Source organism: Thamnophis elegans, chromosome 1, assembly GCF_009769535.1.
Source record: "Thamnophis elegans isolate rThaEle1 chromosome 1, rThaEle1.pri, whole genome shotgun sequence".
Taxonomy (NCBI): Eukaryota; Metazoa; Chordata; class Lepidosauria; order Squamata; family Colubridae; genus Thamnophis; species Thamnophis elegans.
This window is the reverse complement of record NC_045541.1, coordinates 175893626-176013934: the sequence shown is the minus strand read 5'-3', so window position 1 is coordinate 176013934 and position 120309 is coordinate 175893626. Positions and strand designations below refer to the sequence as shown.

The 120309-nt window shown below is 45.6% G+C and overlaps 3 protein-coding genes across 3 annotated transcripts in view; 2 read left to right on the top strand and 1 right to left on the bottom strand.

Annotated features, from left to right (window-relative positions):
• The first annotated feature begins 4935 nt into the window (after positions 1-4935).
• On the top strand, positions 4936-41061 carry CDC34 (cell division cycle 34). Its single transcript, XM_032224049.1, has 5 exons — positions 4936-5371; positions 29380-29466; positions 30908-31005; positions 36072-36206; positions 39426-41061. The coding sequence occupies exons 1-5, from the start codon at positions 5195-5197 to the stop codon at positions 39634-39636; spliced, it is 708 nt and encodes a 235-aa protein (XP_032079940.1). The 5' UTR covers positions 4936-5194; the 3' UTR covers positions 39637-41061.
• An 11080-nt stretch (positions 41062-52141) lies between these two features.
• On the top strand, positions 52142-85249 carry BSG (basigin (Ok blood group)). Its single transcript, XM_032223914.1, has 8 exons — positions 52142-52272; positions 71564-71723; positions 72816-72904; positions 74726-74862; positions 76547-76823; positions 81510-81534; positions 82623-82692; positions 84118-85249. The coding sequence occupies exons 1-7, from the start codon at positions 52209-52211 to the stop codon at positions 82678-82680; spliced, it is 810 nt and encodes a 269-aa protein (XP_032079805.1). The 5' UTR covers positions 52142-52208; the 3' UTR covers positions 82681-82692; positions 84118-85249.
• A 30134-nt stretch (positions 85250-115383) lies between these two features.
• The window catches only part of HCN2 (hyperpolarization activated cyclic nucleotide gated potassium and sodium channel 2), an 87410-nt gene continuing 82484 nt past the window's right edge, over positions 115384-120309 (bottom strand). Inside the window, 4 exon segments of the mRNA XM_032214422.1 lie at positions 115384-115945; positions 115948-116236; positions 118871-119035; positions 120129-120309. The exon segment at positions 120129-120309 is cut by the window's right edge and continues 60 nt beyond it. Of these exon segments, the coding sequence (XP_032070313.1) occupies positions 115384-115945; positions 115948-116236; positions 118871-119035; positions 120129-120309 (1197 nt within the window).

The following is a 120309-nucleotide window of genomic DNA, read 5'->3' as shown; positions in this document are numbered from 1 at the left end:
CACACACACACAGACACACCAAGTAGGATAACACAGTTGTTAAATTAATTTAGAATAGGAATAGAATAGAATAAATTCTTTATTGGCCAGGTGGGAATGGACACAAGGAATTTGCCTTCGGTGCATAAGCTCTCAGTATACATAAAAAACACATTCATCAAGAATCATAAAATACAACACTTAGTGATAGCCATGTGATACTAAATAAGCCATCAAAATTGTACTAGGAAACTAAAAGCAATATAAATCGTAAAGATGCAAGCAAGAAGGTTATAGTCATAAGTAAAAAGAGATAGGTACCAGGAAGGATGAGAATAATAATAATACAGTCTTAATAAATAATTGGACAGTGTTGTGGGAATTACCATAGTTTTCGGAGTATAAGACGCACCAAGATTTTGAAGAGCCGAATTAAAAAAAAAAGTTTTTGCACTCTGCAGGCCTCCCCAAAATGACCCATTTTTTGCAAAAACGCCCCATTTTTTGCAAAAATGGGCCTTTTTTTTTCAAAAAGGCATGAATAGCCTGTAGGAGGCTTGTAGAGTCCTTGTAGGGGTGGGGCAAAAATGAGCAAAAAATGGCCCATTGTTTGCTTATTTCTGCCCTCCCCAGCCCCCAGGAGCACTCTGGAAGCCTCCTAAAGGCTATGAACAGCCATTTTGGTGGAGGGGGCGGGTGTTGGGAGGCCAAAAATGCTGTATTCAGTGTATAAGACGCACCCAGATTTTCAGCCTCTTTTGAGGGGAAAAGGTGCGTCTTATACTCCGAAAAATAGAGTAGTTGTTTAGCAGAGTGATGGCATTTGGGGGTCAGGGCGGGGGGAACTGTCCTTGTGTCTAGTTGTTCTGGTGTGCAGAGCCCTATAACTTATGACCAGGATGTGAGGGAACTGTAGATAAAAGTCACAAAAAGTGATCATGTGATCCTGGGATATTGCAACCATTAAAAATACATGCCAGTTCCCAGGAATCTGAATTTTGATCACATGATCACATGGGAATGATGTGACAGTCTTGAAAATGTTTCTTTTTTTCCCAGTGCCGTTGTAACTTTATGTGGTCACTAAATGAATCATTGTTAAGTCGAGGACTTTGAAGGTGAGAAAGGAGGAGTGTCTATGGGGGTTCTCAGCCATCCAGGTTATGCTTATCCCAAAAGGTTATTTTTCTCCTGATGGCAATAAGGCTTTCTTGATTTTTCACGAAGACGTTTCACTTCTCCAGAAGCTTCTTGGATGAAAAGTCAAACTTCCCTAAAAAAATAAAATAAAACAACATCCTGTTGCTGTAGGAGGAAAATACCTTTGAGAAAAGCTTAGCACAGTGGTTCTCAACCGCCAATGTTATGTTTTAAATCTTGAATTAAAATTTTGGGTCATCCCTGGTCATGGTCCATGACAACCGGTTCTCTGCCCTAATGATTTCTTCCAACAACCAGTTCACTAAACTGCTCAGAAACTTAACAACCGGTTCTCCCGAAGTGGTGCAAACTGGCTGAATCCCACCACTGGTCCATGGCCACAAAATGGTATTGCAAGGGGAACTGTGGTGAAGAAAAGGTTGAAAACCACTGGCTTGGCACATTTTGGAGGCAGTCCCAAAAGGTGGTATGGTATGGTATGGTATGGTATTTTATTATTTGTATGCCGCCCTTCTCCGGGAGGACTCAGGGCGGCGAACAATTCAAAGGGGAAAAAAAGGGGGAACATAAAAGACAAAATACAAATAATAAAAGTAGGCAACAGTCGCACAACCATACATGTCAAGAGGGGAGGGAACTCATCACCCCCAGGCCTGCTGGCAAAGCCAGGTTTTGACGACTTTTCGGAAGGCCTGGAGAGAGGTGAGGGTCCGAATCCCTGCGGGGAGTTCATTCCAGAGGGCCGGAGCTGCCACAGAGAAGGCCCTCCCCCGAGTAATAGCCAGGTGGCATTGGCTGGTAGATGGCACCCGGAGGAGGCCAACCCTGTGAGATCTAATGGGTCTGTGGGAGGTAATTGGCAGCAGGCAGTCTCTCAAGTACCCAGATCCAATACCATGAAGGGCTTTATAAGTTACGACTAGCACCTTGAAGCGTATCCGGAGACTGATCGGTAACCAGTGCAGCTCGCGGAGGATAGGTGTAACGTGGGTGTACCGAGATGCACCCACAATCGCTCGCGTGGCTGCGTTCTGGATGAGTTGAAGTCTCCGAATACTCTTCAAGGGCTGCCCCATGTAGAGCGCATTGCAGTAGTCCAGTCTTGAGGTCACGAGGGCGTGAGTGACTGTTGCGAGTGCCTCCCGGTCCAGGTAGGGACGCAACTGGTGCACCAGGCGAACCTGGTGCTTTTGCAGGAGACAACTGGACTTTCTTAAGTTTTCCCTTGAAGGCATTTCACTTCTCATCCAAGAAGCTTCTTCATCTCTGACTGGTTGGTGGGGAAATGGAAGGATTTATACTCCTTGCAGGCAGCTGGTCATTTGCATCCTTTTAGAGAGTCGCTGAGGCCACTTGGAGGTTTATCTGTGTCCTCAGCCTAAGCTGGACTATAATACACCATCCAGTCAGAGCTGAAGAAGCTTCTTGGATGACAAATGAAACGTCTTCAAAAGAAAAAACAGAATGTACAGAATCTCCGTAGACTTTTAGCTGTGCACTTTGGGACAAACACTCTTTGAATGGTGGAGTATGATTTTCCAGAAAACATGCAGACTACAAGAACCATTTGCACTTCAGTTTGAGATGCGGCCAACACAGGCTCATCCTCAACAAGCCTGCGCCTGTCTTCAACAGAGGACGGGACACGGGGCAGAAAACATCCTGCAGTCAAGTAGGTGCCCACCCGCCCGCCCATTTGCATTATTCAGGTGACCAAGGACACAGATAAAGCTCCAAGCAACCTCAACAACTCTCTAAAAAGGATGCAAATGGCCAGCTCTTCTGCAAGGAATATAAATCCTTCCATTCCCCACCATCCAGTCAAGAAGCTTCTTGGACGAAAAGTGAAACATTTTCAAAGGAAAAAAACAAGAAAGCCCAGTTGCCTCTTGAAAAATCACATTTGGAATGTTGGAAGAAATGCCCTTCTGGATTCAGTTCCAAGTGGGGAGAAAGACACTGGAAAGATGGCGGCTGTTTGGGAAGATGATTTTCATGGTGGACAGGATCACATGCCTTGAAGATGTTGGGTGAAGAAGAAAAAAGGGAAGAGATGTTGAGAGTCCCTGGGTTTTAGCTTGTACTCTGATTGGTTGTCAGACTCCCATGGGGCCATGCAGGGGCAACTCTGTAGGCTGTCCTGAGTCCCAGGCTTGGTTGAGCCTTGCTGGGTGATGTAATCTTCCCAGGTGCCATGATTTTGGGGTGAGGGCATTTGCCTATGAATAGACCTAGCTATCTCTTTCCCTCTTAAGTGCGGACATCTGCTATGGGCTATTGAGGAGGGTGGGGGCTATTAAGAGTGAGCCTGTTTCCTGCCTAAAAACATGTTTCTCCATTTCTCATCCAGGGAAATATAATATTCTGCCTTTTTAATATTTCCTAGAATATTAACTTGCTACAGGCTGCTAACCTCTTACAGAGACAACCATGACCTAGATGACTGAGAATCTCCAGAGACATTAAGAGAGTAACAAAGTTTTTTCTCTCACAAGCGTAGACCTATGCAATATGAACATATGAAGAAAATAGTTGCAGGAACTGGGCATGGCTAGTCCAGTGAAGAGAAGGACCAGGGGAGACATGATAGCAGTCTTCCAACATTTGAGCAGGGGGTTGGACTAGATGACCTATAAAGTCCCTTCCAACACTGTTCATCTGCTAAAAGGAATATTGAGTGTCCAATTTATCCGATCCATTTCCATCCTCAAAATCTATATACTATTAAAACTCTCATTTTTGAAACCTTTAAAACAATGCATAACAAGGCAATGGTTTTGGGGCCAAGTGATTCACACAGGGTCACTTACAGAAGGTCTCCAAAGTCCAGGACCCATGACTCCCAAGGGAATGACATTTGGGGAAATTGTAACTACTTTAGCACTGCCAGGTGCTGCTGTAGTCCTTTGATGCTCATTTTCAACATTCCATGACAGTTTCCCAGCCACTCTCACAATCCCTCACTCCATCCCTCATCCAGCAGCAGCCATTTACTTAGTTATGGGGTTAGTTATTACAAAGTTATGGGAGCTTCATCACTTGAGACTTTCAAGAAAAGACTGGACTGTCATTTGTCAGAAATGGTGTAGTAGGGTCTCCTGCTTGAAGTGGGGGGGGGTGTTGGTTGGACTAATGACCTACAAAGTCCCTTCCAACTCTATTTAATCTGTCTGGCCTAAACTATGTCTGAATAAGCAACCCGGGTTAGGAAAATGTGGTGAAGTCAGCCGATCTTCGCGTGAAATGCACCAACGCAGAGGCACAAGGTGTGATGACGCACAGCAGCTACACAGGACCGGTGAAAGGAGGGAATTATTGCATTTCCCCCGCCTAAGGCTCCTCCGTTGTAACCTTGCTCAGCCTTTCGTGGTGCAAAACCATATCAATTGAACAGTTCAGCTGTTCTCAGGCGGCCTGGGTGAGCATTTGCCAACAGGTCTCTGTATGACACAACGCATCCTTGTGATACACTTATTGCACACGCGGGACACGTGTTTACTGTCCGATGCTGGGGGGGGGGGGGAATCTAAATAAACAACTCGGACGGGCAATTGTCCAGCCCAGCCAACTTTCTCACGAGGGCGCACGCGTGCTCCGCCCCTTCCCCCGCTCGCTGTCGGGAATGGTAGTCCGGCCTCAGGTGGGCGGGAGGAGGGAGGCTACTTGAAAGGCACTTGATCTCAAGTTTTGCTGGGAAATGTAGTCCTCTCCACGCCCCTCGGACCGCCCTCTCCGGAAATCCGTCTCTCATTGGTGGAGGAAGGCGGGTCTGGCGGCGGTTGTTTTTGCCCCCTCCCATCAAGAACTACGCGTCCCAGGGAGCATCGCGCGCGCGCTCTCTGTTGTCGTGCCGCCGCCTTCTCAGTGGTGCGGTTGTTCGTGGCGCTCTTTCGGGTCCGCAGCGCTTCCGTTCTTTCTCCTTTCCTCTGCCCGGCCCGGCGCTGTTTCCCCGCCCGCTTCCCCCCACCCCCTTCGCGGTCGGCGCATTCACGCGAGTCCCCGGCTTCGCTCGAGGCCTACGTCCTTTTTTCGCCTCCTCCGACGGCCCCGTGACATGGCGCGGCTGTCTGTGCCCAGCTCGCAGAAGGCCCTGCTGCTGGAGCTGAAAGGGCTTCAGGAGGAGCCCGTGGAGGGCTTTCGAGTCAGCCTGGTGGACGAGGGGGACCTTTACAACTGGGAGGTGGCCATCTTCGGGCCTCCCAATACGCATTACGAGGGTGGCTATTTCAAGGTAAGGAAAGGGGCTGCCTCTGTGTGTGTGTGTGTGTTTGTATGTGTCTGTCTATTTGGGAGGGCACCCTTCTCTCTTTGGTGGTCTCTAAATGGGAGGTTGGATTACAGCTCCCATCCTCCCCAGCCAGGTAAGGATAACCAGGTAAGAGGCCAAGTCTGGACGGCTTATTTTGGGATGGTAGAGATTGTGCTGGGTGAGGTGAACACATTTTTGTGAAGCAGGGCAGAATAGAATAGAATTCTTTATTGTCCAAGTGTGATTGGACACACAAGGAATTTGTCTTTGGTGCCTATGCTCTCAGTACACTTAAAAGAAATACATTCACCTAGAATCATAAGGTACAACGCTTAGTGGTAGTCATAGGGTACAAATAAGCCATCAGGGAACAATCAATATCAATATAAATCGTAAGGATGCAAGCCTCAAAAGTTACAGTCCTGCAGTCCTAAGTGGGAAGAGATGAGTAGTAGGAACGATGAGAAGACTAATAGTCATCGTCATGCAGGAAGAAAGAGGTGAAAATCCTGGAAAATGGGGAACCAGGAAACAGCATCTCCAAATGGGCCAGTTCAAAAAGGCGGAAACCAGGAAGGTTAAAAAAAGAGAGAGACCAAAAGGGGGAAAAAGCACAGCTGGGGAAAAAGTAGACTGGAAATCTCAGTCTGGCCCCTTCCAATTTGGGATACCTGCCCTCCTCCTGGGTCCCCACCTGAGCATATGAGAAAAAAAAATAAAGGGACTTTTTCTTCCCAGGAGACACGTACCAGGCGACAGAACGCTGCTATAAATCCCTCGGTCTAGAGAGAAGTAAACAAAGCACCGCAGTCCTGGCGGGGTTCCTGCTTGAGGAAGTGCCACCAAACTAGGGTAGATCCAACCCAGTTCTGAGAAATCGAGCTACTCGGAATAAATCCTGCTCCCCCCCCCCCCCCCCGCTTCCCGGGGATCTGATTACTTCTGCTAAACATGTGGACAGTTTTAGTGTGGCTACTGCTCCTTTTTAGGTTGGGATTTAAATTGGTTCCTAAGAAGCACTTTTTCAGCAGCAGGAGAATTTTTTTTTTGTTATTGTGTTAGCCAGAATGACTGTATAAGCCTTTGGGGTGGGGGGGTATTTCCACTCTTCCTCTTTTACAGATTTGTTTGTTTTTTTTTGCTAGCCACTGCTCATTTTTACTTTGGATTAAATTGGGGGTGGTCCGGTTCACACCGTTAGGGCACTTTTCACATGTTACAAGGTTTTTTTGGGGGGGGGGTGTTGTGTTGGGCACAATTACTGTACAAGCCTTTTGATTTGTTTCCCCTCTTTTTTCCAGAAAGGAGTTTAAAGGAATCATGGTTATAAAGAATAGCATGAGCAAGTGTGTGTGTGTGTGTGTTCACATCACCATTTCCTGTTTACCAGGTTGCTTTCCAGATGTGTGGGTTTATAGTAGTTGCAGAAGTGAGAATTGAGAATCCCACATTGAGGGAATAATGTTGGGGAAGCATGGAAAAGTTCCCCTGTTTAAGCTTCCCTCTCCTCCCCTTTCTAGACCACAATTTCAATTATTGGAAGAGTCCTTTTGGATTACTGCAGCTTCTCCCAATCATTCTAGAAATCGAGTAGGATAACCCTTTTCGCTTCTTACACACTCCCGAGTTTTATTTCTCCTCGGAGTACAATTCCTCTGAGGAGAAAGAAATCCCCAACCGTTCTTCAATAACAGAAACAAATCCTGGTAAAATAGATGTTTGGCTACATGTTCTCCCCCTCTAATAAATAAATAATTATTGATATATTTTTTTAAAAAAATGTCTTCGAAATAATGAATTGGTGAATTCATCGCTGTGAATCGATGGGACTTTTCTTGTACAGCTTTAATAATGGGTATTTATTGTTTTTAGATCTTGTTTATGGTTCTTACTGTTGACTATCTTGAATGTGGGCTTGCTCCGAAACCTGTTTTCAGGATTTTTCTTCCAGAGTGTATAAAATTTCAACCCTTTGTTCCCCACAAAGCAGTATTGGGTTTTCATACCATTTATGCATAATTTCGAATTCCTTTAGAGCAGGGGGCAGCAGTCCGTGGCTCTGGAGCCGCATGTGGCTCTTTCATCCCTCTGCTGCGGCTCCCTGTCACACAAAATATGCATCACAAACACCAATGTGTGATACCCGCCGGCATGCAATTTATTGAGCTTTTCGACCCCTGGTAGGCCAACCATGGATAAATCCAAGAAAAGAAAAGTTTAGGAAGAAAACAGAATGTTTAATTCAACTACATATGCTAGTTTTGTGGCCGCTCAGGAAACAGTCAGGCATGGGAAGGGTTTTGTGACTCCTGGTGTTTTAATTTCTGTGGGAAATGGGCCCAAATTTTAGTGTTTAAGGTTGCCGAGCCCTGCTTTAGAGGAACCCGAATGACAGGATCTGATTACTTCAAATTAAATTAAGGTTTTTTTAAAAAAACAAAACAAAACCTCCTTTATTAGCAACCACATTAAGATAGCTTTGAATCACTGAAAGAATTGTTCATTCTAGACACCTTTTACAGGGTATCATGGTTTGTTCTGCTTGAGCTTTACATTTTTTAAAGATTAGGGTCAGTTGATTGATGGACAGAGATTCCTGCCTCAGTGGGGTAATGAATAGAAATTACAATGAGAGGAAGAGCTGCTGATGACTTCATGGACCAGCCGGGGTAATTTTCTTGGCAGCCCATCTGTCTTTTTCTGGGCCTCTATCTGGCCTAAAACCTGAGATTTCCATTTCATTCTCCAACTTCCAACAGCTTGTTTAGTAACCAAAGTTACAGCAGCCCTGCAAAATGTGACTTAAAACCGTTTTTCACACCAATGACCATTGCAGCATCCCCATGGTCACATGATCAAAATTCAGACAGTTGGCAACTGACTCATATTTGTGACGGTTACAGTGTCCTGGAGTCATGGGATCAGCTTTTGGGGCCTTCTGCCAAGCCAAGTCAACAGGAGAAGCCAGATTCCCTTGACAACGGGTTATTCACTTAACAAGTACAAGGATTCACTTAACAACTGTGGCAAGAAAAGTTGTAAAACGGGGCAAATTTCACTTCACAAATGTCTCGCTTAGCAATATAAATTTGGGGCTCGATGGTGGTCCTAAGTTGAGGACTATGTCAAAGACAATTAAGGGCTACCAGTACTGTGGCATTTAGCTGGTAACGGTAGAAAATTTTCCGTATTTAGGACAGCCTTTCCGAAACCTAAATGGTATTTCCGGACAATAATTTCCTTGAATCCCAATTTTTGACTAGAAAGTATTTGTAGAATGAAACTAAAAAAAATAATAGAATGATTGTGGCCAATGGAAACAGTGACAGTACCAGTTGCCTTGAGTGCAATCCCAAACTGGATGCGGTGGCTCAGTGACTAAGACTCTGAGCTTGTCGATCAAAAAGTCAGCAGTTTGGCAGTTCGAATCCCTAGCGCCACGTAATGGAGTAAGCTCCCGTTATTTGGCCCGGCTTCTGCCAACCTAGCAGTTTGAAAGCACCTAAAAATGCAAGTAGAAAAACAGGGACCACCTTTGGTGGCAAGGGAACAGCGTTCTGTGTGCCTTTGGCATTTAGCTATGCTGGCCACATGACCACAGAGACATCTTCCGACAGCGCTGGCTCTTCGACTATGAAACGGAGATGAGCACCGCCCTCTAGAGTCGGGAACGACTAGCACATACATACGAGGGGAACCTTTACCCTAGCATTAACAAAATCAGTCAGTTGCAAAAGGCAATATTATTTGGAACAACATACATCCTCCAACAATACCCTTAGCACCAATCAACAGGAACATGTGCCTATCCTGGGTCCTTGGGAAGGACTTGATAGGTGAAGAAAAATGCCACATCCAGTCCAAACATCTGGCTGAGCCAGTTGTCTGAAATGGTATTGGGGTTTCCTGCTTGAGCAGGGGATTGGACTAGAGGACCTCCGAGGTCCCTTCCAACTCTGTTATTCTGACTGTATGACAAACCTTAATCATACAACAGCCTGAAAAACATCACGTCATGTGCTCTGTTACTGAACCACAGTGTGTTGGAAGTGTAGCAGACATGTCAAAAATGGTTGGCGAAGGTGCACCAGCAATCCGTATGAAGGGATCCTTTGTTTCATTACTGTACTAACTTGGTAAGAAGACTAAAATTATGAGCAAGGGAAGATTTGTTTCCTGGGTAAACAAATAAGAAGCTATAGATAAATCTAAGGGAAGTGAAATACAGGCTCTTCCGCCAAAGGAAATCTGACTACAGGGTTTCTCTGGATTTGGAGGCTTGTGTTGCAATTCCCTGCTTCCTGCCATGGTCTCACTTCCTTGCTCCCAGGCCTAGGTGGAGTTGTGAATGAGTCACCCCAAAGTCGGTTGTGAGCAACCTTATAAAGGCAGCTGCTGTTTTCCCCACAACTGTCTCGGCTGAAGCCTTCGGGGCACGAAGTCACCTGTGGGGATCCCATCGGTCTCCTAATGGCTTCTCCCTAATGGCTGGGCAAGGAAGGTGCATTTTTGCACCTCAACATATTTTTCGTGTTTTGAGGTGTTGCCACCTGCATTGAAGAGCATTCACAGAGCCCTGTGAAGTTGGCCAGGGACATCGCCCTGATGTGAGCAGGGGTGGAGGCTGAATCGGAGCCATAAACTTGCCCGAGGTCAAATAAACGATCCAACATTTGTTGGCGATCAATGGCTTTATTATAACCATAGAGCCGAGGTGGCGCAGTGGTTAAATGCAGCACTGCAGGCTACTTCAGCTGACTGCAGTTCTGCAGTTCGGCTGTTCAAATCTCACCGGCTCAGGGTTGGCTCAGCCTTCCATCCTTCCAAGGTGCGTAAAATGAGGACCCGGATTGTTGTTGGGAGCAATATGCTGACTCTGTAAACCGCTTAGAGAGGGCTAAAAGCCCTATGAAGCGGTATATAAGTCTAACTGCTATTGCTAACCAATATTTTTTTATTGTTAGTTGCGAAGTCGTGTCCGACCCACTGTGACCCCATGGACAACATTCCTCCAGGCCTTCCTGTCCTCTACCATCCTCTGGAGTCCATTTAAGCTCACACCGACTGCTTCGGGGACTCCATCCAGCCACCTCATTCTCTGTCGTCCCCTTCTTCTTTTGCCCTCCATCTTCCCCAGCATGAGGCTCTTCTCCAGTGAGTCCTTCCTTCTCATTAGGTGGCCAAAGTATTTGAGTTTCTTCTTCAGGATCTGGCCTTCTAAAGAGCAGTCAGGGTTGATCTCCTCTAGGACTGACCGGTTGGATGGCCTTGCAGTCCAAGGGACTCAGAGCAGGAGTCTTCTCCAGCACCAGAGTTCAAAGGCCTCCATTCTTTGGCGCTCAGCCTTCCTTATGGTCCAACCTTCACAGCCACACATTGCAACTGGGAAAATCATAGCCGTGACAATATGCACTTTTGTTGGCAGGGGGATGTCTCTGCTTTGTAGTATGCTGTCTAGATTTGCTATAGCTTTCCTCCCCAGGAGCAAGTTTCTTTTAATTTCTTAGCTGAAGTCCCCATCTGCGGTGATCTTGGAGCCCAGGAAAATAAAATCTGTCATTCCCTCCATTTCTTCCCATTCTATTTGCCAGGAATTGGGAGGACCGGATGCCATGATCTGAGTTTTCTTAATGTTGAGTTTCAAGCCATCTTTTGAACTCTCCTTCTTCACCCACATCAAGAGGCCAAAATAACTAATAAAAACAACCCCAAAGATGTAGAAAACTACACAGGGATGGCCGTTCTCCAAAAGCCCTTCCGTCTTTGGGCACCAGGTTAGTGGGAGACCATGAGTTCTAATCATGCTAAAAGCCAGGTGGATGACTTTTGGCCAATCACCAGGAGACGGGGGAAATCTAGTTCCATCATAGAAATGAAAACTAGCTGGGCGACTTTAGGGCAATCACCAGGCGATGGGGAGTTCTAGTCCTGTATTAAGTATGAAAGCCAGCTGGGCGACCTTCGGCCAATCACCAGGAGACTGGGGAATCTAGTTCCATCATAGAAATGAAAGCCAGCTGGGTGACCTTAGGCCAATCACCCGGAGACAGGGAGTTCTAGCCCTGCCTTAGGCAGGAAAGCCAGCTGGGTAGTCTTGAGCTAGTTATTCCCTTAGCCTCATCAGAGCCTTCCCCAGACTCCATGATTGGCCCATGTTCCTCCCCAACCTCCTCACTATCTGAGTCTACCACCAGCTCCGCGGGCGGGCCACAAGAGTAGAGGAGGAATTGGACCAACAGAGGCAATTGCCTGTGAATTCCTGTAAACAGCAACCTTAAACCTTCAGTGTCACGATCCAGTCGGCCATTGTGCAACATTTACTAAGAAGCAGGACAGGAGGAAACCGGTTCTTGTTGTTTGTCTTCTCAAAAGATCTTTAGAAATGGACGAATCTTGTTTTCCTGCTGGGTCTCTGGCAAGATTTGTTTTTTTTTACCAACTGCGGTATTGTTTGTTTTTTTTTTTAATTTATTGTGTCAGTTGCCAAGCATCTGAGTGTAAATCATGGGGATGCTGTAACTGCGCTCAGAGCTGTGAAATACAGTCATGTCACTTTTTTCAGTGCCGTTGTAACTTTGAACAGTCACTGAATGAACTGTTGTAAGTTGAGGACAACATACCGTATTTTTCGGAATATAAGATGCACCGGAGTATAAGACGCACCAAGATTTTGAAGAGGTTTTTTGCACTCTGCAATCCTCCCAAAAACAACCCGTTTTTCGCAAAAGCAGGCCCGTTTTTTATCAAAAAAAGGGCATGCATAGCCTTTAGGAAGTTTATAGAGTGCTCCTGGGGGCTGGTGGGGGGAATTGTTTGCCCTCCCCAGCCCCCAGGAGCACTCTGGAAGCCGCCTAAAAGCTATGCACGGCCACTTTGGTGAAGAGGGCGGGGTTTCGGGAGACCAAAAATGCTGTATTCAATGTGTAAGATGCACCCAGATTTTCACCCTCTTTTTGGAAAAAGGTGCGTCTTATACTCCGAAAAATACGGTATGTAAGTTTAAGTGCTGTTTCTATGATGTAGATGGCTCGGGAAGAGGTCCTTGCTCTCTAGGCCAGTGTTTTTCAACCACTGTGCCGCGGCACACTAGTGTGCCGTGACATAGTGTAAGGTGTGCCGTGGGAGAATTACTTTATATATAGTCAATATAGGCACAGAGTTAAATTTTTTTAACATTTTCTAATGGTGGTGTGCCTCGTGATTTTTTTCATGAAAAAAGTGTGCCTTTGCACAAAAAAGGTTGAAAAACACTGCTCTAGGCACCATTGTGTGTCCGTGGGAAGGAGAACATTGAAGCACGTTCAAAATGTTCAAAGGCTTATAGGAATTCGATTGTTTAATCACACAAATCTGGTTCATGCACTGTACTGGAGTTTGGGAGGGGGGAGGAATGCATTACATTAAATTAATGCATCCCTTAAAGCCAAAGCTTACTCCATGCCCCAGAGTTGGCAGCATCTACCTAGGCTCAGAGAGACCCAAGCTGTGATTACAAGTGGCAGTGACCTATTAAAATGTTTTGTATGACTGCTCTTTTGAAACGGTATATTTAAGATTATTCTGTGCAGCTAACAAACAATCCATAAAGGGGGCAGAGGTGGGGGAACCAATATAATTTCATAAAAAGTCGTAAACTCACAAGATTCATTTTTCTTGCCATGTACATGCATATATCTAAACTAGTCTGTGCTGTTTCTCTGAATCATATAATATACCATATGTGGGTATAAGCATAATTTTGCATTTATTTATTTAGTCATGTAGTGCATATTGGTGGTGACCCTTTGAGAGCTCTATGCCATGAAATTTCACTTAAATGTATGCTGATTTAGCGTACATTCAAAGTTACAAAGATATTATTTTATTCTACTCCATTCTATTCTGCATTCTATTCTCTATTCCTGTGATGGCGAACCTATGGCACGCCTGCCAGAGGTGGCAAGCCAAGCCCTCTCTGTGGGCACATGCGCTGTCACAAGTTGCTTTTCTGGTTTACAGCACGCAAATGTGCGTCGGCCAGCTGGTCTTGGTGGGTGCCAGGAAAATAGCCTGAAAACAGCCAAAAAAACGCCCTCAAAAAAGGAAAGTTTTTCAGGACGTTTTCGGGAAGATCCAGCTCAGGGGTGCTTAAAATTAATAGTAGCAGCAATTAGACTTATCTACCGCTTCATAGGGCTTTCAGCCCTCTCTAAGCGGTTTACAGAGTCAGCATATTGCCCCCAACAACAATACGGGTCCTCATTTTACCCACCTCGGAAGGATGGAAGGCTGAGTCAACCCTGAGCCGGTGAGATTTGAACCGCTAAACTGCAGATAACAGTCAGCTGAAGAGGCTGCAGTACAGCACTCTAACCACTGCACCACCTTGGCCTGCGGGGGCCAACTTGGAAATATCAAAGGACCAGCCCAGAGTGCCCCTGCTTCCCGGAAACATGCAGCCCCTTTTCGGTCGGGAGAGTGCTGCAGGAGGCCAAAAATGAGGTGTAGGAAGCCCTGCGCAGCCATTTTGGCTGGCAGGGTGCTATAGAAAGCATCCATCCCGTCTCCCCCCCCCCCCACTTGCTCCCTGCTGGCCCGCAGAGAACTACAATACTGATCCGGCCCTCGAATGGTTTAACACCCCTTCCCTCTGGCTGGGGAATTCTGGGACTTGAAGTCCAGACATCTTCCAGTTGCCAAGGTTGAGAAACACTGCCCTAGGGCAATTGGAGGCTAAAACATATGAAGAACGGTTGCAGGAACTGGGTAGTTTAATGAAAAGATGGACATGGGGAAACATGATAGCAGTCTTCCAATATCTCAGGGACTGCCACAAAGAAGAGGGAGTCAAGCTATTCTCCAAAGTACTTAAGGGCAGGAGAAAAAGCAACGGATGGAAACTAATCAAGGAGGGAAGCAACTTAGAACTGAGGACAAATTTCCTGACAGTGAGAAAAATTAACCAGTGGAACCGCTTGCCTCCAGAAGTTGTGAATGCTCCAACACTGGAAGTCTTTAAGAAGAGATTGGACAACCATTTGCCTGAAATCAGGGGTGGGTTCTGGCAAGCACTACTGCTGTTTCGCTTGTTTGCGTGTTTTGCGTGTAGTGCAATTAAAATGGTTCTGTGCAGAAGCGAAAAACAGGATGGCGGTGCCTACGACACCCCCAGAGAACCAGTTCGGGGGCGTGGCAAGCCTGGGTCGCTGCCGGTTCCAGCGACGCAGGCCACTAAACCACTACCAGTTCAGCCGAACTGGTCCGAACCGGTAGGAACCCACCACTGGGTGTAATGTTTCCTGCGTAAGCAGGGGGGTTGGACTAGAAGACCTCCAAGGCCCCTTCCGACTCTGCTATTCTATTCTAAATGAGAAAAGAACCAACTCTCTATTCAGAAAACTTAATAAACGTTTGGCTGCTTCAATTCGTTGTATACATGGTGATCAACTTGGGGCAGTGTCTAATTGATGGAAGGTGAGAAAGCCCCGGGTGTTTGCTTGAAACTTAAAAATACCGAAATAGGCTAGGAGGAAGTCAGAAAGTGTTGTGTGGATGTTTGCTTTGTGTGACTCACTCGTGTTTTTGAGTTTCGGATCTCGGTCCGATGATAAGCTTAAAAAACAAGGAGGGCCTCTGGCACGATATCCATACGTTGCACCCTCTGTGATGTCGTGAAATGTTTACAAATATACCAGCACATAGTGTAGTTTGCTTTCAGAGAGGTGTGTCACGAGCCCCGACAACAGATGTTGTCCACACAAAATTTAGGTGCTGGGTGAGAGGTGTTGAGACCTCTCGGCAATACGAGGACAAGTTACACAATGCACTCAAAACAAAATATCAAGTCGTTTTATCTATTTATACAGTTAGGATCATTCCTTTCATTACCATTTGAAGTTACAAGAGCACTGAGAAAAGTGACTTATGGCCATTTTTCACACTTAACGACCATTGCAGCTTCCCCATGGTCGTGGACAAGTCATCCTCGACTTACGACCGCAGTTTTGCAGCCCAAACGTTTCTGTTGCCAAGTGAGACATTTGTGAAGGGGGATTTGCCCCACTCTATGTCATTTCTTGCCGAAAGTTTTTAAGTGAATCGCTGCAGTTGTTTAATTAGGAACATGGTTGTTAAGTGGATCTGGTTTCCTTGTTGGCTTTGCTTGTCAGAAGGTCGCAAAAGGGGAATCACGTGACCCCGGGACATTGCAACCGTCATAAATAGGAGCCGGTTGGCGAGCATCTAAATTTTGATCACATGACCATGGGAATAGGGGTACTACTACTAAGGTCATAAGTCTGAAATTATTTTTCAGTGCTGTTGTAAGTTTGAATGGTCACTAAATGAACAGTTATAAGTCAAGGACTATGTGTAGCCAGAATTTGAGTGGTTGGTTGTTGGCAAATATTTACGTCCTGGGCAACTGTCCCGGGATCATGCGATCACCTTTTGCAGCCTTCCCTGTCAGTTTCCAAAAAGTAAATTCAGTGGGGGGGAGTGGGATTCACTTAACGACCGCATGATTCGCTTAACAGCTGTAATGATTTGCTGTGACAAAAAAGGTCATAAAATGAGGCACACTACATTTAATAACTGCCCTTGCTTAGCCATGGAAATTTTGGGCTGAATAGTGGTCATAAGGACTACAGCTAGTTCTCGACTTAACAACAACTCATTTAGTAACCGAAGTTACAACGGCACTGAAAAAGTGACGTATGGTCGTTTTTCACAATTACGACCGTTGCAGCAAACCCCTCGATTACGTGATCAAAATTAAGACATCTGGCAACTGACTCGTATTTATGACCTTTGCCGTGTCCCAAGGTTTGGTAATCTCCTTTTTGCCATCCTTCTGACAAGCAAAGTCAAGGGGGAAGCCAGATTCACCTAACGACCGGGTTACTAACTTATCAACCGCAGTGATTCACTTAACAACCGTAGCAAGAAAGGTCATGAAACGGGGCAAAATTCACTTTTAACAAATCTTTCACTTACCCACAGAAATTTTGGCTTACGTTGTGGTCGTAAGTCGAGGACCACCTGTACCGGTATTTCAGTTATTCAAAAAGATGTTGTCAGTCTTTCAAGGCAGGTAAAATCAGGACACAGCAAAATAAACACTCATATACACCTCTTGTTTTGATACGGGCTACAACAACAGTGTTTTGAAAGTGATGTTTTTCCTATCCTCCCTCCCTTATATGTTGACGGAAATTCTCAATCATCTAGGTCACGGATGTCCCCAGGGTTCTTTTCCAAAAAGCAACTGGATTTCCTTTGTTTTTTATTTGAAGAAGTTTCGCTTCTCATCCAAGAAGCTTCTTCAGTTCTAAAGACAGTACTGAAGAAGCCTCTTGGATGAGAAGCGAAATATCTTCAAGGAAAAATAAAATCCAGCTGTCTTTGGGGAAAAAACATCTTTGGGGCCTCCTCCATCTTACACTCAAGAGCAGAGGTGTCGAACTCAAGGCCCGGAGGCCGTCTTCAGCCCGCCGGGTGCTTAGATCTGGCTCACAGGACTGGCCAGGAAACATTGGGAAATGGCCTCTGCCAGTGAAAACGGAGCAGCCCTCCCGAGCTCCGTTTTGACTGACAGAAGGTTGCAGGAAACCATCGTAATGTCAGGGTTCCAAATAGCATCCAAAAATAAATCAGAATCCAAGGCAAAGCATTCCTCAAAGTTCCAATTGATTAAGAGAGACATGTTGGCACATCTGGGAAAATCCGAATCGGAAAGCTTCCCGGTTTTCCCCACCCAGTTGACAGTTCAAGATCTTGCCCCCACACCCACAAGTCCATCCCATGGTCCAATCTCCCACTGCCGTGCTGGCAGCTTCCACCCATCCAGTTCCGGTCAGGTGCAGAGACAAAGGATGACCTTGGGTTTCTAGGAAGAATGTTGTTATGGCTACATAGCATCTCACTCCGTCCAATCCCCCCTCCCATTTTCCCACAATAGAGAAATGCATAGTAGAATAATAGAAAGTGTGGCAGACCAAAGACCCAAAGGAAAAGATGGCTGCAGGTCTTACAGGTAGCTGGAAACGGAGCTTGGGAGCCCGTTTTCTCTGGCAGAGCGCTCGGGCCACCACAGGTACCCTGACATGAGTGATGTCAAGTTGGCCCCACCCACCCTGGCCATGCCCACTCCATCCCTCCGAGGTCAAACAAAACCCCAATGCGGTCCTCAATAAAATCGAGTTTGACACCCCTGTTCAAGAGAATCAAGGCCCGGGGCAGCCTTGATTTTTCTCTCTCTCAAACTTTCCTGCTTTCCTGTTTTCCTGGACGGAACTTGTATTTTAACTAACAGCTGCTGTAGATCTTCTTCATGGTCATCTGGCTCATTTACTCATTTTTTTTTAAAGAAAATCTGTTTATAAAGGGATTACAATACAATACAATAGCAGAGTTGGAAGGGACCTTGGAGGTCTTCTAGTCCAACCCCCTGCCCAAGCAGGAAACCTTATACCGTTTCAGACAAATGGCTATCCAACATCTTCTTAAAGACTTCCAGAGTTGGGGCATTCACAACTTCAGGAGGCAACTTCTGTTCCACTGGTTAATTGTTCTCACTGTCAGGAAATTTCTCCCTATTTCTAAGTTGCTTCCCTCCTTGATTAGTTTCCACCCACTGCTTCTTGTTCTACCCTCAGATGCCTTGAAGAATAGTTTGACTCCCTCTTCTTTGTGGCAGCCCCTGAGATATTGGAACACTGCTATAATATCTCCCCTAGTCCTTCTTTTCATTAAACTAGACATACCCAGTTTCTGCAACCGTTCTTCATATGTTTTAGCCTCCAGTGTCCCCTAATCATCTTTGTTGCTCTTCTCTGCACTCTTTCTAGAGCCTCCACATCTTTTCTACATCCTGGCGACCAAAACTGGATGCCGTATTCCAAGTATGGCCTTACCAAGGCCTTATAAAGTGGTATTAACACTGGCTGGTGGCTCTCTTTAACAGCATTAGAGCCAGAGGTGGTATTCAGCCGGTTCGGATTGGTTCAGCTCAACTGGTAGTGGAAATTGCTGGTGTCCGTCCCTACCCGCGGCTCTGTGCTGGCCTATTTATGCACATTTTCAAGCCAAAGCACAAGCATTGGAAGGCCGAATCCATGCGTGGAGCACACATGCGCTCATATTTGAGAACCAGTAGGGAATGTAAGTGAATACCAACCCTGATTAGAGCTGACATCTTTTTTCCACTAATCAATTGATAGTATTATCTGCTGGATCTATTTGTGGTTCACCACAGTTCCTTCTTACTGTATGTAAACTCTTTAGGAGCCTCTCTTTCATTGTTCTCTGACAATATACTGTAATTAATAACAATATAGTAGAAAATCTGGTAGTTTGATCCTGGGCTGTGAATATATTTTTTTTCTCCACAATTTGTTGTATTTAAGGTGTGGGTAGTCCTCGACTTAATGGCACCACAACGGAGAGCCAAATTTCTGTTCTGCAAAATGAGACATTTGTGAAGTGGGTTTTGCCCCATTCTACGTCCTTTCTTGCCACAGTTGTTAAAGGGAATCGCTGCAGTTAAGTTAGGTAACGTGATTGTTAAGGGAATCGGGCTTCCCCAACCGATTTTGCTTGTGGGAAGGTGGCAAAAGGACACTGCAACCGTCATAAATGTGAGCGTCTGGATTTTGATCACCACGATCATCGGGGTGGCTGCAGCGGTTGTAAGTGTGAAAAACGGTCATAAGTCACTTTTTTTCAGTGCTGTTGTCCATAAAACAGTCTGTAAACTGTTGTAAATCAAGGACTAACTGTATATTTGATAGAGAAATTCCTGAAAAGAAAGGAAACCACCTCTGTTTGTGAACTGCCTTCATGCTGTATCTGAATTACAGAGTACAAGTAGATCTTGAGTTACAACAGTTTGTTTAGTGACTATTTGAAGACATGGCAGTTTAAAAACTGACTTTTATCACCGTTTTTCACACTTACGACTGCTGCAGTATCTCTGTAGTCACCTGATCAAAATTAGGATGCTTGGCCACTGACTCATATTTGTGACGGTTGCAGTATGCTGGGGTCATGCGTTCCCTGTTTGCGACCTTCCGATAAGCAAAGTCAGTGGGGGGGGGATCAAGATTCACTTAACAACCGTGTTTCTAACTTACCAACGGCCGTCCTTAATATTTAGAACGATGGGGTTGGGGAGAGGGAGCAAACATTCGTGAAGTGGGTTTTGCTCCGCTTTTAAGACCTTTCTTGCCGCAGTTGTTAAGTGAATCACTGCCATTGTTAATTTAACGACAGAAATTTTGGGCTCAGTAGTGGTCATAAGTCGAGGACTGCCTGTACAATAGCAATAGCAATAGCAGTAGACTTATATACCGCTTCATAGGCCTTTCAGGCCTCTCTAAGCGGTTTACAGAGAGTCAGCATATTGCCCCCAACAATCTGGGTCCTCATTTTACCCACCTCGGAAGGATGGAAGGCTGAGTCAACCCTGAGCCGGTGAGATTTGAACCGCTGACCTGCTGATCTAGCAGTAGCCTGCAGTGCTGCATTTAACCACTGCGCCACCTTGGCTCTTACAACCTCCCCTCCCCCACCATTCTAAATATTAAGGATTGGCTTTGTGGTTCGTGCAATTTAACCCTTTTTGAACAGGTATGTTTTTCTACCCGTCCAAGAATGTACAGTACAGTTCCCTTTCGGCAAACATTTCAACATATCCTGATTGGGAACCAGTTCGGCGTAGTGGTTAAAGCCACCAGGCTAGAAACTCTGTGATTCGGCGTTTTAGCCTTCCCTTCGGCCCAAGACCAAAACCGGATAACTTTGGACCGGTTCCTCTCTCGCAGCCCTAGGAACAATGTCAGGACAGACCACTCCCAGAAACACAGCCCCTCAAAAAAAACCCTGCAGGGAGCTGTCTTTCTTCGGGTTGCCCTCAATTTACGATGACTCGTTCAGTGTCCGTTTGAAGTGACTGCGGCACTGAACAAAAGTGACTCGTTGCGGCGAGCCCGGCGGTGTTGAAGCTGCTGAGGACTGTTATTATCTTTGTGTAGTTTCCATTGTACTTTCGCTGCTGAGTAACCACAACACAAAGTGTGGTTTGCAGATCATTCTTCAGAATTTAATAGCAATAGCAATAGCAATAGCAGTTAGACTTATATACCGCTTCATAGGGCTTTCAGCCCTCTCTAAGCGGTTTACAGAGTCAGCATATTGCCCCCAACAACAATCCGGGTCCTCATTTTACCCACCTCGGAAGGATGGAAGGCTGAGTCAACCCTGAGCCGGTGGGATTAGAACCGCTGAACTGCAGAACTGCAGTCAGCTGAAGTGGCCTGCAGTACTGCACCCTAACCACTGCGCCACCTCGGCTCTTGCTGCGATAGGGTGGTTTTGGGGGTGGGTGGGTAATTGCTCCATTTCTACCGTGTTTCCCTGAAAATAAGACAGCGCCTTAATTTTTTTTTGACAACCCCCCCCAAATAAGCACTTGACCTTATTTTCGGGGAGGTCTTATTATTATTATTTTTGAATTTTTTAAAATTGTTTGAATTAAACAAAAACACAAAAAAAAAGGATCATCTTTCGTTACATCTTGTAGAAAGCGTATCGATTGGTTACAAATATATTCCGTGCGTTTCTTCCACAATCCTTACATATACTTCATTCAAATCGAATTGTACATTTTAAGTCAAGAAAGAAAAAAATATGTATTTTACTACCCCTGTACTACAATTCTCATTTAATTACCATTATTTAAACATGTTTTTATCTAGAATCGTTTATATTTAAAGACACAACCACCTACTGGCATTCTTTTGCAATTTCAATAAATCTCCAATAACATTACACCTTTATGACATATTTTGAAACAGATTCAGTTAAGTAATATATCTAAGCATTTCCCCCTCCCCCCATAACACACCTGTATGTATCATTAAATATTATCCATTAACGTTTCTTTGTTATTGTTGTAGTTGACTAAAAATTATTTACTATTTATCTCACCTCTCCTCTCCACAGGCCCATAACAAGATTATACCTTTATAGCCATCTTTAAACAATGATTTATTAATAAGATTTATAGGTCTTTTCCCTCAATCCCAAATTAGTTAATTACATGCTAAGAAAATTAAACATCTAAGACAGTCTAAGAGATGTTAACATTTCTACTAACCAGTCAGCAAAAGTATCCTTATTTGTATCACATCTCTTCTCTTCTGACTCAAATTATTTATATCTTCATAACAAGATCTAAACAAAAATTTATAAGATTTGTACATTTTTTCACCAGATCTCAAATTACAATTTATGGCCCGGTTATTTATCTTAACTAAAGTTATCATTTCACTACTGGTATCATAGTAAGGTCTTATTATTTTTGAGTGCAGGAGGCGGCAGTTGTGTTGCAATATTTTTGGGGAGGGCTTATTTTTGGAGGTGGACTTGTTTTAGCGTATGTGCTCAAAAACCCAATTGGGATTATTATCCCGGGAGGGCTATTTTCTGAGATACCTTGAATTGGAATTGGAATTTATTGCATTTATATGCTGCCCTTTTCCCCGAAGGGGACTCAGGGTGGCTCACAATCCAAGTCAGGGAAGGGGGTACAGACAAGGGATAAAAAAGATGAACATAACAATACACAATTTAAAAGCACACAACAACCATACCATTCGAGGAGTGGGGCAAAAGCTCTTTAGCCCCAGGCCTGTCGGAACAGCCAGATTTTAAGGGCTTTGCGGAAGGCCTGGAGGGTGGTGAGGGTTCGAATCTCCACGGGGAGCTCGTTCCAGAGGGTCGGAGCAGCCACAGAGAAGGTCCTCCTCCGGGTAGTCGCCAGTCGGCATTGGCCGGCGGATGGAATTCGGAGGAGGCCTAATCTGTGGGATCTGATCGGTCTATTGGAGGTAATTGGCAGCAGGCGGTCTCTCAAGTACCCAGGTCCAATACCATGAAGGGCTTTATAAGTGACGACTAGCGCCTTGAAGCGTATCCAAAGACCAATAGGCAGCCAGTGCAGCTCGCGGAGGATAGGTGTTACGTGGGTGAACCGAGGTGCACCCACGATCGCTCGCGCAGCTGCATTCTGGACAAGCTGAAGTCTCCGAATGCTCTTCAAGGGTTGCCCCATGTAGAGCACGTTGCAGTAGTCCAGTCTAGAGGTCACAAGGGCACGAGTGACTGTTGTGAGCAGAAACAAGGAACTGTTTCAGTAGCATCGGATTTATTTATTGTTTCTATCCCTCCCTTATTATTTTTACAAATAACTTCAGGCAGTAAATATAACCAACAAACCTTCCTCCCAGTTTCCCCACAACAACAACAACCCTCTGGGGTGGAGGGTTGGGCTGAGAGAAAGTGACTATTCCAAATTCACCCATCTGGCTCTCATGACTAAGGCAGGACTAGAACTCCCAATCTCCTGGTGATTGGCCCCAAGTCACCCAGTCAGCTTTCATGCCTAAGGTAGCAGGATTTGAACTCACTGTCTCCTGGTGACTGTCCCAAGGTCAGCCAATTGCCTTTCACGCCTAAGGCAGGACTAGAACTCACTGTCTCCTGGTGATTAGCCCAAAGCCACCCAGTTGGCTTTCATGCCCAAAACGGGACTAGAACTCACCGTCTCCTGGTGATTAGCCCAAAGCCACCCAGTTGGCTTTCATGCCCAAAACAGGACTAGAACTCACCGTCTCCTGGTGATTAGCCCAAAGCCACCCAGTTGGCTTTCATGCCTAAGGCAGCACTACAACTCACTGTCTCCTGCTGATTGGCCCCAAGACACCCAGTCAGCTTTCATGGCTAAGGTGGCACTAAAACTCACTGTCTCCTGGTGATTGGCTCCAAGTCACTCAGCTGGCTTTCAGGGAAACGAGATATTTTTTTATTTCTTCGCTTTCTGTGTTAAGCATGGGAAACATTTCACTTTAAACCTGTTTGCGCTGGGAACGTCAGAAAATGTCCCTTGGACCAGGGGTCTCCAACCTTGGCAACTTTAAGACCGGTGGACTTCAACTCCCAGAATTCCCCAGCCAGCTTTGCTTTAAAAGCAGGATGTTCCGCAAATGTTTTGCACAGACCTTGAGCAGAAACAAGGAACTCTTTCAGTAGCATCGTATTTATTTATTGTTTTTATCCCTCCCTTATTATTTTTACAAATACTTCAGGCGGTAAATATAACCAACACAGCTTCCTCCCAGTTTCCTCACAACAACAACAACAGCCACAACCCTATGGGGTGGAAGGTTGGCCTGAGAGAGAGTGGCTAGTCAGCCCAACTTTCATGGCTAAGGCAGGACTAGAACTCACTGTCTCCTGGTGATTGGCCCCAAGTCACTCAGCTGGCTTTCATGCCTAAGACAGGACTAGAACTCACTGTCTCCTGGTGATTGGCCCCAAGTCACTCAGCTGGCTTTCATGCCTAAAGCAGGACTAGAACTCACTGTCTCCTGGTGATTGGCCCCAAGTCACCCAGTCGGCTTTAATGCCTAAGACAGGACTAGAACTCACCGTCTCCTGGTGATTGGCCCCAAGTCACCCAGTCGGCTTTAATGCCTAAGACAGGACTAGAACTCACCATCTCCTGGTGATTGGCCCCAAGTCACCCAGCTGGCTTTCATGGCTAAGGCAGGACTAGAACTCACCGTCTCCTGGTGATTGGCCCCAAGTCACCCAGCTGGCTTTCATGCCTAAAGTGGGACTAGAACTCACCGTCTCCTGGTGATTGGCCCCAAGTCACCCAGCTGGCTTTCATCCCTAAGGCAGGACTAGAACTCCCAACTCCTGGTGATTGGGCCCCAACTCACTCAGCTGACTTTCCGGCCCAAATGATCCTTATTGGAACCACGTGCCCAATCCCCCAGTTCCCTGATTAAAGGATTTGAGAGCGGGTGACATCCATTCAGATGCGTGGCATTTCTCCAGTGCTTTTCTGAAAGGCCTCCTTGTGAGCGCAGAGGCAAGGAACGAGGTTCTTCCAGGGTGTGACTAGACAAACTGGAAGCTGGGCTGCTGGAACTCAAAAATAAAAATAAAAGAAAATAACCCTTTCTAACATGTGATGAGTGGCAGGATAAGCAGTTGGGGAGAAATGGGTGCAACCAGCTCGACAGGCCAAACACGAACAGCAAAACTCGCTTGCCAGATTTTGCCGAAGGTTCGGCTTCCGAGGGTGGCTGCTGGGGACGAGCAGTCGTCAGTGACTCATTTGTGGTCTCCGATGTTGGCAGATGAGCAAAATGTGTCCTTGGTTTGAAACCTTGCCCTGACTTGGTTAAACTGCCACTTCCAACCACAGTTGGCATCAGGACGTCCCAATTGCTATCCGTCAAAATAGAGCCGGAAGGGACCTTGGAGGTCGTCTAGTCCAACCCCCTGCTCAAGCAGGAGACACTATACCAGTGATGGCAAACCTTTTCGGCACCCAGAGCCCAAACCGGAAGGTATGTGCGTGTGTTAGACCAGTGGTCTCCAACCTTGGCAACTTTAAGACCTGTGGACTTCAACTCCCAGAGTTCTTTGCTGGCTGAGGAACTCTGGGAGTTGAAGTCCACAGGTCTTAAAGTTGCCAAGGTTGGAGACCACTGTGCTGGACCACTGGGAACCTGAAAGCCAGCTGGCCAGTGAGCGCATGCCTGTTTTTTGGCTGTTTTCAGGCTGGCCCTGGAAACTGCCCCAAAAAGGAATATAGCAATAGCAGTAGACTTATATACCGCTTCATAGGGCTTTCAGCCCTCTCTAAGCGGTTTACAGAGAGTCAGCATATTGCCCCCAACAATCTGGGTCCTCATTTTACCCACCTCGGAAGGCTGAGTCAACCCTGAGCCGGTGAGATTTGAACCGCTGAACTGCTGATCTAGCAGTAGCCTGCAGTGCTGCATTTAACCACTGCGCCACCTTTGGAAGAAAAGCCAAAAACAGCCTGTTTGGGGGGCATTTTTAAAGCCATTTTCCAGAGCTCTGGTGCTCGCAGACCAGCTGCCTGGTGCACAAAAACAGCTTAAAAATGGTCCCAAAACAGGCAGAAAATGTTCCCCAAACAGGCAGAACCCACCACCTCCCCCCCCCCAAAAAAAACCCAGCCTGTTTTGGGGGCGTTTTCAGACCCTTTTCTGGGGCTCTGGCGCCTGTGAAGACCAGCTAGCCAGAAACCAGAAGAGCAGCTGGCAACAGTGCACATGCCCACGGAGAGGGCTCTGTCTGCCACCTCTGGCACTCGTGCCATCGGTTCTCTATCACGGCACTATACCAGTGGTTCCCAAACTTGGCAACTTTAAGACTTGTGGACTTCAACTCCCAGAATTCTCCAGCCAGCAGAGCTGGGAGTTGAAGTCCAACTCTGGGAGTTGAAGTCCACAAGTCTTAAAGTTGCCAAGTTTGGGAACCACTGCACTATACCATTCCGGACAAATGGCTCCCCAATCTCTTCTTGAAAGCCTCCAGTGATGAAGGACCCAAAACGTTTTTTTTTTCCCAATATATTTTTATTATTTTTACATTGAAAACAATGCAGTACCCCGAAGTCGGAGTGACTATACATTCACATTATATACAGCTAGTCTCAACCATTGACAATTAGCCTACTTAATACATTATCAATCCTTCTGTCCATTCACAATATATACAGTTTGTTCCAGTCTTGTCACCTTGTCTTATACCAGTCATAAAATCTGTTCCAGACTTCAAAACATTCTGATTCCCTTTTATTTTTAAGTTTAAGAGTGAACCTATCTGCTTCCGCACAGGCCAACACTTTTCTGATTATATCTAGCTCTGATGGTGTATTTTCTTTTTTCCAATATTGTGCATAAGTTACGCGCGCCGCAGTTAGTACATGAATAATTAAATAAAGTGTATCTTTCTTATACCCCTCCGGTATTATACCTAGGAGAAAAATTTCGGGTTTAAACAAGATTTGGTCTCCCACCATTTGTTCTAACCATGATTGAATCATTTTCCAATAATTTTTTGCCTCAAGTTTTGACCCAAAACTTCTGAAGGCGAGTTAATTGGTTAATTGTCCTCACTGTTAGGAAGTTTCTCCTTAATTCCAGGTTGCTTCTCTCCTTGATTAGTTTCCATCCGTTGTTTCTTGTCCTGCCTTTTGGTGCTTTGGAAAATAATTTGACCCCTTCTTCTTTGTGGCAGCCGCTCAAATATTGGAATACTGCTATCATGTCATCACTAATCCTTATTTTCTCTAGGTTGACCTTAATCAGTTCCTGCAAATATTCTTCAGGTTTTTTAGTGTCCAGGTCTTTAATCATCCTAGTTGCTCTTCTTTGCACTTTTCCCCAAAGTCTCAACATCTTTTTTGTAATGTGGTGACCAATAACTGGATGCAGTTATTCCAGGTGTGGCCTTACTAAAGATTTATGAAGGGGTACTAAGACTTCACATGATTTTGATTCTATGCCTTTGTTTATACAACCGGGGATTGTGTAAGTGAGTTGTGCATGATTTTTACCACCTTTTTTCCCCCTATGGTTGTTATGCGAATCAGTGCAGTTGTTAAGCGAATCATGCCGTTGTTAAGCAAATCCAGCTTCCCCCCTGGACTTTGTTTGTGGGAAGCTGGTTGGGAAGGTTGCACAAATAGTGATCACGTGACCCTGGGATGTCACAACTGTTATTAATACACACTGGTTGCCAAGCGTCTGAATTTTTATCATGCGACCATGGGGATGCTGCGATGGTCGTAAGTGTGGGGACTGCTTGTAAGTCTGCTTTTTTTTCCCAGTTTTTAACTGTAAATGATGATTTCTATGCACAAGCCAAAAAAGTTAATATGATCCTTGGTTGTATAAACAGGCACAGAATCAAAACCGTGTGAAGTGTTAGTACCACTTTATAAATCCTTAGTTAGGCCACGCCTGGAATCCTGCATCCAGTTTTGGTCATCACATTACAAAAAAGATTTTGAGACTTTGGAGAAAAAGTGCCAAGAAGAGCTACTAAAGATGATTAAAGGCTTGGAGACAAAAACATATGAACATGTTCAGTAACTGGGTATGTCTAATCTTGAGACATGATAGCAGTATTCCAGCATTTGAGGGGCTGCCATAAAGAGGAGGGGGGTCAACTTATTTTCCAAAGCACCAGAAGGCAAGACAAAGAAGCAAGGGATGGAAATTAATCAAAGGGAGAAGCAACCTGGAATTAAGGAGAAACTTCCTCACAGTGAAGGCAATTAACCCGTGGAACGGCTTGCCTCCAGACGTTTTTAGTCCTCCACAGCCTTCAGGGAAGCCTTCGGAAGTCCCTGAAGGCTCCGGAGGACTAAAATCGGCCCTACGAGCAACCCAGAAGTGACTTCTGGTTTGCTCGTAGGGTCGTTCTTTGCCCTCCGGAGGCTTCATGGAAGCTCCTGAAGCCTCCGGAGGGCCTCTGGGGGGGAGGCTGTTTTCGCCCACCCCAGGCTCCTGTAAAGCTTCTGGAGCCTGGGGAGGGCGAAAAAAGCATGCAAAAAATGGGGAGTGCCTGTCATGTGCACTGGGGCGGGTCGCGCATTGCATTATGAGTGCGGCACACCCGCGCACGACCCCCTTGTGCTCTCCCCCGCTTATGGCATGTGAGCCAAAAAAGGTTCACCATCGCTGGTATAGGGCCTCTTACTTGAGCAGGGGGTTGGACTAGAAGACCTCCAAGGTCCCTTTCAGCTCTATTTTGTTTGAGAGATTAGTCTGAGTTACAGGTTTTACTAGCAAGTCCACTGATCAGAGACACATTCAGACTTTGTTGTGTGCTGTTTACACTGTGAATAACCTCTGTGTGTGCGCACACAAGTGTTTATATTAGTATGGTCAGGGTCTAAATCTGGGGGATGGAAACAGCATCAAAAAAAGGAGCACGTGTTCCTTAACTTAGATTGGCACATTACAATAAACCATAATGGGATGATTCCTTTGATTCTGGCTCAGCCTATTGCCTGGATCCAGCCCGTTTGCTTCTAAACTCTGATTCATGGCTTAGCATGGCCATTATCTATGTGGCCACTAGGGGGCCTTGACAAAACGTGAAGCTCAATCGGGGTAAGATAAGGCAGGCAACTGAATTTATTCAGACACCCTTTGGTTAAAATGCTTATTGTGTTGTATGAATCTAGCAACAGCACGAAGCCACAGCTGCCTCTAAACACAACTTGGTTTCTCTGACCTCAGTCTTGGTTCTCCTGCCCACCCTTGCCTCATTTAAGCGGGGTTCAGAGCTGGAGGGAAGCACCTTAAATTTGTGTCCCTGCACTTTACAACTTTAAGACCTGTGGGCTTCACCTCCCAGAATCCCCCAGCAATTCTGGGAATTGGAAGTCCAGACCCCTTCAAAGTCACCAATATAAAGAAAACCTGTATAAAATGTTTTATAGATAGCACTTTGCAGCAGCAAGATTGACTAAAATGTATAAAAATAGATCTGCTAAATGTTGGAAATGCAATCAATGGGTTCATTTTATCATATGTGGGGGACAAGGTTAAAAAAAAGCTAAAAAAAATTGGATGACAATACATACTTGTTAGGAAAAAAAATGATAAAGGAGCACATTCATTTGAAACCTGAAATATTTTTGTTGGGCATCCTACCGGAAAAATATGATAAAAAGACTATGTATCTGGTTTTACAAATACTAACTGCAGTTAGAATTTGCATTTGCGTAGCAATGGAAATATCGTCAGATGAGACTGTCGTTAAGAAAATATTAGATTGTGCGGAAATGGATAGACTAATGCTGATTATCAGAGATAAAGGAGAAACTTGAGTATTTCTTGACGTGGGATGTATTTTACCAATGATTAGACAATAGAAATAGAAGTTCCACTTCTAGCACTGATATTGTTACTTAGTTGGGTCATGAAACATCCGCAAGAAAACAGCCAAATGCAGAGAGTTCCAGGGCACCCTCGGAGTCGTCTTTAGCAAGATTTATTGACGGAAGAGGGAAGGCATTAACAAAACGAAAAAAAAATCCGTCGTTACAATGCCTGGTGTTGCTATTCAGTTCTTGACACATCTTCTCTCTTCCTTCTTTCTCCCCATAGGCTCGGCTCAGATTTCCCATTGATTATCCTTATTCGCCGCCTGCCTTCCGATTCCTGACCAAAATGTGGCATCCCAACATATATGAGGTATGTTCTTGTGCCAGGCCTGGACGTTAGCCTGACATCAGCCACAGTCTTCTCTTGCAAAGGGGATAAAGGACGCCGGTCCCTTTTGGTTCTCCTTATGCTCAAGCATCATAGCAGAATATTTGTCAGTATTCATTTCAGTCTTTCTTATTGGGTCTCTCCAGTGCCCAGAGGATCGATCCCAAAGCAATCCTAGGCTATATCAACAGAGGTTTACTATCAAGATCATGCTGTGTTAATACCACTTTATAATGCCTTGGTAAGGCCACTCTTAGAATACGGCATCCACTTTGGGTCTCCGCAATATAAAAAACGAAGTTGAGATGCTAGAAAGAGTGCAGAGAAGAGCAACAAAGATGATTAGGAGACTGGAGGCTAAAACATACAATGAACAGTTGCAGGAGCTGGGCATGCCTAGTCTAGTGAAGCGAAGGACCAGGGGAGACATGATAGCAGTGTTCCAATATTTGAGGGGCTGTCAATGTATTCTCCAAAGCAGCTGAAGGCAGGATAAAATGCAGTGGATGGAAACAAATCAAGGAGGGAAGGAACCTAGAAATAAGAAGAAATTTCCTGACAAGGCGAACAATTAATCGGGGGAATGTCTTGACTTCAGAAGTTGTGGATGGTCCATCACTGGAGTTTGTTAAGAAAAACCATTTGTCCAGAATGGTATAGGGTTTCCTCCTTGGGCGGGGGATTGGACTAAAATAACAGAATTGGAAGGGACCTTGGAGGTCTTCTAGCCCAATCCCCTGCTTAGGCAGGAAACCCTACACCACTTCAGACAAATGGCTATCCAACATCTTCTTAAAAACTTCTAGTGTTGGAGCATTCACAGCTTCTGGAGGCAACTTCTGTTCCACTGATTAATTGTTCTCACTGCCAGGAAATTTCTCCTCAGTTCTAAGTTGCTTCTCCCCTTGATTAGTTTCCACCCATTGCTTTTTCTCCCGCCTTCAGGTGCTTTGGAGAATAGCTTGACTCTCTCTCCTCCTGAGATATTGGAAGACTGCTATCATGTCAACCCTAGTCCTGTCTGCCGGTACTCCAAATCTGGGTCCTAGGTCTCCTTTTTTAGCTCGGTCATAAGTCAAGAACTAACTGTATAGCCTGGTCTATCTCCTTAAGCCAGGGGTGAGGAGCTAATGCCCTTTTATAACCGGTGGACTTCAACTCCCAGAATTTCTCAGCCAGTCATGCTGAGCCATGCTGGCTCAGGAATTCTGGGAGTTGAAGTCCACCAGTCATAAAGGGGCCATAGCTCCTCACTTCCTCCTTAAGCCATGATATGGTGCATTTCTTTGACCCGTGTAACGTTTTGGTGCACACATGGTTTATTTACCCTTGAGGTAAATCGTCTGGATTTTGAGCTAACGCTGTGTGAACTCCGCCTGTGCCAGCCAGCGTACATAGGAGACACATGATTTATCCATTCCAGACGGGGGACGTTTGCATTTCAATTCTACATCCTCCAGTGGATGACCCACAGAGCGGAGAGTTACCGTCCGAAAGGTGGAACCCTACCCAGAATGTAAGGTGAGTTTTCGTTCCTTCCCTCTTAGCCACATTAAACATATTATTTTTAAAATAACAGATCCCTCCCTTTGCTATAGGGCAATGAATCAGAAACGGCGGGATATTAATAGCTGGAATGCAACAGCAGAAATGAAAGTTCTAGACACGATTTTTTCATCCCTGATTTAAATTCCTTTTAGTTTAATACAGATACGTCTCGACTTACAAAGGGATTCGTTTAGTGCAGCGTTTCTCAACCTTGTCAACTTGAAGATGTCTGGACTTCAACTCCCAGAATTCCCCAGCCAGCGAATGCTGGCTGGGGAATTCTGGGAGTTGAAATCCAGACATCTTCAAGTTGACAAGGTTGAGAAACACTGGTTTAGTGACTGTCCAAGTTACAACAGCATTGAAAAGAGAGGCTTATGACCGTTTTTCACCCTTACGACCGTTACGGCATCCCCCATGGTCACATGATCAAAATTCAGCCAATTGACTCACATTTTTTATGACGGTTGCTATGTCCCCGGGGTTAGTTGATCCCCTTTTTGTGACCTGACAAGCAAAATCAATGGGGAGGCCAGATTCACTTAACGAGCGTGTGATTCACTTTAACCACTGTGGCCGGGAAGCTCGTAAAATGGGGCAAGACCCACTTAACAAATGTTTCACTTAACAACGGAAATGTGGTGCTCCGTTGTGGTTGTAAGTTGAGGACTGCCTGAACTTTATGTCAAGAAGCATGCAAAGCAGAGGGACACAGCTTTGATGGGCTGAGCATCCAAAGTCTCTTAGGTTTACACATTGTGCAGGTGTCACAATCCAGAAATTAAGCAGGGCTGGAGAAAGATTTAGCTTCCATTTGCGTGCTCAAATAGTCCCCGAGTTATAACCATAATGGTGCCTGCCCATTGCAGTCGTAAGTCATGATGTTTGTAAAGCCAGATCACCATCTGACTTGGATTTGTTTTTACAGTCCTTTTTTGGGGGGGGGTTGTTAAAAAGAACACGGTCATTAAGCAAGGCCATTGTCCCAAAGATACTTTTTTTTCAGGACTTTCTTGTTTTTCTTTGAAGACGTTTCCCTTCTCATCCAAGAAGCTTCTTCAGCTCTGACTGGATGGTGAGGAATGGAAGGATTTATACTCCTTGCAGACAGCTGGTCATTTGCATTTTTTCTATAGAGTCCTTGAGGCCACTTGGAGGTTCGTCAGTGTCCTCAGGGCCACCTGAGTGGTGCAGATGGGTGTGGAGTTTTCTTGGAACAGCTGAAAGGACCGTGTTGTAGACTGGAGGTAGAGGATGTGGTATCCCTTTTCCTCCGTTGAGAGAGGACTGATCAATTTTTTTTTCTCCCAGTACACTCCCTCCCTTCCTTCTCACCCTCCCTCCCATCCTCTCTCCCACCCTCTCTACCCCTCTTTCTTCTATCCCTCTACTCCTCCCTTCGGTGTATTTCTACTATCTATTAATATATTCAGCTTGTCCTATTTTTACAGTGAAATTAAAGAGCGACAGTATACAAGTGCAGTCGCGTTACTTTAAAATCTAACACATACTATATATCCCCCTTCCCCCCTAACACCCCACCTCCCTTCCCCTCCCCGACTTCCCAGAGCCCGTACACAGTATAGGTTTTTAACAAATACAGTCTAAAATATATTAAGACAAAGGAAATAAAAAAAAGAAGTTAATAACATCTCTGCATTAAACTCAGCTTCTTCCTGTTGCACTAACTTTAAGCAGTTTAGATTATTCCTAATCTTAAGCATAGGCTATCTGGAATTTCTTAGTCCCGTATTTGTTTTGTATATAGTCAATCCATTTTTTCCAGCCTTGTTTATATCTCTCATTTGAATGGTCTTTAAGATATGCTGATATTTTAGCCATCTCGGCTAGGTTTGTAACTTTCAATGTCCATTCTTGAGTTGTAGGCAAGCCTTCCTTCTTCCAGTATTGCGCCACCAACAGTCTTGCTGCCGTTATTAAGTGCAGAACCAAATTAGTCTCTACCGCTGTAAATTCAGTACATAAGGACTGTTCAATTTTGACAGGTGGCCTCAATGACTTGCTAAAAGAATGCAAACGACCAGTGATCCGCAAAGGAGAGTAACTCCTTTCATTCCCCATCACTCAGTCAGAGCTGAAGCTCTTGGATGAGAAGCAAAACGTCTTCAAAGAAAAAAGAAGAAGAAAGTCCAGTTTCCTTCTCATCCAAGAATCTTCTTCAGCTCTGACTGGATGGTGGGGAAATGGAAGGATTTATCCTCCTTGCAGACAGCTGGTCATTTGCATCCTTTGAGAGAGTCCTTGAGGCCACTTGGAGATTTCTCTTGTGTCCTCAATATCATCTGAATGCTGCAAATGGGTGTGGAGCCTTCTTGGAACAGCTGAAAGGAACCGTGTTGCAGACTGGAGATAGATGATGTCGTATCCCTCCCCCTCTGTTGAGAGGGGGCTGTTCTATTTTGACGTAGATGGCCTTTTTGACCCCTCTTTCAATCCAATGGTCCTCTCTGTCCAAAAGGTGGACTTTACTGTAGTCTTCAAAAGAGCAGCCTTTGTCTTTTAAATCTCCCAGTCTACAACTCGGTCCTTTCAACAGTTCCAAGAAGGCTCCCCACCTATTTGCACCACTCCGATGACCCTGAGGACGCTGCAGGTGGCCTCAACGACTCTGTAAAAGGGTGCAAATGACCAGCTGTCTGCAAGAAATATAAATCCTTCCATTCACCACCACCCAGTCAGAGCTGAAGAAGCTTCTTGGAGGAGAAGTGAAACGACTTTAAAGAAGACACAAATAAAACCTCCAAGTGGTCTCAAGGATCCTCTAAAAAGGATGCAAATGACCAGCTGTCTGCAAGGAGTATAAATCCTTTCATTCCCCACCACCCAGTCAGAGCTAAAGAAGCTTCTTGGAGGAGAAGGGAAACGTCTTCAAAGAAAAAACAAGAAAGTCCAGTTGCCTTTTGAAAAAAAAAGCACCTTTGTGGCAACCACGACCCTAGTGGCTAAGAATCTCTATAGGCACAAGAAAAGTCCATTTTTTTTTTGCTATGGGGGCATTTTTGGCAAAAAGTAAACGATTGTTTTCAGCAAAAATATTGTAAATTACAGTCACGTGAGCAGTGGTGGGATTCCAAATCTTTTCCTACCGGTTCTATGAGAGAGTGTTTCGTGCGCGCAGCACTCAAAGCCCGCCTGTCGGGCCTGCCTCCTTCAATATCTAAGAAAGAAAAACCTCAACTCCGTTTGAACAGAGATAAGGTTCTTTTGCTAGATATGAATTGAAAGCAGCGAAAGAAAAGCAAGATCTGAGCCAAAAAGGCGCAAACATGTACATATCAAACGTTTCCCAGCACCCTCCCTCCAATTACCCCAACCCAATGTCCAATCTGCAACTCCCTAAGGTGTCGTGCGGGGTCCATCTTCCAAATGCCTCGTTCAGTTGGTGTGCAAAGACGGTTGACCTTGACCAAGACCAAACACAAGCCATCAGCATGCACAGAAGATGGTGAGAACAAAACTCCCTTCTTGATAACTCCTCCAGCACCAGTAATTCCCCCTCCCAAATACCTCAAACCCCCACCCTCCCCGTTTCTATGGCAGCCGATAGCAAGCAAGCGAAGTAGAAGCTAACACCATCCTCGTTGTCAGCGCTGGTCAGTGGTGGGTTCCGGATCCCGGTGCAACCGGTACGGCGCAATGGGGCCGGGCGTCCACCACATGAACGTGCGCACACATGCGCAGCACTCACATGAATACTTACCGCCTGCGATGCAGCTGCTCAGCGGAGCGTCACGCATGCGCCGTACGCTGTGTATGTGGAAGCCCTGAAAACCTCAAATATCGGTAAGGAGGGTGGGCAGGTGGGTCCTCCAGAGCACCGTACCAGAACGGTACCTGGTACTTCTGGCAGGAACCGGTATGCCCGTACCAGGGCGCACCGGTCGTAACCCACCACTGGCGCTGGTAAGCTGCGCTGTTTTTTAGCTCTCTGCTCACGCACGGCAATCCACTCTGCCATGCGAATCAGCTGAGCTAAAAAAACACAGGAATATAGGACAGGGGGCGATCAGGGCGGGGCCAACCAGAGGTATTTGCCGGTTCTTCGGATTACTAGCACAATTTTTCCAGATGCTCATAATATACTGTATTTTTTCCATGTATAAGACAATACTTTGTCTTTAAAATATTTACCGTATTATTCGGAGTATAAGACGCACCAAGATTTTGAAGAGGTAAATTAAAAACAAAGGTTTTTGCACTCTGCAGGCCTCCCAAACCCTCTGTACACCTCGTTTTTTGTGAAAACGGGGCAGGCAGAGAGTTTGAGAGGTCTGCAAAGTGCTCCTGGGGGCTGGGAGGGGCAAAAACGAGCAAAAACTGGGTCCATTTTTGCCCCAAAAAAGGGCCATGCATAGCCTTTAGGAGGCTTGCAGAGTACTCCTGGGAATGGGGAGGGAGGGGGCAAAAAAACGAAGAAAAAGCAGTCCATTTTCCACTCGTTTTTGCCCTCCCCAGGCCCCAGGAGAACTCTGAAAGCTTCATAAAGGCTATGCACAGCCATTTTGGTGAAGGGGGTAGGGTTTTGGTAGGCCAAAAATGCTGTATTCAGCATCCAGATTTTCACCCTTTTGGCGGGGGGGGGGGGGGGAAGGTGCATCTTAAGCTCTGAAAAATACGGTACCTAAAAATGGAACAGCATTTTATACGTAGGGGGAGCCTTATCTCTGCAAACTAGCCTCACAAGTGAAATGTCCAATTGCTTAAAATATTGATTTCTGAATTTTGGGTACGAAAAGGGGGGGGGGGGGAACCTATACATGGTATCTTAATACGGTAAGCCTTACCCCCCCCCCCAAAATAAGCCCAGTTAAGATAATCAGCCCAGTGGATGCATTATGTACGGTACATCCCCAAAAACAAGACCTAACCGGCAAATAAGGCCTAATGTGTCTTTTGGAGCAAAAAATTAATATAAGACCCGGTCTTATTTTCGGGGAAACACAGGTATCCATACTTAAATTAAGCTGCATTATTTTAATACGCTATTATTATTATTTTCAAATGTTTTCCCACATCAGAACAATTCTTCTTAGTGTCATCTCACTCCTGAATGAACCAAACACTTTCTCTCCTGCAAACGTCGACGCTTCGGTGATGTACAGAAAGTGGAAAGAGAGCAAAGGGAAGGATCAAGAATACACGGACATCATCAGGTTGGTAGATCACCCAGCTTTGGAGATGAGCTTTGGTCATTCTGCACGTCTCCCAGGCCTGCATTTACTACAGTTAGTCCTCGACTTACGACCCTAATGGATTTGCCCATTACGGCCATAAGTTGTGACCGAACTGTTTTTTTATTATTATTACCTTTTTTTGCAGTGGTTGTTAAGCAAATTGCCATGGTCATTAAGTGAATTGTTAAACGAACCCATTGTTTGCTTTGGGACATTTTTTACTGCAAACTTTGGTTTTTTTCCGGGTTGAAGAAAGTGACATAGCAATAGCAATAGCAATAGCAGTTAGACTTATGTACCACTTATAGGGCTTTCAGCCCTCTCTAAGCGGTTTACAGAGTCAGCATATCGCCCCCAACAACAATCCGGGTCCTCATTTTACCCACCTCGGAAGGATGGAAGGCTGAGTCAACCCTGAGCCGGTGAGATTTGAACCGCCGAACTGCAGCTAGCAGTCAGCTGAAGTAGCCTGCAGTGCTGCATTTAACCACTGCGCCACCTCGGCTCTACAGTTACAGTTGCCCGGGAGGGATGCCCAATTGGGGGCACCTTTCCTGTTCCCAGCAGGGCCTGGAGCTCCCTCCCTCCCACAGCAGCACTCAGGTCCAATGTCCCCCTCTAAGCTGCGCGGCCGCGCACGTAACAAGAAAACTCCGTGCAGCAGTTTTTTAATGTCTTAAAATATGACTAAAAATATCCCCCCTCCCTTCCTCCTCTCTCTGCACCGAACTCTTCTCCAGCGGGTGAAGTCAAGGAAGGCTCTGCCCGGAGACCCATGACGCTGCAGAAGGGAGAATTCCCATTGGTTCTCTGTGGCTTCTTCAGTTCCTGGGAAAATGTGATTCGCTGGTTGTAGCCTGCATTTCTCTGCACATCCGGCGTATCTCAGGCATTGCGTCGTCTGAAGGCCGGTTCTGGCCTCGGCAGCCTTTCTGTGATCCCTTCGCTTTGCGGAGAGAGGGAAGCAGCGTGGAGTTGGACTGCCTGAGCCAAAGGGGTCCACGGGATCTTAAGACTTGATTTTTGAGCTCTACCATTCCACTCCACTCTTTTCCTTTCCTTTTCTTCTATCTGCCTTTCCTTTTCCTTTTCTTTTTCCTTTCCTTTGTCTTTTCCTTTCCTTTCCATATTTCCTCTTCCCTTTTTTCTTTTCCCTTCCCTTCCACTCCCTTCTTCATCCTTTCCTTTCTTCTTTCCCATTTTCTTTCCTTTTTCCTTTCTTCTTTCCCATTTCCTTTCCTTTTTCCTTTCCTTTCTCTTTTCCTTTCCTTTCTCTTTTCCTTTTTCCTTTCCTTCTTTTCCATTTCCTTTCCTTTCTCTTTTCCTTTCCTTTTCTTCTATCCCATTTCCTTTCCTTCTTTCCCATTTCCTTTCCCTCCCCTTCTCTTCCTTCCTTCCTGGGGGGTCTGAGGGAGAGGGAGGGGACCCTTTTCCTCCTTGCCCCCCTCCCCAACATCTGCTCTGATGGCAATTATGGCTAAAAAAAAATCAGGTGCTCAGGCATGAAAATGTGCCGCTCAAACACTATACTTTTCCGCACAGACTGAAAAAAAATTAGAGGGAACATTGCTCAGGTCTCGAACACAGGCTTGGGGGCCTTCAGCCAAGCATCCTAACCACAAGAGCCAGCGTGCTCCTTGCGCCTGACATGAATCTCTAGAGACAGCAATAGCCATCGCACTTAGAACTTATATCCCGCTTTACAGTGCTTTTACAGCGCTCTCTAAGCGGTTTACAGAGTCAGCCTATTGCCCCCAACAATCTGTGTCCTCATTTTACTGGCCTTGGAAGGATGGAAAGCTGAGTCAACCTTGAGCCAGTCAGGATCGAACTGCTTGCAGTGGGCAGTGTCACCCTGAAATACTGCACTCTCGCCACTGTACCATCACGGTCCGTCCTTCCTTCCTTCCTTCCTTCCTTCCTTCCTTCCTTCCTTCCTTCCTTCCTTCCTTCCTTCCCACTTAACACTTAGACTTACAGTGTTTTACAGCCTTCTCTAAGTGATTTACAGAGTCAGCCTCTTGCCCCCAACAATCTGGGTCCTCATTTTACTGACCTTAGAAGGATGGAAGGCTGAGTCAAGCTTAAGGTGGTCCGGATCGAACTCCTGCCAGTGGGCAGAGTCAGCATGCAATACAGGCTGTCCTTGACTTACGACTGCAATTGAGCCCAGAATTTATGTTGTTAAGTTGAGTTTTGGCCCATTTTACAATTTTTCTTGCCACATTTGTTAACCAAATCCCTGCAGCTGTTAAAAACAGTAACCTGGTTGTTAAGTGAATCTGACAATCCCCCTTGACTTTGCTCGTCAGAAGGCCTCAAAAGGGGATCACGTGACCCTGGGGATTCTATAACCGTCATTAATACGAGCCAGTTGTCAAGCATTTGAATTTTGATCATGGGAGATGCTGTAATGGTTATAAGTGTGAGAAATGGTCCTGAAATCACTTTTTTTTCAGTGCCATGGTCACATCAGTCACTAATTGTTCTGACCGAGGCTTCCCCCAAAAGCACGAGGCAGAGTCCTGGTCCCGACAAAACCCCTTTCATTAAACGAATGTGAATTCCTCTCATTCGCATTCAGCCAAGGCCTGGCAAAAAGTCTTTCAAAGGTGAATTTATGACCACAGACCTTATCTAGCTGGGAAAGCTGCCATGTAAATATTTTCCCAAATGAAGTACTGTGCAAGGAAAGACTGGGCACAGAGTCTCTGAGATTCACGGACAGATCTTCACACTCCTGAAACAAACAAACTAAATGAATTGTTTCCTGCAAAAGCTCCCTCCCCTTTCCCTCCTCTTTTATTTCCCATGGGAGGGGCCATTCACCATCCATCCACCTGTGGCTTTACTCCCAAGTCGACCCTGATTTCTTAGCTGTTCTTTTCTTCTGGCAGCTCTGCGCATGCGCACACTGGGAACAGGTTCCAGCTGTTCCTCTGCCTCACTGCTGTCTAGTTCCAAAGGCACCTGGTCACTGCCAGATGACCTCGGCCCCGTCTCTGCCTCCGACGCAGAGCCCTCATCCGAGCCTTCCCCAGCCTCCAGGACTGTCCCATATTCCTCCCCACCCTCCTCACTGTCCGACTCTGCTGCCAGCTCCGCCGGCCGCTGGCGGGCCAAAACACTAATCCCAACTGTCCTGCATTCTAACCACGGCGCCACCGGGACTCTATAAATGAACTTCTCCCTTTCCAGGAAACAAGTCCTGGGAACCAAGGTGGAGGCCGAAAGGGACGGCGTCAAAGTCCCCACCACGTTAGCGGAATATTGCGTCAAGACCAAGACGCCCGCCCCGGACGAAGGCTCCGACCTCTTCTACGACGACTATTACGAAGACGACGAGATGGACGACGAGGTGGAAAGCTGCTACGGGGACGAGGACGACTCCGGCAACGAGGAGTCTTGACGAGGGATTCCCTGCCCCCCCCGCCCCCCTTCTTCTTCTTCTTCCGCCGCCCCCCCTTCCTTCTCCCCCTCTCCCCCTCCCTCCACCGCTGCCTCCTGCTGCTGCACCTGATAGTAGCAATAAATTACCTGACTCATACTTGAACCCTAGGATGCAAACGGCTGAGACCTGGAAACCCCATTCAGCCCCGAGACGAAAGGACCCAAAAACTCTACCTCAAAAGGAAGACTCAGCTTCTGCTTGACTGGGGAGGGGGTGGGAGATCTCCCAGGGGGCTTCAAGTGCTGTGTGTTTTTTGGGGCTTCTGATATTATTATTATTTTTTAAATATCCTTTTATTTGGGGAGGATTTGGGTGGATGGAAGCGACTCCTGATTCATCCTGAGCTGTTTCTCGGGACCGCCTGGCGGGGGGTGAGTTCGGGACCGAGTGCGAGGTTTGGAACAGCTTTCGTGACGTGGGTGGGGTTTTTTTTCCCCTTTAAACAAAAAAAAAAATGCAGGATTTGGGGAGAATTTCTAGGGAGGATTTCCTAGCTGTACCAGCCAGGTTGGGGTGACCTATTAGGCCAGCCTGTATGGCAGAAGCAGGTATTGTGAAGTGGATATTTCCTCTTGGCTCACCCTTGGAGACAAGGCCAGGGAGTCTCCGGAAGTTTCTTCCACAGGAGAAAGATGGTTTCCTTCCTGGAGCCAATTTTGGAGCCCGATCTCTCACAGTTTGTCTCGGTTCCAGCGTTCCGCCAAAACCCGCCATTTGACCAAGATGGTTTCCATGATGGTTTATCCGGTTGCTTTTCCTCTTTCCTTGGCTTGACTTTCTTTCAGGGAGAACCCCCAATTCCCCGGCGAGCGAAGGAACGACAGCGGATAGTGAGGGGGGGGTGTTCCCTGGACTCGGAGTAAAGGAGGAATTGGGCTGTCCGTTGTGCATTGTCGCTTTGGTGTAGAGCTAAAACACAGCCAAAAACAATACAGTTCCTCAGTTCCTAGAGAGGAACTGAGGTTCCTCTCTAGGAACCTTGGTTTGGAGACCCCCATTGCTGGATGTGGGGCAGGCACTGGAGTGGGGCAGAAGGTAGTGGAGTGGAGCCCGCCTTCTATGCCCGCTTCACCGTTGCATCCCTTTCTGAAGCTTATCTCCCTCCCCTTTTTCCAGAGATCCTGAACAAAAGTTGGGTGGCTCCATAGGAGGCCACAGCTCTTACCGAGCAGGCCCATATCTGCAGCCAAGACGGGGGTCCTTCAGCCGGGACAAATTATGGAGGGAAGCATGGACGAGAAAGGCCCTTGGTCTTCCCATTCTCGCCTTCTCCTCCAGGGCCTCCCTCTCCTGATTTTCATTATAGAGAGAAAACAAAGAAACGTTGCTGATGGAAGCAAGAGACTCTGTCCAACCTGGAAGCCTCCCCTTGAAACCAGACAGGGGAGGTAAAGAGGGGATTAACAAGACCAGCAGCCAATCCTTGAATTCCCTCAGAAGCCTCAAAATCCAGATGTTCCATGCCTGCCCAGAAAAATCTGAAGGATCCCCAGCTCTAAAAGACTCATAAAACACGGGGGAATCTCCAAACTTGGCAACTTTTAAGACTTGTGGATTCCAACTTCCAGAATTCCCCAGCCAGCCTGGGAGTTGAAGTCCACAAGTCTTAAAAAGTTACTAGGTTTGGAGACCCCTTGCTCTAAATCAGGGCTGTCCAAACTTGGGAACTTTAAGACTTGTGGACTTCAACTCCCAGAATTCCCCAGCTGGGGAATTCTGGGAGTTGAAGTCCACAAGTCTTAAGTTCCCAAGTTTGGACAGCCCTGCTCTAAATGGACCCACTGGTGGCAAAGGTGTTTAATGTAGGCCAGAGTGTGGCCATAGCCATAATCACAGAGCTCACCTTAGTATCTACCAGGACTTCCATCCTCTGGGCCAGAGAACTTGCTCAGCTCACCCCTCCAGAAGTTAGGAAATTCGGACGGGGTGAACAAGCTAGCTGAGATCCCCTCATAGCTGCTTGTCTGAATGCTTCAAGTCTCAGTCAGAGGCCTGGTAAATAGCATAACCGCTAACAAGCCACGATAGTTGAAGACCTGAAGAACGTTCTCCTTTGGCCTGCTTGAGGAAAAACAAGCCGTCTCAGAGCCTTCGGGGAAGGTGTAAAATAGTAAGCAGCATATGAAAGCAAGGGTAGCAGGACAAGCTATGATTGAAATCTCTTTGAATATTAATAGCTCGGGTTGGTAATTATTGTTGGTTTGAGCTTGGTGATTTGGTTGCAAACGTTTTGTCCCCATTCGAGGTGACATATTCAGTGTGCGTTGAAGTTGTCTCCTCGAACGGGGATGAAACTTTTGCAATCAAATCACCAAGCTCAGAGCTCAAACCAACAACAGAACAAGCTATGATTCCCATTCCTTTCCGTTGCTACCTCAAATCAGAAACAACTCCGGGGAAGACCAAATACCCCAAAAGAAGCCGCATCAAATCCCTCCCGATTGGAAATCTTTTCTGAATCGGTGAGGTGGGGAGGTGTCCTCGTAGGAGAAAGTGGGAGTAATGATTGCCTCAGCCTCTCTGTGGGTAAGAGGACCAGCCCACAAACTCGTAGTACCTAAAGACAACCTTTACGTTTCCACCACGCAATTCTTCTGCTTTCACCTCTTTCAGATGACACAAAGTGACCCAACTGCTGACTTATGGGAACCTTCTCCACACATTCTAATCCGGCCATTCCTTGCTTGGGGTTCAAGTGCCAAAATGGCTGTTGCCCAATCAAGGCCCTCCCATGTTAGAGTCTTATAATCACAAATGTGTTTGGGACTGTTGTTGTGCTCAGACTGCGAAGGAATGTGCCATGATTTGGTCATCTTAAAGCACATTTGGCCTATTGCAACTGGAAGGCAGTTTTCCCCCTTTTTGCAAACGGAGACTGACTCAATGCAATGTCAGATGGATGATCTCAAGATGCACCTGAGCAGGAATTTGGCGTCTGGGATGGCCTCCTAAATTCCTAATGGCAGCCACCACTGAACCTCACAGCCTTCCCCATCATATTCTCCAGGAGGAGCTGAGCCCGGTGTACCAGATTCGTCCCTTCCGAAATAGCCCATGGAAGATGGTAAGGTGTTGTAGGAACACAACCACCCACCACAGCTGTCCTCAGCACTAAGGTAACACCACCACACACACACACACACCCCCAGGAAGATCTGTAGGGCTCCCGCGATGTTCTCCCATGTCTTCTAAAAGTAACGGCTGCACTTTGCTTTTGAAAGCTTCTCTCAACAGGAGTTTAGCACAGAGAAGAGCATCCAGAAGAGGTAAGACGCCTTATAGGACGGCGTTTCCCCAACCGTGGGAACTTTTAAGATGGGTGGACTTCAACTCCCAGGATTCCCCCAGCCAGCACGGGAATTCTGGGAGTTGAAGTCCACCCATCTTAAAAAGTTCCCATGGTTGGGGAAAGGCTGCCCTAGGACAGAAGTCTCCAACCTTGGTAACTTTGAGACTTGTGGACTTCAACAATGGCTGGCTGGGGAATTCTGGGAGCTGAAGTCCACAAGTCTCAAAAGTTGTTAAATGTGGAGATCCGACCCTAGGAGATAAGATTCCCACCCCAAAGACATCTCTGCACAGGTTCTGTTGCTCACTTCCGTGACTCCAATGCAGGACAATGTCACACCTGACTTAGCCAGGAAGGTGGTTCTACCTATAGTGGAAAATAAATAAATCCGCCAGCACCAGCAAGGTGTACAGAATCTGTTCCCTCTCTCTCTCTCTCCTGCATTCCTGCCTTTGGAAATTTTATTCCTTTGAGCTCGCTTTCTTTTTTGCCGATTCCCTCCCCAAGGATGTGACATCCATCTTTTAGAACGGGAGGTGATTGCCCACTTCAAAATGGCTGCCTTTTTCTGCTGTAGAAAAAAAGGACTTCGCTAGATCCAAGTTTTCCTTTTCACAAGTGTGTCCGAGTGGGAGGGAAGGGTTTTTTTTTTATTTTAATTTATTTTTACCCGGGTCCCATGTGTCTCCCTGAGCACTGAATGGATATCCACTCTGCTTGCCTTTGATGTCGCTTTCCTGATTTTTTGTGAGATTATGCCCCTTTCTCCAGGGTGGAATTTGCACCTGGGCAGGGCGGGGGACTGTTAGGAAGCGGGGGGGGGGGGGGAATCTAATGGGTAAAAATCGACTGTTTTGTAGAATTGGGGGTGGGGGGAATGGGTTGGCAGGGGATGGGATATATATATTTTGCTTTTTTCTGTTTTTTGTTTTGTTTTTCTGGATTTGAAGCTATTTAATAAAAGGATTTTGAAAGGAAATGGGAGTTGGTTTTTTTTTGTTTACCTGTTCCGCAGCATCGCAACCTCTGAAGGCCGGGAGGGAAAATTGGTCTAAAATGATAGTGGAGAATCCATTGTGAGCGAGGGGGGGGTTGCCAACTCAAAACTGAAAAAGTGGATGTTAGTCCCTAGTCCAGTGATGGCAAACCTTTTCCGCAGCAAGTGCCAAAAAAGTCATGTGGAAACATCACGAGTGATCAGGGCCGGGCTCCAGAAAAGCTGGGCTTCCGGAGTACATGTGTGCCTGACAATCAACCAACTGGCATCCATGCGCAGGCCGGTTTTCAGCACTGCCGCCTGCGCAAAGGGATCACGCTTCGAAAAAGCTGAACTTCCGGGTTCTGGCGCCCATGCACACCCAATAATCATCTGGCCGCCAAGTATGCATACACTAGTTTTCAGCACCGCCGCGCATGCCAAGGATAGCTGATCATTGAGGGCGCATGCATGCCTGAAACCCAGAAGACAAAAGAGGCAAGGGTGTGCGAGCCGGGCAACACGGCTTCGCATGCCACTTTGGGCACAGATGCCATAGGTTTCCCCATCATGGCCCTAGCCTCTCAAAAGCCTACAATCTTGGAAGGCTGCCAAGTCTCCCCACTGGGCTTGGGTGCATGAAAGGTTTTGCAAACATTTGGCATTCCTCAACCCCGTGAAATTAACTACAGGTGGTTCTCAACTTGCGACCACACGTGAACTCAAAATGTCTCTTGCCGAGACATTTGTTGAAGCATGTTTTGCTCCATTTTACCATCTTTCTTCCCACAGTTGTTAAGCGAATCGCTGCGCCTGTTAAATTAGTAAACATGGTTATTAAGTGAACCTGGTTTTTCCATTGAGTTTGCTTGTCCAAAGGGCCCGGGACACTGCGATGATTCTAAATATGAGTGAGTTGCCAAATTGTGATCACGTGGCCATAGGGATGCTGCGGTCGTAAGTGTAAAAACCAGTAATAAGTTCCTTTTTTTAAATGATGATGTAACTTCGAACGGTCATTAAAAGAATTGAGGACTACCTGTACTTTTGGAGGGCATTTGTGTTGTAGGAAGCTCAGGGTTTCCTTCAATACCAGCAGAGACTCTAAAGTCCTGAGTGTAATGAAGCTTCCTTTATGCAGAAGTGAAAAGGAATATCTAAAAAATCAAGATTGGCGAGATTCACCGAGATGGAAAAAAGCTGGAAATATTATCCTGTTCAGTCAACCAATCGATGCGGAACTGTCTCCGCAGGACTACACATTTATTTATGCCTCACAATTATTTTTACAAATACGTAACGCAAGCTGGCGAACACACCTTCCTCCTCCTATTTTCCCCACCACAAGGAGGTGAGTTAGTCTGAGAGTGGCCCAACGTTACCCAGTTGGCTTTCATGCCTAAGGTGGGACTAGAACTCTCTGTCTCTTGGTGATTGATCCAAAGTCACCCAGCTGGCATTCATACCTAAACCATCTCCTGGTTTTCTAGCCCTAACCACTAGATCAAACTGGCTTCTAATAAATATATTTGAAAGGTGTCTATCCAGGATATTGGTGGCAGCTAGAATCTGAACACATTTTCCACTTCTCTTAACATTTTGCTACGGTGTGCAGAAATGTTCTGACCTAGGCTTCCCCAAAAAGCACGAGGCAGAGTCCTGGTCCCGGCAAAACCCCTTTTATTAAACAAAAGTGAATTCCTCTCATTCACATTCAGCCAAGGCCTGGTAAACAGTCTTTCAAAGGTGAATTTATTAACACAGACCTTATCTAGCTTGGAAAACTGCCATGTAAATATTTTCCAAATGAGGTGCTGTGCAAGGAAAGACTGGACATAAGAGTCTCTGAGATTCAGGGACAGATCTTCACACTCCTGAAACGAATCTAATGAACGAACCAGTGGTGGGTTTCTGCCGGTTTGCACCGGCTCGGGAGAACCGGATGGTGAAATTTACCGATCTGGTGAGAGGAGGTTCGACCGGTGGACCCGGAAGTAACTTCCAGAACACCTGCCCCAGCCCTGTCGCTCACTCGCTCACCCCCGCCCGTCCACACTATCCTAACCCAATTCAGTGTCAAGTCCCATACCTGGGACTGGAGGTGGTGAACGGAGAAGCATGGAGAGGTCCAGCGGCACAATCCACCAGACAGCAGCGGCAAGCTCAGGAGTTTTCTCTTGGATTCCTCTCTGTCCTGCCTCCTCCAATCTCCCAAAGTTCTTTCCCCAGCGTGTGATAGCTTTCTACTGGATTCCCCTCTGTCCTGCCTTTTTTGATCTTCCTAATTTCAGCCCTTAATCCTCCAGTTGTCTATTTTTGGAAGGTTTTCCCCTCTCTTCCCCCTGCCCTTCATAGGAGTCCCCCAAAAAATTGCCACATGTCTTGGGGGGGGGGGTGTCATGTGACTGAGTGTGCATGAGTGATGTCAAGTTGTTCATACCCGCCTGGTCACATGACTGCCAAGCCACACCCACAAAATAGGCCACACCCACAGGATAGGTTCTAAAAAAAATTGAAACCCACCACTGGAACGAACGAAAAAATTGTTTCCTGCAAAAGCCCCCTCCCCTTTCACTCCTCTTTAATTTCCTATGGGAGGGGGCATTCACCTTCCACCTGTGACTTTACTCCCAAGTTGACCTTGATTTCTGAGCTGTTCTTTTCTTCTGGCAGCTCTGCGCATGCGCACACTGGGAACAGGCTCCAGCTGTTCCTCTGCCTCACTGTTGTCCAGCTCCGAAGGCAGCTGAGAACTGCCAGACGGCCTTGGCCCCATCTCTGCCTCCGATGCAGATCCCTCATCCGAGCCTTCCCCAGCCTGCAGGACTGGCCTATGCTCCTCCCCAACCTCCTCACTGTCCGACTCTGCTGCCAGCTCTGTTGGCCGCTGGCGGGCCACAACAATAAAAAAAAAACATTGACAATGATTTGCCAATCTGGTCATGTGCTGATCTGGGGTATTGCAGCCTCTGAATGATCAGGGTTTTTTTTGAGGTTTACCGATCCATAGAGGAGGAGGGGGAAGTTTGGCAAAGAAGAAATAAAAGCAATAAATTCAGATAAAATGGAAAGTCAGCTGGAGTCCTGTGAATGCTTAGCACAAACACAAGCCCTTTAAAGACTTGTGGACTTCAAATCCACAAATCTTAAAAGTTTTCAAGGATGGACACTCCTAGCTTAGCATCTGCAACTCTTCACCCAATTCCCGATGTGACTGGAAGTGATCAGTTCAGATTTCTGTTAAGAGAGATTTCTTCTGTTGATACGACAGAAGAAATGGATACCTGTGCTTCGCAACAAAACTGTGTGATTGGGCTATGCAGGAAAAATTCAGTTCACAATCCGTTGGCTCAGTGGTAGTTGGTGATTGAAACAAATAAAGGAATATCGCTCCCGATGCCTTGAGTCCGGAAGCAGTTCCATAGGTGGAAGGCGTAGACATTTTGGTGAAGTACCGACATTTTAGTACTGTAAGGAGTCCCAGACGGCTCCTGAGTGAAGGAGTGGAAGGTCTGCCAGTTTGAACTGAGGTAATGGAATGTGAGGCAACTGGCAGTTGGAACAGAGTTCTTTTCAGGTGGGGAGGGGGAGTAGAACTCCTTAGCATCAGAGCGTGTTAATTACTGAATAAGAAATACTAATGATCTGATGGTCATTTCAAAAAATCCTTTCTTAGCGAGCACCTAGAAGCCAAGAGGAATATACATGCCAAATTTCAAATGTATAGGTTTTACAGTTCTGGAGATTTCATGATGAGTGAGTGGTATTTGCCTTTTATATATATAGATTAGAACTATTCATAATTTTAGGTAAGAGGCAAAAAAGGCCCTTTTGTGGACACTGAGGATAACAGTGTTCTGTATTGGAGTTTCTCTCTTCCTCCATTTAATAGGCTTATGAACCTTAAAGAAAGTGCAGTTAAGTTGGGAATACAGGATTTGGAACATGGACAAGAGGTGTTTGAAGGTTTTTGAAGAATTTCCCCCTTTTGAAGAATTAAGACACTAAGGCTTATGATATCCAGGTATCATGCCGCCAACAGATATGATTTTATGTGGCATGAAAAGTATGTTTTCAGAGAGTGAGGTCTCTGAGAGACTGAACTACTTAAGCCTCGGCAAGGATATGTGCATTTTGCAATGCTGCTGCAGCACAAAATAAGAGAGTTGGAAGGGATTTTGGAGGTCTTCTAGACCAACCCCTGCTCAAGCAGGAGACTCTAAGTCAGTGGCAGTCAACCTGGTCCCTACCGCCCACTAGTGGGCGTTCCAGCTTTCATGGTGGGCGGTAGGGGTTTTGTCCGATACTGAAGCACTTTCATTTTTTTTTAAATTTAATTGACTTTTTTACAAAATCATAGCATTATTTAAACATTTTCATTAGGTTTTCATAAAATCACCATTACTGTGGAACCGGTGGGCTGTTAGAAAATTTTACTACTGACAAGAGATATAAAAGTGGGCAGTAGGTATAAAAAGGTTGACTACCCCTGCTCTAAGGCTTTCAAACAACTGACATTTCAGAGAGCTTCTGTGTTTAGGAGCAGTCTACCCCTACCCACCTGCTCTTACAGAGACTGCTTCCAGAGACTGACCAGCTTATGAAGGAATTCAAATCTTGTTTGCAAGAAAAGCACGCAAGAGCTTCTATCCCTTTTGCCTCTGCTGAAGTTAAAAGAGATTAATCCAACACAGAGATTATATATTTCTGCACAAAATTAAGCCCTGTTTGTACAGGGGATCCACGACTCAGGGCCACAATTGAGCCCCAAATTTGTGTTGCTAAGTGAAACATTTGTTAAGTGACCTTTGCCCCATTTTACGACTTTTCATGCCACAGTTGTTAAGTGAATCACTGCAGTTAAGTTAGTCACACAGTTGTTAAATGAAACTGTTTGTACAGGGGATCCACGACTCAGGGCCACAATTGAGCCCCAAATTTGTGTTGCTAAGTGAAACATTTGTTAAGTGACTTTTGCCCCATTTTACGACTTTTCATGCCACAGTTGTTAAGTGAATCACTGCAGTTAAGTTAGTCACACAGTTGTTAAATGAAACTGGCTTCCCCATGGACTTTGCTTGTCAGAAGGTTGCAAAGGGGGAATCACATGACCCCGGGACACTGCAATGGTCATAAGTACGAGTCAGTTGCCAAGAGGCTGAATTTTGATCATGTGACCCTGGGGATGCTGCAATGGTTATAAGTGGCCTGGGGATAAGGATAATTGCCCCTCCCGAATGTTGTATGGATGTTGCCTACTATTTTTAGTATATGTCTCTATTTTGTTGTCTGTATCCCCCCTTCCTAGTTTTATGTGAGCCGCCCTGAGTCCCCTCAGGGAAAAGGGCGGCCTACAAATTCTAATAAAACTATAAAACTATAAAACTAAACTATAAGTGTAAAAAATGACCATAAGTCACTTTTTTCAGTGCCTTTGTAACTTTGAACGATCACCAAGTGAATTGTTAAGTTGAGGACTACCTGTACAGGTGAAACTCGAAAAATTAGAATATCGTAAAGTTCATTTATTTCAGTAATGCAACTTAAAAGGTGAAACTAATATATGAGATAAGACTCATTATATGCAAGATAGTTCAAGCCGTGATTTGTCATAATTGTGATGATTATGGCATAGAGCTCGTGAAAACCCCCAAATCTACCATCTCAGAAAATTAGAAGATTACATGCAATCAATAAAACAAGGATTGTACATAGAACAATATCGGACCTCTGAAAAGTATAAGCATGCATATGTACTCAGTACTTGGATTGGGCCCCTTTTGCAGCAATTACTGCCTCAATGCGGCGTGGCATGGAAGCTATCATCCTGTGGCACTGCTGAGGTGTTATGGAAGACCAGGATGCTTCAATAGCGGCCTTCAGCTCTTCTGCATTGTTTGGTCTCATGTCTCTCATCTTTCTCTTGGCAATGCCCCATAGATTCTCTATGGGATTAAGGTCAGGCGAGTTTGCTGGCCAATCAAGCACAGTAATCCCACGGTCATTGAACCAGGTTTTGGTGCTTTTGGCAGTGTGGGCAGCTGGAAAATGAAGTCAGCATCCCCATAAATCTCATCTGCAGAAGGAAGCATGAAGTGTTCCAGAATCTCCTGGTAGACGGCTGCGTTGACCCTGGTTTTAATGAAGCACAGTGGTCCAAAGTCCTGTTGCTCCTTGCTCCAAAGTCCTCTTTTCTGATGAGAGCAACTTTTGCCAAAAGCACCAAAAACTGGTTCAATGACCGTGGGGTTACTGTACTTGATTGGCCTCTCCATTCTTCCTCCATACTCTGGGTCCTTGGTTTCCAAATGAGATGCAAAAGTTGCTCACATTTGCATCTCATTTGGAAACCAAGGACCACAAGTTTCACACGTATACATTATGATTGAGCATGGTGCATGGATCCAGCCCATAACACACTTAGAATGCTGCATCCAGTTTTGGTCACATTATAAAATAGATGCCGAGACTCTGGAAAGAGTGCAGAAGACAGCAACAAAGACGATTAGGGGGCTGAAGACTAAATCAGATGAAGAATGGTTGTAAGAATTAGGTATGTCTAGTGAAAAAAAAGGGTGGCTCAGTGGCTAAAATGTTGAGCTTGTCAGTCCAAATGGTCAGCAGTTCAGCGGTTCAAATCCCTAGCGCCACATAACAGAGTGAGCTCCCGTTACTTGTCCCAGCTTCTGCCAACCTAGCAGTTTGAAAGAACGGGGGGAAAAAATGCAAGTAGAAAAATAGGAACCACCTTTGGTGAGAAGGTAACAGTGTTCTGTGCGCCTTCGGCGTTTAGTCATGCCAGCCACATGACCACAGAAACGTTTTTGGACAGCGCTGGCTCTTCGGCTTTGAAACGGAGATGAGCACCGCCCCCTAGAGTCGGGACCAACTAGCACATATGTGCGAGGGGAACCTTTACCTTAGTGAAAAAAAGGACTAGGGGAGAAATGATAACAGTCTTCCAATATTTGAGGGGTTGCCACAAAGTTGATAGGGTCAAGCTATTATCCAAAGGACCTGAAGGCAGGACAAGAAACAATGGTTGGAAACTAATCAAGGAGAGAAACAACCTAAAATAAGTATAAATTTCCTAACAGTGAGAACAATTAATCAGTGGAAAGGATTGTCTTCAGAAGTTGTGGGTGCCCCATCACTGGACTTATTTAAGAAGATATTGGACAGCCAGTTGTCTGGAACATTGTATTTCTCCTTCTTGGAAGCGTCTTCCTTTTTGGTTTCTTGGTTTTACAATTTTCTAAGACTGAGCTAATTTCTTTTAAACCGATTAAAGCTTCGTGGTTACCGAGCATTGTGCTTTTTCTAGGCGTCTAAAACCTGTTCCTTTGCTATTCACCGGCATAAGCTGCTTTTATGAACTTAAATCGAAGTGTGAATTCATAATGATTAATTGCACCATAATTTCCATGCAGCAGGACAAGGATTATTACGCAACGCACCCGCCCCGCCCCGCGCCCTCCTGCTTAATAACCTCCAGCGAGGTCAACGCAGCGCCTTTCACAATCGACTGTCCTTCTGCACGACCCATAGTCAACAGGGAAAAGGTGAAGAGTGGACGGGGCCGCTCTGTCCTCGCCTTGTGGTTGGTCGTCAACATCTTTACGGGCATACATTTTTAGAGGATAACGTGGATTGGCTTGGGTTGCTGTCAGTCTGCAGACGCCATGCTCTGATTGGGCAGCGCTGGAGAATGCTCAGGACCTGATTGGTGGTTGCTATTGCGACCGCCCATTGGGGTAGGTGATAGCGTAGAGGTCAGTAGTTTGTTTGGCCAAATCATGAACGGTATAAAAGCTTGTGGCCCGGCTCTTTCCCGAAGGCTTTTCCTTCTCAATCTCCCTTTGTATGAGGTCTTCCGCCCGCGCCCGCTCTTCCTGGGTTGCCCCATAATACCACACAATCGCTTCTCTCAAAAGCTTCACCTCCGCCAACGTCCAATCACCCGCCGGGGCCGATCGCTTCGTCATCCGCGATTGGCTGCGACTCATGATTCTCATTCCCACTTTTATCCCAGCCCTTTCGAATAACCGCGCGCTCCTGGATTCTGAGTGGACCAGCCCTCGTGTCACTCCGAGGGGCCCGAACCAATAGTGAAGTCGGGGGCTCCTCGCGCTCGTCCGCTATTGGCTTTTTGCCGCCCGGCGGGCCCGCCCCTTTTCATCCCCTTGGAAAGGGCTATAAGCTCCTGAGGCGGACGAAGCGGGACCGGCTGGGACGTGTGAAACTGTGCCAGGCGGCGGGGCGGTCATGGCGGCCGGGCTCGTGCTACTGACGCTGGGGCTCTGCGCCCTTGGAGGCGCCTCGGCAGCAGGTAGGGCTGGTCTGTGGGGGGGCCCCCAGGGACGCTTCCATGCCCGAAGTGCCCCCGCGTTAGTTGGTTTCCCCTCCGGAGGAAGAAGACGGGGGGCGCGGGGGGAGAAATCTTCCATAAAACGGCTCGAAAGCCTTTTTCGCCCGTTGGTCGCCGCGTTCCTGGAGGAGGGAAGATGCCTCGCCTGCCTCGAGTTCATGAAAAGGGGGGAGGGTCGTCCCCTCGTTCGTTAGGAGGGAAATGTCCCCCTTCAAGATAATGAGGGGAGGGGGGCTCCTCATACGGTAATTTATATTGGGGGGGGAGAGAAAATGTTTCCCTCAAGTTAATGAAGGAAGGGGAGGGAGACTTCTCTGGTACATTTGGGGGGAAGGGGGACATCTCCCCCTCAAGGTAATAAGGGGAGGGGGGCTCCTCATACATTATTGGGTGGAGGGAAATGTCCCCCTCAAGGTAAGGGGGCATATGGGGCCTTATATATTCAGGGGAGGGGGAATTTCCCTGAAGTAATGAGGGGAGGGGGCTCCTCATATGGTACTTTATGGGGGGGAATGTTCCCCTCAAGTGAAGGAAGGAAGGGAGGGAGACTCATCTTGTACATTTTGGGGGGGAGGAAACATCTCCCCCCTCAAGGTAATAAAGGAAGGGGGCCTTATATATTGAGGGGAAATCTTCCCCTGAAGTAATGAGGGGAGGGGGCTCCTCATAAAGTACTTTATGTGTGTGAGGGGGGGGGAATGTTGTACATTTTGAGGGAAGGGAACATATTCCCCTCAAGGTAATGAAGGGAGGGCTTCTCGTACTTTATTAGGGGGGGAAATGTCTCCTTCAAGACAATGAGGGGAGGGGGATCCTAATGAATGTGGTGGGGTGGGCCTCCTCTTGTACAATTTTGTGGGGAGTGAAAATGTCCCCCCTCAAGATAATTGGGGGGGGGGAATGCCTCCCTGGCTGTTAATGAGGGGAGGGGGCTCATACATTATTGAGAGGACGGGAAATTTCCCTCTCAAGGTAATGAGGGGAGGGCTTTTCATACTTTATTGGGAAGGGAATGTCTCCTTCAAGACAATGAGGGGAAGGGGATCCTCATACCTTATTTGGGAGAGGGAAAAGTCGCCCTTGAGATTAGGGGAGGGAGGGGATCCTCATTGGGGGAGGGGAAAAATCTCCCCTCAAGTGAATGAATGTGGTGGGGTGGGCTCTTGTACATTTTTGTGGGGAGGGAAAATGTCCCCCTTCAAGGTAATATGGAGGGGAAACTGCCTCCCCCCTGTTAATGAGGGGAGTGAGGAATCATCTCCTACATTATTGGGGGGGGGAATCTCCTCAAGATAATGAGGGGAGGGGGCTCATACTTTTTTGGGAGGGAAGAAAATGCCCCGCTCAAGACAATAAGGGGAGGGGGGACCCTGCTACATTATTGGGGAGGGAAAATGTTCCCTGCTCAAGATAATGAGGGAGAGGGAAAGCACCTTCCCACATGTTAATGAGGGGAAGGGGATTCTTCTCATACATTATTGTTGGGAGGAAAGTCTCCCCCCTCAAGATAATGAGAGGAGGGGAGCTTCTCATTATTGAGGGGAGGGAAAATGTGCCCTTCAATGAAGGGAGGGGGCTCAAACGTTTTTGAGAGCAGGGAAAATGTCCCCCTCAATATGACGGGAGGGGCAGATCTCATACATTATTGGGAGGGAGAATGTTCCTACATTATTGTTGGGAGGAAAGTCTCCCCCTCATGTTAATGAGAGGAGGGGGAGCATCCCTCATACATTCATGGGGTGGGGGTGGGGAGTTGGAGAAGCTCTCTGGAGGATTGGAGTAGGTACATACTTATACAGTGATTGGGCAAGAGTGTCCCTGGTGTGATTGGTGGGGAAAGTCTCCTCATCCCTTCAAGAAGGGAGGAGGAAGTCATACCCTGTCTTAATGGGGAAGGGACCAAGTCCCCCTCCTCTGTTACAGAAATGGGGAGAAGTATGAAGCTAGCCCAAGCTGATATATTGTGTAATTATTGTTTTTTTAGGCAAGGTGAAATAGAATTGTGTAGTGTGAGCTTCAGCCTACTATGAGAATCAATCAAGTGTGCTAGACTATTGTTTTTTTTATTTTGGGTGGCCAAAACCCACCTCAACCTAATTATTGGGAAATTAGGAGGAATGTGTGATAGATATGTTCACTGCCGAGTTATTTGTTAAATAATAAAGGTGGGATACAAATAAATAAGTAATTTGGTGTAAACCTAGCTGTATTGTGGGAAACGGTATTGGGAAGAGCAGTGGAGAGATACTGAGCTCATGATAATGGGCCAGAGGGTTAGTATCTCACATATTGTTTGTGTAGGAAGAGAATAGTTAAGAAGCTGAAACTCAGGAAAGAATATAGTTCTTCCTTGTGTGGGAATGGGGAAAAGGAGGGGAAGAAGTTGAAATGTATGAGTGATCTTCCATGTATGGAGAATATGCATTCATATACAGGATGGGAGAGACTGGATAATACAATGCTGTCGCTTATATTACATTACTAAAAACACATTCTTGCTCATTTATTATAGCTTTCTTGATTTCCTGTTTGATACTTTTCTGATTGGCGTAAATAGTAAGGTATTTGTATTTTTAAAAAATAATGAAATTAAGGGAGGGTTTTAAACAACATTTGTATTTTATATTTGAAAATTAATTACTTTCCAGACTATTTTCAGTATTTAAAGAGATTTTTCCCAATAGCCTCCCACTCATAAAATGCCTGCCAAAATTACCCTTGGAGAAAAACCAAACATACTATAGTGGACTATACAATAATTACAAGTAGCAATGTGTCTTAAGAATGAATTCAAACATTGAAATGAATATCAAAAACAATGGCAAAGTATAAAACATAGTACACAAGGAAACTTATTCATGTCTTCTCTCTGATATGCAGATTTCTATGTAATTTTCTAAAATTCTAGACTGTTTTCATCAAGACTTCATATACATTTCTCATACTCTATTTCCTATTCAAATTTTTTGAGCATCCCTGTGAAGGAATTTAAAACTCATAACTTATATTAACTAATGAAATGTAAAGGAATATGCATGATAAATTCATACAAGTCTCTTTGACAGACAATATCTAAATAAGTAAAAGCTATAGTATCTTTGCTTTTTGATTCCTGTTGCAAGGATGAAAGACTTTTAATTTTTTCCTTTCTCAGATTTTCAAGAAATGTTTTTTTAGTATTGATAAGGAAAGAAAATAAAATAGCTAAGGAGTAATTGTTTATACTGAGAAGCCAGAAGTGTTGCTCTGTGAGTCAGATGAGCAGTTTCCAAATTGGATTAATAAAATTCTGAATCCACTAGGAAACCATAGTAGTGCAGAGAGAAGTAACAGGCTAAATTAGGCTTGAAGTAAAAGTTCTCTTGAATCTCAGACTACAAGATTTTTGAAAACACTGTAAGATTGCTGGATAGATTTTTTTCACATGGGTGTTAGGAAAATATGTTTGTCCGCCATGAAAATTTAAATGTAAAGAACATAATGAGTGTGCCTGTAAAAGAAAGGTTAGGAACCTTTATTATGAGCCCAATATCTAGAAGGATTGAGTTTCATAGTCATGTGAATCTGTGAGAAGGAATATGAGGAGAAATTTCCCAAATCAAATTGAAATTGAAATCACAATGGCAGTGTTGCCACAACACACATTCTTCTGAATAGTTTACTGCATGCTTTTTGAAAAAAAGATGTAAACCAAAGAAAAAATTGTATGCTTCTGCCTCATTGACAGGTGAACCTCTCATATGAGTTATTGACTTCTGCAGATAGATGTAGTGAGATACGGGAGAAATGTGTTGGACTTAGGTAATCTTACTTAGAAGGAAAGGAATAAAGGAGGATGAAAATAGTAGTAAGGGTGAGTCACTTTTCTAGACATTTAAAAGAAAATAGCAATAGGAAAAAACAAGTTTAGATGTGAAAATAGAGGAAGAAAAGTATGTGTCTCATCACAATGGGGTACAATTTTTGGTCTCTGAAGTAATAAGTTTATTCACTGATTAAAATTGTCTCCTTAATATGAATCATTTAAATGTAAAGCTGCCTTGATCTTTTACTCCCATCTCCCAATGTAGAATTTATTTTCCCTCCCACTTTAATGACTGTGGTCTAGGCTAGGGAACAGATTTCCTGACATTTTGGGCTTACTGTGGCTGGCATTTTCAAAGGCAGTGCCAGTGAAATATCAGGAAATTTGATATGTAATGCACAGTTGCCAAATCCTGCAGCACAAAACTGCCCAACAGGTTTGTTTGTTTTATGCTTTCACAATCCTTAAGTTCCTCATCTAATTGAAGAATATGCCATTCCTACATCATGCTTGCTCTTAATATGTTCTTGGTTTCATCGAAATTCTTATCCAGTGCTACTTAGCATGCATGTTTTTAAATTAGATGTATCTTTTAAACTAGAAACTGCAAATCTTGTAGTTCTTAACACCAGCTACCTTTGATATTTCATATATTGTTTTTCAGCTTGCACTGAAGGTAGAGAAGTTAAAGCAACTTTGGAGTAGAAATAAGTTCCATGTTCCCACTGTTTTGTTCGTTAGAAATAGGCATAGGCATGATAAAAATTCCTTAATTACACAACAGATGAATATCTTAACCATAGTTTCAACTTAGAAAGCTGTGAGCCTCCTAAATCAAGTCTAAAAATGCTAGAGAATTCTTGGAGGCCTGACACTCAGACAAATAAGTCATCAATAGGCACATAGAGATAAACAACATCTACATACCATTGAAAAGAAACAATCAGAAAACCAAAAAGAAATAAATGCTCTTCACACCAATCAACACCCAGATAAGCAGCGATTAATACCAGATCAAGGAACCACCAAGAACAATCCCATCAACGCTGACAGAGCAAGCCACTTGTATATAAGCAGAGTAAATGTCATTCCCTTCTAGCACTGATTATGTTGCCTAGATGGATAATGAAAGTCTGCAAGAAAACAGCCAAGCACAGATAGTACCAAAGACCACACAGATTTATTTATTCTTCAGATTAAACACAGCTGGAACATGAGATGGGCAGAGGTCTTTCGCTTCATGAAGTTATATCTGCAGGATTGAGTCAGACTTATAATTCCTCAGTGTTGACAGTATTATTCTTTGGAAATTATTTTCCAAAACACATGTGGGTTGTGAAAAAACATGATGCTAACCATCCCTCTTCATTTCCTTTAGAAAAACATTTAAATTTCCAAATCCAATAGGAAAAATTGTTTCTCTTGGTTTGTCATTTGTGTTTCCCTTTTAAATTTTAAAACTCACCAAATTTATTTTGTAAATCCAGTGAAACATTTTTCTAACTCATTCTCTTGGCCTCAAGGTTGAGATTCACAATCATCCAGTCATGATTGTTCCAAAAGCCAATCTCCTGAAAACCAAAACAGGTTATATTTTCCATGATAAGTTGGTTTTTCTTTATGATTGATTCCAAAAACTTCTTGTAAACATTTCAATGCACCAATTTAATTTGGTCCATTATAACTTTCCAAGATCAAAGCTTTCTTCAGCTTTTTGCTGTTTATTTCAGATATTTCTAAAATCTTAAGGTTATGGTTAAAATTTCATTCAGTATTGAAGGCAGAGTCACCTAACAATAGCTAGAAGTAATTAATGAGCAATTCCAAAAGTGATTGGAAAGTGAGTTTTGTGACCTTTAAGTGTCCTTTAAAGTCTCCACCAAGTTGTGAGCAAGATGGCTATTCACATCATCATCATCTTCTATCTTCATCTTTAAGCACAGGAAAAAAAACTGTTGTGAGAAGTAGCCATTTGGAGCACACGTGAGCTCCAAATGGCTGCTGTCAATCTCCTGTCCTCTCCTTAGCCAGAGAGGATCCTTCGAGAACAACGTTTGGTTAGAGTGCAGTACTGCAGGCTACTTCTGCTGACTGCCAGCGGCCTGCAACTTGGCAGATCGAATCTCACCAGGCTCGAGGTTGATTCATCCTTTCATCCTTCCGAGGTGAGTAAAATGAGGATCCAGGTTCTTGGGGGCAGTAGGCTGACTCTGTAAAACACTTAAGAGAGGGCTGTAAAGTGGTATGAAGCGGTATGTACCAAGTCTTATTGCTATTGGTCTTTTGCAAAGGTTGTTGACTGTGCTTCAACTCGCCATACCTCCCCTGCAAGTCTGAACTTAGATACCGTAATTAGTAAAGCTCTCTAAAATTTCAGAATGTGTAAAAATGTAGCTTGGTTTTTAATATCTTATTTAAATAGTTTCGCTTCTAGAAGGTTATAGAGCCTGTTTGATGCTGGAAAACCTAGCCTGTTATTTCTAGGGGTGTGTAACATTTGTTGTGGTTGAAACACTTCCAGTGAGGTTAGAATAACTCCTTTCAAGTTTGAAACAGCTGATTGGCCTCAAAAATAATTTACATACCTCTAAAGGTTTCAGAGGGTTTCTCAAAATCTCTAGCTGACATTTCTGTTTTTGCTCTTGTTTTTAGACATGTGTGAAACTCTAAAGCACATCTAAAACTTAAAATGATGACCGTGCTTTCATTGACTCAAGGTGACTTACATTATTATATTGCCCAAGTTTTTAACATTGAAGGTCAAAGTGGATTGAGAAATGGGAGTAGTCCTTTGTAATGAAACAGCAGCATCCATTTGTATCTGTTCATCTTACAGCAGTATCACATGTTTCTTCCTTGTAATTTTGCCCATGCAATGTTTAATTTGTCACATATCCTTTGTGAGATGGCCAAAGGTTTATTATCACTGGTTTACTTACGCAAGCAATGCTTAGCTCTTCCTTTTCGTATTAGAGCTCCGGATCATGCAGCAAAACTGGTGGGGGGTAGATTTGCAGAATTCATACTTAAGTTGAAAGATTTGTTGTTAGAAAATTCTGTAATGGTGGCCTATCCAGATAACCTACACAAACAACGATTGAAACATTGGCCAGTGCTTAAGTTTCCTGGTTTTATCTCTAAGGTGGTATTAGAAATTTGCAATAAGAGATCTTCACGCCACAAGTAATTTTGTAGTTTTGGAAGACATTTATAGCACTAGCAGGTTACAAAGTGCTGGTGTTTATGCGCACAAACTGAAGTAGAATCTGCATCTGAGATCTCTTACATTTTAGTTAGAAGGATCATGATGAGGAATTGATTGGCCACAAGAAGTTGAGATCTGTGGTTTAGTAGAGATAGTCTTCAAGTTATGACTTTAATGGAGCCTGACTATCACCGTCATAACTCAGGTCAATTATAGCACTAGCACTTAGTTTTATATACTGTTCCACAGTGCTTGACAACTCTCTTTAAGAGGTTTTACAGAGTCAGCCTATTGCCTCCCAAAATCTGGGTCCTCATTTTATCGACCTCGTAAGGATGGAAGGCTGAGTCAACCTTGAGCTGGTCAGGATCGAACTCCTAGCAGTGTCAGCCTGCAATGCTGCATTTTAACCACTGTGCCACCAGGGCTCCTGACCAATTTGATTTTACAGCCCTTTTTGAGGCAGCCATTAAGTGAACCAATGATTTACTATCAGTGCAGGTTTGCAAAAACTGAAAGTAAATGTTTTTTTGACAAAACTACAGTAAAATGCCGTCGCACGACTGTGGGGCGCTACAAACTGGTGTAAATGTGACCCAGCTGTTGAGCGCCCACAGTGTGGTCATGTGATCATGGAGGTGTTGACCATAGGACCTTTGAATCCAGGCCCTAAGTATCCCTAAGTCCATCAAAAATTTGAAGGGTCACTAAGCAACCAGTTGAGGACAATCTACATGATTTGAGTAAACAGTGATACTGTTGACCAACCATAGGTGACAGCACTTACTGAATCAAAGGTGTAACACTTGAGAAAATTTAGAAACAACTTTATTCATTTGTGAGCTAAACTGACTTCTTAACATACCTCTGATGATTTTCTTTGCTTCATTCAGAGTCATTTTTCTATTTGTGTTTTACCTTCTCCCTGTCCCCCAGTTCAAAATGATGCTGAAACATTGATTGACAGAAGAGAAGACCTCCCTTTAAGATTTCTAGGGCTGTTTCATATATGCTTTGTGTTTACTTGGAAGAAGACAAAGAGTGGCTTTGCCTTCAAGTGTTTGTGAAGAAGTATTTTCACATAACCCCTCAGGCAGAAAAGAGATTTCAGAGTGTAACACCTGTTAGCTTCTTAAACCAAATGCCTGTTTTTCTGGCATTGTGCTGCACTGTGGATTGTCAATTCCCTTTTAAATCCAAAGCAAAAAACAGATCAAGAAAAAGGACAAAGCAATTACAGAAAAAGAAAGGGTGGGGGGGAAGCAGTGCTTCTTAAAAATAAAAGTTTTACATAACCATTTTAATAAAAGGTGGGCCATATTTCCTTTCAATTGTTTATACATAATCTAGTTTATAAACAAATAGGTATCAGTTAACAGACAATTTCAATCCACTAAGTAATTACAGCCAAAAATTTGTTCCAAAAGAGACTGGTTTATTAGTTGGGTAATGTAGATGCTGACCTCTGTCTGTAACCCGGCAGTTTAATGTTTGATTAGACTAATCTTTGAATAGATCATTAGCTCAGCAGCTCTGGGAATGTGCATGTGACACATCTTTATAGCTGGTTTTTACTGGACACGCTAGCTCTGCAAAATAGAAGCCAGGAGCAGCAGTCTTGTGAAACGTCAAATATTTCCATGTTTCCCTTTATCTTTGCAATGTACGTTACAATTGGCTTGTGGAAGTAGCTTACGTGTTTCAAAAATGCTGTTATTATCCCTTACCACTTCTTTGGAAACGCAAGGGTCTGTCTTGTTTATACTGGACACAGAACAGATGAAGCTGCTTTGTTTACTAGGGTTTAAAGTTAATCCAGGCCAATCCAGTGAAATGCAGCTGGCTGTGTATTTTAATTTTTATTTATTTGTTTATTTTTGGATTGCAGATGCTAAGGATCGAACATAACAAACCATGCATTTGGTGCATTGAAGAGAGAGAAAGATCATGGCTAGGAGCTTGTTATCAGATGCCCCTCATGGGAAGCACATCCCTTCCAGTCCTGTTCTTGCCCCTCTCCCAACCTCAGCCTGTTTCTTATCTGGCTAAAAGCATAGTGTTGCAAATGTCCTGGTGAGACGTGTTTGGGGCAGTGCCTGCTTTGTGAGGGAGTGTTTAAAATTAAGGGAGGGATAGAAGAGAGAATTACCTGTATGTCCAGCAGGCCTATGCGTTGATAACACCCAGCTTTGATGTGCTCTTAACGGAACCATCTCAAATCCCTTTGAGAGTTTTCTCTGAAACAATATTGGTTTCAGGGATCCTTTATTTTTTTCTCTCTCATTTCACAAGGAAGTTATCTTCATCCTTGAACCTGATTGTTCTGCTATCTAGCTTGAAAGCATCTTACAGTCGATTTAGGCAGGTAGATTTTTATGGTAGCATAGTCAGCTTTACGAAGTTATTACTATTTTATATTGGGCCATTTCTGTCCTTGGCAGATTATGGCATTTTCTATTGCAAAATAAAGATACACCTGCTTGGGAAAACGAAGCATATGCTTGAATGGATCTGTTGTAAAGAGATTAAAATGTTATCTCCCTGATCACTTCAACTGGCATCTGTTTTTAACTGTTATCCCAGCTCTTCAGTGCTAGAACAAAATTATTTGGCCCTTGTTTAGACATCGGTGTCTAAAATTCTAAGATTCTAATCCAAAGCATACGAGACTTGCGTTATTAAAGATTAAGATGCCTGATTTCTAGTGGCCAAGAACCTTATTGGGAGGCAGAGGCATTGTTTAGGGAACGAAACATCTCTTAAAAACATCTTTTTAAAAAGAATATCTGTTTTGCTTTAAAAGAACATTGCTCTTGGCAAAACCAGCTGTCTAAAGAGGTTATAGCTAGTTGTGTGTGCCAGTTATTTTATACAGCCTTGCAGTTCCACCCTCTAGTGAGGGAAGGTTTTAGTTAAAGGTGACTTTGAAGCAAAAATGACGGTTTTCCTTTGGGCAAAAAAATCTAGGTAGAAACAGCTGAAAAATCAGTGGTTTGTATCTGCCTTTAAACGGGCCCCTGTTGTTTTTCTGTAGCTCTTTTTCTCCATTCTAATTAAGAGTCTTAATTGAGTAGGCTTAAGCAGGCTTTTAAGGTAATCCTTTTACTTCACCGCCATCTTACATTCAGATGACTGCTATTTCTTCTCTGTTTTTAATTGGAAATATAAATATTTTAAATGTGATTAAAGTTAATATGTCGTGGCTAAGAATACCAGGGCTTAATGTATCTTGTTTCTTTGTTATCTTTTGCTGCTGCTTCCCTTCTATCTGTTGGGGCATCCTTCTTGGAAGGATTCCTGATTGCTTGGCCCTTGTTTTCAATTCATCTGGTACTTTATATAGCGGAGCTATTTTAAATAGTCTCCCTGTATGGATTCTAACATTTTGTTGGGAATGTCAACCGGCAACTAAGCTGTCTAGGCCGCTTGACCTATAAAGGAGCCGAACATTTTAGCGTCCTACTTCGATTTCTCCCTAAGTGCTGCGGAAATAAATAAAAGCAATACCAGTTTTTAACTGCAATTTAAAATGTAGTCATTTCACACAGAGAGGCAATCCTCAGAAGTGCCATTACAGAAAGTATATTGCAGATTTTCAGTTCTTATCAACTTTTAGGTATATGCTTTCCCCCAGAAGGAGATATTTGCACAGATCTGTGAGGAGAATGGGCAGTTTTAAAAATGAAAGAAATAGCCATTAAAAAGCATTTCGATGTAAAACTGTTTTAAAAAGTCCAAATTTTCATTCTGGGGAAATCTATCATGGCTTCCAAATAGGCTCTGTGTTTATCAGTCAGATCTGGAACAATCAGAAATGGCAAGATAATGTAATTTTTTCTTCTTGTGGCTTCTTTGGAGGAAGTTTTAAAAATAGATTTGGGTAGGATTACCATGAATTGCTGTGAGGGGAACAAGCTTTGTTTGTTTATTTATTTATATTTCATATGTCTCAAAGGGAGATACTTAATAGAGTAAAAATGTGTGAGAGAAATAAAGTGCAAAAAGTATTGCAATTTGTCATGGGAAACTTTTCTGGATTTTAGTTGCAGAGTGACTTTAAAAGTATAACCTTCTGAATTTTAGGCTTGATTAGAATCCTGTAGGACAGTGATGGCTAATTTTTTTTGTCCTCGCGTGCCCAAAGAGTGTGCACACATGCCCACAACCATAATGTAATGCACGTGCAATACACCCCCCCCCCCTGTGTGCCCCGCCTCTCCACGCATGCAAGCGTGACTCTCTTCGCACCACATTTTGTACTTAGAAGGCCTCCCTGCAGCTCCTGGGACCAAAAATGGGCTGTACCCTCCTGCACCCTTTTTGCACCTAGTAGTCCTCCCTGAAGCCTCCTGGCACCAAAAACAGCACAGGGAGGCGTGCCTCCCTCCGTGTCCCTGGGCATGCACGTGCATCTTCCATATGCGTGGTAGAGACCCGAAAATCAGCTGGCTGGTGGGAGGCGCATGCGCAGTGTAGCTGAGCTGGGCAATGGCCATAGGTTTAGCACCATGGCTATAGGAGGTGAATTCAGCATGGCAGGCTGGTTTAGACCAGAGCTGTCAACCTTGATTTCATTGAGGGATGCAACAGGGTTATGTTTGACCTCGGGGGAGGAGCAAATTGACGTAATTTGTGTCAGGGGCGACTCTGGTGGCCCAAGGGCTCTGCCAGCGAAAGCGGAGAACAGGAGGGCCCTGTGCAGCCTGCCAAATCTCCGTTTTCACTAGCAGAGGGTTGCAGGAGGTCATCCCAGTCGAAAATGGAGATCGGGAATCTGTTTTTGCTGGCAGAAGCACCATGTGCTGGTCCTTTGCTGTCTCCAGGCTGGCCTCGCGGGCCAGATCTAAGCACCCTGTGGGCAGGATCTGGCCCACGGGTCTTGAGTTTGACACCCCTGCTTTAGCCCATGAAGGCACTGCATATTTTTAGTTGATTTAAGTGTGCAGGTTTTTGTTTATGTTGACCTGGTATTTCCTCTCTCCCCCCCCCCCTTTAGGTTTGCATTTTATAAACTATAGAAACAGCCCTTTGGATGTCTCTGGCAAGTTCTCTGGAGCTCTCAGGGAGCGGCCAAGGCTGTTGTTAGCACGCCTGGCTTCTCCAAAATAGGCATGACTGAACAGAATACAATGTACCCACATTGCACAATGTATCTGAAGCCATTTGAGTTTCTCTTGGAAGGTGGAGGAAAAACAAGACTCCGTTTTTTACCTAAATTTCATTAAGCAGATCCCGCTGGGGAAAGAGTCATAAAAAAGGGGAGGAGGGCAACATTTATGAGGAAATCCCCACACTAACAAAATCAAATTCTGTGTTTGAAATAACACGAGCATAGGAGATACAGAGGTAGTCCTCGACTTACAACTGTTCAGTGACATTTCAGAGTGACAGCAGCAGTGGAAAATTGAGATGGCCGGTCCTCACGCTTACAATCAGGACAGCATCCTTACCATCACATGATCAAAATTCAAGCACTTGTCAACTGGAATGTATTTGGGTGATATAGTCATCATGTGTGACTTTCTCAGCTGGCTTCCAACAAGCAAAGTCAATGAGAGAATCTGGATTTGCTTAACGACCAGGTGATTCACTTAAGAATCACACTGATTTGATGAATAACTCTAGCAGAAAGGTCGTAAAGTAGAGCCCTACTTACCGCCTTGCTTGACAATGGAAATTCTGATCCCAATTGTCATAAACCGAAGACTCTACTCTGTAGACTAATTAGAATTAAATAATAGGGCTGGCTGAGAACTAGATATGGGGTCCCAAAAATGCTTTTTTTAGGAGGTAACTGGACTTTCTTGTTTTTTCTTTGAAGACTCATCCAAGAAGCTTCTTCAGGTCTGACTGGATGGTGGGGAATGGAAGGATTTATACTCCTTGCAGACAGCTGATCATTTTCATCCTTTTAGAGGGTCCTTGAAGCACTTGAAGGATTATCTGTGTCCTCAGGGTCAACAGAGTAGTACAAACGTTTCCTGTAGTCTGCAATTTTTTCCTCTGGAAATCCATTCCTACTCCTGCACCATCCCAAATTGTATAGCTAAAAGTCTGTAGAGATTCTCAGTCTTCCAGGTGATGGATTTCTATTCCTTGCAGACAGCTGGTCATTTGCCTCTTTTTAGAGGGCCGTTGAAGCACTTGGAGTAAAAGGATGCAAATGACCAGCTGTCTGCAAGGAGTATAAATCCTTCCATTCCCGGCTATCCTGTCAGAGCTGAAGAAGCTTCTTGGATGAGAAGCGAAACGTCTTCAAAGAACAAACAAGAAAGTCCAGTTGCCTCCTGAAAAAAGCACCTTTGGGATAAACATGACCTGGATGACTGAGAATCTCTACAGAATAAACAATAGGGGTTTTCCCCCTTCTCTTCAGGTAGTCCTCAATCAAGTATTCTGAGTTTTAAGAATCTTTCTGTTGCCATTTGGAGTAAGGCAAGTCTTGGGTCTAACTTTGAGAACAAAAAAACAGCCTTGACCCCTTGAAACAAATGTGTTTGTTTGTGACTGTGTCACATTATTCCAGAGTCTGAGTGGCTAATTTAGAAATGTTCTAAACTTCAGCACAAACAAGAGATTTCCCCCACACGTTTCCTGTCACTTTCTAATAATCTTAAAGGGCCTCAGCTGATCCTGCCACAAAATCTCAGTCATGGCTTCTCTTTTTGTCCCTTCTGCAAAGCCTTGTAAATAATGTTTACAGAACCACCATTTACAGAATAACGAGCGAACACTTTGAGCCCCAATAGAAATACATTATAATTTTAATTGCTTCATTAGTGTGTGGTGCTCTCCTACTGTTCTTCATAGGAGCACCTAAATTGTGCCATGTTTTGATTTTCAACCCTAATTGCTTTAGGCAGCAAGGCATGCATTACATTTTGCTAGACTTGTATCTAGCTGTATGGCCGAGTTGAGTGACAGTCTTAAAGGCCCAGAAAGCAAATTGGGTCGGCTAGTACAGAAAGAGGAGGTCTAATCAATGCATTTTAAAGGAACCCCGTGCAATGCTATTCAGTCACTACAGCCAGGAATTAGCAAGTTTAGATCAGCTGACCATTTATTTTTAAACTCAGGGTGAGCAAAGAAATAATTCTTTGGTGTGTTACACATGAGGACATATTCCTTTCTGACTTTCTTTATGAAAAGGCCTTATATTTGTAATTTTGCATACCTAGAAAGAAAAACTGATTGGGTTTGCTATGAGAACAAATTGTGTGCGCCAATCCCTTGACAGGAGAGTGATTGGTGCAAACAATTTGAATTGAATTCTTTATTGGCCAAGTATGATTGGACACACAAGGAATTTGTCGTTGGTGCATATGCTCTCCGTGTACATAAAAAGACAACATACATTCGTCAAGAATCATAAAATACAACACTTAGTGATAGTCATAGATTACTAATAAGCAATCAAATCATTCTAGGAAACAAACAGAACAATATAAATCTTAAAAATACAAGTAACATGGTTATAGTCATAAGTGGGAAGTGATAGATACTAGGAAGGAAGAGACGAATAATAGTAATAAAATCTTAGTAAATAGTTTGACAGTGTTGTGGGAATTAGTTGTTCAGCAGAATGATGCCAGAGTGATGCCATTTGGGGAAAAACTGTCCTTGTGTCTAGTTGTTTTGGTGTGCAGTGCCCTATAGCATCATTTGGAGGGTATAAGTTGAAACAATTGATGTCCAGGATGTGTGGGGTCTGTAGTTATTTTCACAGCCCTCTTTTTGACTCTTGCAGTGAATGTGCTAATCATTCACTTTTCTCTCAATTACCTCCATTATTGTCCTTTCTCCTTTTCTGGAGAAAAGGATCAGAGCCTGAACTGATGATTGAAGCAGGGGTGTAAACAAGTAATGTCACAATAATGATATATTTGCACATCATCAATACTCACAATAACTACATCCAAAATTAGAAGCTGCTTTGTGCAGGTGTTACGCTGTGGCAAAATGCTCAGTCCCCAGGTCTTCTGCATGGATCTGTTGCTGGAAGCAGATTCCTGTATGGAAAGAGAATGCTCAGGAAGAACTCATGAAGACTAGTAAACCATCTTTTTTATCGTGGTTTAATGGCCTTACAAACACATGCATAGAAGAGGTTGGGGTCCTGCCTTTTCCATGTGTACAAGGTTCTTTTGAGAGCTCTGTAGCATCCTGTGAATTTTTTCCAGGGTCCTAATTTGCAAATTGCTTTAGGACACAGTGATGCAACAGATCATTGAACTGTTATTTGGTAAATATTCAATATTGCCTTTAGGAAGATGCATCAGTATTGCAGTCTCGATAGTGTGAAAGTTAAATAACAAAGAATAAATGGGTTCTGTTTCACCTCTTAGTTGGAATAACTTTAAAAAAAAATCTTAGTCCTGAGTAAAGGCAAAGAATATGGCTGGAACATATTAATATTGCTAGTGATACTTTTTGTTAGACACCTGTCCATCCTCAGCCATTCACCAAGGGAGGAGAAGGTTTCCAGGCTCTGCTGCTTCATTACTTTCCGCGTCTTGTAATTATAAGCAACCAATTAAGGAATCGGTATAGCTTTGTGAGTTACTATTATCCCTTTTTAAAAATCAGAAATATCTTCTTTTTGAATGCACAATTTTTTTTGCACTAACCCTTTGTTACTAATACCTCTTCAACTCATAGCTGGCTTTATAAAGTCACCTCTCTCTCAAAAGAAACTGACAGAGGAAAGTGTGGAACTGCACTGTGAGGCCATTGGCAACCCCATCCCTGAAATCCAGTGGTGGTTTGAAGGAGCTGACCCCAATGGTACCGCCATACAGCTGTGGGATGGCGCCTGGCAGAACCGGGTCCAAATCAGCGCGACCTACCAGCATCACTCCTCAAGCACTATCGCCATCACTAACCTCATGATCGAAGACTCTGGCACCTACGAATGCTGGGCCAGCAACGACCCCGACCGTAACCACTTGTCGAAGAGCCCCAAAATCAAATGGATCCGTTCCCAGGCGAACGTCATTGTCACTAAGCGTGAGTGGCAGACTCTTTAAGTGTCGACGTTCCCACGACACCGAAAGTTCTCCAACGTTACGATCCCCGTGCCCCTGGCTCTCCTTCCATCCGTGTTCTGTGGCTTCCCAAGACCCTCTCATGCGCCTCGGTTTCCCGACCCTTGTAAACCCCACAGGAATCAGCCTTCTCCCCCCCCCCCACTCCAATATTCCCATTAGAAACAGAGACCAGGTTGCCTTCGCGCTGCTTCCACCAGTCATTTCCAAACCTAGTTTCCCCCCACCCCCCCGGTCCCCCCTTCCTCCTGCTCTGATATTTCTTCCTGCATCTGTGCGGTTGTGCTTTTTTGTTTTTGCTTCCCCACTTTACAAGGAGCACAATTTTGCGGGGGTGGGGGGGGGGAGAGTCCAAACTGTATTTGTGCTTGTTGTAACGGGCAGCTGTTGTCTGAAAAAGGCCAAATTTTCTCTTGGCCACTTAGGTGTCCTATGCTTAGTTCTTCTTGGCTGTGGGATAACCAGTCGGTTATCCTTCCATTTGCAGAGCTTGCAAGTTAAAATTTCTTAATGGGGGGGGGGGGTGGTGTAAAATGATACAGCTAATGGCCAAAATGCTGAACTTGCATTTACGGGCTTCGGTTTTGGATTTATACGCAAGAGGGTATAAACACGCAAGAGCGTTTTCACTCTTGGTTTTCAAATTCTCCTGAAGCCCCTTGAAAGCTTGATCAAGGATTCCTTAATAGGATCAGGAATGACTTTCTCATTCCCGAGGCTGAGATACGAAGACCCTTGGTTCATATGAGGTGATGGTGCAGCCCAGCCAGCCTAGCCAGTGCAACATATGAACTAGGTCCATGCTTCAAGACCTCTGCAAGTAGACCCGCTCCCCTTGTAGATGTTTGAAGGAGTGTCTGTGTGAGAAACTGTTCCTTAACTGAAGGAAGTTTGCAAATAAATGGCTTTGTTCCATCAATGGCTGGTTTAAAACAAAATTAAATAATTCTTGATGAATGGAAACGCTTATTTTTTTAGGAGGCAAGTCTCAGGAGGGTCTTTTACCTTATGCCCTGTCTCATGGGAAATAACCAACTTGGATGAGTTGGCTTGATTATGTGCGGGGGGGAGGGGGGATATTCGTGGCAGTATATTTCTCTTGAAAATGGTGGTTTAAATACGACAGTTAGCTTGGATAAACTTCTTTCAGTGCTCAAAATCTCTTAGATCAAGTCTCTCTAAACTCAGCAACTTTACGTCTTGTGGACTTCAACTCCCAGAATTCCCCAGCCAGCCATGATGGCCGAGGAATTATGGGAGTTGAAGTCCACAAGTCTTAAAGTTACCAAGTTTTAGATATCTCTGGTTTAGATGGTGAAGGCCCAGTGCCTTTTTGGGGAGGGGGGGAGGGGGGGATTACATTTCATACTGTTAGCTTGCAGTTCAAAGGATGGTTATAATTTATTAAATTCCAAAAGAAACAAAGCATGAAAAATAGTTCCTTTTGGGTACTCTGTGCATACGAACTATAGGGTGCAATTTTTTTCTCTCTAAAAGAAATGCCAAGTAAATAACTATGCCAATTATGACTTTGTGACTGATCTTATCTATACCTCATCAGGTAAGAAATTCTCCTTCATGGCAACTGAAGGCTAATACAGGTAGTCTTCGACTTGTAACCATTCAAAGTTGCAGCGGCACTGAAAAAAAGGTGACGTGAGCATTTTTCACGCTTACACGGCCATTGCAGCCTCCCCATAATCATGTGATCAAAATTAAGACCTTTGGCAAGTGGTTCATTTTGATGACGGTTGTGGTGTCCCCTTTTGATACGTTCTCACAAACAAAGTCAAAGGAGAAGCCAGATTCACTTAACAACCATGTTATTCACTTAACAACTGGCAGTGATTGACGCAACAAGTGTCAATCAGATTGACTCAGCAAGAAAGGTTAAAATAGGGGGAAACTCAATTAACAATTGTCTCACTGAGCAACAGAAATGTGGGGCTCAAATGTGCTCGCAGGTTGCATACTACCTGTACACTCTCTTCTGGCACTATGAAAACTTGTAACTCTCATGTAGGCTCAGGATTTTCCTAGGCAGGCAAATATGCCTATAGGAAATGTGGAGCTTCCACAGTCTCTGTGGTTGAGCTTGGGTTAAATTGGGGGCGACATCACAGATGTCTTTTATTTCTCTTCTTGGACTGGCTTAAAATCCTTAATGCAATTTCTGCTCCTGTCCTAAAATTGAACTACAGGTAGCCCTTGGCTTACAATATTCAATTAGTGACCTTTTGAAGTTAAGATGACAGCGGAAAAAGTGATATGACATTTGTCTCACGACCATTGCTGCATTCCCATGGTCACATGATCAAAATTCGGATGCTTGGCAACTGGCATGTATTTGTCCCTTGCAGTGCTCTGGAGGGTCATGTGATCATCTTTTGCGACCTTCTGACAAGCAATGATTCATTTAACCACCGTGTTACTAATTCAACAACCGCAGTGATCCACTTAACAATGTGGCAAAAAAAAAGGTTATCAAATGGGGCAAAACTCACTTAACTGTCTTGCTTAGCAATGGAAATTTGAGGTTCAACTGTGATCGTAAGTCGAGGACTACCTGTATGCAGCCATTTTTCATCAATATATTCCTTTACTGAAATGAAAGAGAGAATGAATGAATGAATGAGAATAGAGCTAGATGTTTCTCTGTAGCGATTGTTCAGAAAGGAGAAGAAGATGCACTTGTATTTAAGCAGAAGAAACAACAAAGCAAATACATTGACTCCAAAATCACAAATAAAGCACCCAGAATGTTTTGAACCGTTCAATAGGTCTGTATGCATAGATACACTATTTTATTTATCCCAGTAGTTGTGTTTGTTATTAGATAACATTAGAATAACGATGTGCTTAGAAGGTGATGTCCTGCTTTAGAAATTATTGTTACCTCTGCTTCCTAATCTCTTTCCCTTCAAATCCCTCAGAGAGTTTATATGGATGCTAACTTCCTGGTGTTTCATGACTTGTACAACTGACCACATTTGTTTAAAACCTCAGAAGCTTGATTTTAATGATAGAAGTTAAATGCAGTTACTGTTCGGCAACCAAGCTGCTTTTTCTCAGGCATGCAGGGGACCGAATTCCGTGTCAAAACCCAGGGTTCTTTCCTTCTTTTAAGAGGTGTTCTTAAAACATGCTGTCATGCCCATGACATCCTAACCTAACTTTCGTTTTCTCCTTAACAACCAGGGCCCAAAATTTCAACCTCTCCTGAAGTAACTGCTGGCTCAAATGTGATCATTTCATGTAACATAAGTGAAGCATCAACACCTATCAAAGGCAATTACTGGATGAAAGGGGAGACAAAGCTTGATTCCAATACCACCGCTCTGGATTTTACCTCCTACATGTAGGTGACTTTAAAGTAAAGCATACATGGCTTAATGGTCAGAACCAGTTTGGTGTAACGGTTTAGGTGTTGGCTTAGAAACCAGGAGACACTCGAGTTCTAGTCCTGCCTTAGGCATGAAAGCCAGCTGGGTAACTTTGGGCCAATCACCAGGAGACACTGAGTTCTAGTGCCACCTGAGGCATGAAATACTGGCAGGGTGACTTTGGCCAGTCACACTTTCTCATCCTAACCCTTTCTCACAGGGTTGTGGTGGAGAAAGGAAGAGCAGAAGGAAGAAATATTTGTATGTGCATCGCCTTGAGTTGTATATTGAAAGAAAATAAAAAACTTTTTTTACAAAATATGTTTCTCAGATCAGCAACCTCTCCAAATAGAATATTTCCTCCGAATGCAAAATGAGGAAACTTCACAGCTTGTTTGGCTCACATAACAATGTTCGGTGGAATCATTTTTTTCCCAAAGTCAACAAAAAAATTGTTTTTATTTCACTGGGAAGTAAATTATTTTAACGGAGATTATTTCCTAGGGAGTATGCAGCGGAGTATACTCTGTCCTTAGAACTAAAGGAAGTTAATAACCATTTCCCCCCAGCATCTTGCTAATAGGTGTGGGGAAGGGAGTAATGAATTGTATGCATTAGCTTAACAACAAGCCCGAAATGCATTGCCTGCAAAAAATATAATTCTTAGCTGACTGTCACTGCACAAAAACCTCTGGTGCTTAAATGTTGGCCAGTATTAGCTTCGTTCTAAATTAGAGAGGAGGTGGGAATAGGTGGGTATTCTTCACTCGAGAACAACGTGGCACTCAGGCGTAACACAGAAACGGGGAAATGCAGTGGGAGGGGGTGGCTCAGCTTTAGGTGTGCCTCGTACCCTTTGATAGGAAATCTAATCCAGCATTTCCTAGTGGTTATTTTTTTCTCCTGGATAATGCTGGAATGTAGCTCCTCTTACTCCGTGACCGTTATGTTTGCTGAGGGAAGTTGCAGTTGCCAATATCCATTCCCAGTTCTCCTGCTGTGATGGCTTTGTGCATTCTCCTTGTCACCTGCTGATGTGTGTTTGTGTGTGTGTTTTTGAATCCTAGGATCCCCAAAGTGGACTACGAAAGCTCGGGAGAGTACCACTGCATCTTTGACACCATTCCCCTCACAAAAGGAACAGTGCTCGTGAAAGGTAACTGTTGTGGGTGCTTTAGTCCTCTGCTTTTTCTCTCTCTCTTTCTCTTTCCTCTTTCCATTGGTGAAACTCTACATAGAGGAGAGGGACTTTGTGTTGTCAAATCCATGTGGAACGAGCCGCTGCTCATGGGCTCCCCTAGCTGCCTCTCTAGTCTGAGAAAGAAAGGAGCCCTGATGGTGCAGGGCAGTTAGAATGCAGTATTGCAGGCTAACTCACTGCCAGCAGTTCGATCCTGACCAGCTTAAAGTTGACTCAGCCTTCCAACCTTCTGAGATCGGTAAAATGAGGTCCCAGATTGGTGGGGGCCATATACTAACTCTGTAAACCGCTTAGGGTTGTAAAGCACTGTGAAGTGGTATATAAGTCTTAAGAGCTAAGTGGGATGCGGGGAGCAGAAAGGAAGGACGGACTGTGGTGGCACAGTGGTGAGAATACAGTATTGCAGGGTGACTCTGCCTACTGCCAGGCGTTCGATCCTGACCAATGCAAGGTTGACTCAGCCTTCCATCCTTCCAAGGTTGGTAAAATGAAGTCCCAGATTGTTGGGAGCCATATGCTGACTTCGTAGACCATTTTGAGATATAACACACTGTGAAGTGGTATATAAGCCTAAGTACTAGTGCTAGTACTGCCCATTTGTCATCAAATGGTAGTGGATCTGCGTACTTGAGAGACCGCCTTCTGCCAATTACCTCCCTGCGACCAATCAGATCTCATAGATTGGGCCTCCTCCGAGTTCCATCTGCCAGCCAGTGCCGGCTGGCAACTACAAGGAGGAGGGCCTTTTCAGTAGTAGCTCCGACCCTTTGGAACGAGCTCCCCGTGGAGATTCGTACTCTCACCACTGTCCAGGCCTTCCGCATAGCCCTTAAGACCTGGCTAGCCCGTCAGGCCTGGGGACAAAGATAGCCGCCCCTCCCGAATGATGAATGAATGTTGCTCATTATTTTTACTTATGTGTGTCTACGTCATTGTTTGTATTCCCCTTTCCTGATTTTATGTGAGCCGCCCTGAGTCCCCTCAGGGAAAAGGGCGGCCTATAAATGTTAATAAACTCAACTCAAAACTCAAACTCAAAAACCTAAAAGTATTTTGTCTCCAGGAAATCCAAACAGTTCCAGGTTTAGCAAGCAAGCTTGTGGAAGTTAGTTTCCGTTGATGTAGACAAGCCTGGTATCCTTTAGGTCAGGTTTTCTCAACCTTGGCAATGCATGGACTTCAATTCCCAGAATTCCCCAGCCACCTATGGGAGCTGAGACTTGAAGTCCATGCATCTTAAAGTCACCAGAGTTGGGGAAACCCTGCTCTAGTTAAATCGGATTGCAATTCCCATACTGAAATTGTGGGATTCGTAACTGAATACATCCCAAGGATGCTAAATTGGGGGAGGTTATGATATGATAACCAGCTAGTTAGAATGCAGCATGACAGGCAAATTCTGCCGACTGCCAGAGGTTCGATCCTGTCTAGCTAAAGGTTGACTCCGCCTTCCAACCTTCGGTGAAATGAGGACCCAGATTGTTGGGAGCAAGAGGCTGACTGTAAACCACTTAAGAGGCCTGCAAAGCACAGTGAAATGGTATATGTCTTAAGTGCTATTATTGCTATTGCTAGATGAACTTCCTGTGTTTTCCCAGCCTTGTGCACATCCGTCCCCCAATAACTAACTCCCAGACCTAGCAAAGAAATCTGCTGCCAAGGCCTGCTTATGATGGATGAGAGGTTATAGGCAGGAGTGTTTGCTTGATCAGCCTCTCCTGTGACCCCTCTTTGAACTGATCGTGACCTACTGGCTTTTCTGATATCCTGTTGCAGTTGCTCCCAATGTGGTGCCCTATAAGAAGACGGAGCACGGAAACGAAGGAGACTCCATAACGCTGAGTTGCAAAAGCAATTCTTACCCTTATGTTACCCAGTGGACTTGGTACAAGGTGGTAGACCAGGTGCCTCAGGTGAGTGCCTTTCCTGCCATGAACCCAGGATTCCCCTCTCTTCCTGCCCAGTAGGTGTCCCGGCTGCCTATGGAGAAACCATGTTAAGAGTCAACTTTTCCAGGTTTTTTTTGGGGGGGGGAGGGGGGGGCTTGCTTCACAGAAGGCATATTGAAGAGAGATCAACATGCTTGCTTGTAAAAAGAAAAACTCATTTGAAACCAGGGAGTTCTCAACTTACAGCCATTCACATGCTGCGGTAATACCACTTTATAAGGCCTTGGTAAGGCCACACTTGGAATGCTGCATTCCGTTTTGATTGCCATGATGTAAAAAAGATGTGGAGACGCTAGAAAGGGTGCAGAGAAGAGCAACAAAGAGAATTAGGGGACTGGAGGCTAAAACATATAAAGAACGGTTGCATGAACTGGGTATGTCTAGTTTAATGAAAAGAAGGACTAGGGGAGACATGATAGCAGTCTTCCTATATCTCAGGGGCTGCCACAAAGAAGAGGGAGTCAACCTATTCTCCAAGGCACCTGAGGGTAGAACCAGAAGCAATGGGTGGAAACTAATCAAGGAGAGAAGCAACTTAGAACCAAGGAGAAATTTCCTGACAGAACAATTGTGGTGCTCTGGGGTCATGTGATCATCTTTTGCAACCTTCTGACAAGCAGAGTCAATGATTCATTTAACAACCGTGCTACTAATTCAACAACTGCACTGATCCACTTAACAACTGTGGCAAAAAAGTTATCAAACAGGGCAAAACTCACTTAACTGTCTTGCTTAGCAATGGAAATTTGAGGTTCAACTGCGGTCATAAGCCAAGGACTACCTGTATGCAGCCATTTTTCATCAATATATTCCGAAAACAGAATTAAACCAAAGGTTAAAAAAAGGTGGAGGGTCACAAACTGCCCCCATGGTTTACATGTCACAAGCCTCAACACAAACTACATAGTTTGCATGCCAGAAGCCACCTCCCATGGTTGCACGTCGCTCTTGCACCCTTATGCCAGTTGACACTCTTTCAGAAGGCCTGAGGGGTGAGGGGCAAAAATATATTTATCAAATGTATATGCTCACGTGAGGTAAAGAGACTGAGCTGGATGAGGTGGTGATCTGATTAGTCATAAGGAAGCTTCCTCAGTGGGATTTTCTATTTTGGTGTCCCAGACTGCATTGGACGTTGTGTGGAAATGGTTCCTTTTGACACTATGAGTCGTCTTCAAGAATATAGGTAGTGTTGTGGCCCGCCAGCAGAGCTGGCAGCAGTTTCGTACAGTGAGGAGGTTGGGGAGGAAGATGGGCCAGTCCCGGAGTCTGGGGAAGGCTCTGATGAGGGTTCTGTGTCAGAGACAGAGAAGGGGCCAGGGCCATCTGACAGTTACCAGCAGTCTTCGGAGTCAGACATCACTGAGGCAGATGAACAGCTGGAGCCTGTTCCCAGTGTGTGCATGCGCAGAGTTGCTAGACAAAGGGAACAGCTAAACAATGGGGGTCAACTTGGGGGTAAGGCCACAGGTGAACGATGAATGGCCCCTCCCAGAGGAAATAAAAGAGGAGCTAAGGTGGAGTGGAGTTTGCAGGAGACAATTAGTTCGCTTAATTGGTTTGTGACTCTCCGAGACTCCTTGCCAAGTTTTGGGCTCGTTTGTGGCATGGGTGGAGGACTTACCTGTAGTTCTTTCTTGTCCTCCAGCCTATTGCCAATGGCACTGATGAAAGATTTTACATCCGATCCAACGGCACCAAGACAGATCTTCGGATCATTTTGTTGAACCTGGAGAAGGACCCCGGGAATTACGTGTGCAACGGCACCAATGAAATAAGCACCGGGACTGCAGAGGTGACCCTGAGGGTGCGGAGTCGGCTGGCTGCTCTGTGGCCATTCCTGGGGATTGTAGCGGAGGTGCTGGTCCTGGTCACAATCATCTTCATCTACGAGAAGAGAAGAAAGCCCAACGATGTTTCTGAGGGTAAGGTGCTGGAATGGGCAAGGGGGAGGAGATTAATAATAATAATACTATTACCATAATATATTATAATATAGTGGTATTAAAAAGCCATGGCGGCGCAATGGTCAGAGTGCGGTACCTCAGGCTACTTCTGCTTGTTAGATAAGCTCCCCGTTGGGAGAGCGAGTACGTTCAGAGAAGCGTTGTGAGAGTTGTGTTGGAGAACACACAAACCAGCATACAGAGACACTGCAGTTTAAATAGGCTTTTACTTTCGTGGAAATAGAGGTATCAGAGTCCATCAAACAATCCAAGTCATACACGGATAAGATAGTCAGTCATCAACGTCTTTCAGTTAAGGGATAATCCAAATAACATAGTCCAGTAACATATAATCAGTCCAGTAATCAAGGTTTGCTAACAGTTGCAAAACTTACAATAGCTCACAGCACTTTCTAACAGCCAGCTACCAAAACACTTGGATCAGATCAGGCCAGCATCTAACAAACAGAGAGCTAACAGTCATTCTGGCTCCCTCTTATGCCGATAGAGGAAAAACAGCAACCAATCACATTTTACAGTATGATTTAAAGAAACAGATATAGCATTGCTATATGATTTATATATTGCCAACCCAACCGTTAGAATTATATTCCTAACAAGGGCAAGGGGGAGGAGATTAATAATAATAATACTATTACCATAATATAATATTATAATATAGTGGTACTAAAGAGCCGTGGTGGCACAGTGGTCAGAGTGCAGTACTGCAGGTTACTTCTGCTGACTATCGGCTGCCTGCAATTTGGCAGTTTGAATCCCATCAGGCTCAAGGTTGACTTGGACTTCCGTCTTTCCAAGGTGGGTAAAACGAGGACCCAGATTGTTGGAGGGGGGGAGCTGATGCTGTCAACCGCTTAAAGAGGGCTGTAACAACACTATAAAGTGGTATATGAGTCTTAAGTGCAATTGTTAATTGGTTCTGGGACAAGTACTAAAAACGAGTTGTCAAGGTTCTGGCTGATGCCCTAATAAAAGCAGGAGCCCCATGCCCAGTGTAAAGTGCCGATATAGGAGCATGTGCACACATGCCCAGTAACCAGAAAAGCAGCCATCTGGTGTGCATGCTTGCGCAGCTGCTCTTCCAGTTTCCGGCGCATTGCGTGGTGAAAACCGGAAGAGCAGCTGCCTGTTGCGCATGCACACATTGGGAGGATGATCTTACGGATTAGGACGCATGCACGCAGACCGGCCAGCTGGTCTTCAGCATATGCATTTGTGCCAGAAACAGAAATACCAGGTCCATGCGCACCGGGCAGCTGCTCTTCTGGCTTCCGACGTTCCCGCACATGGCGGGAAGGCTGGATCCCGGAAGAATAATAGGCAACAGCTCGCGTGCCCGGAGAGATGGCTCTGTGTGTCACTTCGGGTACACGTGTCATAGGTTCGCCATCATAGCCCTAGCTATTTAGCAAGAAACATCCAGTTGTTTATTAGGAGTGCCATGTCGAACAACTCTGACTTCACCCAGTTCGCCCCTTCCCTCTGACTCTGTTCCCCCCTCTCGCATTCCCCAACGAAACAATTTCGAAGCAATTTCGCAGGTCATAGAAGTCACTCCCTCTGGCCATTGTGGGTCTCCGTGGAGATGGCCTTGACTTCACAGCTAGGATGTATTTTGTTTTGAGTGAGGTCTGAATTCCTTGGTGCAGCTGGTAGGCGCAATTTCCCACACACACCCCCTGCCTATGGCAACTCGGGAGCAGGTCAGGAAAGCTTTGCGAGTTGCCGCTAGTACCAAACAGACCACGTGACTTTCCACATGACCCCTTGTTTCGGCCGGGAAGGACTTCCTGTCTGTCCCTTTTCCTATGTCCGCGACTTCTTGTCCACCCTCTGCGGCTGTCCCCCACTTCCTTTTGCAGCAATCTTCCCAGCATAGCCGACTTCCTGTCCATTCTCCGTGGCTGTCCCCCTCTTCCTATCGAAGCACTTTGGATACTAAACAAACGATGCATCAAATGCCAAATTCAACTGGTTTTGAAACAGTCGAGTACAGAGACCACCGTATGTGAGTGGAGGAAGGGCTGACATCCTCCCAAGTGGTATTTTGAGCAAAACCTTAATTACTGAAGATTCTTGGTGCCTATAAAGAGGTTTTCCTCACTTAATCATGGTAATTCATGGTCCAGAATTTCTGTCATTAAATGATGTGGTGGTATAAAGCGTGACATTATCACTTAGCGACAGCCATCCCAGCAGTTGCTGTTGCCATCATTAAGCAAAAGTCAGCCACAACCCTGAAGGACTGGTCTTAAGTACCATTTGTTCAGCAGTGTCACAACTTTGAACAACTGCTGAAGAAGTGGTCATGAACCGAGGACTCCCCGTAATTTTCAGTGGGAGGAATTGAAACTGGGGTGAAAGATACATGGCAATGTTTCTCAACCTCGGCAATTTTAAGACGCGTGGTAAGGGGTCAGATTCTCTAGGGTTGAGATGCCTTAAGACAACGCCCCCCCCCCAAGCTTTTGGGCCATGGGCCAGAGGGGGCCTGGTTTCGTGTGCTGCCTGTATCCTGCGGATGGGGCTTCTCTTGTTTGCGTGGCTCAGTTTCTGGCATGCCGTGGCCCAGTGCCAGTCTGTGGGCCGGGGATTAGGGACCCCTGCCTTTAGAGGCTCCTGTAGATTCGCCCACCTCCCAGCTGGTTTTGCGAGGGACTCTGGTTGCCTAATTATGCTAATCTTGGCTTGGATTCCACACCATTGGAGTGAAAAGGAAATTAATCTCACTCAGATCGTGGCAACTGCAGTGGTGTTAGGCACCGTGGAAACATTGCTGAGTGAGACTTTATCTGCTCCCCTTGTTCCTTGCCTCTATGGGGTGGAAAAACAACAGTTCTGCTGCATAAATCAATTGGTAGGAATGTTTTTAAGTCCCTGGAGAAGTCTCTCAGCCAATGTCAGCATCTAACATTTTGATTTATTTCTTCTCTGAGGGAATATTCTTCTCACTGTTTTCCCCCTCCACTTGTTTGCATTATTTAAAAATATTTTCCTTTAAATACCTGAGATGCCTAAATGCTTCTATCTAAATAATGAATTCAGCATCCCTTCCCGTGCCACCCCCTACTCTTCTTTCCTTTTAAAACCATGCTTCTTTTTTTTTGCTGTGGAGATTTAAATCATTCTCCTTTATATTTTTCTTGGCAAGCGGCAAGATATTCCTGGCTTTCTTCACCCTTATAACCTTAGTTAAAACCCTGCTTCATTTGTACGTGGTGTGTGCAGCAATGCTTCGAATTGAGTGAAGGGAAAGGGAAAATCTTGGGTGGGGAACTATGGCCCCTTTAGGACTTGTGGACTTAACTCCCAGTATTCCTCAGCCAACAACAATGGCTGGCTCAGGAATTCTGGGAGTTGAAGTCCAGAAATCATAAAGAAACCATAGTTCCCTACTTCTGTCTTACAGCGGGGATCCCCAACCCTCAGGCTGCAGTCCACTACTGGGTTATGACCCATTTGGAACCGGGCAGCTCAAGTGGTGGGCGAGCGTGCAAACACCCACCACTCACACAAAGCCATCCCCTCTTCCCATCCCCCACGTGGGGCTGGACCACCGAGCCAGAAAGGTTGGAGACCGCTGTCCTAAGAGGATAGGAAGGTTTCTCAATTGGCTTAAAACAGTTTTTCTCAACCGTAGGTACTTAAAGTTGTCTGGACTTCATCTCCCAGAATTCCCCAACCAGCATGGTGGCTGGGGAGTTCTGGGAGTTGAAGTCCAGATAGCTTAAAAGTGCCTAAGGTTGAGTAACTCTGGCTTAAAAGCTTGTAAATATGGCGTGCATGCTGCATTAACTTTGAATTCAATTCCTTCTTGCTGCTGCATGTTAACCCTTTGTGGTAAGTGGAAGAAGTCCAAACTAAAGCCACCCCTTGCCCTGATTGTCTTGTCATCTATATATGATCGTAGTACCCTTGTGCTAGTTTGTCTAGTGCTGAAGACACCTGGCTAGAAACTGGGAGACCATGAGTTCTAGTCCCACCTTAGGCGCAAAAACCAGCTGGGTAACTTGGGGCCAATCACCAGGTGACTGTGTATTCCTGGTCTCACGTTAGGTAGGAAAGTCAGCTGTGTGACTTTGGGCCAGTCCCTCTCTCTCAGTCCAAGCCACCTCATAGGGTTGTTGTGGGGAAAACAGAATGTATAAAAATAAGGAGGGTGGGATGTAAATAAATGAAGGTCGACATGTGTGTGGTGGAGTCTGTTCCTCAATAGTAGCAGTGTTAAAAGCTGGGGATTTTTTTTTGACAAATAGACGATAGATGAGACGATTGATAGATAAATAGAACAAAGGAACAATTAATGAACCATCAATAGATCGTACAAAATGATTGTTAGATGATTAGGTAGATGGATGAATGGATGGATGGATGGATGGATGGATAGATGATTGATAGATAGATAGATAGATGGATGGATGGATGGATGGATGGATGGATGGATGGATGGATGGATGATAGGACAAAAGAAGATCATTTGGGATGAAGGAGGAAGCCCTTCTCTGCAGAAACTGAGCGGTTTAGAAATAGGAAATATAAATAAGTACATAAATAAATGTGACAAAGTATGATTTGCCTAGTCACCGAAATCCTTTTGCTGACTTCTGTCTTTCTTCTTTTCCTCTGCTCTTCCTTTGCTCAAAGATGACGATGGAGGCTCTGCACCCCTGTAAGTATAAAGAACCATTTTTCTCCCCCTTCCTGGTAAATCGCCTCTTGAGGCCACTTGTGGGTGGGAAATTAGACAACCAGCTGGATGCGCCCAACTGCAATGACCCGAGCAGGCATGAAGACGCTGCAGGGAGCTGCCTCCTGCCTGCCAGAACCAGAGTTAAGCCAGATGCATGGCTGGCTGGGGAATTCCAGGAGTTGAAGTCCACACATCTTCAAGCGGCCAAGGCTGAGGAAGACCGGTTAAAATTGTCTGTCTTGAAATCTCAGTATAGCTCACAGCTGGTTGGGAAATTCTGGAGACTAAAGTCCACATATCTGTCAAGGTAGAGAGAGAGAGACACTGGCTTTAACTTTGAGGAATATGGGGCTGCCTGCGGTCTCTGATCAGAGGGGTATGTGACAGGGAGAGCTTTCTAGTTGGTGTGTGTGTGTGTGTGTATCAAGTATCAGCATGGGTGTTGTGGCCCTTCAGCTGCCAGTAGAGATAGCTGCAGAGTCAGACGGGGAGGAGGTGGAAGGAGACTTTGGAAGGCTCTGATAAGGAAACCGCATCAGGCAGAGCTGGGGCCTTCCGTCCTCCCACAAGTGGAGAGGCAGCTGTCTTCGGGGCCTGAGCTCAGTGAGTGGGAGGAACAGATGGGGCCCATCTCAGATGTACATATGCATAGAGAGGAAAGGAGAACAGTGGAAAGCAATAAGCTGGCTCTCAGGAAAAAGCAGACATAGACGCTAGCCATCCCCTCCCTGGCTGGGAAATAAATAGTAAGGAGTTTGGGAGTGGCCAGTTATCGCACACAACCATTCATTTTTGTAGTATACTGCAAGCAATTGGGATTTTTTCGCTTTGTTGGGACTAATTACATTTGATTTTTTGTTTACCCCTGTAAATAAAAGACCATTACTGCCCTGTTATAAAAAGGGGAGGGGATTGTTTTACTTGGAAGTAAACATTTTACCACTACTGGCGAAGGCTGGGCCAGAACAATAGGTCCTCGACTCTGCCTACTTGCTGGTCTAGTTTAGAGTTTGACACAGATCTTCCTTAAGGTCTGGAACTGACCGACTTTTCCTCTTGGTTCCCAGGAAAGGCAACACTGCAAACAACACGGACAAGAATGTGCGCCAGAGGAATGCAAATTAAGCCCGCAGCAAGGTAGGATTTCTGGGAGGGCTGAGCAAGGGCAGGGGAAGCCCCCCCAAGATGCCCCGGTTTCATCCGCTGTGCAGAGATGAAAAGAAAAACCATTCTTGAAATTCTGGATTTGCTTTAAGAAAAGGACAGTAACAGAGAAGAGAGTCGGCCTCTTCTTGGTCAGGAAATGTCATCGTCCTGACTGGTCACGACAAAAGAATCAATCAGTGGGATAGCTTTCCCCCAGAAGTTGTGGGTGCTCCCATTAGCACTCAAGAAGAGATTGGATAACCATTTGAGCAGAAGACCTCTGGAGTCCTTTCCAACCCTCTTTATCCACACATGCACCCAGCCTTCCGCGCATGTGCTTTGGCTTGAAAACATGCCTAAATGGGAGGTGATAGAGCTGAGGCAGATGGGCAGAGCCATCAGCGATTTCCGCCTCCTGTTCGGGCAAACTGGTCTGAACCGGCAGAGTATCATCTCTCTTCATTACCCAACTAGGTAACATCATCAGTGTTAAAAAAGAGAATGGGTTTTGCTCTGTTTGTATATGACTGTTCTGAGCGGGGCTTCCCAAGAGCATGAAGCAAACTCCTGGTCCTGACAAAAACCTCTTTTATTAATTGACTGTGAATTCTGCTCATTCACAGCCAGCAAAGTCTTTCAAAGGAGGATTTACAGTGACAGACCTTATCTGGCTTGGAGAGCTGCCAGGCCGACATCTGCAAACTGTGGCAAGGAGTCTGGGAGAGTCAGGAACCAATTAAGCAAACTAATTGTCTCCTGCAAACTCCACTCCCCTTTCACTCCTCTTTTATTTCCCCTGGGAGGGGCCATTCATCATCCACCTGTGGGCCTACTCCCAAGTTGACCCTTGTTCCTTAGCTGTTCCCTTCATCTGGCGACTCTGCGCATGCGCACACTGGTAACAGGCTCCAGCTGTTCTTCTGCCTCAGTGATCTCTGACTCCGAAGGCAGCTATTAACTGGCATACGGCCCTGGCCCCCTCTCTGCCTCCAACACAGAGCCCTCATCAGAGTCTTCCCCAGGCTCCAGGACTGGCCCATCTTCCTCCCCAACCTCCACACTCTCCGAATCTTCTGCCAGCTCTGCTGACGGGCCACAACAATGAATGTGATGTATTGATCCCATAATCGGTGCTACCCAGAACCTCTCCATGTAAGAGAGTGGTCACCATTCAAAAATTTTAAAACTCTTTTCTCCCAATCGGCTTCCTTTAGTGCATATGAAGTCTCGCATACTTCCCAGCTGGCATTCTTTTCATGCTGTGCTTTGAAGTCATCCTTAGCTGGGGTTGGGATAGTTGGATTTGCCCTTAACTCTGGGTGTGGGTGTGTGTAAACAACAAGATAATGTGTTAGTTGAACCTAATTCTCTATATTCTCTCTCTCTCTCTTCCCTCCCTCTCCCCCCCTCTCTCAGGTGACATGTGAGACCTAAGCAGTCGGCTTAGATGTTTCTTCTGACACTTTCCTGCTGTAAAACCAAGAATATTTCTAGAACATCCTTGCATCCTTTTTATAAAAAAAAAAGGAAAACAGAAAATCAGTGAGAGATCTTTTAGCCTTTTACGTTTTAACCACATATAGAGTTTGTTCTCCTCGTCCTCACTGCTGAATCTTGAGAGTTGGGGAAAGGAAAACGGAAGGCACGGGGAAATTACATTTCAAGAAAATGTTGCCAGTTAGTTTAAGAAAAGAGCCATCATCCCTGACTCAAGAATGTCCTGTTCTTTCTTCTATCTCTCTCTCCCTTTTTTTTAGTAGCAAACCATAGGGGGAAGTTATTAAATTAGTCCCAATGGAATGATGTGGTAGCGTGAAGCAATCCAGAGTTTTTAAGTCACCTTCAACTTTAGGAAGGGCAATGCTTCAGCCCTGAATAGGTTCGGCCAGTAGCTCCCCTCCCCTTCTCTTTCTTACTTGGTCTCCCTGGACCAGAAACTCCCCAATCTTCTCCAAATCCAGGAGTGAAGATACCACGAAACAAGGGGTTGCGCACTGCTTGTATTTGGCTTCTCGAAGCCCGGAAGCCACCTTTTGCCATTCCTCTCTCCAGCCACTTGAGCCCTTTGGGGCTGTCCCTGGAGACTTGTCTTGTGCGCTCAGACACACACACACACAAACAATGATGGTGCCATAATTGCTCGGAAGACAAAGACAAGGACAGTGACTTTTCTCCTGCGCCCCCCCCACCTCCTACCTCGGTGACATCTGAGCATCAAGCCAGAAGGGAGGTGAGAGTCCGAAGCTCCTTATGTTATGTAGGGTTGTCTTCCCAGCTTATCTGGTGGTGTGTCCTTTCAGCCACGTGACATTTTAGATCGCAATTAGTCACAGAGACCGAAGGACGAGCCAGGACATAACTCTTTTAAGTCCCACGCAGCTCCTCCATCTTGTCCCAACACCCGTCGGCCTCTGCCAAGGCGGAGAACGTTCTTACAGCTTGTTGGGCTCACCCTTGTTTTGGTTACCGTTGGAAGAGGTTATTGTTTTAAATAAGCCAAGCTTTTTCTCAATAAAACAAGACTCGGTTGTTTTGGTTTCTTTCCCTATTCTTGTTTCTCTCTTCTTTTTCTTTTTTTTTTTGAGTGCTGACTGGGGAATTCTGGGAGTTGAAGTCCAGGCGTCTTAAAAGTTGACAGTGTTGGGAAACCCTGCTCAAAAGGGTTAACCTTGCAGACAGGTGAGGCTGAGACAGAGGTTGATAAGGAAGGGCAGGCAAAGGAAGGAAGAAAGGAGGTATTGAGTTGCTGCTATATATGGGGACCCTTAAAGCAGTGTTTCTCAACCTTGGCTACTTGAAGATGTCTGGACTTCAACTCCCAGAATTCCCCAGACAGCGAATGCTGTCTGGGGAATTCTGGGAGTTGAAGTCCAGACATCTTCAAGTGGCCAAGGTTGAGAAACACTGCCTTAAAGGTATAGGTAGTCCTCTGCTTACAACCACAATTGCTGCAGCCCAAAATTTCTGTTAAGTGAGGCATTTGTTAGGTGAGTTTTACCCCCATTTTGCAACCTTTCTTGCCACAGTTGTTAACTGAATCACTGCAGCTGAGAAGTTAATAACCAGGTTGCTAAATGAATCTGGCCTCCCCATTGACTTTGCTTATTATCCGGAGGTTGCAAAACATCTTGGGGCATAGCAACGGTCATAAATACGAACCAATCGACAAGCGTCTCAATTTTACATGATCGTTGGGATGCTGCAAAGGTCATAACTCCGAAAAACGGTTACAAGCAGAGGTGGGTTTCACATAATTTTGCCACTGGTTCGCTGCGTACTGAAACTGCTCACACATGCGGAAACGTGGCTAAACAGGATGGCATAGACCCATACAGCAGGTCGCTCTGAACCGGTCCGAACCGGCTGAACACCATCACTGGTCATAAGTCACATTTTTCAGTGCGGTTGCAACTGAACGGTGATTAAGTGAACTGTGGTAAGTTGAGGGCTACCTATATTTGCCGGTGTTGTGATTTGCCCCGTGTAGCCTCCCAGTGGCTGTTGCTATCACTTCGAAACAAGCACTGGACTCGTCTTGCTAAGTGACGTCCCAAACTTTGTGGCAATTTATGGCGAGGCTCTGAAGGGAGCCCTGCAAATTGTGCCTTGCAGTAGTCCAGCCCTCTTCCCTAACTCCTGAAATAAATACAAGCTCTGTCCCAACGAGTCCGTTGACCCATTTCATTTCTAAGCTGCCTCTCTTAACACCATCGGAATCTTTCCTCTCTGCTTGTGGATTTTGACGATATTCTGAATTGACCCAGGTCTCTGCAAAGCCAGGATCCTGCAGGCCAACACCTGTTGTAACCATTGTTTACCCCAGTAGTAACTTTGTCCGTCAAAGTTACTACTGAGTGAGACTGGCGCTGAACCTGTTGGGAGTGTCAGAAAATGAGTGACCGATACATGGAAACACGGCAGTGTCTGAATATAGATTGGGGGGAATCTTCACCCCCTCTTCTTTAAGGAGAGGCAGGTATTCTGGAACAAGCCATTGTTCTGCTTTCTAAGAAAAAGCAGTCCGGAGAAAAGGCAGCCACTGGGAGCGCTAGGCAATCTATTAAAAGGTAAAACTTCCCCTCGCACATATGTGCTAGTTGTTCCTGACTCTAGGGGGCAGTGCTCATCTCCGTTTCAAAGCCGAAGAGCCAGCGCTGTCCGAAGACGTCTCCATGGTCATGTGGCTGGCATGATGAAATGTTGAAGGCGCACGGAACGCTGTTACCTTCCCACCAAAGGTGGTTCCTATTCTACTTGCATTTTTACGTGCTTTCTAACTGTTAGGTTGGCACAATAGCAATAGCAATAGCAGTTAGACTTATATACCACTTCATAGGGCTTTCAGCCCTCTCTAAGCGGTTTACAGAGGACCCACAGTCTGGGTCCTCATTTTACCCACCTCAGAAGGATAGAAGGCTGAGTCAACCTTGAGCCGGTGAGATTTGAACCACTGAACTGCAGATAACAGTCAGCTGAAGTGGCCTGCAGTACTGCACCCTAACCACTGCGCCACCTTGAGACAAGTAATGGGAGCTCACTCTGTTATGTGGCGCTAGGGATTCGAACTGCTGACCCTTCTGATCGACAAGCTCAGCGTCTTAGCCACTGAGCCACCACACAATCTACATTTAATAAATTCCAAACAATACCCACTATTATTACCTTCTTCCCCATCTTAGGAAAAATATCCCTAGAACAAATGCATCAGAGAATACACCTAGTCCTCAAATTTCAACCATCATTGGAACAAGAACTCCCATTGTTATGCAAGGCAGCCAAGTGAGTCATGCCCAGTTTTACGACCTTGTTTTGTCCACAGTTAAGTGAGTCACTCAGTTGTTAAATGAAATCTGGCTTTCCCTACTGACTTTGTCAGGAATTTGCATCATGTGACCATGGGAGCACCACAACCGTCTTAAATGGAAAACGATCGTGTCACTTTTTTCTACTGCCATTGTAACTTTGAACGGTTTCTAACTCAGTGTTTCTCAACCTTGGCGACTTTAAGTCCTGGGGACTTCAACTCCCAGAATTCCCCAGCCTGTGCTGGCTGGGGGATTCTGGGAGTTGAAGTCCCCAGGACTTCAAGTCGCCAAGGTTGAGAAACACTGCTCTAACTGTTGTGAATTGGGGACTACTTTGGGGATTGTATTTACAATCCCACACCAACACACTACATGCCCCACCTTTTCTTTAAAATGCACCGGGATTTTTGTATTTTATACTGCCTGAGAGATATATTTTTGCACCCCAAGAAATGCTGGTTGCTTGAATGCCTTGAAGCTGTTAATTCAGTTTTATCTGATTTATTCAGATTAAATGAGCCACCCGAGAGGCCATTTCTCTCTTCATAAGAGATGGAGAAACAAAACATCCCAGGTTTCTTTTGATCAAAACGAGTTCAGAAGACGGACGGCTCCCCTTTGCATGGTTTATTACCCTCTGGCGAGCCTCCCGGGGTTCAACGGTTGCTTAATGTTTTCTGTAACACAATGACAGCGCCTGGGTGCTTTCGAAGGGAGAGCAAAACAAAACAGGAAAAACCAGGTCAAAGGACAAACCTGGATTATTCTATGCAGCGCTGCCCCCTGCAGTCAAGTTGTAAAACCTGCCAAAGTTGAACACGGCTCTTGTTGGCCCAAAACACACGGAGAATGCAGAGACAATATTTGTTTTGTTAAATCTCTCTGTCTTGTTTAACTTACTGGTGGAGTTTTAGTTTGAGACTTCGAAGACATTCCGCTTCTCATCCAAGAAGCTTCTTCAGCTCTGACTGAATGGTGGGGAATGAAAGGATTTATATTCCTTGCAGACAAAACACTAGATGCAGACCAGGGGTGTGTAACTTTGTCAATCCTGTAGCTGACCTGACCGAAGCCATTTTTAGAAGCTTCGTTGTTATCACACTGGAGCAGAGGGATAGGGAAGGGCGGGGATTTTAGATAGCTGGGATTTTGTAGCCAAAGCAAAATACTTTCTCTTGGGAACCAAGGACATTCTCACATCCGGTCAGAGGAAGGAGGAGTGATGTCCCCAGGCAACCAGACCGCTGTGATTGGATCATGCGACTGATTGTTTTGAGAAAGTGACAAACTTTTTAGTTAGGTAAAAACCGTGGGAACCATCAGAGTTGATTTTCACCAGATCAGTGCCAGTATGATATATCCAAAAAAGCAATTCTTTGAAGCATCTACCTGCCAAAAGAATTTTGCTTGCTCTGGGTATATTATTGGAACCCTGACATTGGTAAAGTGTTGCTGGCTGGGGACTTCAACTCCCAGAATTCCGCTAACTGGGGGATTCTGGGAGTTGAAGTCCACAAGTCTTAAAGCTCCCAAGTTTGGACACCCCTGCTCTAAAAGAATGCAAATGACCAGCTGTCTGCAGGAATATAAATCCATCCATTCCCCTCCATCAGAGCTAAAGAAGCTTCTTGGATGAGAAGTGAAATGTCTTCAAAAGAAAAACACAGTCTAGTTGCCTCATGAAAAAAATGCCTTTGGGTTCTGCCGTGTCTCCCCGAAAATGCAGCCTACGCCAAAAGTAAATCCCAGCTTGATTTTTTTACGTGCGCCCAATATAAGCCCTACCCCCAAAAATAAGCCCTAATTAAGACCCCGCCCACTCCAAGGTGCAAAGGTAAAAATAAAGCTAGGGTGAGGATGGAGAGGTGGAACTTCCCTACCACTTTCGGACAGCTGCACCCAGGTCTCGCACACCCCAACACCTCTGTTGCCAATTCTTCAAGGCTTTCCTGAAGGCCTTCCCATCTGCAAAAGACGTTCTTAAAAGCCTTTGACAGCAAAAGTGAGGCTGGGGGTGACGTACACAAGGGAGGTGAGTGAGTGCATGACATTCCCCTCCCCCTGAAAATAAAGCCTGGTGCCTTTTTGGTGGCCAAAACAAATTAGACCTGGTCTTATTTTCGGAAAACCATGGCAGCAAATAGCATGAAGCAAAATTGGTATCTGGTTTTCCTCAGAATTCCTTTGCGAGGGTGTTTCTTTCACTTGCCGTATTTTTCGGAGTATCAGACGCACCTTTTTCCCGCAGAAAAGAGGCTGAAAATCTGGGGGCGTCTTATACACTGAATACAGCATTTTTTTCCCTCCTGAAACCCCTCCCCCTTTCCAAAAATGGCCATGCATAGCCTTTAGGAGGCTTCCAGAGTGCTCCTGGGGGCTGGGGAGGGCAGACAGTTACCAGAATCAAATAATTAATTCACACAAAGTAGCACTTAAATTCCATAAGCATAACTCCCTTTCCTGAGTCCTAGTTATCCGGGAAGAATTCCTAAGGTTCTCCTTAGCTTTCGAGAGGAAGCTGTTGTGTAGGACCCTGAAACTGGGGTGTTTCCAAATTTCAGGCTGGTGAAAATAAGGTGACTTATTTTTTTGAAAGCTGTAAAGATTGGAAACAAGACCAGTTGTGGCCTCACTGAACTGGAATAGTTTGCGTAAAATAAAATGGCATTGATCTGCCAACTCTTTGCAGCCCAGTGCATCGGTTACTAGGTGTCAATGTTGATACAGCATCGGTTTTTCCATGGCGGGAACAAGCTTTATTGACTGTCCCAGATCAATAGCAGCCACTAAGGAATTAGTATTCCTATTTGGGTCGTTTGGAAGTGTTGGCAATCTATTTCCAAAATTGCACGCACACACACACACACACACACACACACACCTCCCTTTCCCCCCTCTTTTTCACTCTAGTCTTCATTTCCATCAGGCAAATGGTATGCAGGACAAGTATTTTTTCTCGATCCAAAACCCTTTGAGTCTGCTATGGAAAATGTGGAGGACCCTGGGCAGGGTTCAGACTCAGAGCAGGGACCAGAGAGGCTGGTTGGCCACCAGGAGGCACCTGAGGCATGGAGCAGTGGGGAAGATCAAAGGGAGTTTGTCCCTGACACCAGGCAACGGAGGGCGGAGAAACGGAGGCAGCAGTTACGGAGACTGACTCATAAGAGATAATCAAGCCCAGGTGGTTGTGGCTTGGCCCCTCCCAAGGGAGTATATAAGAGGAGACTTTGGGAGGAGTCTTTTTGCAGGACACAACTGTTCATAATAATCTGGAGAACTCCTTGTCTAGTCTGCCTTGTGTTCCCGTGTCTGTTGGAGTCTGGGTTGCTGCCAACTTCTTGCCAGTGAGTCGTGCCTGGGCTTTCAGCCAACAGGATTATAATTGCTGTGAATAAAGAGTGGCAAACAGCTAAGCCTGCATCTGCGTTCATTACCGGACGGAGCGGGGGGGGGGGGGCAGAACACTTCCCCAAAGGAGAAATGGAGAAACATATTCTTAAAGGCAGAAAGCAGCCCCAGTCTTCCTGCCCTAGGAAAACAGCCTCAAGCAAAAGAAACTTTTGGTCTTTTGGAGAATTGGTATCCCTTCAGAAAGACCAGGCCAATCTATTCATAAACAAAAACACCCAGAAGGTTGGATCTGATGGGATTAAAATCTACCTTTCCCCACCCAAATCCTAAGAACAGGGCATGACATTTAGCCCCCCCCCCCATAGGATTTACCCACCACCATTACAATAGCAAAAGGCACAAGGCTGACTACATTGCACAACCCCCTGGAGCATCTCAAACAGAAAACCCCAGAACCCTATCAAAATCCATTCACTCACTCAGCCATTTTGCCAGCCACCCCAGAAACATGTTGCTGTCACTGAAGTTCCTGGAAACCAAAATAAACAAGGTATCTTCCTTCCTTGTAGCCAGCCTCCATTGATTTTTTTTTTCCTCCCAGCTTGGGACCGGAGTAGATTTTTCTTCCTACAAACTGGAATTAAGAGGGATCTAAGCCTCATAGAAAAACACTTTTTTTTTCTGGATTTCCCCCTCCAATCTAGAGATGGCCCCATTTTAACCTTTTGTTTGTTTGTTTGTTTGTTTGTTTGTTTGTTTTATTTATATGCTGCCCTTTTCCCCCGAAGGGGACTCAGGGCGGCTCACAACTCAAACCAGGGAAGGGGGATACAAACAAAAAATTAAAACGACACAAAACAATACAGAATTTAAAACACACAACAGTCATACCATTCGAGACGGGGGCAACAATTCTTTAGCCCCAGGCCTGTCGGAACAGCCAGGTTTTAAGGGCTTTGCGGAAGGCCTGGAGGGTGGTGAGGGTTCGAATCTCCATGGGGAGTTCGTTCCAGAGGGTCGGAGCAGCCACAGAGAAGGCTCTCCTCTGGGTAGTTGCCAGTCGACACTGATCTTTCTCTGCCCGGATCAAGATTTAGTCTCTTCTGGGAATTTTTGGAGAGTAATCCAAAAGGACGTGCTAAGTCCTTTTATTATTCCTTTAGGCTTGAAGACTAAACAAGATGGACAATATCCAGTTTGGTCTAGTGATTTAAGGCATCAGGCCAGAAACCAGGAGTCCCAGTTTGAATCCCATCTTAGCCACAAAAACCAGCTCAGTGATCTTGGGCCAGTCGCTCTCGGCTCAACCCATGTCAAAAAGTGTTTTGTTGCGAGGAAAATAGGAAATGGGCGTGTTGGATATGTTTGCCACCTTAAAGGTAAAGGTCAAGGTTCCTCTCGCACATATGTGCTAGTCGTTCCCGACTCTAGGGGGCGGTTCTCATCTCCGTTTCAAAGCCGAAGAGCCAGCGCTGTCCAAAGACGTCTCCGTGGTCATGTGGCCGGCATGACTCAACGCCGAAGATGCACAGAATACTGTTCCCTTCCCACCAAAAGTGGTTCCTATTTTTCTACTTGCATTTTTTTACGTGCTTTCGAACTGCTAGGTTGGCAGAAGCTGGGACAAGTAATGGGAGCTCGCTCCGTTACGTGGTGCTAGGGATTCGAACAATCGAACTGCTGACCTTTCTGATCGACAACCTCAGCGTCTTAGCCACTTTGTCCCTCTTGCCATCTTAGGTTATTTGTAAAATTTGGGCAAGGAAAAGGCAGGAACCTCGAGATGGCAGCAGAGAGTCAGGATAGGTTTCAGCTTTTGTTACATACTTTGTTTTTCTTCTCTCTTTTTTATTTATTTTTTGTCCTTTCCCTCATTTGCAAAGCAACATCTGGGATTTTTAACAGCAGCAAATGCCGGAAGAGGCTGGTGTTTCGTGGCTTCCTAAATGTATCCCCCTTTCCACATCGAGTTTGTTGCTTGGTAATATAACTCCCCGTCAGGTAAGCCCAATCCTCCTCTAGTTCTAGCATCTTGTAACAATTTGAGTTTTATTCTTGCTCTTTTCCCTTGCCAAGTAAACTTCAAAACTATTTTATTTAGATCTTGAAAAAAAGTCCTTACCCAATCTGATTGGGATTGTCTGGAACAGGTATAAGATTCTGGGTAAAATGTTCATTTTAATTGTAGAGTTTCTTCCTATCATTGATAGTTGTAGATTTTCCCATTTCATCAAGTCAGTCGCAATTTGTTGTTTTAGTCTAGTATAAAACAGACTACCCACCCACTCGCATTTGGGATAAGTCTTTTTCCCCAAGCAATCAGGGGGGGGGGCGCATCTTCCCCAATGCACTACTTTTTTTTCATTCCAAAAGGTGATTTTATTGAAACTGGGTAGCATCATGCACAGGTGTCCATAAGAGAGGGACAAGCATTGAGTCAAGCAGCAGAACATCAGAGCAATAGTGTATTTAGACTTATAGCAATAGCACTTAGACTTATATACCGCTTCACAGTGCTTTACAGCCCTCTCTAAGCTGTTATACAGAGTCAGCCTCTTGCCTCCAACAATCTGGGTCCTCATTTTACCCACCTCGGAAGGAGGGAAGGCTGAGTCAACCTTGAACGTGGTGAGATTTGAACTGCTGACTGAGGCTATCAGTCAGCTGAAGTAGCCTGCAGTACTGCACTCTAACCACTGCACCACAGCAGCTCGTACCGCTCCATAGTGCTTTCCAGCCCTCTCTAAGTGGTTTACAGGGTCAGCAGATTGCCCCAGCCCCCAACAATCTGGGTCCTCATTTTAACCACCTTGGAAGGATGGAAGGCTGAGTCAACCTTGAGAAAATTGGGATCGAACTCCTGGCTGTGGGCAGTGAGCCTGTAATGCTGCATTCTAGCCACTGCGCCACCAGGGCTCTTAACATCAACATGCAAACGGCTGGAATTTGGAAGCTGTCAACATTTGTGCGATGGCATCTTGAGGCACATCAGGGATGGTTCAGAGGTCTGGGGACAACAGGTGCTTCAAAGCACAAAGGAACAACGTGGAGGATTGTTGCATCTCTTGGATCTTTCTAAATGCCCTGATCCTGCAAAACCATCAAGATCCGAGTCCATCTGATGGGACCAAGAGAGAACCAGTTTTGCCTACTGGCGAAGGCTCCAGGCTAGACACCGGGCGACAGTAAATTCTAACCCTCTTTAGACATGGAAGCCAGCTGGGTGACCAGGACGCTGTGAGTTCTAATTCCATGTTAGATATGAAAACTGGCTGGATGACTTTGAGCCAATCACCAAGTGGTGGTAAGTTCTAGTCCCGCTTTAGGCATGAAAGCCAGGTGGGACACTTTGGGCCAATCACCCGGAGACTGTGAGTTCTAGTCCCGCTTTAGGCATGAAAGCCAGCTGGATCCCCTCAAGTGGTCTGTTTGTTGTCACCCACAAGGGGGTGGCTGGCTGTGGGGCTATTGGGTTTTCTATTTGGGGTATCTTGTGGCCCGCCAGCGGCCAGCAGAGCTGGCAGCAGAGTTGGACAGTGAGGAGGTTGGGGAGGAACATGGGTCAGTCCTGGAGGCTGGAGAAGCTCGGTCAAGGGCTCAGAGTTGGAGGCAGAGATGGGCCCGAGGCCGTCTGGCAGTGATCAGGTGCCTTACGGAGCTAGACAGCAGTGAGGCAGAGGAACAGCTGGAGCCTGTTCCCAGTGTGCGCATGCGCAGAGCTGCCAGAAGACAAGAACAGCTAAGAAATCAGGGTCGACTTGGGAGTAAAGCCACAGGTGGACGGTGAATGCCCCCCCCCCATAGGACATAAAACAGGAGTGAGAGGGGAGTGGACTTTTGCAAGAAACAATTCAGTCATTCGTTCGTTAGATTCCTTTCAGGAGTGTGAAGATCTGTCCGTGAATCTCCGAGACTCTGTGCCCAGTCTCCTTCCTTGCACAGCACCTCATCTGGAAATTATCAGCTTTCCATGATAGATAAGGTCTGTGGTCATAAATACTCCTTTGAAAGACTGCTTACCAGGCCTTGCTGAATGTGAATGAGAGGAATTCACATTAGTTTAATAAAAAGGGGTTTTGTCGGGACCAGGACTCTGCCTCGTGCTTTTTGGGGAAGCCTCGGTCAGAACAGAGTATCATTTATGTAAGCCACCCAGAGTTGGCCTGCCATATACATTTTTTTAATAAATAACGAATTAACGTAAGATGTCTCGCTGCCCTTAGCATAACAGTCCTGCCTTGCAAATTCCTGGGCTCTCTCTCTCTCTCTCAAGCCCCCTTCTCTAATTCTTGGTTCCCACTGGAGCACCACTGAACAACGTGGGTGAAATGTGGGCATTGCTGAGCTAGGAAGAAGCTGTTGCTTCTCAAAGCACGTTTACCGGTGACTCAGAGAAATGCAGCACGCCGGTGCCATCACACAAAAAGAAGGGCTGACTCAGTGTCGAGAGTGCACATGTTGGAGCAGTGTTTCTCAACCTTGGCAACTTGAAGATGTCTGGACTTCAACTCCCAGAATTCCCCAGCCAGCGAATGCTGGCTGGGGAATTCTGGGAGTTGAAGTCCGGACATCTTCAAGTTGCCAAGGTTGAGAAACACTGTGTTAGAGTGTCCTTACCCAGCTTAGCTGTCGCTTTCCCCCAGGAAATTAGATCCCCAATTGGGAGGGCAACACGATTTTCACCTCCTCTCGGCCTCCCACTTTTCCGCCCCCAAGAAATGGAAAGCATCCATTCACACGTGCTTGATAGTTTTAAGGATATTATGATTCACTGCACAGTCAGCCGGGGGTTTAGACTGGATTTGGCATTTTCACCCACCCGGGTCCTTCCCTGGAATAAGCAGATAAGTCGTCGTTTGATGGAGTTAAAAGGTTTTGTCGCAGGATGCCAGCTGTGGTGATCAAAGCTGCCTTTTGCAGTTCCAGGATTTGGTCAATGCCGAGATCCAGACAGCCCACCATTGGGCTGACTGAGGCTTCCTGAGAGCATGAAGCCGACTCCTTGTCCGGACAAAAATCCCTTTTATTAATTGACTGTGAATTCTGCTCATTCACATTCAACGAAGTCTTTCAAGGGAGGATTTACAGTCACAGACCTTATCTGGCTTGGAGAGCTGCCAGGCCGATCTCTGCAAAACTTGGCAAGGAGTTTCCGGAGAGTCACGAACCAATTAAGGAAACTAATTATCTCCTGCAAACTCCACTTCCCTTTTGTTCCTCTTTTATTTAATCTGGGAGGGGCCATTCACCCTCTACCTGTGGCCTTACTCCCAGGTCGACCCCTGTTCTTTAGCTTCCTCTGGCAACTCTGCACATGCGCATACTGGGAACAGGCTCCAGCTGATCTTCTGCCTCACTGATGTCTGACTCTGAAGGTAGCTGATAACTGTCAGAGGGCCCTGGCCCCCTCTCTGCCTCCGACCCAGAGCCCTCATCAGAGCCTTCCCCAGACTCCAGGGCTGGCCCAGGTTCCTCCCCAACCTCCTCACTCTCTGAATCTGCTGCCACCTCTTCTGAACGCTGGCGGGCCACAACATTGATCAGAAATAGGCAAGTTTTTCTTTTTTTTCTTCCCCCCCCCTCCAGCTGATACAAACAGAGTGCAGAGAAGAACAACAGATATGATTAGGGGCCTGGAGACTAAAACATATGAAGAACGGTTGCAGGAACTGGGTATGTCTAGTTTAAGGAAAAGGAGGACTAGGGGAGACATGATAGCAGTCTTCCAATATTTCTGCCACAAAGAAGAAAGGGTCAACTTGTTTTCCAAAGCACCTGAAGGCAGAACAAGGAACAATGAATGGGAACTAATCAAGGAGAGAAGCAACTTAGAACTAAGGAGTAATTACCTAGCGGTGAGAACAATTAATCAGTGGATCAACGTGCCTCCAGAAATCGTGAATTCTTCAACACTGGAGATTTTTAAGAAGAGACTGGACAGCCACTTGTCTGAAATGGTATAAGTTCTCCTTGAGCAGGGGGTTGGACTAGAAGACCTCCAAGGTCCCTTCCAACTCTGTTATTCTATGGTGATTCGTCACTGAGTGACTGTCGGACCTACCTGGGGAGTATGTACAACCCAGATTCAAAGTTACAACCATTGGACCCCTGTACTTATGGCCGCATTTACCACCATTTGTAGTGCCCCACAGTCATATTGTCACATTTTACAATGTCTTCTGGTTACCATCATTATTTTTATTCATCATATGGCACATTCACATCACATTTCGATTTAAAAAAACCCACAAGGGACAAAAAATATAAAATATTAAAACTAAAATATTATAAACCTACGTCTAAATTACAAATATAATTTTTGTTTCAGGAAACCAGCAAAATCTCCATTATAGGCTCCAATTTTGGCGCTCTGGTTTTTAGCAAACTGGCCCATAGCGAACCGTGGTTCGCTGAATGACCACAACATTCACTTAATGGCCGTCACAAAAAAGATCTCGAATTGGGTAGGTCACATGATCAAACTGTCTTGACCATCACGGGCAGGTTCCCTTGCGGTTGTTAACTCGAGGACTTCCTCTATCATCATCATCATCATCATCATCATCATCATCATCATCATCATCATCTTTGTCCTGGTTCAAAATGCTTGCTGGAAGCATCATCCAAGCTGGGGAATTCTGGGAATTGAAGTCCACCCATCTTAAAAGCGGCCATGTTTGAGAAAAAACGGAACTAAATCCTCCCCCACCTCTTTCATCAGCTATTCTCTTTGGCTTGGAACAGCTGGAAGGCTTCGGAAGGAATAACAGAACAAGAGGGATGGAAGGGAACTTTAGAGTGGTGTGGTGGCCTAGAGGTGGAGCTCTCGCCTCACAATCAGGAGGCTGTGAGTTCGATCCCAGGTAGAGGCAGGCATCTCTCTGGACACAATGGGAATATGTCTGCTGAACAAAACTCTGCATTGGCGACAGGAAGGGCATCGGGCCATTAAAACACTCAGCTCCATTCATTTGCTCAAGACTCCACCCGGCAAGGGATTATGGCAGTGGTGAAATTCCAAATTTGTTACTACTGGTTCTGTGGGCGTGGCTTGGTGGGTGTGGCAGGGGAAGGATACTGCAAAATCCCCATTCTCTCCCCACTCCAGGGGAAGGATACTGCAAAATCCCCATTCCCTCCCCACTCCAGGGGAAGGATACTGCAAAATTCCCATTCCCTCTCCACTCCAGGGGAAGGTTATTGCAAAACCTCCATTCCCTCCCCACTCCAGGGGAAGGATACTGCAAAATCCCCATTCCCTCCCTACTCTGGGGCCAGCCAGAGGTGGTATTTTCCGGTTCTCTGAACTACTCAAAATTTCCGCTAACGGTTCTCAAGGACCTGTCAGAACCTGCTGAATTTCACCCCTGGATTATGGGTTTGATAAATGATGATGATGAGAGTTGGAGGGGAACCTTGGAGGTCTTCTAGTCAACCCCCCCTTCCTCCCCCCTGAGGCAGGAAATCCTATACATTTCAGACCTGTCGTAAAAACCTAAAACTTCCAGTGTTGAAGGATCCACAAAGGACTAAAACTTGGAGGCCGAGGACATCTTTGGCATGCCAAACGAGGGCCTGGCACAAAGCCCTCCCCCCCATCACAGCTGTTCGGAGACCAGCTGGGACAATCTGCTCCTTGAAGTGATCGCAGCTTTCCGGTCTCCAAGCCAGATGGCCCATTTGGAGAGTCCATAACTCAGCCAAGTCTGGATTGCTTACTTTGCAAATGGAAAGAACAAGGGCCATTCCCCAGAGATGCATTTTCCTTCAGCTATTAGGTTTTGGTCAGGTACATGTTGATAATTAAAGGGCTGCTTGTATTTATAATGAAGCAAGCAAGGTTCTTCCCCAATAGGCCTGGGTTTCTGCCTCCCCCCCCCAGCCCCCTTTTCTCACTTAATGCATCAAACAGCAGGTATGCAAGATAGTGCAGGAGACCAGGGAGGAAATCTGGCTCAGTTAGGTTTGTAAAGGTTCCCCTTGCACATATGTGCCAGTCGTTCCCAACTCTAGGGGGCGGTGCTCTGCTCCGTTTCAAAGCCGAAGAGCCAGCGCTGTCCGAAGACGTCTCCGTGGTCATGTGGCCGGCATGACTAAACGCCAAAGGCTCACAGAACGCTGTTACCTTACCACCAAAGGTGGTCCCTATTTTTCTACTTGCATTTTTACATGCTTTCAAACTGCTAGGTTGGCAGAAGCTGGGACAAGTAACGGGAGCTCACTCCGTTACGCCGCGCTAGGGATTCGAACCGCCGAACTGCCGACCTTTCTGATCGACAAGCTCAGCCACCGTGTCCCTTATTTCCTTGTATCCCATTGTTATTATTTTACAAATAACTCTGAGCAGAGAATGTGTCCAATGCAACTTCCTCCGCTTATTTTCCACGCAACAAAAACCTTGCAAGACGAGTTGGGCTTTGGCCACGCAAGTAGCACTCCTCAACTTATGACAATGGAGCCCCACATTTCCCTTGCTAAGGTAGACAGTCGTTAAGTGAGTTTTTTTGCTCCATTGCACACCACCTTCCTTGCCACAATTGGTAAATGAATCCCTGCAGTTGAAGTTAGTTCCGCAGTTAGAGTAAATCTGGCTTCCCCGTTGACTTCCGAACTTGTTCGAAGATTGCAAAGTTGATCACGTGATCCCCCGTCATAAATACACACCAGTTGCCAATTTGGATCACGTGACGAAGGGAGGGCTACAACGGTTGCGTGAAAAAACATGTCACAAGTCGCCATTAGTGCTCTGGTAACTTCAGATGTTCACTAAATGAATGGTTGTAAGTTGAGGTACCTGTTTATACCGGTAGCCCTCAACGTGCTGCCACAATTGAGCCCAAAATATACGTTGCTAAGTGAGAAATGTGTTAAGTGGGTTTTGCCCTATTTTACGACTCTTCTTGCCACCTGTGTTAAGCGAATCGCGGCCGTTTTTAAATTAGTCACCCGGTTGCAAAGTGAATCTTGTTTCCCCCATGGACTTTGCTCATCGGAAGGTCGTGAAAGGGGATTTGCGTGGCCCCGGGACATAGCAATAGCAGTTAGACTTATATACCGCTTCATAGGGCTTTCAGCCCTCTCTAAGCGGTTTACAGAGTCGGCATATTGCCCCCAACAACAATCCGGGTCCTCATTTTACCCACCTCGGAAGGATGGAAGGCTGAGTCAACCTTGAGCCTGGTGAGATTTGAACCGCCGAGCTGCAGAACTAGCAGTCAGCTGAAGTGGCTGCAGCACTGCACCCCAACCACTGTGCCACCTCGGCTCTGACATAGCAACCATCATAAATGTGAGTCCATTATCAAGCACACAAATGGAAATCAAGTGAGCCTAGGGATTGCTACTGTGGTCCCGTGTGAAAAATAGCCCTAAGTCCCTTTTTTCATTTCCGTTGTAACTCTGAATGTTCCCGAAGTGAACTGGTGTTAAATCAAGGACTGCCTGTACGTTGTAGACCCGTGATGGCGAACCAATGGCATGTATGCCCCAGGTGGCACGCAGAGTCATCTCTGCGGGCAATCAAACGGTCACCCCTGCCGAGCTCCACCGTACATGCGTGTGCACCTCCTGCCAGCCAACTAATTTTCGGGCCTCTGCTGTGCAGGTCCAGGGGGTGGGGGGCATGCGCGGGGTGGGACACACGTGCATAGGTGGGGGGGCCATGTGTGGGGGGACGGAAAGCGCAGGGGGGGTTGTGCACGTATGCACAGGGAGCGAGGTGCATGTGGGGGGTGGTTGTCGCGCACGCATTGAATGATGGGTTTTGGCACGCAGCCCTCCCTGTTGTAGATTAGAGAGGGAGCCTTTTTTTCCCCTCTTGGTTAGGAAGAAGGAAAGATCACGCCATGGTGCATCATTCAGCTTGGTCATATTTATTACGTAAGATGGTTCCAGATGAACAAATTGTTCCGGGACAGAAAGCAGTCGGTTTTGGGGGCGGGCGGGGGGAGTCGGAGCCCCACTGCTCCACATTTGGTCACTTAAAAGTCCTCATCCCTTATCGGTTGTACATTCAACATCACAATGGACACAACTGCACAGGAGGGGCTGCCGAAGACGAGGGATTTCCATTTGGTTTCCCATAGAAGAGATCGGATCGGCTGGTCTGCAACTCTCCGCCCCGCCCTTTCCACGGGGCAAGAAAAAAAATATTGAGGAGAGAGAAATACGATCCCTTTCCCCAGCAGGCTGGAAGGCCCAATGGGCAGAGCATATAACACCGGGATGAACACGAGGAGAGGGGTGGATGGGAAGAGGGGGGCACAGGGCCACATTCAAAATCCAATCCCATTAGAAAGAGAAACCACAGAATTGAAACGTTTCCGAAATAAGCCTCCTTTTGCAATGAGTTTTGAAAGCTGAACCTCTTTGTTTTTAAAATCCATTATTCCCACACACAAACTGGAGTTGCTGGCGCGAAAACCACCGTTGCTCCCCAAAAGTGAACCCAGCTTCGTGCGAAACCAGCCTGATGCGTGCAGAGAGATTCAACCCGTTCTCCAGATTTGTAAATGGTTTCCAGTCGCTACCCCACTTCTCACCTCTTTCCCTCCTCCTGCCCATCTCCAGAAGTTGACCAAGGTCTCAACTCTGATTTTGCGCGCCCCAAAAAGTTGATCGTGCAAGAAAGTGTCTTTTCCAGGCTCTCTAAGTCTTACCTTCTATGAAAGGATGAGATTCAGGCTGGCCATCCGTTACGATTTATTACGATTTTTTCCCCCCCAGGCTGGATTAGAAATGGGAAGATCCGAGTTCAAATCCACCCTCGGCCACCGAAGGTTCAGGGAGGTGAGTTTGGCCTGGCGCCTCTCTCTCTCTCTCTCCGCCCAGCCTACCTCACAGAGTTGTCGTAGGGGGGGGGGGAAGAGGAGAAAGCAAATGAATGCTGCCTGGAGCAGCGGTAGAAAAGTTAGAATACAAATCTATTCCATAAATATAATTTTAAATACGTTTCTTTAGGCCCTTTTTTCGGGCGCTGCTTTTGTCCTGCCTGGTCCTTGCGTTACAAAAATCCCGCAGTTGTGCAAAAATCTGCGTTTCCCGCACAAACGCAGTGTCACGTGAGGTTTGTCCAATATACTTAACTCAGGTTATTAACCTAACCCCATTTTGAAGGTGCAGCATTCACAGAACCATAAGCTCCACTCCCAGATTTACACTGGGACATTGTGTGTGTCCTCACATCACAATCACACCCCCACCCCCAATTTCAAAAGTGGGCTTCCAGCACATCCCCTTCTTTAGCCGCCACCCTGGTTTATCTCACTCTGCAAAATACAGGTGGTCCTCGACTTACAAACACCATTGAGCTCAACATTTCCGTTGCAAAGCGAGACAGCTGTTAAATTGAGTTTTGCCTCTATTTTTTTTTTTTTGCGACAGCCATTAAGCAAATCGCTGCAGTTGTTTTAAGTTAGTAGCATGGTCATTAAGTGGATCTGGATTCGCCCTAGACTCTGCTGGTGAGAAAGTCACAAAAGAGGATCACGTGACCCCCCGGGACACTGAGACCGTCATAAAGACGAGTCAGTTGCTAAACGGTTGAATTTTGATCACGTGACCATGGGGATCTTGCAGCAGCCATCATAAATATGAGCCGAGAGTCTGGATTGTGATCATGCAACCACAGGGATGCTGCAACGGTTGTGTGAAAACCAGTCGTAAGTTGCTTTTTTCAGTGCTGTCATAACTCTGAATGGTCACTAAATGAATGGTTATAAGTCGAGGACTATCTGTAAGAAGATGAATGCACAAATGGATACCTCTTCCTTTTTCCTTGTTCCCATCCATGTATCTTTGCCAACTCTTGTTCCTTCGTTTCAGGTCGTGGTTTTGTTGCACTGTTTCTGGTTTTTAAACCTTTTCAACAATTCCTAAACCACTCAGAGTGGCTGGCAGCCAGGCGACATATGAATTAAATAAATTATTATTATTATTATTACAATTATTATCATCAGCTGGAAGATGGAAGCACTTGGGCTCTCAAGGATGGGGGGAGAATTGGAGTCAGGCAGATCAGCTTCATCCGCTGAGATCCAGATTTGAATCATTTTTCCGGTGTTTGCAAAGTGCTAAATGCATTCAAAGTGACTAAATTTTTATGAATAGCAAGAAAATAACGTCCCTCTAAGACAGGAAAACCCAGAATCTGAGGCTTGAGGCAAGTGGGCATTTGAGCGCAGCTTTTGAGGGCAGAATCCTCAGCAAAAAAAAAGTTGTGTCTGAATCCCCACATAAAATAAAAACGTATCAAAGAATAAACACACCGGATGACACCACTCAAAAAAATCAAAGCAGAAAATCGGACTTCATGGACTAGACTAAGATTGGGGGGGGGGATCTTGGTTAGAGGCAATGACAAATCACTTCTGGCTTGTTGCGGAGAAAACTTGGATGGATTCACAGAACGTAGAAGAATCATAGGCTGGAAGGGATCTTGGAGGTCATCCAGTCCAACCCCCGGCTAAAAGTCCATACACCATCCCAGTGAAATGGTTATCCAATTTATTTTTAAAAATCTCCAGTAAGCCTTTGTGAAAAGGTAGTCCTCGACTTAACGGCCACAACTGACCCTAAAATTTCTGTGGCTAAGCGAGACGTTGGCTAAGCAAGTTTTGCCCCGTTTTATAACCTTTCTTGGCACAAGCCGTTAAGCGAATCACCCCAGTTGTTAAGTTAGTCACACGGTTGTCACACTGACCTGGCTTGTCAGAAGGTCGCAAAACGGGATCACGGGAATCCTGCCAAGCGTCATAAAGAGGAGTCGGTTGCCAAGGAAGCCGAATTTTGACCATGGGACCACGGGAATCCTGCAACGTTTGTAAATCCCTTTTTTTCAGGGCCATTGTAACTTTGAACGGTCACTAAGCCAACTGTTGAAAGTCAAGGACTAGCTGCATTTCCCAGTTTGCCTCAGCTCCAAGCCCGTCTACACAAAATGTAATGATATTTAAAATTCAAAGGAAATCTTTTTTTCCCCCTTAGCCCCATGCATTTCTATGCCCCAACTGGGGGAGGGTTCCGGCAGGCGTGGCACGATAAAACCGCGGTCCACTACAGCGCGCCCGATTAAAGCGCGTCGCTGACGTCATCAGCAGCGCGACAACAACGACCGCAGAGAAAAAAGGGCGCTTTAAAAAGCGCTTTGAAAGCAAGCCGATTCACGTTAAGGTAAGGGTTAGGTTTAGGGTTAGGGTTAGGGTTAGGTTAAGGGTTAGGATTAGGTTAAGGGTTAGGGTTAGGTTTAGGGTTAGGTTAAGGGTTAGCGTTAGGTTTAGCGTTAGGTTAAGGGTTAGGTTTAGGGTTAGGTTTCGGGGGGTTAGGTTTAGGGGCTAATTTTAGCTTTAGCGCTCACAGCGTGCTTTTTTCATCGCGCTGTGATGACGTCAGGTACGCGGTTTCATCGAGCGCGCTTTAGTCGACCGCGGTTTTGTGGTGGAACCCCGGCAGGCACCACTGCTGGTTCACTCCCATGCACATGTGCTTGATGTGCACTGCGGGAACATGCGCAGAGCAATTAAAATTGTTCTGTGCATGCGCAGAACTGAAAAACAAGATGGCCGCGCCCGGAGAACCGGTTCGGGGGGGGGGGGGGAGCGTGGCAGGCCTGGGTTGCTGCTGGGACCCAGGCCGCCAAACCAGTACCAGTTCGGCTGAACCAGTCCGAACCAGTAGAAACCCACCAGTGGTCCCAACCCATCATTTTGGGCACTGTGGCCAGCACAGCCCAATGGTCCATCAAAGGCCCTGCCAATTACCTCCACCAGACCGATTAGATCCCACAGACTAGGCCTCCTCCGAATTCCATCCGCCGGCCAGTGTCGACTGGCGACTACCCGGAGGAGAGCCTTCTCGGTGGCTGCTCCGACCCTCTGGAACGAACTCCCCGTGGAGATTCGAACCCTCACCACCCTCCAGGCCTTCCGCAAAGCCCTCAAAACCTGGCTGTTCCGACAGGCCTGTGGCTAAAGAACCGTGCCCCTATCTCGAATGGTATGATTGTTGCGCTTTTAAATTATGTATTGTTTTGTGTTATTGTCAAATTGTTTGTATCCCCCCCTTCCCTTGTTTTGAGTTGTGAGCCGCCCTGAGTCCCCCTCGGGGGAAAAGGGCGGCATACAAATGAAATAAACATAAACATAACACACAAAAACATCAGGGAAAAGTCCACTTCTCTTTGCTCAGCCCTGAACAAGCCGTGTCTCCACTCTTAACTTTTAAGGTTTGGATGGATTGATATTGTGCTTTTATAGCAGTAGACTTATATACCGCTTCATAGGCCTTTCAGGTCTCTCTAAGCGGTTTACAGAGAGTCAGCATATTGCCCCCAACAATCTGGGTCCTCATTTTACCCACCTCGGAAGGATGGAAGGCTGAGTCAACCCTGAGCCGGTGAGATTTGAACCGCTGACCTGCTGATCTAGCAGTAGCCTGCAGTGCTGCATTTAACCACTGCGCCACCTTGGCTCTTATGACGTTGCAAGCCTCCCAGAGAGTCAGTGGACAGTGAGATGGGTGTGTGTGTGTGTGTGTAGGCTTATAAATTTAATAAATAAATAATTTCCATCCATTATAAATCCTCTCTCACATCTTGGATAATATAGGCACAACCCACCCACCCCCCCAAATTCCACTTTAAAAAACCACATCCTGCGATTCCAAAGCTGCAGAATAGTAGAACACAGCGAAGATACATTTGCACACCAAATGCACACCCAGAGGAATCATACAGGCACACGGGATTCGGAGAGCAAAGGGCAAGGCCCGAAGGGATGGTCAAAAGCACACGGGGGGGGGGGGTCTTGCACGAGGCAGCCACGGCACAACTACAACTCCGAGGTGGGGGGGAATCCGACAGAACCGCCATTTTGCTTCCTCCCTGGCTGGTGTCTGCGTGTGCGTATGTTTGTAATGTGTGCAAGGGATGTGGGTGTTGCCACACAACTGCCCCAATGGCCTGTTTCCTCAAGAAGAATCACGCAAGGGGATGCTATGGGGATACTACAGAGTGTTTCTCAACCCTTGTGCACTCTTAAGGTGTAGACCTCAACTCCCAGAATTCCCTAGTCAGCCATGCTGGGAATTGACTTCTGGGAATTGAAGTCTACCCATCTTAAAGTGCTCAAGGTTAAGAAACACTGAATTTATTGCACTATAGAACTCCCAAATTCGGGAAAACCTGGGAAAGGGGCTCTTCCCTCAGCTAAGCCCACCTCTAGACCAGTGTTTCTCAACCTTGGCTACTTAAAGATGTCTGGACTTCAACTCCCAGAATTCCCCAGCCAGCGAATGCTGGCTGGGGAATTCTGGGAGTTGAAGTCCAGACATCTTCAAGTGGCCAAGGTTGAGAAACACTGGTCTAGACTTCTTGGGAGAATAAAGTAGAAACAATTATATCTATATATTTAAAGTCACAACCCCTGGTATGCCCAGATATGGGAGGAAGATCACTACTTCCATTCCCTGTCCTTCGGCTCGATTCCCAGTAAGGGTATGGCTAGCTGATGAGAGCTAAATAGCTTGAAATAGATCTATACTAGTCTCCCTTTATTTATTTATCAGCACAAATAAAACAAATTATGTCTGTCTGTCTGTCTGTCTGTCTGTCTGTCTGTCTATCTATCTATCTATCTATCTATCTATCTATCTATCTATCTATCTATCATCTATCATCTATCTATCTATCTATCATCTTTTTTAAAGGGAAAGCCATTGGAAAAATAGAACCCTTTCATAAATAAATAGATCTCTTTTCCCCCCTCCTGAACTTATAGTTGCATCCTGAAAAGACGTTTAATTCACATGCAGTCCAATGAGACTCCGTTTTCTTCAGGGAAGATGGAGGGGTGGGGAGATAAAACAAGAGAAGCAGGAAGTTGGTTTAATTGTGGCTTCTTTGCCATTTCTGCTACAATCCTGCCAACGTAAGACTGGTATCAAATGGACTCAGAGTACGGAACGAATAGCAAAGAGGGGATTTAGACCGTCGCAAGGCATGTGGCAAAAGATAGCAAGGGTCTCCAATCTTGGCTACTTTTAAGACTTGTGGACTTCAACTCCCAGAATTCCTCAGCTAAAACCTTGGCCACTTTAAGACTTGTGGACTTCAACTCCCAGAATTCCTCAGCCTCTGGGAGTTGAAGTCCACAAGTCTTAAAGTGGCCAAGGTTTTAGCTGAGGAATTCTGGGAGTTGAAGTCCGTAAGTCTTAAAGTGGCCAAGGTTGGAGACCCTTGCCCCTGAGGAAACCCTGATTTGCATTCCTCACGAGCCCCCACCCCACCCCCACCCCTGGGGAGGAGCGTGAAAACGAGGAGACCTGGAACAGAAACGGAGAAGAATATGCAAAGTGTAATGGCGAATCTGGAAACTACCAGTTGTACTGGTGATTTTCCTGCATGTAGTTCTGTTTGGCCACCTGGAGGTGAATGGGCAGCCATTGTAAATCTAAATAAATAAATAAGTGAATAAATGACTCTCCGCTTTGACTACTGTAATGCACGCTATAGGGGGCGGCCCTTGGAGACTGTGAGTTGCAATTGTACCAAAATTCAGCGGCACAAGTAGTTCTGATGTTCCATGATATCCGAGGGGTAGTTCAAGGTGCTGATTACCACCTGGATGGGGCAGGGGCAGGTTATTTGTGGAGCCCACTTGCCCCCCCCCCCAATTGTTTCACGCTTCCGGAATTCGAGGGCTAGGCCCACTCCAGGACCCCTTTGTTAAGTGACATCATCTTATGGGACCCCGGAGATGTGTCTTCTCTGTGGAGCCCTTGAGCTTGGTTGTTTGCTTGGAGATGTTTCATAACCCAACTAGGTAACATCATCAGTGCTAGAAGGGGGTTTGCTCCCTCCTTATATACTGTAGCTTGCCCTGCCAGTTTGGTGGAGATGTGGCTTCCTTCTGTTCCTTGACAAGGATATTGTTTTCTACTTGTTGGTTTGTCTGCTGTTAAGGAACTGCCAAGGACCTACGACTTAAGGAATTATCATCTGTCTTTCTATCCAATCTATCCATCCATCTATTCCAGGGGTAGTCAACCTTTTAATACCTACCGCCCACTTTTGTATCTCTGTTAGTAGTAAACATTTCTAAACGCCCACCAGTTCCACAGTAATGATTTATAAAGTAGGGAAGTAACTTTATAAGTTACAGAGCCGAGGTGGCGCAGTGGGTAGAGTGCAGTACTGCAGGCCACTTCAGCTGACTGCTAGATCAGCAGTTCAGCGGTTCAAATCTCACTGGCTCAGGGTTGACTCAGCCTTCCATCCTTCCGAGGTGGGTAAAATGAGGACCCAGATTGTTGTTGGGGGCAATATGCTGACTCTGTAAACCGCTTAGAGAGGGCTGAAAGCCCTATGAAGCGGTATATAAAAATCTGCTATTGCTATTGCTTTACTTTATAAAATTTATAAAGCAGAGTTACAGCAAACCCCTACTGCCCACCATGAAAGCTGGAACGCCCACTAGTGGGCGGTAGGGACCAGGTTGACTACCACTGATCTAATCTTATCTTCTACCTATATCTATCAACCTATCTCTCTACTCCATCCATTCACCAGCCCAATCTGTCTATCACCTATCTATACCTATCTATCCATCTATCCCCCTACTCCAGGGGTCAGCAACCTGCGGCTCTGGAGCCACAAGTGGCTCTTTCATCCCTCTTCTGCGGCTGGCTCCCTGTCATCAGTCGGCAGCACAATTTTGAGAGGAGCTTCCGGTTGAGGGGAAGGGGCACAGGGCACGCCAGGAGGAAACTCTATGGCAAGGGACGGGTTTTCCAGTCAGCTCAATTGATAGGGTTTCTGTTAGGACAGGTAGAGGAAAAAGGACGCCATGCTAGGAGGAGACTCTATGGTGCGGAAGCCAGACTTCAGGTCGGTTGTAGAATTGAACGAGGGGTTTCTGGTTAGGATCTTTGTGGCTCTTTGAGTGTTTGAAGTTGCCGACCGCTGCCCTACTCCACCACCCACCAGCCTATCTATCTATCTATCTATCTATCTATCTATCTATCTATCTATCTATCTAATCATCTCTCTCATATATATTCATCCATCTGTCCACCCATCTACCTAATCATCTAACAATCACTTTCTACTATCATCTATTGATAGTTCATTAATTGTTCCTTTGTTCTATCTGTCTGTCTGTCTATCTATCATCTATCTATCTATCTATCTATCTATCTATCTATCTATCTATCTATCTATCTATCATTAATCTAGGCTAATTTTGGGGTGTTTTTTCACCGTTGAGATAATTTTTTGGGCTCTCTAGCATGTAATATATTCATACATTCTCTGGCTGAGAATGTAATTTCCCTGTAATTCACTGAATTGTTCTGTCTTCTAATTTCTTGTTCACCATCCAGAATTACAATAGTGAGACTGATTGCCATAAACATTGATTCCGTGAATAAACTTCCTCCACACACTTATATAAATCCCCCGGGCCGTCTTACGCAACAATCCTGATTTTTCTCCCTTGCCTATCGCTGATGCAAAACTGAAAGCTTCACCCAGGATTAACTGCTACCCATGATTGCTGCACAATTAATTTGGCTCTCTCCCTTGTCGGTTAGTTGGACTTATTTTTTCTCTCTTCCTGGGACTTCCTTCTCTCTCTCTCTTTTTTTTTTGCAGAGGCCGTATTTTTGAGCAAATCAAGGTTATTGCAAACTTTGCCTCAAAGGATTTTCCGAATCCTGTCCCTATTTAACGTGACAGGTTTACTGCACGGAGGCCGAGGGCTGTTAGACTTTCTATTTTGCATCTGAAATATTCGTGTAATGTTTTTTAATTCAAAATCAAGGCTCTGGTTTTCCCAGTTGCAATGTATGGCTGTGAAAGTTGGACCATAAGGAAGACTGAGTGCCAAAGAATGGAGGCCTTTGAACTCTGGTGCTGGAGAAAACTCCTGCGAGTCCCTTGGACAGCTGGCTGGGGGATTCTGGGAGTTGAAGTCCACAGGACTTAAAGTCGCCAAGATTGAAAAACACTGTTCTAAACACAGAGGCATCCATGATTATTATAACTGCGGGGGGAAATGAACGCTTTGATTCCGGAATGGATAATCCTTGACTTACAACCACGATTTGAGCCCCAAATTCCTGCTGCTAAATGAAACAGTTGTTAAGCAAATCGAGGCCCACATTACGACTTTTCTGGCCACAATTCTTTAGTGAACCACTTAAGTTGTTAAAAGGTTAGTAACACGGTTCTTAAGTGAATCCGGCTTCCCCATTGACGGCTTGTCAAAGGGGGAATCATATGACCCCGGGATACTACAACCGTCACATGTAGGAGTCAGTCGCCAAGGGTCTCAATTGATAATGTGACGATGAGGATGGCGCCATGGTCATGCGTGTGGAAAACAGTCATAAGTCGCTTTTTTTAGTTCCCAGTGTGCGCATGTGCAGAGTTGCCAGACGAAGAGCTAAAGAACAAGGGTCGACTTGGGAGTAAGGCCACAGGTGGACGGTGAATGGCCCCTCCCAGAGGAAATAAAAGAGGAGCGAAAGGGGAATGGAGTTTGCAGGAGACAATTAGTTCCCTTAATTGATTCGTGACTCTTTCAGACTCTTGCCAAGTTCTGCAGATATTGGCCTGGCAGCTCTCCAAGCCAGATAAGGTCTGTGGCCGTAAATCCTCCCTTGAAAGACTTTGCTGGATGTGAATGAGCAGAATTCACAGTCAATTAACAAAAGGGTTTTTTTTTTTGTTGGGACAAGAAGTTTGTTTCATGCTCTTGGGAAGCCTCTGTCAGAACAGTATCTAGGAAACAGTCTGTTCCAGCACCTGATGCTTAAATCCAAACCGCCATTCCTAACAGACAAGAGAAATGAGTCCTCATTCCGTGACTGCCTCGCTTACCGACCATTTGCAGTTGCAACTGAGATGAAAAAGTGTCTTACCAACCAATCCTTGATTCTTGTGACTTGCGCAGGTCCGTAAAAGTAGAGGGGGCCTGCATAAGTGCACTAATATCGTCCCTGTCATTGTATTTTTATCCTTTTATTCCCGTTTTTGTTTGACAAATTCTAATAAACAGATAAAAACAAAAGGAAGCAAAGCTGAACTAGATGACAAACAGGCTCGGTTTGGCTTTGGTTTGCTTAATAACCCAAACTGCTTTTTCCTAATGGCGGTCATTAAAAGGGGGCAACCTGTATTATTATTTTAAAATTGCTGGCTCTCCAAAAAAAATAGGCAGACAATGGCTGCAGCAAAGAAATAGATCAGAATTCACTGGAGACTGAGTGGTATATAAAAATTTCTTATTTCTTTACTTCAGGTAGCGGCTGTTTTCCAATACGGGTAGTCCTCGGCTTATACCATTCGTTTAGTGACTATTCAAAGTTATAGTGGCCCTGAAAAAAAGTGACTTATGACCATTTTTCACCCTTATGACCACTGCAGCATTGCACATAATCAAAATACGGATAAATATTAATGACGGTTGCAGTGCCCAGGGGTCAGGTGATCCCGTTTTGCGACCTTCTTGCAAGCCAAGTCAATGTGGGAAGCCAGATTCACTTAACAACCGTGCTACCAACTTAGCAACTGCTGTGATTCACTTAACAACTGTGGCAAGAAAAGCTGCAATGTGGGGCAAAACTCTCTTAACAACTGTCTTTCTTAGCAATGGAAATAACGGAATAGCAGAGCTGGAAGGGACCCTGGAAGTCTTCTAGTCCTGCTCAGGCAAAAAAAACTCTAGTCTATTTCAGACAAATGGTTCTCCAACATCATCTTGAAAACTTCCAGTGTTGGAGCATTCACAACTGCTGGAGGCAAGTTGTTCCACTGGTTAATTGTTCTCACTGTCAGGAAATTTCTCCTCAGTTCTAAGTTGCTTCTCTCCTTGATTAGTTTCCACCCATTGCTTCTTGTCCTACCCTCAGGTGCCTTGGAGAATAGTTTGACCCCCTCTTCTTTGTGGCAACTCCTGAGATATTGGAAGACTGCTATGATGTCTCCCCTAGTCCTTCTTTCTATTAAACTAGACATACCCATTTCCTGCAACCGTTCTTCATAGGTTTTAGCCTCCAGCCCCCTAATCAAATTTTGGGCATGACTGTAGTTGTAAGTCAAGAGCTACCTGTGCAAAGTGGTTGGCCCAACATATACACCCAACATAATCAGGGCCCCCGTGTCAACTCTTGGCATCTGGTGGAATCCCTGGAGAATTACAACATGAGTGACTGCAGTCCCCCATACAATCTCCCATACTGAATCCACCCAATTCCCCCCACACAACGCCCCATAAAATGATAACAGCAATAGCACTTAGACTTATATACCGCTTCATAGTGCTTCACAGCTCTCTCTAAGCAGTTCAGAGAGCCAGCACGTTGCCCCCCTCCCCTCCCAACAATCTGGGTCCTCATTTTACCCATCTCGGAAGGATGGAAGGCTGTGTCATCCTTGAGCCTGGTGAGATTCGAACTGGCAAATTGCAAACAGTCAGCAGAAGTAGCCTGCAGTACTGCACTGTAACCACTGTGCCACCACGCAGTGGTGCACAACTGGACACAGACTAAACACAACAAATGGGCTGTTGTTTTATAAGGAGAAGCCTGGCCCAGTGCTTCCCCTGACCCTGCAGACAGGACATTCTGCCTAAGACTGGTTTGGTGGCTGTGTGGTGTAGTGGTGCTAGACTAGGGGTGGAGAGAGGTTTTGGTTCCTGCGTCAGCCGCCACCGAAACTCACTGGTTGCTCTTGGGCCCGTCTCTCCTTCTCAGGCCAAGCCATTTGCTGTGCGGGGGAAAGCCTAATGTTTTAATTAAACTCAAATACTTTGGCCACCTAATGAGAAGGAAGGACTCCCTGGAGAAGAGCCTCATGTTGGGGAATGATGGAGGGCAAAAGAAGAAGAAAGGGACGACGGAGAATGAGGGGGCTGGATGGAGTCCCCGAAGCAGTCAGCGCGAGCTTAAATGGACTCCAGAGGATGGTAGAGGACAGGAAGGCTGGGGACAACACGACTTTGCAACAAACAACAACAGCGCTTTAAAAACAATGCTAATCCTCAAATGATCACCTGATCCATGCAAACCAAGTCGCCGGCCACCCAAGAAGCTACAGAAAGCACGTTTCCTCCCTTGTTAGAAACAAAACCTCTAACTAAAGATATTCACAGTTGCTTTTCTGCATCTCACTGGGTGACCTAACAGATTAACAGAGTTGGAAGGGGCCTTGCAGGCATCTAAATCCAGAGGTCTCGAGCCTTGGTAACTTTAAGCCTGGCGGACTTCAACTCCCAGAATTCCACAGCCATCAAAGCTGTGAGGTGACCACGCTCATTGCTTCCTGCCCCTCAAAAATAATAAGACCTCCCCGAAAACAAGGCCAAGCACTTATTTCGGGGTTCAAAAGAAAAGAAGACCCTGTTTTATTTTCGGGGAAACATGGTATATAGCATTTGTGGACTTCAATTCCCAGAATTCGCCTGCTGACTTTCCCTATGGTAGCTAGCATAGGAAAGGGAATTCTGGGAGTTGAAGTCCACAAATGCTGGCTAGGGAACTCTGGGAGTTGAAGTCCGCCAGGCTTAAAGTTGCCAAGGTTCGAGACCCCTGATCTAATCCAACCCTCCCCCCAAGCAGGAGACCCTAACCATTTCTGACAGATGGCAGTCCAGTCTCTCCTTGAAAGCCACCAGTGATGAAGCTCCCACAACTTCTGAAGGCAACTTGAAAGGCAGGGGATCTGTGATTAATGATCTCTGTAACTCTACCCTAATCCCACCCCCCAAGTGAAAGGCAGGATCCACAGAAGAAGGCACCATAGGGAAAATGGGGGGGGGAACCACCTTACAGGCATTCCTCGACTTACAACCACAAAGTGATGCAGTTGTTAAGTGAGTCATCATGTCACCGGATCAAATTTTTTTGAGTATTTTTAACTGCAGCCGTGCAGTGAATCCAGTTTCCCCAATTGTCTTGGCATGTCAGAAGCCATCTGGGGGTGGTTGTAAACCGAATCATGTAAATCTCAAGATGCCGCAATCATCATAAATGGGAGCTGACCCCCGGGGATGATGTAATGCAGGTCATAATGTCGAGGACCGGTCGTAAGTCACTTTTTCTGAGGTCGTTGTACAAATATTTGTAAGTGGAGGACTACCTGTAAGGGACTACTCCGGGGAAGCAAAATGCAAACTGATCGGGCACTTAATAGAAACGAGCATGAAACTCCACAAAATGGCGGCTTTAATCCTGAGCTCCAACACATTTTTGGTCCTCTATTGTCCGGACTTCCACTCCCAGAATTCCCCCAACTACCCTATTTCACCGAAAACAAGACCTCCCCGGATAATAAGCCCATTTGGGCTTTTGAGTGTATGTGCTAAAATAAACCCTTCCCAGAAAATATTGCAACACAGCAGCCTCCACGAGGTGACCATGCTCACTGTCTCCTGCACCTCAAAAATAAGATCTCCCCAAAAATAAGGCGAAGTGCTTATTTTTGGGGGGGGTGGTGTCAAAAGAAAATAAGACCCTGTCTTATTTTCAGGGAAGCACGGTAGCATTTGTGGACTTCAGTTCCTAGAATTCCGCCTGCTGACTTCCCTATGCTGGCTGGGGAATTCTGGGAGTTGAAGTCCACACGGGTTAAAGCAACCGAGGTTAAAAAACACTCTTCTAGGGATAAGCAAAAGTTGGCCTGAAAAAAGAATTCACACCGTTGTTCCTCAAGGTCTCCTCAACAGGTCTCTCTTCCCCTTTGGGTTCAGCACGGAGCGTGGCGTATAAGGCATTGCGTATGCGGTTTAACTCCTAAATATATATATAATTTCTCTCTCGGTATTTTATATATATGTATATATATATATATATATTTATATCTATAAGTATGTATATATTTTACACACACTGGATTAAATTGCATGAGAATCTAGATATGGCTTTCCACGGAATGGACACAGCAGGGCGAGGCGGGATGGAGATGACAGCCAGACAGGAGCCAAACTTTGGTGAGGAAGAGGATGGGACGGGCGGCTCCTTCGTCCCTGGCACACCCTGTCTCCTGGCTAGGAAAAAAACCCCCACTCCACACGCATCACTCCTCCTGCAGAGGCAGAAGTCCCGCCGAGCTTCCCTGACCCCGGATCCCATGTGCCCCAGCCCCACCTGGCTAAGCACACGACTGCGCGGATCTGGGGCGCTCCTTCCCCGCAGAGCAAGTGATGGTCAGCATGACAGAAAGAGAGCCAAGAGGGGTGCCGCAGAACTGCCCCCTTGCCAGTTCATGCTGCCCCACAGCTAGGGCGAGGGGGGGGGTTCCCTACCCTCCCAGCTCTACCAGACACCCCCAATTGCAGGTTAAATCGAGGGTCACAAATTGGACGGAAGCCTAGACTTTGCTGAGTCCGTATCGGGGGCACTAATGATGGAATCCTTGCGGGTACTACCCGGGTCCTGTTGAATGCCCGAGGCAGCTGTCCCAGGGTACGCGGCAGCCATGGTCATCTGGTGGGGTGCCCGGGGCGCCAGCCGCGGCGCAGCTGGTGGTGTGTTACCGGCATTCTGGGTCGAAATGGCGGGCGATGACGGCGAGGCCCCCTGCCCTGCGGCGATCGAAGCGTTGGACTCGTGAGCCGAAGACGACGGGCTCTGGCTCGGCGTTTGAGAGACGCCGTGGGGGAGGGAGGGCTGGGAGGCCGAAAGAGGCCGAGTCTCCTGGCTGAGACTGCTTGTGTGAAGAGCCTGGGTGCTCTTGTGAGCCGCCAGCCGCTGCGGCGAGCCGGGCGGCTTCTGCTGAGTTAGCGAGAGCTGGGACCCCGACTGACCCTTGGCACCCCCGTATGGGAACGTCCGGCTGGCGTGAGGGCTCTGGGAAGAGGGGCTGGACACTACGGAGTGGAAAGGGCCAGCGGAAGCGGCCATTGGAGGCTGGGGAGGTGGGGGCTGCTGCTGGAGTGGGACGTTCGGCTGCAGGGCCCGCGGCATGTTCTGGAACATCGGGCCACCCAGTTGTTGTTGCTGCTGCTGTTGTTGTAGGTTCAGCTGCTGCTGTTGGTGATGCTGCTGGAGCAAGGCTGGCGAGATGGCGAAGGCCCCGGGGAGACCTCCTTGGTACTGGAGCCGGCGGACCATCCGTGGGGACCCGAGACTGACTGAGCCGGTCAACGGGTTGGCCATCTGAGGGCAGAAGCTCATCGCCACGGCCTGCTGGAGGGTGGCGATCGCTGAGGTGACCTGTGGCTGAGCTGGGGTATACATGGGGTTTTGCTGTTGGAACTCGGCCTGTTGAACCATCTCCCGGTCGTACTTGACGATCTCCTGGATGATCTCGTTCTCCTGGTTGTTGAAGACGCCGGAATTGAGGTCGTGCTGCACCTTGTGCAGGAGAATGGAGTTCTTCTTCCCTGCAAGAGAAGACAAGAAGACGTGATTTTCTTGCATCCAAGACCACCCTCCCAAAGGTGCCTTTTCAAAAGGCAACTGGACTTGGTTTTTTCCTTGAAGGCCTTTCGCTTCTCGTCCAGGAAGCTTCTTCAGTTCTGAGTGAATGATGGTGAACAGAAGCAATAGCAATAGCAATAGCAGTAGACTTATATACCGCTTCATAGGGCTTTCAGCCCTCTCTAAGCGGTTTACAGAGAGTCAGCATATTGCCCCCAACAATCCGGGTCCTCATTTTACCCACCTCGGAAGGATGGAAGGCTGAGTCAACCCTGAGCCGGTGAGATTTGAACCGCTGAACTGCTGATCTAGCAGTAGCCTGCAGTGCTGCATTTAACCACTGCGCCACCTCGGAAGGATTTATTTATTTGCAGTCATATGGTCCTTAGCATTCTCTCAGAGAATCGTTGAGGCCTCAGAAAGAGTGCTAACAACCGAATAGAATAGAATAGAATAGTTGGAAGGGACCTTGGGGGTCTTCTAGTCCAACCCCCTTCTTAGGCAGGAAACCCTACATCGCTTGTGACAAATGGGTATCCAACATCTTCTTAAAAACTTCCAGTGTTGGGGCATTCACAACTTCTGGAATTGTTCTCACTGTCAGGAAATTTCTCCTTAATTCTCAGTTGCTTCTCTCCTTGATTAGTTTCCACCCATTGCTTCTTCTCCTGCCCTCAGGTGCCTTGGAGAATAGCTTGACTCCCTCTTCTTTGTGGCAGCCCCTGAGATATTGGAAGGCTGCTATCATGTCTCCCCTAGTCCTTCTTTTCATTAAACTAGACCTACCCAGTTCCTGAAATCGTTCCTCATATATGTTTTGGCCTCCAGTCCCCTAATCATCTTTGTTGCTCTTCTCTGCACTCTTTCTGGAGTCTCAACACCTTTCTTGATGACTGCAAGGTATATAAACCCTTCCACTCTCCACCATTCAGTGAGAACTGAGGAAGCTTCTTGGATGAGAAGCAAAATGCCTTGAAGGAAAAACAAAGAAAGTCCAGTTGCCTTTGGAAAAAGCACTTTTGGACAACCATGACCTGGATGACTGAGAATCTTCATGGGCATCCAGGTCTACTGACACCATTGCATAGCACTTCCCATACCCATGGAAAAAAACAACAGATAGTCCTTGACTTACGACCAGTCACTTAGTGACTGTTTGAAGTTAGGATGGATCTACTGGGGGGGAGGGGGAATCTTACAACTGAGTTTCAAAGTTCCAACGATTGCTCCCAAGTCACACACCCCACACTTTGGACGCTCACCAACTGGGGTGAATTTACGGCTGTTTGGAGTATCTTGCTATCACCTGACCATGTTTTACGATGCCTTTTGCTGGAAAAACACCATTTACTTCCAGTTTTTTGGCACAACCAAAGCATGGGTTCGTTTATAACGACCGTGGTACTCATTTAACTGGAAAGAAGGTTGTAAAATTGGGGGTCTGACTTTTGAGATAGGCAAAAGATATTTTGAAGATATCTCATTGAGATATTTGATGCCCAGGGTCATCAAACAAACAAACAATTTATGCATACTTTTTTTGTTCTATTTTTGTTAAAAAGGAGAAGGAAGATATATGTTAAAATTAAATATGTATATTGAAAAGGAATTATAAATACCATCAACAAAAAATGGAGCTTGCTCAGAAGCTGAAATGCACCAAGTAAATGTGATGAAGAGTGTGGACTAGAGGAGAGAGGGATAGGAGAGAGGGTGGGGGGGGAGAGGAGGAGAGAAAGGAGGAGTGGAAAGGGGAGAGAGAAGAGGAGAGAGGAAGGGGAAGTAGAGAAGGGAAGGAAGACAGAGGCAAGAAAGGAGGTAGGGAAGGGGAGGAGAGAGGGAGAAGAAAGGGATGGATAAGGTACAAATATGGTGTATGGAGAGCAGAAGAGCCAATAATTGTTTTTGGGAGTGGATGGTAAGATGAATTGATGTAAACATTTAACAGTACAATAGGATGTTGGCTATGTAATAGTATACATGTGATTATATGTTATGAAAATGAAAAAATTAAAAAACTTTATAAAAAACAAACATGTTTTCAAAGTGCTTAAAACAAATGGTTTCACACATGATGAGATGGGACAATTCGTGGATGAGAGAGGCTCAAAAACCCGAAACATCTTGAATGCAGGTAGTCTTCAACTTACAAACATTTGTTTAGTGACCATTTGAACTTACAATGGCATCAAAAAACGTGACATGTTCATTTTCGCACATGTTAAGACCATTACAGTATCCCCATGGTCATGTGATTCTGGCAACTGTCTCATATTTATGACAGTTGCCGTGTCCCAGGGTCATGGGATCCACTTTTGCGACTTCCGACAAGCAAGGTCAAGGGGGAAAGCCAGACTTGCTTAACAGCCGTATCACTTAATAACGGTGGCAAGAAAGGTCGTAAAATGGGACAAAGCTTCCTTAACAAAGGTCTCGCTTAGCAGCAGAAATTTAGGGCTCGTCTGTGGTCTTAAGTTGAGGACTACCCATTCCTCTTAATGGGCAGCTTATATCTTCCAAATAAAATCTTGGATGCCTTTTCAACTGGGACACCGTGGCCCATCAGCCCCTCCCCCATGCCAATTCTCCCAACGTACCAATGCGATCCAGTCGATCCAGAGCAACTGTTTCGAATGCCCGCCTCATCATGGGGTATTCCTCTAGGACCTCATTAAAATTGTCCACTGAGAGGGAATACAAGCGGCAATAGGTATCCGCGCGGACACTCGCAGTTCGACGCCCTCTGGTCAGGAGGCAAATCTCTGGAGAAAAGATGAAAAAGCTAACTCAAACCCCAACACAGGATCCCTCCCTTAAGGATAGAAGAATATATAAATTCCTTGTAAGGTTAAACCCAACTTCTTCCTGTCCTTCACAAAGCCTACCTAGATCTCTACTGGGTCCAATCTTTTTTTCCCCCTTCAACTATTTCCAGCCAAGCTGGTAGCTATAAATTCCACAATTTTAAATACAGTTCTTTGGGTTTTTTTCCCCTTAACCCAAAGATTAAAACATTATTTGGGGCTATTTTGTCTTCTGGACAGTTTGGGACCTGCTGATGCCTATCCTGACAGCCATTTTGGAGAGAGTCAAGTCTTCTGTGGCAGCCATTTTGAAAGCGAACCAAACTTATGTTCTCCAAATGCCAAAGGTACCTCATTTTAGGAAGGTGTTCTGACCTGGGCAGAGTCCTGGTCCCGACAAAATCCCTTTTATTAAATGAATGTGAATTCCTCTCATTCACATTCAGCAAGGCCTGGTAAACAGTCTTTCAAAGGAATATTTATGACTACAGACCTTATCTAGCTTGGAAAGCTGCCATGTAAATATTTTCCCAAATGAGGTGCTGTGCAAGGAAAGACTGGGCACAGAGTCTCTGAGATTCACGGACAGATCTTCAAACTCCTGAAACAAACAAACTAAACGAATTGTTTCCTGCAAAAGCCCCCTCCCCTTTCCCTCCTCTTTTATTTCCTATGGGAGGGGCCATTCACCATCTATCCACCTGTGGCTTTACTCCCAAGTCAACCCTGATTTCTGAGTTGTTCTTTTCTTCTGGCAGCTCTGCGCATGCACATACTGGGAACAGGCTCCAGCTGTTCCTCTGCCTCACTAGCTCTGTAGGCACCTGATCACTGCCCAATGGCCTCCAACCTGTCTCTGCATCTGACTCAGAGCCCTCGTACAAGCTTTCCCCAGCCTTCAGGACTGGCCCATGCTCCTCCCCAACCTCCTCACTGTCGGACTCTTCTGCCAGCTCCACTGGCCACTGGTGGGCCACAACAGGAAGGAAACCTGTCCCTGTGCCTTAGAATGCCACAGACATGAATGAAGACAGCCCTTCATTTATCTCACCTCCAAAATAGGATCCATCTGAAAGCTTCATCTCTTTGTTGCCTTTGGTGAGGACACTGACCACCCCATGTTGAATGAAGTACATCTTCTTCCCAATGGTGCCTTCCCTGATGATGTAGTCCCCTGGCTGAAAGACTTCGAATCTCAGTTTGGTGAGCATGGCTGTGACAAAATTGGGGTC

Coding starts and splice junctions, on each gene's coding strand:
- CDC34 (XM_032224049.1), top strand. CDS start 5,195: ATGGCGCGGCTGTCTGTGCCCAGCTCGCAGAAGGCCCTGCTGCTGGAG. Junction 5,372..29,379: donor ACGAGGGTGGCTATTTCAAG/GTAAGGAAAGGG, acceptor TTCTCCCCATAG/GCTCGGCTCAGATTTCCCAT. Junction 29,467..30,907: donor GGCATCCCAACATATATGAG/GTATGTTCTTGT, acceptor TATCCATTCCAG/ACGGGGGACGTTTGCATTTC.
- BSG (XM_032223914.1), top strand. CDS start 52,209: ATGGCGGCCGGGCTCGTGCTACTGACGCTGGGGCTCTGCGCCCTTGGA. Junction 52,273..71,563: donor TGGAGGCGCCTCGGCAGCAG/GTAGGGCTGGTC, acceptor CTTAACAACCAG/GGCCCAAAATTTCAACCTCT. Junction 81,535..82,622: donor GATGGAGGCTCTGCACCCCT/GTAAGTATAAAG, acceptor CTTGGTTCCCAG/GAAAGGCAACACTGCAAACA.